General features: G+C 32.9%; 12 protein-coding genes, 2 long non-coding RNA genes and 1 other non-coding gene across 20 annotated transcripts; 8 read left to right on the top strand and 7 right to left on the bottom strand.

Moving 5' to 3' along the window:
- Nucleotides 1-4,499: 4,499 nt before the first annotated feature.
- On the bottom strand, nucleotides 4,500-9,389 carry LOC101245534 (uncharacterized). Its single transcript, XM_004235727.5, has 4 exons — nucleotides 8,970-9,389; nucleotides 7,687-8,883; nucleotides 5,067-5,144; nucleotides 4,500-4,984 (listed from the first exon to the last, which is right to left on the bottom strand). The coding sequence occupies exons 1-4, from the start codon at nucleotides 9,111-9,113 to the stop codon at nucleotides 4,847-4,849; spliced, it is 1,557 nt and encodes a 518-aa protein (XP_004235775.2). The 5' UTR covers nucleotides 9,114-9,389; the 3' UTR covers nucleotides 4,500-4,846.
- An 8,069-nt stretch (nucleotides 9,390-17,458) lies between these two features.
- On the bottom strand, nucleotides 17,459-21,324 carry LOC101267510 (pentatricopeptide repeat-containing protein At4g02750). The gene is made up of 3 exons (XM_019213158.3): nucleotides 19,712-21,324; nucleotides 17,946-19,467; nucleotides 17,459-17,785 (listed from the first exon to the last, which is right to left on the bottom strand). Exons 1-2 carry the CDS (start codon nucleotides 21,200-21,202, stop codon nucleotides 18,661-18,663), a joined length of 2,298 nt encoding a protein of 765 aa, XP_019068703.1. The 5' UTR covers nucleotides 21,203-21,324; the 3' UTR covers nucleotides 17,459-17,785; nucleotides 17,946-18,660.
- Nucleotides 21,325-27,544: 6,220 nt separating this feature from the next.
- LOC101256078 (uncharacterized GPI-anchored protein At4g28100) lies at nucleotides 27,545-30,327 on the top strand. The gene is made up of 2 exons (XM_010320330.4): nucleotides 27,545-28,449; nucleotides 29,812-30,327. Exons 1-2 carry the CDS (start codon nucleotides 27,799-27,801, stop codon nucleotides 30,151-30,153), a joined length of 993 nt encoding a protein of 330 aa, XP_010318632.1. The 5' UTR covers nucleotides 27,545-27,798; the 3' UTR covers nucleotides 30,154-30,327.
- Nucleotides 30,328-32,541: 2,214 nt separating this feature from the next.
- On the top strand, nucleotides 32,542-34,510 carry LOC101257645 (protein MOTHER of FT and TFL1). Its single transcript, XM_004235769.5, has 4 exons — nucleotides 32,542-32,758; nucleotides 32,862-32,923; nucleotides 33,084-33,124; nucleotides 33,974-34,510. Exons 1-4 carry the CDS (start codon nucleotides 32,564-32,566, stop codon nucleotides 34,195-34,197), a joined length of 522 nt encoding a protein of 173 aa, XP_004235817.1. The 5' UTR covers nucleotides 32,542-32,563; the 3' UTR covers nucleotides 34,198-34,510.
- Nucleotides 34,511-36,619: 2,109 nt separating this feature from the next.
- On the top strand, nucleotides 36,620-43,657 carry LOC101267214 (actin-interacting protein 1-2). The gene is made up of 6 exons (XM_004235714.5): nucleotides 36,620-37,175; nucleotides 39,837-39,998; nucleotides 40,704-40,890; nucleotides 41,234-41,656; nucleotides 42,293-42,700; nucleotides 42,787-43,657. Exons 1-6 carry the CDS (start codon nucleotides 36,784-36,786, stop codon nucleotides 43,042-43,044), a joined length of 1,830 nt encoding a protein of 609 aa, XP_004235762.1. The 5' UTR covers nucleotides 36,620-36,783; the 3' UTR covers nucleotides 43,045-43,657.
- Nucleotides 43,658-46,142: 2,485 nt separating this feature from the next.
- On the top strand, nucleotides 46,143-49,008 carry LOC543698 (beta-mannosidase). Its single transcript, NM_001247691.2, has 11 exons — nucleotides 46,143-46,432; nucleotides 46,518-46,576; nucleotides 46,684-46,759; nucleotides 46,843-46,914; nucleotides 47,122-47,209; nucleotides 47,298-47,550; nucleotides 47,638-47,753; nucleotides 47,868-48,085; nucleotides 48,178-48,209; nucleotides 48,306-48,408; nucleotides 48,489-49,008. Exons 1-11 carry the CDS (start codon nucleotides 46,183-46,185, stop codon nucleotides 48,764-48,766), a joined length of 1,545 nt encoding a protein of 514 aa, NP_001234620.2. The 5' UTR covers nucleotides 46,143-46,182; the 3' UTR covers nucleotides 48,767-49,008.
- A 260-nt stretch (nucleotides 49,009-49,268) lies between these two features.
- On the bottom strand, nucleotides 49,269-53,056 carry LOC101245831 (exonuclease 1). 2 transcript variants are annotated; one of them, XM_004235728.5, is made up of 12 exons: nucleotides 52,848-53,056; nucleotides 52,725-52,761; nucleotides 52,452-52,626; nucleotides 52,284-52,362; nucleotides 52,046-52,090; nucleotides 51,668-51,817; nucleotides 51,434-51,548; nucleotides 51,095-51,195; nucleotides 50,451-50,548; nucleotides 50,261-50,353; nucleotides 49,892-50,112; nucleotides 49,269-49,751 (listed from the first exon to the last, which is right to left on the bottom strand). In XM_004235728.5, exons 1-12 carry the CDS (start codon nucleotides 52,923-52,925, stop codon nucleotides 49,309-49,311), a joined length of 1,635 nt encoding a protein of 544 aa, XP_004235776.1. In that variant the 5' UTR covers nucleotides 52,926-53,056; the 3' UTR covers nucleotides 49,269-49,308. The 2 variants fall into 2 exon arrangements, with proteins under 2 accessions (XP_004235776.1, XP_019068702.1); XM_019213157.3 differs by having other exon boundaries at nucleotides 52,452-52,613; nucleotides 52,848-52,951.
- A 2,217-nt stretch (nucleotides 53,057-55,273) lies between these two features.
- On the bottom strand, nucleotides 55,274-60,936 carry ALPHA-DOX2 (alpha-dioxygenase 2). 4 transcript variants are annotated; one of them, XM_069294837.1, is made up of 11 exons: nucleotides 60,223-60,701; nucleotides 58,933-59,046; nucleotides 58,559-58,819; nucleotides 58,185-58,334; nucleotides 57,941-58,074; nucleotides 57,280-57,493; nucleotides 56,972-57,117; nucleotides 56,503-56,730; nucleotides 56,202-56,404; nucleotides 55,884-56,127; nucleotides 55,274-55,808 (listed from the first exon to the last, which is right to left on the bottom strand). In XM_069294837.1, exons 2-11 carry the CDS (start codon nucleotides 59,023-59,025, stop codon nucleotides 55,583-55,585), a joined length of 1,899 nt encoding a protein of 632 aa, XP_069150938.1. In that variant the 5' UTR covers nucleotides 59,026-59,046; nucleotides 60,223-60,701; the 3' UTR covers nucleotides 55,274-55,582. The 4 variants fall into 4 exon arrangements, with proteins under 4 accessions (XP_069150938.1, XP_069150937.1, XP_069150939.1 ...); XM_069294836.1 differs by having other exon boundaries at nucleotides 60,249-60,701; XM_069294838.1 differs by lacking the exon at nucleotides 60,223-60,701 and adding an exon at nucleotides 59,116-59,199.
- Nucleotides 60,937-63,991: 3,055 nt separating this feature from the next.
- Nucleotides 63,992-75,320, top strand: LOC101267796 (uncharacterized). Its single transcript, XM_010320332.4, has 9 exons — nucleotides 63,992-64,492; nucleotides 64,695-65,197; nucleotides 66,078-66,271; nucleotides 68,601-68,771; nucleotides 69,971-70,285; nucleotides 70,940-71,140; nucleotides 71,229-71,378; nucleotides 71,593-71,793; nucleotides 73,638-75,320. The coding sequence occupies exons 1-9, from the start codon at nucleotides 64,102-64,104 to the stop codon at nucleotides 74,830-74,832; spliced, it is 3,321 nt and encodes a 1,106-aa protein (XP_010318634.1). The 5' UTR covers nucleotides 63,992-64,101; the 3' UTR covers nucleotides 74,833-75,320.
- A 1,047-nt stretch (nucleotides 75,321-76,367) lies between these two features.
- ArcA2 (guanine nucleotide-binding protein subunit beta-like protein) lies at nucleotides 76,368-78,348 on the top strand. Its single transcript, NM_001246952.2, has 2 exons — nucleotides 76,368-77,324; nucleotides 78,000-78,348. Exons 1-2 carry the CDS (start codon nucleotides 76,446-76,448, stop codon nucleotides 78,099-78,101), a joined length of 981 nt encoding a protein of 326 aa, NP_001233881.2. The 5' UTR covers nucleotides 76,368-76,445; the 3' UTR covers nucleotides 78,102-78,348.
- Nucleotides 78,349-79,361: 1,013 nt separating this feature from the next.
- LOC101251367 (peroxisome biogenesis protein 3-2) lies at nucleotides 79,362-91,474 on the top strand. 2 transcript variants are annotated; one of them, XM_004235747.4, is made up of 8 exons: nucleotides 79,362-79,481; nucleotides 79,589-79,761; nucleotides 80,055-80,216; nucleotides 80,333-80,532; nucleotides 80,616-80,746; nucleotides 88,341-88,468; nucleotides 90,242-90,469; nucleotides 90,984-91,474. In XM_004235747.4, the coding sequence occupies exons 2-8, from the start codon at nucleotides 79,757-79,759 to the stop codon at nucleotides 91,237-91,239; spliced, it is 1,110 nt and encodes a 369-aa protein (XP_004235795.1). In that variant the 5' UTR covers nucleotides 79,362-79,481; nucleotides 79,589-79,756; the 3' UTR covers nucleotides 91,240-91,474. The 2 variants fall into 2 exon arrangements, with proteins under 2 accessions (XP_004235795.1, XP_069151483.1); XM_069295382.1 differs by lacking the exon at nucleotides 79,362-79,481 and having other exon boundaries at nucleotides 79,514-79,761.
- Nucleotides 90,588-92,392, bottom strand: LOC138347320 (uncharacterized). The gene is made up of 2 exons (XR_011220177.1): nucleotides 92,291-92,392; nucleotides 90,588-92,170 (listed from the first exon to the last, which is right to left on the bottom strand). It is a non-coding gene; the product is annotated as an uncharacterized lncRNA (long non-coding RNA).
- MIR319d (microRNA MIR319d) lies at nucleotides 91,616-91,803 on the bottom strand. The gene has a single exon (NR_161756.1). It is a non-coding gene; the product is annotated as a microRNA MIR319d (primary transcript).
- Nucleotides 92,393-93,515: 1,123 nt separating the features above from the next.
- On the top strand, nucleotides 93,516-96,782 carry LOC101253172 (pre-mRNA-splicing factor SPF27 homolog). Its single transcript, XM_004235753.5, has 7 exons — nucleotides 93,516-93,824; nucleotides 94,034-94,209; nucleotides 94,982-95,065; nucleotides 95,430-95,499; nucleotides 95,583-95,716; nucleotides 95,799-95,857; nucleotides 96,456-96,782. The coding sequence occupies exons 1-6, from the start codon at nucleotides 93,591-93,593 to the stop codon at nucleotides 95,854-95,856; spliced, it is 756 nt and encodes a 251-aa protein (XP_004235801.1). The 5' UTR covers nucleotides 93,516-93,590; the 3' UTR covers nucleotide 95,857; nucleotides 96,456-96,782.
- A 2,882-nt stretch (nucleotides 96,783-99,664) lies between these two features.
- On the bottom strand, nucleotides 99,665-100,527 carry LOC101264197 (uncharacterized). Its single transcript, XR_182589.5, has 2 exons — nucleotides 100,389-100,527; nucleotides 99,665-99,903 (listed from the first exon to the last, which is right to left on the bottom strand). It is a non-coding gene; the product is annotated as an uncharacterized lncRNA (long non-coding RNA).
- Between the last annotated feature and the right edge of the window lie 3,639 nt (nucleotides 100,528-104,166).

The following is a 104,166-nucleotide window of genomic DNA, read 5'->3' as shown; positions in this document are numbered from 1 at the left end:
CACATAGGGTGTTTGCCCCCTGCGCACGCACAACTGGAGTTGCAAATTCCAAGATGGAATATTATTATTAAAATAGTACTATAGCGATGTTACATTAATAATTTTTTTTGATAGATTATTCATCAGTATTTTTTTATACGATGACGATATAGACATATCAAACTTTAAAACTATTTATATGGAAGGTGATTAAATTTTTTTTCTTAATATTTATCGAGGTAAAAGTGTGAGGTGATTTTCCTATATTTATTCATATTTGAGTTCACTTAATACTTATAGATAAGAGTACTGTTAGCTTAGTTTTATTTTACTTAGACCAGGCGATTTGATACTTTCTTTTGAAAATCTAAATAGAATATTTAACTTTTCCAATTTTCAATTCTTGAATTTTGAATATGCTTCAATAAATCAAGATATACCTAGTCATCAAAAAGATTAAGGTTGGATATTTAAATGAACATTATTAGTACCATTTATGTCTAAATATAATAAATGATTGTATTCGAATAAAGTTTAAGAATAACAAAAGCAATACATTTAATTTTGGGAAAAATTCTAAATGGCTAGAAATTTAGTTAGAATTTAATCAGAAAATATTATTTATTTTTATTTTAAAATAAATTAATTTTTTTCTATTTTTAGTATTAAAAAATAAAAATATTTTAAATAATAAAATATTATTTTAAACAAATTGTGACCAAATTCCTATAGCTGAATGGAGGAATAGTCAGTAGCTCCACTACTTTTAGCATTAATTAAAAATTAGATATAAGATCAACCACTTTTCTCACCTATTGGTTCTTAATTGACTTTATTATCACTTAAAATTTCCTCAAAAATGATAAATAAATGTGTCTCCTCCTACTTTTCATAATATGATGAGAAAAGGATAAAAATAATGGAAGAAAGAGACAATGAAAATGGCTTTAATATAATAATATGAAAGAAAGATACTTTATTTTAATACTCCGTATATGTATTTTATATTAGAATTATAGAGATGACCTATTGTTGGGGTATAGTATTGTATGTGTATATTGTGTGGTTGTGAATATCCCAAAATAATATAAATTCACAATTGTTGATATCATATGTGGTGGCATGCACTTTTCAAAGGTGTGCTACCTCCCTCCTGTCTTACTTCTTTCTTTTTCCGCTTTCGTTCGATTAATTTAAATTTATATTGTGTAAAATTTTATTTTAAAATAAATTATTTCTTGCTAATCTTCATCCTTCTACTTCAATTAAATAATTTCTATTTTAATTAAAAAATATTTGGATTCATTTGATACTTTCTCTTTTTAGTATTTTTATTGAAATTTTTTATAATATAATCGATACATGATTAGATTATAAAAGATTCAGTTTCTTTTTCCCTAGTGTGGTGCAGTCCATAATCCACAACTCACAATTTGTATTATTGGATATACTTGACAAATTAGAAAAATTACGTAATTATTTTTTATAGCTTTCCATTATTGAATATTATAGTTCTTGATTATAATTTTTTAAAAAATAGAAGTTGAGTTCGAATTTTCAGTTTTAATATAATTATATAAAATAAATTAGGTCAACGCTAATGTACATTGATTATCCTTATCTCGTCAGCAACTACTCAACTATACTGTATGTATATCATTTCTTGGTGGGCCATGTTTTTGACCAACCACATCAACGCTTCTTTTTTTTTAATCATCTACACTTATTTATATTTTCAATAATATATACGTGATATATGATTAATTTAAATTTGTATTGTATATCACGTAATAAAGAGGAAATGTGATTTTGTAGTATTATAGGACTTAAATTTGGAATTCTTAATTAAGAATGAAAAAATTGCATATTGTTTGATGATGTTAAAATAGAACTATCTCGTATTCATATTATCGAACCATTAAATTTTATTTATTTTTATAGACTATATATGGTAAATAACTCATTTGATACTAAATTAATTGTAGTAATTATAGTAATGTGAAAGAAAAGAAACCTAATTGTAAATAATTTCTTAAATTTGTTAAACAACAAATATTTTAAAATGTTAAAATGACCAATATGTGGGACTGATAGTAATGTAAAAGAAAAGAAAACTAGTTGTAAATAATTTCTTAAATTTGTTAAACAACAAATATTTTAAAATGTTAAAATGACTAATATGTGGGACTGAAAATTGTATTTTTAGAAGTATGATAATGCATTATGCTTTTCGATTTGATTATATGAAATGTAAAAGTAATATAAAATGAGTGATCGTCTCTTTATCTATTGAGATAGAAATAAACTTTACGTATAATAAGTTAAAGGTAAGGGAAATTATTTATTTAAAATTTTAAATAGTAGGTGGAGTCTGACATGGTCATGGGCGGCCTCATTTGTCCAAACAATATATTCTTTTTTTTTCAAACATTATATTAATATTTATTAATTGCTCCATTTGTTTCACTTTTTTTATATAAAAATAAGGAAAAAGACTCAAATATGCCATTAAATTTTAAAAAAAAAATCAATTATGTTATCAGTTATGAGTTCACCTCATTTATATCATTATCATTAAAGAAAAAGGCTTATTCGTGTCATTATTTTTTAATAATTATTTTGCACAATCATTTTTGCCACGTGGCCAGTTATAATTCGTCCATATCATTTATTCTTTTAATTAAAAAAAGTTAATTTTTATTCAGAATTTTGATTTTTTAATTAAAAGAATTAATGATGTCGTCAATTATAATTCGGTCACGTCATCAATTTTTTTTTAAAAAAATAAAACTTCTTTTTTCAGAATTACGATTTGTTCATTAAGAAAATAATGAGGTTATTGAATTAAAATTGATCACGTGTCAAAAATGATTTTGCAAAACTATTATTAAAAAATAATGACATGAATGAGCCTTTTCCTTAACGATAATAACGTAAATGAGTTTTTTCTAAAAATGTGACGACATATACGAGTCTTTTTATCTAAAAAAAATAAAAACTATTTATTTTCTTTCTATTTTTGGTTTTCAAGTCAAATATATCCTCCGTCGAGAAAAGTAAGATTGATTGACAATTATTATAGGCTACAATTGGTAATTGTATTCCATTGGATCAGACTCTTATTTGGAAACTGAAAATATTTCATGATAAATTTTGTTATAATAATAATAATAAACAACTTGAGATTGTTATAGTCTGTATAAATTTATTAATTTTTGTGAAAGAATTTATGATGTTGAAATAGTTTTAATGTTTGAATTAAGATGAAACTATAATCATGCTTTAATTCAAAAACATTGTTATATAAATTTGAATTCGCTCATCATTAATCGATATCGTGTTCAAATTTCAAGATTAAAGTACATAAATTTAACTAACTAAAAAAGAAATTATATCTATAATTCACAAACTATATACTTAATTATAAGTTGCTCAAATGTGCTATTAAACAACTCTTTGAGAAAAGAGCTTTTAAAGATCTCCCCCATTAGACCTCAAAATTCTTGATACACTTCCAATGTTTTTAAAATTAAAAGAACCGCCAAAACGTTTCAAATTTAAACTTCACTGTTCTTTCTAAGTTTTCTTTTTGCATAGTTTTGGAAGAAATGTTGAATGGTATACACACTTTAATATGGTATCAGAGCATATACAGGTCTTACAGATTGAACTTACTGCTACCAAAAAAATTACGTGTTTGGCCCATGAAACAGAATTAGGCCCACACATGAGGGAGCGTGCGGAAATATAATCAAACAATAAAAGTGTGTTTTCTCTAACAAAGTCTAATTTTTTTTAGATGAGATGGTAATGATAAATCAAGTTCAAACAAACCTTATTTACGAGTTAATGAGATGGTGATGGCAAATCAAGTTTAAATAAACCTTAATCCAAGTTAATTTGATTTACCCTTCGCGTTGTTTTATTGTTATCTTTATAATTCGTGCTCAATATAAATATGATTTATATATATATATATATATATATATATATATATATATATATATATATATATATATTTGCATATTTGGAAGATTATATAATATTATACATCTTCAAATATCTTAAACTGATGTTCAACAAAATGAAATGTGTCATATAAATTAATATATAAAGTGATTGATTTTGTTTGATCAATTGAACCATCTTATGTTTTCAATAAGAAAAAAGAAAACTTAACACGTTAAAGTATTACTTGGCCAAACGATTATTGATGAACATAAGTAACAGTTCTTGCATATTATTATTAGCTTTGAAAAAATTAGTTAAATGTTGAAAATAATAAGTAGATAATTATAACATACATCTAATTTGTATTGGGACATTTGATATTTGATTGTTATATATATATTTTTTTTTAAAATCAAATTGACACGAGAAAGGATGTAACTTGTAGAGTAATGTTCATTTGATACTTGATTGTTGTATAATAATATACTTTGTTCATTTGATATGAACAAATAGCACCACCTGTTTTACTCCATTCAAGCTATTATAAAACAGGAGAGCAGTCATACAGATCCAAGAAGAGAGGTATTATAAAACTGGCAAAGGCATTTCCAACCATTCAACATACTCCCAAGAGCATGACATAGTCTCCCTTTAATGTCACTAACAAAATTAGCAGATAAGGTACTTATCAAACGACGAAATCAACTACAAATAGTTAGAACTACAACATAATGCATACTGTGCAACGAAATATCGAATCCTGATTAACCTAACAAATTGACAGTAACAAATACATCCCTTAGAAGTAACTACACTGTCTAAGCGCATCTTCATCCCGTCACCAACAACTAGCTCTGCCCTGGAACTGCCTTGATTTTCACAGTCTCCAGCCCTGAATAATGTTTGCACTCTCGAGTTAAACCACTGCCTCCATCTCTGCAACATCCGGTCCTGCTAACTCTTCTAACTCTTGAAATGCTGCCAGAGCAGTTGCTGGTGTTTCAGCATTTAAGCATGGCCTCAGAGCATTTGCTGCCTCCCTGATTCTTGATTGCTGTCGATGTTTTCAAATTCTTTATATCATCACAACCATATGCAGATAAAGCTAAAATTTTAGTTGTTTCACAATGACTTACCATATTATCAAGTTTGCCCTTTAGATCTTCATAAGCTACCACCAACTTGGGGTCCGAAACTGCAGGGGATGTCACATTCTAGAAACCAAAACAGTAGAAAGGATTAAAATAGGATAATTCAAATAAGAACAACTAGTTCTGCAAAATTTAAATACACCATCTGTCATTGCCATTATCCATTTAAAGCCAAAAGACGAGCGCAACAAAACCGGGAAAATAACATTCCAGAAAGAAAATTCCTATCTTCTAAGAACCACTTTCTCAAAAAGCAATATCTTATGAAGGTCAAATCAACCAATTTGTATTCTGCTTATTTTTGCTTGAAGTTAGAATAGGTCATGCATACTCCTATTCCGCCAACTAAAAACAAGTTTAAATAAAGAAACTCGCTTCATTCAACACAAAAGACATGATGACAGCAGTGGCTCAGCTAAAACAAGAAGACAAGCTACGAGGTCTGGTAATTTATTTATCAACTTTCTACTTCTAACATATTTCTTCAGATCAATTGGCATAATCTTTCTATTTATTGGCAAGTAAATTTGAAACTATCAAAAAGGTATACTATAAACTCAAGACACAATTTTAAAGCATTTAGGAATCTCAATGACCCCACCACCCCACCCCACCCCCACACTTTTCTCATATTGTCTGTCTTCATCATTCTCTTGCTATTTACTCAACAGTTATCCAATCAAATACTAAGCAAAAATGAAAATGGGCACAAACATCAAGGCAAATTCAAATTGTACATTTTACCCTTAAAATAGACAGATATAGAAGGAACCACCAAATAAGATGTTTGTGCTACATGATATGTGCATAAAAACTATTACTATATATAAACACAGAATATAACAGTGTACTTGGACCATTAAAATACCCAATATGTCCAGGAGAAAATAGTGTGATACTAAATATGAGATAATTATCGTTCTCATTTCTATAATAGATGATTTCTGTTGTTCTACTTATAATTATTAATATTCTCTTAACAGTAGAGGAAATATTTTAAAACTAATACTTCAGGTTTTTTATTATAACTAACTATCCATAAAGAAGTGGCACCTAGTCCAGAACTTGGTGGAAATGAGCCTGCACCTCCACCCTTCTCCATTAGATACCATGTTTTTGCATGTGTAAGAAAATGTATGTTCGCCTAACCCACACATCATTTGGTGTGCACTTACAACTGAACCAAAGCCTTGGACAACTATCAAAATAGTTAACAAGACTTTATCATGAAATATTTTCAGCAGTCATCATATACAAAATAATGGATTAAGAAAATAATAACCATACTTGGTCTGTGCATGTTAACTGTAACTACTTCCATTGATCTTTTACATGAAATGATTCAAAGTTACTAAGAAATCAAACACAGCACCAGCACAATACTTGGTCTGTGCAAGTTAACTGTAACTACTTCCATCCATCTTTATATAAAATGATTCAAAGTAACTTAGAAATCAAACACAGCACCAGCACAAGGTTCGTAACTCGGTGGATAATAAGTCCTCACATCTACCCTTCTCTATTTAAATACCTAGCTTTTAAAATAAAAGTAAGGCTATTTAAATACCAAGACTTTCCTGTAGCAAGGCTTGACCCATAATGTGCACATAACATCATACATCACATGCTGTGTTCTTACCACTAAGTCAACACATTGAGACCATAGAACATCCAACTAGTTCATATTGATATCTGTTTTAATCTAAAATTTAGGAGATTGTGCATATTAGTAATTGTTATATTCTCCCTCAGTTTCAAAAAGTGTGACTTGGTTTGCCTTGGCACGAAGTTGTAGAAAATAAAAAATATTTTTAAATCTTGTGGTCCTAAATTAAAGTTATGTCAAATGTTACCAAAAAAAAAGAGGTCATTTTTTTTAAACAGATTAAAACAAAAAGGTCATTCTTTTTGAAACAAAGGGAGTATAAAAAAAATATCATAAATGATGTGTGCATGTTAGTTGTTACTCCTTCTGACCCACTTTATTTAAGGTGATTCACAGTACCAGTTTCAAGATATTGAATATTAAGCTTGAATTCAGATATAAAATCTTCAATTTTTTAAGATTATTTTAACATACCTAGAAAATACTTGAGAGGTGTTATAATTCACAATTCAAATAGTAAGTGTATCATATAAAAAGATGCAAAAAGAGTACATGATATGGTCATGTTAATTGTTGTATAAGTTCAAAATGTTAATATATTGTGAAAAAATTTATATTACAAGTAAGAATTCCAATTCTATAAACTATACTAGACAATTTATATTAGACTAATACATCCACTTTTACCCATAAAGGAAAAGGAAAAATTATAAATAATACACCTACTTTTGAAAACCATCCAGTAATTTAATATTAACATATGATGCAACCGTTGAATAAACATTTTCCCTTAAAAGTTGGTTGATTGTAAGAAGGATGCAAAATGCATATTAATGATTGCACAAACTTATATTTTTTGTCTGACTCGTAACTATGCAGGTTCATGTGGAAATGTAAAGTCACTTGATTTTTGCTTAAAGTCTCTATATAAGGTTTTTTCTGTATATCTAAATGTTGACTTACTGAGATTAAAGAACACTAATTCAAGCAAATGGATACCTTTTTCGGTCGACCTAGAGGCTTCCCCGAAAGCTTCCTGGCTCTCTTAACAGTAGAAGTAACCGCTGGACTACTGTATGCTTTTGGAGGACGTCCGCGTCGCTTTCCAAGGGGCGTAGTAGCCCCATTTGTGACACCACTAACAGTGTTAGGGAAGCCCTCGGAATCAAAAGCAGCAGCAATAGGCACATCAGTGACACCGACAGATGCAGCAGCGGGTCCACCTTGATTGTTAGATTTTGCTGGCCTTCCCCGTCGTTTAGGGGTTGGTGTTTGAGCAGTAAGGTCACCACCACCAACAGGAATATTGGGATTACCAGAAGGAATGCTGGCTGCATCGGCATTAACACTAACAGACACGTTCTTCCTAGGTCGGCCTCTTCGTCCAGGAGTAGAACCTTTCTTTGGCCGCCCTCTGGGTTTGGAGGAAGCCGCAGCAGATGCAGGAGAAGAAGCATTTACTGTGCCAGTCTTAGCAGAACGACCAGGTCGCCTCTTCGTACCACTCTGTTCAGGTGATTTTGTTTCCAACGACCTTACTACAGTGGAACCATCCTTCCGAGGACGGCCAGAGCGTCTCTTGTTGTTACTTGCCGGTACCGGAGTTCCAGCAGGAGAAGGAACAGAACCACCTGGATTCTGAACCCCAACAGGCCCATCAGCTAACCCAAGAGAAACAAACACAGACTGAGCCCCAAGATTCGTATAATTCTCAGCTTCATGAGGAGCAGCAAATCCCTGTGGCTGTTGCTGAGACTGAAAAAGGATCTGATTTTGGAGTAACGGATCAGGCTGAAACTGCTGGAATTGCGGTTGAGGAACGAACTGAGGCTGGAACTCTGCTTGTTGCTGCTGTTGGGCCTGAATCTGAGCCCCTTGAAATGGGTCTTGATACTGGGCATCAGGCTTCGACTTCGGAGGACGACCAGGTTTCCGCTTAGAAGGAGTAGCATCACCCCCATTTGAATCAACGGCCGCCGCCTCCGGCGGAGGCGGAGCAGATCCAGGTGTCGCAAGCAGGTAGGAATGTTTCACCATAGCAAGATATCCAGAATTCTTCAAGCGCTTGAGATGATGAGTCAACAAAGCGGAGTGATTGGGTGGTAGATTTGGGTGGACTCTGTCTATATACTTGGCTATCGCTACCCTGCTTGACCCTTCTTTCTCCTTTAACGCCGTTATAGCCGCCGTTATCAACTGTCACACACCACAATAACAAAAAAATCAACCATTAGTCAAAAAAGAAAGAACCCCACAAAATTCTCAGAGAAGATAAGCCATACCTCAGCATAATCAGGTTCGGGAAAGGAGAAATCAGGGGCTAGGGTAGGGTCTTGGGGAGGGGGGTTAAGGTCATGGTTAACGAGCTGTGGAGGGTTATACGTCGGTTGTTCTATATCCATCGGTAGATCCATGGATGGGTCCATAAGGGCATGTATATAAATTTAATTAAAAAAAGCTTAAAATACAGAAATGGTGAAATTCAGAGAAGAAATCAAGAAGTGAGAGATAGAGAGAGAGTGTATGTATAGAGAGAGAAAAAAAAATTAGAAAATGTAAGGGTTAGATGGGTATTTTTAGGGAAGAAATGGATTTGGATTGGACCGTTGTAGTAGCGGGTCGAGTGGGGGTGGGGTGGCGTACAATCACAGCCAAAAAAATATAGAGCTAAGGGTAAGATCGGATTTAAAAATGAAACGTTTATTGAATTTAAGTTTTTATGATGAAGTATGTCCTTATCTGGCCCATTTTTATTTTTTTTAAATTATGTTTTAGATCTGATTTTTCTGTATTTTCGTTTTCACCCCTGACTGACTTTTTTATTTTTTTTAATTGCTTTCTCGTGTATTCCTTACTTTATTTGGCGGACTTTCAAAAATTTCGTCAAAATTTTGAAATGTGTATGAATTTCGTAAAAAATTCAATTTCGAAAATTTCGTAAAAATTTCAAATGTCTAGGAATTTCCTCAAAATTTCGTGAAAATTTTGAAACCCCTAAAATTTTAAAAAAGAAAAAATTACATGCTTTTCATTATATGTTTTGGCTCCAATTTTTAAAAAAAATTATTTGATGGTTTCAAAAATATTATTTTAAAAATATATTAAAATACTCATGAATTTATGTTATCATTTTATAATGAATATGTTCAATTAAAAAATAATTTTATAACATAATTAGAAACAATAAAATAACAATATGAGCAAGATAATAGATTAATCGTATAATCAACTTGTTACTGATTCAATTATAATTATAATTTATTAAACAAAATTAGTCCTTTTTTCTCAATTTTATCACTCAAATTATAAATCAAACTTTTGCGGAAGAGGTGATAACAATTTTTAATTGAAATTAATAAATAATTGATGAAAATAATACTCGGGTAATAACACCACTTTAAATTTTTTTTATTTTTTGGATGGGCAAAACGAATCTTCAATGACCTTGTTATTTCGTAGTATTTGACACAAGTTGATTCGATACATTTCTTTAAGAAAAATTAATTAGATGCATGTTTTATAATTTAATTTTTATTATTAAATATTTTACAATCAATAATTGTTTTTTCATATTAATACACAAAATTAAATAGTAGATTGAAAATTATATTAGCTGACTTATTTTAGCTTAATTATTCAATATTTAATATACTCTATTTAGTATTATTCTTATGTTATCAAACAAGGTGTGAAATTACCGCACAATAAACTAATGGAACTCTGCTAATATTTTAAAATGAAAGAGAATACTTTGCAATGTGGTTAAGTCAAGCAGTAAACTAGTGAAAAGCCACTGGCAATTTTAGGAAAAAGTTAATAAATATTTTTAAAAAAATTATAAAGTAATTGAATCAAAAAATACATTAAGCTTTTGAAATGATTTTTTAAGAGTAATTTTCGCCTATAAAAATTATATTTGTATGTTATAGTTATAGTTTGTATAATTACGATCTATAGTAAACATAAATATGTATATTTGACTATACATAAACAAAAAGAACATATGCATAACTCACTATATATATATAATAACAAGATAATTATATAATTCGCTATAGATATACAAAAAAAACAGTTATATATAAAAGATCAATTGTATAATATGTGTATGTATAAAACGAGAAAGAGAAAAAGATAAAAAAAAACTATTAGGGAAATGTTTTTTTTATAATTGTAAGTGTATAGAATGATATATGATTTGCATTTGTATATACAATTTTCTTTATACATTTCATTTTTGTTCGTATAAGATAGAGATGCAAGGGTGGTGAACGAGATCTCGTAGAGGGGAAAGATGAGAATAATATATATATATATATATACACACACACACACACACATACAATTTCATCTCCCTTTATATAAATATAAACACGTTTTATATATTTGTATTTGTATAAAAAGCGAAAGAGACGAGTGAGACTGCCAGCAAACAAGAGTGGCGAGCGAGATTCCACCACAAAGAAACGAAAATAACAACAGATTGTTATAAATTACAATTAGATTAAAGTATATTTATAACATTTAATATGAATTATCAGTTAGCTATTATATATATAATTTTTTATTTTTTAACAATCCTTAAAATAGAAACTCAAATACAAATACAACTCTAAATCAATTTTTATTATTCCAATTTTTGCTGTTGAGATGTTATAAAATATATTTATATATGATTTAACATGTTTAGAAGATTAAAATATAATTATAATAATATTAATAATAAATAGTGGGGCAACTTTCACATATAGCAAACAAAAATCATATTTGTATAATATAGCAAACTTTGCATAATTGCGCTCCATAGCAAACATAAAAACTGTATAATTCGCTATACATATAAAAGTGTATAATTCGCTGGCCTAAATTGTATAATTCGCTGCCCTAAATTGTATAATTCGCTGGCCTATTTCGCTGCAATTGTATAATTAGCTTTGCATACAGTTGAATCGAATTAAAATGTATGTATATTGCATAATTATAAGTGTATAGAAATAAAATATATGTTTTTCTCGCTTTATACAAAAACAGAAACACAATATATATACACTTTTGTTGTATAAAACTAGAAAAAATTGTATTTCACTGCAATTGTATAATTCACAATTGTATAATTTTTTGGCCTTTTTCTCTGCAATATTTGAAGTAAAATGTTTGTAAATTATATAATTAAGTGTATAACACGAAGATATACATTTTTGCATGTGCATATACAATTTTCTCTCGCTTTATACACAGAAGGAGAATGGGAGAGTGGCGAGCGAGACTTGTGGGAGAGAGACGCCTGGCAATTTTTTGCCAATGTTTGCTATGGAGCATAATTAAATCAAATCCTAGCTATTCAATTTAATTTAGGTTATTAGTTTGCTATTTTATACAATTTTCCCTAAATTGTACTGTAGTAGCAGCCGTAATAGGAATAGTGGTAATAATGATTTAAAAAAACGACTTCACAATTTTAGATTTTTAGAAAAAAAATAATTAGAAATAGATTAATTTAAAAGTATTTTCATGACCGGATAGCTCTGAATGAACTTATCCTTTCCGATATTATAAAATATATTGAACTTTATTTAATTTAAAAATTAAATAACACAGAAAACATGACATAATAATAACAATAATAATAAAAGATGAGTATCAAAAAACACACATAAAATACCTTTTTAAATTTTTTTTACCTAAATTAAAAATATATATATTTTTAATACTTTTTTCTAATATTAATAAAATGCAACAATAAAAATAGTTCTATATGTTGTATTTTTTAAAAAAGCAAATAACAATAACAAACATGGTAATAATAGTTACAACAATAACTTATCATGCATATTATTTTCTTTTTTTAAAAAAAAATACTATTATTTCTAGATAGCGCTTCAACCTTATTGTTGATGAATGACAAAAGTCCACATCGGTGGTAATGAGATTGGTGGACTCCTTATAAGGTTTGGACAATCCTCCTTCCTTTGAGTCAACTTTTGGGATGTGAGTTAGGCTTAAGACCTAATTTCACATGGTATCAGAGCAGGGTCCGTCTCAATCGATGTTGGAGTCCCCAAAATCAAAATTATCCACGCACTAGATGCTAAACACTGGGCGTGAAGTTTAGCAATCCTCCTCCCGTTAAGCTAACTTTTGGGGCGTAAGTTAGGTCTAAGACCTAATTTTACATTTATTAGCAATTTGTTTAAATTGTATGCATTGATATAATTTTAAATTTTTTAAAAACACGTTTGAAGACTCTTTTTAGTATAGTTGTTAGATTTTTTATATTGGATATTTACATTTTAAAATAAAAGTTTAATCAAATCAACATAAGGAAAAATAATAATTTTGTTTGATAATCCAAAAAGAAAAAAAGAACTGAAAACCTTCCATAATGAATAGGAATCTGATAGAAAAGCATATAAATAAGCTCTACTATTTTCGTAAATTTATCATTTCAAGTACAGTAAAATAAATCTAAAAATATTTAATTTACATATTACATTAAAATATAAAAGATATAAAATATTAATAATAATGATAATAACAACAACAACAACAACAACAATAATAATAATAGAAATTGTAGTAATAAAAATAACATTAAAAAGTATAATAAAAAACAAATAAAAGAAAGAAAAAAAAAAGATAAATGAAAAGAAAGTAGGTAAAAAATTAGTGAATTTTATTTACTTCATTTATCATATTGTTTCATTTTCTATAAGACAAAAACAATTTGATATTTTCATTATTTTAGTATGTTAATAAGTGATGGTAGCATTATATGCTAGTATTATTTATTCTTTTGCTACTAATTACTAGGTACATGCATCAATTAGAGTAAGAATTACTACACTTACTGATCATTAATTAGTTTTATTGTTGAATTATATTATATTTTTTACGTACTTCATTTTTTAGAGACTTTTTTTATTCAATTTTAATTATATAGATGCGTGATGGTTACACTTGTCAATTTTTTTTCACATCATTAACTAGTTTTATTGGTGAATTATACTATATTTTTATATACTTCATTTTATAGAGATTTTTTTATTTAATTTTAGAATTTTAGTTTATATAGATGCGTGATGGTTACACTTGTCAGATTTTTTTCACTACTATATGCATGCCTTAGTTAAGTAATTATTACTATTTTTATTGATCATTAGTTTTATTGGTGAAATTTTATTTACTATATTCTTCATATTTTTTTATTTTCTATGAAGAAAAAATTGATTCAATATTTTCATGTTTTTACAAGTGGCGGTCACAACACAAATTAATTTTTCTTCAACATTGTATTCATGCATTCTAATTTTATTAATTTTTTTTTGATAAAAAGTAAATATAGTCTAGAGTAGATATATGAATGTACTTATAAATGTGTATATAGTGAATATATTATTATATCACTTTTTTCATAATGTATGTATTTATCTTAAAGAAGAAAATGGGCTAGACATAATCTATTCTCTTTTAGAAGGACTATAAAGTATATTTTCAGGTATTTAGATATTTTAATAGATAAATGTATAAGATGACAAATTAATAATATAAAATAAAGGCATAATACATATATTGAACCATAATCTTGACTTCAGATTTTAACTTTGACTTTCAACTTTCATAGTGCACAAAACAGACACTTTAACAATCATACTTTTCAATAAATAAACATGTGATTTACTGTCAAAGAGCGTGAAAGGAAATCGCTTCAACTTGTATCAGTGAGTCACTCAATGACTGCCGACTAGCTAACTATTTTACACGTCAATTTTAGAACTAAAAAAATCAAAATGAATTTTAATTTATATAGAAGAATCAAAATTAATTTTAATTAATTTATATACAAGAGTAACAAATAATTCATCCTAGTGGTTTTTAGAGCTTGGAGCTTCTTGCTTGACGGAGTTTAGAGGTTTGTTGATGATCGGCTTCTTGATTTAGTTTTTTCGTGGTTGTTGGGTCTGTTTTCGTGGGGTTTTGGTTGATGTTTTTGTATCTGTTTGAGCTGCTGGTTGCAGCACGGAGACAACGGAACTGATGGATTTGGGGTCGGGTATTTGGTGGGTTTAGCTCGTTCACTTCATCGGTTGTGCTCCGGTGTGGAGGAAAAAGGAGAACGATTGGGTAAAATGATTAGGGGTTTTGGGTTGCCATTGATGGCCGAAATTGAAGGAAGGGGGTAGAATAGTAATTTAAGCATTTTTTACCGTTTTGCCATGTTGGACTTGCGTGTTCATTTATTGAAAGATATGATAGTTAAAGTGACTATTTGTGCACTATGAAAGTTGGAGGTCAAAGTTAAAATTTGAAGTCAAGTTTAAGGTCCAATATATGTATTATGTCTAAAATAAATATAGTAACTACCATTTGATTTATTTGTGTTCCATAACAAACTTTTTGTTAGTCCCTCTCTCCCTCATATTCTCGCTCGCCACTCTTCCTCTCTCACTCGCTTCCTGTCGCTCGCCTCTCTCGCTTTAAACAATAGAGTTGTATAAATTGTATTTTTAATTGTATAAAGCAAGAGAAAATTGTATAAATGCATGCAAATACATATATCTTCGTCCTATACACATATCATTATAAAATACTAATATTTCCCTGCTCAAATCTCATTTTGCCTTTATCGTTTTATACAGATTCAAATTGTATATAATTTTTCTCTTTCTCGTTTTATACAATTCGATTCAATTGTATATTCCCTGCACCAGTCTCTTTTTGTCTTTCTATCATTCTTGTTTTATACAAATTCAAATTGTATATAATTTTTCTATTTCTCGTTTTATACAATTCAATTTTGCATATATCTCGCTTTCTCATTTTATACAATTCAAATTGTATATAATTTCTTTCCTTCTTGTTTTATACATTTCGCTTCAAACAATTGTATATGTATGTCGAATTATAATATAAATTTGCTATGAAACGCAATTATACAAAATTTGTTAAATCCTACAAATATAAAATTTATGTTTGTTATATGTTAAAATTGCCCTATTTTAATTATTATTTTTTATTTCACTTACAAATTTATATTTATATGTAATATTTTTATTGACTACAAGTGTTCTCTGTCTTATATCAACAAGCCATATTTTTCCAAATTCTTCAGTATAAATATTTTTTAAAAGAACTATGCCAAATAGCTTTTAGAGTCCAATTACAAAATTACCTTTAAATAAGTAATTGTCCTTCACGAGATTTGAATGATAAATATGTGAAGTTAATTAGAGCAAGGTAAAGTAATTTAAATATTTTAATCTGAATCTTTATACATTATTATAGAAATAGATAATTATATTTCACCAAATTCAAATGGAAATGAAAAGTATACGAAGAAAATTACAAAATAAGTGTAATGTGTAAGTTGGAAAGTCGTGGAGACTTTTCAATTTTAGGGTACGGTTCGTAATTTAAATGGAAATGATGACTTTTTTTTTTGGAGCTAATAATGAGGTCTAAATAACTGAGTATAGAGGACAACCACTTTAAACAACCAAATCTTGCAACAACGTGTCAACGATTATGATATCCTCAAAATTGTTATCAATGACTAAAAACTAACATGTTGAAACTTTCCTTTCTAATATATAGAAAAATGGCAGCGTTTTGTGAATTTTTTTTTCTTCGGAAAATCGCTGATTTTTTTTTATTTTACAAAAATATCGCTGCCAAGTAGTTATGTTGGTGATTTTTTTTTTTTAAAAAAATATTTCACTGCCAATTATTTTTTAAGAAAAAATAGAATTTGCCAACATTTAATACGATTTTAAGAAGAAAAAATGGTAGCGATATTTAAAAAAATAATTAGATTACTAAAATAGCTGCTTGACTGCCAAGGCACCGATTTTTACGAAAAGAAAAAAAAAAGTTTCACAAAAATTGATGTTTAGGCAGCTATTTTTTTCTTAAAAAAATTATATTTCAAAATAAAAAATTTGTAGTCATAGCGATTTTAATTTTTTTAAAAAAAGAAATGGCCAAAAACGTTGCATGGGCAGCGATTTTCTTTTAAAAATTGAAAAAAATTCGGACAAAATCGCTGGTAGGTTAGTGATTTTGAGCTTTAAATTTAACGGCGTAAAAACAAAATCGCTACGTACCCTTGTGGTTAAAAAAATTAAATTAATGACAATTATGTTTGCCCCTTATGCTTCGAACTCTAATTTTAGAATATAATGAAATAGTTAGATAATATAAATAAATATTATTGTCCATACATTTTGAATGGAAGAGATATAAAAGGTAACTAAAAAATCTAAAAGCAAAAATTCACAATTAAACCAAACGAATTTATCTATCTAATATTAATAAGAAGAGAATTTGAGAATTATATTAAGCAAGTGATAAGTCAGTAAAAATCAATATTAACACTATAATAATTTATAATTATAAATATTGAGGAATATAAAGAAAAATATGAAATAATAAAATTAGTTGATAACCACATGATTTATTGTCTCTATTAAATAGAAATGGTTGGAGAATGGAGTATATTTTATTGAGGAACAGTACGATAATTGTATTATATAATATGAAAAATCATACATATATTTACAATACTTCTACTTATCTATCTTAGTTAGATTCGAAGTACATTTATCCTTAACAAAAGTAAGTAACTTTAACATCTGACAACAATGTCAAATAGTTTTTTTTTTTTTTATATTTGTCTAATCTTTACTTTCTAATTCTGACTTGAATTATTTATAATATGTGCATGGGTTGGAAAAGTGGAATAAAACTATAAAATTAGGTGTAATGCCAAAAAAAATAGTTTGAATGGGATGTTACAGTATTTTGATATAATGCCAAAAAAGTTTCTATATTGTTCTCTTCTCTGTATTAGATTTGCTACACTGGAGCCAAGTGTTTTCATAAACAACCTCTCTACCTTTACGAAATAATGATAAGGTTTATTTACACTCTACTCATCCCAAAACCCCATTTTGATGGGTTATTACTAGGTATTGTTGTTGACTTTGTTATTGTTGTTGTCATCGTCTTTGCATTTTAAACCCTCTCAACCAAGAGAGTTATTGTACAAAAATGATTCTCTCCTTCGCAGTTCTCATGCACTCTCAACCAAGAGGCTTTCTTCCTGAAACGGAACGTAACTAGTTTAGCAACACAGAAACTACAAATTACAGGGACTGTGCTATCACTGCTAACAACAGATTAACAATAAATATCGTAAGTGAACTTGACACAAACTGTTGATCATAGGAAGATGAATCAAGGACGACATAAAATTTTCTTACCTTTAGCTCTCAAAACTCAGAAGGATACCAGTACCAACTACAAGTGAGTTTGGTGATTGTCTAGCCATCCAATACATGTAATCTTCACCATATCAAGAGAAGGATGATTTTTCTCGTGGCTGCAGATAGATAGCAGATTTTGAGGAGAGTTCAACTATGTGTAAATGCTGAGGGCCACAATAGTATCACTACCGCTTAGCTACTGGGACTCAAAGAAGCAGGAAATCAGTCAGTGAGCTTAGGGTAGAGCAGATTTATGATACCCAACAAACAGTCACTGTCATGCGTTTAGGCCAGACAGGTTGAAGGAGCCAATCAAGAATCTCTCGCCAGATAACAGAGGACCAAAGTACTCCTGAAGTGATAATTTTATTTATTTTAAGAGGCACAACTGCTAAACCCCACCTACAAATTCACGGCACTCTATTCTGATTATCAGATCTCTGAGAAACTTGAGGAAACTATTTCTCTTCCTTTTGTTATAGGGTGGGTGCGTAAGTGCAACAATTATGGATGATACATCTCAGCATATATCCTTTTTACCAATATTAATGAGGAGATCACAGATTATACGCGCCAAATTCACCAAACAACAAGAAAGGGATTATCCACTTATCCCTCTTCTGTGCTTTGCTTCCATGTGTGCAAATCCTCAACACTTATGGAGATGACCAGCACAATAGCTAAGTATACTTTCACACTCTACTCTCTAGCGTTACCAATAGTCTCCACAAGTACAAACACCTTCACTGAAGTGATGAAAACGGTTACTATCCCGAACAATAATTAATCTACCCACAATCTTCGATATGAGTTTGATTGCTGTATGACAATCTCCACAAACCCTTAAATTTTTCATCACACGAATTGGTCTCCCAGATGGTACATTTAGAATTGCAAAGGCAACCGCTAATTTTTCGCTGTGATACTTGAGCATGTGTGCCTTCTCCTCCTCATCCACATCATGCAGGACCAATTTCGTGGCAGAGACATAACCTTCCTGCTTCATTAATAATTCTAACTCTTCCAAGAAAGCATATATTCTCGTGCTGTCTGGATGCATGGTATCCCCAACTGAAAAAAGATGTATCTGATTTTGCACCTCAACCCAGCTGTAACCAGGCATTTTCCTTACTCCTGTGTCCCTCATTTTTAATCTCATCTTGCTAACGTCACGCCATCTGCCAGAGGCTGCATATAAATTTGAGAGAAGGACATACATCCCGGCATTCCAAGGCTCTAATCTGAAAATCATTTCAGCAGCCTTTTCTCCTAATTCAGTGTTTCCGTGAATCCTACTTGCCCCCAGGAGAGCACCCCAGGTTGCAGCATCTGGTTCACTAGGCATGTCCTTCATTAGATTTTGAGCATCATCCAGTCGCCCAGCTCGACCCAGAAGGTCAATCATGCAAGTATAATGCCTGGGATTTGTAACTATTCCATAATCTCGAGCCATCGAGTAAAAGTGTTCCATGCCTTTGTCAATCAAGCCGGTATGGCCACAAGCAGATAATACACCAACCTGTAAGAAAAGCACAAAAAACTGAAACCTTAACAACTGTACAAAGATTAAGAAAAAACCCTATCTCAGATGATGTGTATAACTGAGTGTCTGAGGCAACCCACAACACATGGGAGCAATCTTTACATGCTATTGCATTAAGCAATTCGGGATGAAGTAGTTTTAAACAGATTCAATAATGTAAAAACAGTTTTACAGTACCCTCGAAATAATACTTTAGAATAGAAAATGTTTCAACAATTACCATGGTGACATCATCAGGTCTGATACCCGCTTCTTTCATTAATTCGAATTGTCTAAGAGCTTGTTTGCCAAATCCATGCCTTGCATAACCGATGATCATTGTGTTCCAAGAGACAGCATCCTTCTCCGCTATCTCCTCGAACACATCATATGCCTCGTCAATACTTCCACACTTACAGTACATTGATAGGAGTGCATTTCCGACATAGCACCCACTGTGATATCCAGCCTTGACAAGTCGACCATGTATTTGCTTTCCAAACTCAAATGCAGCAATGTCAGCAGATGTACTCAAAACACAAGTAAACGCCGACCTATTTATCCTCCCACCATCTCTCTTCATTTGAACAAACATGCGTAATGCCTCCTCACTGTTGCCACTTTGAGCATACCCAGCAATAATTGCTGCCCAAGAGATGCAATCACGGTTAGGCATACAATCGAACAAACTTCTGGCATGAGTTATATCCCCAATTTGAGCATAACCTGTTATCATTGTATTCCAAGAGCCGATGTTTTTACAAGGCATTGCCTCAAAGAATTCCCTCGCCAAGTCCATCCTTTTAGACTGCACATATCCTGCAATCATTGCATTCCATGAAACCTCATTCTGCTCTGGCATCTCATCGAAGATCCTCCTAGCCTCATCTACCATCCTATTCTGTACATAACCAGAAAGCAATGATGTCCAGGTAAAAACATCCTTAATAGGGGACTCATCGAATAACCTCCTGGCTTCCTCCAAATCATCATTCTGGGCATAACAAGAAATTATCGTGTTCCATGACACTTGATCCTTGACAGGCATTTTATCGAAAAGCACCTTTGCCTCAGCCAGCATTTTCTTTCTCAAATACCCACCCAACAAGCAATTCCAAGAAACCAACGGCCAATTATCCTTTGACTCAAACAACTTCCTTGCCTCCTCAATCCTTCCATTCTGAACATACGTAGCGAGAAGTCCATTCCAAGAGATCTCATTCTTCACAGGCATCATGATAAAGATCCTTCTAGCATCATCAACGTACCCATTCTGCGCATACCCGGAAAGCAATGCATTCCACGACACTACATCTTTAACAGGCATTTGATCAAACAAAATCCTAGCTGCACCAAAATTCTTATTCTTGATATACCCACTAAGCATGATGTTCCAGGATACTAAATCTCTTTGAGGCATTTCGTCGAACAGCTTCTGAGCAAGGTCCAATTTGCCATTCAACAAATACCCAGAAAGCATTGCGTTCCAGGATACACAGGACTTTGCAGGCATAGAGTTGAATAAGGTCAATGCGGAATCGCATTCTCCTTGTCGCATGTATTGGGTGATAGACCTGTTCCATTGCACTATATCTGAGCTACTGGCTTTTGCTGACTTCACCGGTGGTTTACCGCCGGTTAATTTTGCGCGTGGTAATTCTGCTTTGGGATGGCTCGCCGGTTCATTCAGTAGTAAACGCGAACAGGTGCTGTGTAATCTTCTCAAGCGCATTGCTAGTTTTCAAACTCTCAAAACACCAATTTGATTTCGCCGGAGATAGTCGTACATCCACTAATCAGCTCATGGCCCCCGAGACAAAAATGGGCTGACAAGTAACAACTTCTGACATCGGCCCAGCCATCCCAGCCCACGAATCCTATTATTTGGGAAACTTTCACATACAACCACTTAAAAATAATTAATTACTCTCCATATACCTATAGTTTGATAATTACAATTTTTGTAATTACATGTTATACGGAGGAAAGAGGCGAGTGACACTGGGAGAGAGAGGAGAGAGGAGAGAGAGTGAGAGAAAGGTGAATTGTATATGTATATTGGTTAGATAATTGTATATTATACATACGTATTTGTATATATGGCATGAGAGAATGGTAGAGGGAGGAGAGAGGCGAGCGAGAGAGGGCATAGAGTGGGAGAAAGGTGGATTTTATATGTATATAATTGTATATTATACATATACATTTGTATATAGGACAAGCGAGATTGAGAGAGAGAGGAGAGATGAGAGAGAGATTGGGAGAGGGAAGAGAGAGGCGATCGAGAGAGGGCAGAGAGTGGGAGAGAGGTGAGTTGTATATGTATATAGGTTAAATAATTATATATTATACATGTTTATTTGTATATTCTGACGAATTATACATATACAAACATGACTAATTATATAAATTCGAAGTCAGCCCACGTAATTAATGTATAATGTTAGTTACGAATGATAATGGTAGCAAACTATAGATGTGATGAGTAATTAAGTAGTATAAATTTACTTAATTGCATAATTTTCCCTTTATTTTTGAATTAAACTGACAAGAAAATAGTTTCAGTTTTTTTTTTCTCCAAAAAATATGATTAGAAAAACTCAAATACTTTAGTAGAGTTGCCTTAGAATTAAATGAAATAATAGGGTCTGTAGAAAAAAGAAACGGAAAAAGCTTTTAGTCATGAATCAATGAGCATATATATATATTGGCTTTAAACATTGATCGATTCTTTGAGTTTTGTCTGGTCGATCGGACTCTCATAAACTGAAAATCCAACCAAGTAAAACAATAAGGTGGATATAGCCCTCTTACCACCAAAGGGAGTAATGCAGCTTTATAATTATTTGTCTCAGATTTGATATATGGGTATGAGGTTTTTTACGGAGTAAATTTAAATTAGTCAAACTTTAATATAGATATCAGATAATAAAAAAAAGACATATCCTCTTTTTAAGTGAGAAATTTGACTTTGTTCTCTAGTTTTTGTTTTATTATTTTATTTTATATTTGGGTAGATTGTTGTTGGACTTGGTCTATTATGCAAGTAAAAATATTAAGCCATCTTCATCCTCCTAAATTATTAGGCGTTTTTCATACAACTTAAGTTTACTTGAAACTCATTAGCTAATTTAAGTGTAATTAGCTAACTGATTTGTGTTTGTTTAATTATTTTCAGACAGAAAGAAAAAACGTAAGACGTTTATTTCATACGAAAAGATAGGCTAACAGTGAATGGCAAGTATCTAGGACCAGGCGATAATGTGGAGGTTAAAGTCATTAACCAGAGTCCATGGAACACAACTATCCACTGGTAATTCTTAACAATTTTAATGAATTATTCAGTTACTTATAAGACATGTCATACAAATTGAAACAGAGGAAAACAACGAGTAACTTATTTGTTACATTATGATGATTTATCAATGTGGTGCCTTAAACTAATTTGTCTCATTTTACCTGATTTAATTATAGACCATTAAGAGTTTTGTTGGAGTAATAAGTATGCTACGAATAAAAACATGTTGGTACTTTCTTGAATTTGAATCCTACGAATACGGAGACGTTTTTATTAGGGAACAAACTCAGGTCCCATGTGATAGGCCACTTGAAGGAATTAAGTGGTAAGGCCCTTCCCTTTCCTGTGACTATATATGTAGCCCAACTATGTCACTATTTTGAAAACAGCCCATGTAGTTGATACTTGGGCTAGCTCCTATTTAAAGGGCACATCAAACATCTCTAACATGGGGTCCTATTGGAGTTTAGAACCTTCAAATTTTATGTCAACTTCCCATCAACACAAATTTTTAGTTGAAACTTGCTTCTCCAGAATAACTCTTGAAAACTACATTAATTTTCAAAAACAAGATAATTAATAAAAGAATTTATAACAACATGCTTGGGAGCATGATTTCTGACTTAACAACAGTAGATTTCAAAGTACAATACTAGCTTATATTTAGAGTTGACATACAAATTTTCGTGATAACATTTAATTGTGTGCACCAACCACATTATGGCCCATGAAACTTTTAACTATTCTGTGGAGACTACTTTGCAGAAAAGCTCTGACATTTATCTTTTTTGTTTTTTAGCAGCTTTGTACACCACAACCAAAGACACCTCCATGCGCACTATATTTCAACTACGATAACAATGTACTTACAAATTACTTAAACAATATCAATTCTCTCTAGTATCATCGTAGTAAAGTGATAAATATTTTTTTTTTATTCAAAATTTCAGATTCAATTTATTATTGTTAAGGAGCATTTTATTTCAAATTTGAGATTCTTTAGCGTGTATTTAAATTTAACTGAATTTTAATATAGACATCCAACATCGAGTAATCATTTTTAATTTGGATATCTCATGTTTAATATTTAAAGCTTTAATATTAAATTATTACTTTTTACTTTTATATAATTTGTGTTAGATTAAAATCAGATAAATAAATTAAAATTGAAAACGTACGAAATGTGGGTGTATATATATATGGGCTAAACCTCTACTTGTGTGCCATGGTTTTACTATGATTTTTTATTTGATGGGTGTGGGGAGAAGGAGTGGAGTTTCTTATTGACAATTAAATACTTTTTTTTTGATTTATTTTTATTTATTATGTTATGTTTTTATAAGTTAATTTGATGAATTTTTAAGTTAAATTAAATTATATTAATTTAATATTTTAAATAAAAAATTTAGATATTCAAGTATTATATGAAAAGTACTATAAATTGTAATTTTCTTACATATTAATATGATGAAAAAACATATTTTAATATGTTACTCAAAATTCTTATAATTTGATTCTAAAAATAAAAATTACAACAAATAATAGTGGACGAAGGGGTATTTTTTTAAATTTATTTCCATTTAAAATAAGGATGGTCATAAGCAATGATTTGAGTGTGTTTTGAGCCTTGACTACAGTATTAAGTTGGTATTCGTGCTAATAAATATTGTACAATGTACAAATATACTAATTCTGAATGGTGACCTGATGACAAAGAATATAATACTAAAATATTTGTCGGTACAATAATATTAGAATAAAACATATTATTATTTTATGTTATATTTAATTGAAATTATTAGATAATTATTAAATTATTTATTCTATTATTTATATCATACGATTCATTTATTGTTCCACATATGCATACATACTAAGATAATTTATAGCGAAATAACTTACATAAAATAATTAATTAGAATAAAGGTGAAAGACAATACGAGAAACAAATAATATTTGGTTAATTATCAAACGAATCTAGTTCCTTTATAAAATATTATAAAGTCCAGACAGCTTTTGAATACACTGCCCAATTTATACCTTTTGACTCTTTTTACATTAATCACAGTTTCCATTATTTGATTAGTTTGTTAATTAGACTTCTTCCATATTATTAAGTTTTCCTATCGATTGGTCACTCGAAAAACAAATAAAAATAATAAAATATACATTATAAGTATTTTTTATTTTATTTATATCGTATAGTTGTACGATAAATATAATAGAGATCCCGTGACCAACCAAACATGATTAATTCATTTAATTCTTTATCTTGTATTACAACTTTGTCCCATTGATTGCTTCTCTTGTTTCCACAACAATTTGCATACATACAATTTATGGGACCCTATTTATATAAGCTTTGACTTTTCTTTGTTACCTTTTTAATTTAATTAGTACTTTACCACCTTATTTGTTGTTGTTATTAAAAATATATTCGTTTAACATAATTGACATTATTGACATCGAGAGATAACTGTGTCCAATTTTTTGTGATTACCAAGATTATTTTTTTATTTAATTAATGAAATAATATCTTAAATGATTTAAATAATAAACAAAAAATATACTAATGAAAAAAACACATATTTCTTATATGGCATTTTAAAACTTAAGATAAGTTGGGGCATTGACAGCTCATATATTTCTAAAAAATGAATGCCGTCGAACTCACTGTTATTTTCATGAAAAAACTTTAATTCACTATATATGCGATATAGCTAGCAATTTCCCTTTTTTTCCTTTTAAAAGGTTGATGGAACCCTTTCGAAGTGGGGCTAATTCATGGGCATATTTTAAATTTTTTTTTAAAAAAAGGTGAAATATATGTATATACTATAATTAACCAGTCATGAGTGTAGAGATAAATTCAAAATTGACATTTTATAAGTTTAGAAATATCAAATTCAGATGATTTCGACTAATCAACCCACCGTCCACACTTTAATATATTGATTTAATAGAAATATTACGCAGGAGTAAATTTTTACCGGCCTAATTTAATGAAAAAGTAACAAAAGAATAATAGTGGTATTGTTGAAAAAGACAAGTAATTAAAGTTATAGAATTAAGGAATGTGGAGTTGCAGATGAAGTGGACAAAAGAGCTGCATGCCTCACAAGAAACTCCAATCGTTCGACTTCACAACGACCATGTGATCTGTTTCCTTCAATCTCATGTCATATTCTCTAGTTTAAATATGAAATTGATAAAATATGAAAATTTGATTTTTATCTACTAGAAACGTATATACATCTATATTTTTTTTATTGTATGATATTTTATCGTTATAAAAGAAGTCCATTCATCTCCGTAATATAGGGGATATTAATAGGGGTTCCTCAAGAGCGGCTCAAACTACTAGTGGTCTAAAGCAAAAATTAAAAGGGGTCTTAAATTTAATTGTTAATTTTTTTATATAAATTATTTCTTTTAGTTTCATCTGATATATAAATATTCTTATTTAAAATTATTTTTCACTAGATATAATATTCAAAATATATCAAATTTCTTCTAATAATTCCTTCATTTTTCATGAAAATTTTATTTTTTCTACAAATAGTATTTAATATTTGTTAAAAAATAATAACTTATAACCTAATTTTGTATAAAATAAAGTCTCTTAAAATTGAAGACTTAAAACACATATCTTTTTCTTAACACTAACGAGCCACCCCGAAATTCCTTCGATTGAAACATTGAGTCCAAAAATTGACATAACAAATCAATGTTTGATTAATAACATGATTAGATATTTCATTATACAGAGCAGTTAAGACCACAAGAAAGGTAAACCATTTAACACATCTCTCCAAAATAGAATGATGATGAATTGATTTTTAAGGGGAGTATATGTAATTACTATCAAACAAATCTTAATAAAATATTCAGATATTTATTTGTTTCTTTTAATATATGAAAGAATAAGATATGACATAACTTTTTTTTTCTTCAAAGTTTTATATATTGTTTGTCTAAATTGTTTTACCAAAAAAATAATTATTTGAACAAATTATTTTTAATAAGCACGATAGGGATAACAGAAAATACTTGCATAAGAATTTGACACTAGTACTCCTTGTAATCATGATTACCTTGGGTTAAAATCCAATAATTAATTATAAGATCAACCCACCACTACTAATGCTTTTTGAGTAAATAATAAATAGTATTATCTTCCGACATAAAACAAAAAGCCCTAATTAATTATAATTAACATGTGTTGTACTATGGATGTACTTAAAGAGACGAAATTCATTATAATCACTTTATACATTAAACGTTACATATACGTCCTTGAATAAATGCCAACGAAAATTAAAAAATGCAATCAACTTGACTGTTACTATACATATACCGATATGTAGATTAAATATTCATAATTATTTGAGCGTAGCTTAATTGAAGATATTATAAAAGCTTATAAACTTTTAATTAATTCGTATCTTAGATTAAATTTATATTTATTCCTCGTTATCATTGAACTAGAGATATTATATATAATGTAATGTTGTTATTATGCAACTAAGCAACTGTATTTGCATTATATTCACGAGACAGGCAACATGCTATGATTCTTGGCATGTCCAGGAATTATTTGTAAATCATAACAAAACTAGAAATAATTAATATATACTATATTAGATATTATATATAACTGTATCACTGTACATTTTTTCTTATAAGTCACTATCATCATTTTTCTAGAGATTTAGGCCTCAAGAGAATGTACCCTACACCGTTGCCTCATTAGTCCAAAACCTCATCCTTATTCTTCTTCTAACTCAATCTTTATTAAAAAAATTAATCGCTTAAATTTTAATAAAATCAAATGAACTATAAATTTAAATATATGACATACATGAATTGACTTGATATAAACGTTGGAATAAATTTTATCCCTACGTAATCAATGGCCTATCTATAAAGCCACCAAACTTCCATTTTTCTCTTCCCTCTCATCCACTTATTTTTTTTTTTTTGGCTATACCAAAAGCACTGAACTTCACATTTCCCTCATTCTCAAAGCAATGTCCCTCTACGTTTGCTTCTTCTTCACTCTACTTTTCTTGGGTTGTCCACCCGAATTACTCTCCATGCCGGTTTTACCCGAACCTGACCCAGTTGAGGTCCGTTCTCAAACATTCTTACCTTCCTCTGCACCGCCGGCCACAATTCCTGCTTTTCCGGAGCAGTCGAACGTCGCCGGTTGCCCACTGGATCTGCCGGAAGACCTCTACCATAGCGTTAAATCAGCTTGTGGGTCCCATGGTTATTCGGGTCAAGTACACCAGACCCGCTGTTGCCCTGTTCTAGCTGCCTGGCTCTACTCCGCTTACTCTAGAACGGCACTACACAGAGCTGTTACGAAACTACCACAATCGACTTCGATTGATATGCCGGTGCTCCCTGATGATTCGGAGACGTGTGTGGACTCTATTGAAAAGGCCTTGGCGAACAGAGGGATTGAATTAGTGAAGCCAAACAAGACTTGTGATGTATTTTATTGTTATTGTGGAATTAGGCTTCATCCACTCAGTTGCCCAGAAGCATTCTCTGTGGATTCAAAAGGGAAATTGGTAGGTGATAAAAGCGTGAAGAGATTGGAAAGAGATTGTTTGAGCAATAATGGGTATACTGGTCTGGCTGGTTGCTCCAAGTGCTTGAACAGTCTTTATCAAGTAAGTTAACAGTCTTAATGTGATTATTCATATAAGTTAATATGCATAATGTGGGTCTCAATTCTGAAATATAGAGAAATTGGGAAAGTTATCTGCTTTTGCTATTATAAATTTAAGTTTACATTAGGGGAAATAGTGGTATGGATAGATAAAGAAGAGAAGAGAAAATTCGATTACAAGATGGGAATCAAACTCCAACTGAGCTACTAAGATTCTTCAAAAGTTTGATCAAATAACATCTCTGTTTTGTTCAAATAACCTCTGTTCTCTATATGGTCGTCTCTGTAATTTTGGAGTAATGTTTGGCAGTTGCAAAGGCTTAATGCTGTGTAGGCCGTAGCAGATTTGGCGCCTAAGTTTTCAGAGTTTGGTGAACATTTTACTGTAATTAATGGGGTACAGAAGAAGTCAAATACTTTAGCTTATGTCTATATGGTGTGATCTTCTTCATATAGTTGATAAATTTGTCTGTATATAGATAGTAGACCCTCGTTTCAAGAAGAAAAGCTATCAGAGATTATGTTTAATTCAGCACTGATACAATTGAAGTATCTACACGAGGCTTGAGCATTTGAGGGCTTGCGATTTGTAGCATACATATCAGTAGGTAAATTATCCACCAGTTTGTCTAGGGTAATATATACTAATCAACTAGAGTGAAATAAGGTATTGATCTCATATAGCAGGAAAACTAAACGAGACTATAAGCGTACGCGTTAATGGAAACTCCTCCTTATTGGTTGTTTTATTATGGTCTACTTGTGTGGTATTCTTCTTTAAATTGATTTCTTAGTTCTTTTTCGAAAAGAGGAGTCAATCACAATTCTCATTGGAACTCTTGGACCTGTTGGGTTGCATCTACTGAAAAAAAAAACATTTAGATAGTGTGTAAGGACCTTTGCTTGATCCTTTATTGTAGTGCAGCCTCCGCCCTCCGGCTTATGGGGTGGGGGGACACCGCTTTACGCACTCTATATTCTATTCGAGGGTGTAATTCAAATCTCATGACACCACCTCTCGTAAGGGTCTCCGTGGTCAGCTATATTTCCTGTATTTTGAGCTGTTTTATCTCTAGTTACTTTTATCACTGGTTCTAATTGTAGATTTTTTTAGTCTTGGATGATGATCATTTATATTTTGGTGCACTGGAGCAAGCTCATAACGATATAACGTTGTGTTTGCATTTTACATGCAAGAATTGATCTGTTTATTAGTTATATGTATTTTGTACTTGGGAATCAATGTAAAAGTAAGAAATTTTGTCAATGACTAAAAGCATATGTTGTATAAGGTACTAGTTTCAGATTTATCAGCGAAAAATTACCTTTTTATTTTTCTCTAATGCATCGTGACACATTGCAGCTTAGTGAGGCCAGAGTTGGAAACAAGAGCAGGTTAGAGGATAGGACTAGGAAAATGCGAAGCAGGGATTGCCAATTGATGGGTCTAACATGGCTTCTCAACAAAAATCGATCCAGTTACATTCACACGGTTTCTTCTGTTTTAAGGGCTCTAATGTTGACGGAAGGCAGTTCAGATCCTCAGTCGTGCACACTCAACAGTGATGGTATGCCTCTTGCAGTAGACTCCACGGAGATCAACGATGAATCTGCTGCAGTTTCTATTCAAGCATCATTTAATCCATATATCCTAACTCTAGTTTTAGTGTACATAAACTGTGTGTCATTGCTCTTCAAATATTAGTTAATCTCCAGCAGTTGAACATTGTACTAAAAAAAATGTAGCTGTTGTTCAAATGCCACGTAGGGCAAATTCAGTCCTCTGTATTCGTTCATTCAGGTTAGTGATATTGTAATTTTTGTGGTTGTCTAACGACTGTTCATCAAATGAATGAAGCTATGGATGTTCATGCATCAATTTTAGTACTGAAAATTTAGGTTATGTATAAAAATAGTAGTTTTAGAACTCAATAATTCAAATAGATTGATATCGAATTTCAAATTTTAATACATAAAGTTTAAATCTCGAGTTCGCTAGCGTCTATTCCATATATAGGGTGTCGAGTTGCCTCATATCCCGTTGTGAAACAACAACAACCCGACCTTTTCAGTCTGCATAAAATTGCTGAGACTTTTTCTTTTCTTCAAGAAAAATTAGACGAGTAATAGTGGAAAGTAGCCTTCAAATTAAGTTCATAAATATTTCTTTTATGGAGTGTGTTATACGTCAGCAATTCACTTCAATATGGATTAGAGGGAGAATAGCTAAGACCTTACTTCATAAATACGCTAATATATATATATATATATATATATATATATATATATATATATATATATATTATTTTTTTTTTATAATTTTTTTTATGAGCTCTGTCTATTCGTGAATTTATTATTACTGTTCATCTCTTTCTCTTAGCCTTTGTTCTTAAGAGTAATCTTCTTTAACCACACCCCGGATTTGGTTATTCGTAGTTCTTTTCTTAGAACATTTAACCTGACAATGTCCTAGGAATTTATAGGTTAATCCATCGATACTTTTAAGAAGCTAAGAGACTAACCATATACTAAGTAATATAGATTCATAATGATATTCATAAATTCATAAATTTACATGAGTTTTATCAAATAATTAACATTTTATAAACACACATATATATATATAAAGAAGGATTGTAAACTTGTAGTATTTTTTGGGATAATTGTACATAATAACTAATTAATAATCTAAAATAAATGGAGTAACTACTGTTTGATTTAATTGTGCCCCATAACAAACGTTTGTCAGTCGTCTCTCTCCCTAAACTCTCGCTCCCACTCCTCCTCTGCTCGCCTCTCTCGCTTTATAGAGCAGAAGTGTATAAATTGTATTTCTTTTTTTATTAAGCGAGAGAAAATTGTATATACACATGCAAAAACATATATCTTCGTGCTATACATTTAATTATACAATATACAAACATTTTACTTTGATTCAATTGTATACAAATGCAAATTTCATACCGATATTGCAGCGAAATAGACCATCGAATTATACAATTGCTGCAAAATATAATTTTCTCTCGCTTTATACAACAAACTTGTATAAATTGTGTTTTTTTTGTATAAAGCGAGAGAAAATTATATATACACATGAAAAACATATATTTTCTTCCTATACACTTATAATAATACAATATACAAACATTTTACTTTAATTCAATTGTATACAAATGCAAATTTTATACAAATATTGCAGCGAAATAGGCCAGCGAATTATACAATTGCAGCGAAATAGATCAGTGAATCATACAATTATATATGTATAGCGAATTATATATTTATATGTTTGCTATAGAGCGCAATTATGTAAACATACAAATATATATATTTTTTGTTTGCTGTACGTGGAAGTTACCTTTTTTTTTATTATTATTGTATAGTTTTCAAAAACGTACTACGTTAAATGAACGGTTATGATTACCTCGTATGGGTTTAAGTTATACGAATGAACTAGGCCACTCGAATTGTAATCTCCCCGTTAAAATCAAACTATATACTTATTATATTCATACATTGAATACACTGAAAAAGAGAATTAATCAGAGGTCTCAAATTTCTAAATATAAAAATCTTGTTAAAAACGTCACGTAAAAAATTTTTACAATACACTGTCGAAAGAAACAAAAAAGAGAACTAAAATAGTGGTGATCTTTTTAGTGAAAGGAGTTAAATGGGGATGTTAACGTTCACTTTAATGAGGGAATCCTTGCATAGTTTAGGTATAACATTATTATTAGTAACAAGTATGGCGATTCTAGGGAAACAACAAAACTAAAAAAAGAAGAAAGTAAGCCTATATGCATGTAAAACATGGAGGCAACTCCATTAAATATGGCCTTTCAATTCTTTGTATTACTCACTTTTTAGCTGTTGCTTCCATTTCCATGGTCTTTCAATATGTAACTGATGACAGATTTTTCCTCTTACTAACCACGTGTCTACATTTTACAAGAAATTATAATTGAATTTTAGTTTAATATCTTGACACGTGTTGCCTTGTCTTTCTATTAACCTATGCATGTTCAAAACGTACGTAGGTTACCATATTTTTTTGTCTATATAAATAAAACCCCAATGCATTTAATTTGAAACAAAAAAAAAACAACATAATAATGGGTGGAAAAGTTGATCCTCTTGTGGTTGGAAGAGTGATTGGTGATGTAGTTGACATGTTTGTGCCTAGTGTAACTATGTCTGTCCATTATGCTAACAAACATGTCAATAATGGTTGTGATATCAAACCATCTATTGCTACTGAACCTCCTAAAATCGCCATTGGTGGACAACCTGATGAATTTTACACTCTGGTAATTAATCGTTACATAATTTGTAACTATAACTGTCAGTGTATACAAGTTAAATTCTAATACGTTCATTTGCATGGATTGTTCTGTATTTTCTTATGTATAGGTTATGACGGACCCTGATGCTCCAAGTCCAAGTGAACCAACAATGAGAGAGTGGGTGCATTGGTGTGTATTTATTCGTCATTCCCAGCAAATAAACTTAAAACATACTATCGTGTTTTTATTAATAAATAAAAATTACTTTGTTGATTATTTATTTTTCTTTGTTTACATGTTTAATTACATCTATTATAATATATAAATACGTTTGTTGGCTTTGTTTCAGGATTGTGACAGACATACCTGGGTGCAGCAACGTTGGTCGAGGTATATCTCTTTAAATATTATAGATTAATTTTCATAGCTACATTGAAATGTCTATGATGTTTCACACTACTATAATGAAACATGAAATTAGTCATAAAATTTGTCGGTAATTTCAGTTAATTCGTTACTAAACATTAGTTAATCCGTCACTAAATAGCTCCTAACTAGTCCATGTCATCAAATGAGATTAACATGAGATTTTAATTATTTTATTTCGTCTGTCACCAATTCTTTATTTTAGTTGCAAAAATTTGTCGGTAATTTCAGTTAATTCGTTGCTAAATAGCTCTTAATTAGTTCATCTCGTTAAATGAGATTAACAAGAGATATTAATTATTTAGCAATAAAATTTCGACTGTCATTTAAATCTTGCAAACATAAATGATTCAGAGTAAGCATAATTTCACCCATTAATGATCATCACTTCTTTACACAAAAAATCGATCGAGAAGAAGAGAACTTTTGACGAAGAGATGAAAATAACAAAAATTATCTAAAGAATATATTTCGTTTTTTTTTCTAAATTGTCATACAAGTACCTTCTAGAGCAAGAAGTACAGCTGGAGTTAGCCTAGTAAGCATTTTTCATGCCACTTGTCATCTCTATGTCCTTTTGATAAATAACTGAGTCAATCCTTCAATGTCAGATAAGATAATATTAGATCAATTCTAAAAAATAAATAAAATATTTTTCTGTGTTTCAATTTATTTGATATCATTCAAAATTTAAGTGTACTATAATTTAACGAATAATATAAATCACCCCTTTTCTTTTTTACCGCGAACAACTAAATCGAAATTTAGATAAATTTGATCTTGACTCCAAGTAGTACCATCGTAAAATTGCAGGTAAGGAGGTATTGGGATATGTTGGGCCACGTCCACCAGTTGGGATACACAGGTACATACTGGTGTTGTTCCGACAAAACGCGCCGATGCAGGAAATTTTTCAGGCACCAGTAGCAAGAGCTCATTTCCGTACTAGGATGTTTGCACACCAACTTGATCTTGGCGTTCCAGTTGCAACGGTTTATTTCAATGCTCACAAGGAACCAGCAAATCGTAAGCGTTAAGTGAGCGACGATACACTATATATATATATATATATATTATGTGTGAATATCGTTCATTAATAATATTACTGTCGGTGAATTTTAATTTGTGTGTTTTGAGTGTGGCACTTATTATTTAGCCAATCACTCTTAAGTTTAAAATGTTAAAGAAATGTTAAATGTATGATCTTTTGTACCGTAGAATACTAGAATTTATGTTTGCTAGCTGTTTGGTCGATGTATTATTATGACTAAACTATATATATATATATATATATTGATGTGTTTAAGTGCGTTTGTTTTATTATATATTTTTTTATGAGGTCATTTATTAGCTTGGTTGTTATTTTACGAGTTTAATTCATATAGTTTTTTACACTATTATTTACTTAGTATCATATCGCTTCGGCCGTTTTATACGAGTTGATCTGATATAGCTTTTACACTATCATTTCTTAATATCATATCACTTTAAAATGATACTAACTAACGCAACAGTTAAAATATATCGACTAATTAAGATATATTAAATCTTTTCCTTTTTAGTGTAAAAATTACCATACTAGCTCAAAATTCATCGGCTCAACTTCATGCATTTGATTAATAATACTATCAATTTTAAGAGAGGAAACGGGTATATACAAGTATTCCTACATCAAATATATAAGATCAATCCACATATCTTTGATGATTACAAATAGAAAATGGTTAAAATTTAATATGATAAATAAGGATTGTACCTTGTATTTCACTTTATTAAAATTCTCTATGGTAGTTTATATTGCCAATTCCTAATTATACATTTTGAATTGCATACAAATGAGCCCATGCATTATATGGGCCGGGTTACTTCTATTTGATCCTTCGATACTAATCTTCATAATACTTCAATAAATGGGCTTTTAGCCTAAGAGGTTCCATATCTGTTTGGAAAAATCAATCCATCTTCAGCCCTGATTAGGTTACACGTTTGGAATGTATAAGAAAGATAATCAATTTATGTATATTTTTATTTAATTCTAATAGGAATAGAATTAGGATTTCTTCTACGGTAATCTATATATGTTACGCATTAGACAATTAAGAGCGATATATTCGAGAAAGAGATTTTTAAAGTTTTATGGCATATGTGGAAGTGAAAAATTCAAGATATTGTCAAATTCTAAACAATGACGAGAATGGAATATATTTATATGATTGTTTCATGTTTCTTTTTGGTATGCTAGGACTTTATTCATTGTTAGCGTGGATAGGAGTTTTCGGTCAATCAAATAATGTAATTTATTGGGTTGGCATCGTTCATGCTTTATGTATATTTTTAGTTTTAATATTTTTTTTCATAGCATATATAAGTTCATGTTTTTTTCACGAATCAAAACTCATTGGAGAAGAACTGGTTTAGAAGCTTAATTTGTAATGTTTTTCTTTTTTATTATTTGATTATTATGATTATATTAATAACTATATATATATTGACGTGTTTAAGTACGTTTGTTCAATTATATTTTTCGATGGGTTTGACTATTTCTTTTACGAGTTTAACTCATATAGCTTTTTACACTATCACTTGCTTGATATCAGATCACTAATATGACACTAAGTAATAATGCATAAAAAGAAAATAGTATATTTTACAATGCGACATGTACCTAATACACGTTGAAATATACCGACTATTTAGACATATATTACTTTTATTTTTAGTGTAAAATTACCAAACTAGCTCCACGAAAAACCCATCGACTCGACTTCATCCGTTTTTTTCCTCTTCTAAAATGAAGAACATAATCAATACTGGATCAATAGTGCGCTGCAAGATGATGCAGTCCAACTGACATCAGTACATTGAATATACGAGTATGCGAGTTGAAATGTTAAATACAACATAGGCTCTAAAAGATTCTGAAAGAAACTCTTACCTTGACTCTTTTCAACTCATGAATACTTAACTGAACACATTTCATTATAAAACAGTTTTAAATAAGTGTAATATAAAGAAAAAGGAAAACTGTTTAAAACATGATGTCAACTCCTTCTCAAAGTCTACCTGTACAAGACATGAATGAAGTCTCGTATCCCATTCACACTAAGCAGAACCCCTTGATGAACAATGCAATTACTTCTGTAGAGTTTCTCTTACCGATAAATATCACTTAACAGCTATAATGATTATACATCGATTTATCTTACGCTATCAAAGTATCCTATACCCGATAAAATAACCTAAACTACTAAGTGAATCCACTAATCTAAAGAAAAGAATTCATTTAAAAAATATGACATCTTTTCTACCCGCGATAACTACATAGAAATTTTGTATATTAGGTGTACTTTCTTTTTTTCTTCTTAAATTCACTTATTCTACAATTTCTCTTTCATTATTTACAATTTCAAAAGAAGAAAAAAGTATATAACAATAATTATGTCCCCAAAAAAAAAGAACATACCCAATAATAAGAGAGCACGTGTCATTCAAGAAGAACGTGCTGGCACGGTCAGGTAATCGAAAAAAGTGGAGAGCTAAAAGCAGTTGTACAGTTCACAAAATTAGTTTTCCCCTAATTTTCATCATTTCTCACTTTTTCTCCATAAACACAACAAATCTCCATGGCTGACCTCAAAGAAACTTACGCTTGTATACCTTCTACCGAACGAGGTCGCGGTATTCTCATTTCGGGTGACACCAAATCCAACTCTATCCTTTATTGTAACGGCCGATCCGTTATTATCCGGTATCTCGATCGCCCCCTCCAAGTTGCAGTTTACGGGGAGCATGCTTATCAGGCTACAGTCGCTCGTTATTCTCCTAATGGTGAATGGATCGCTTCTGCTGATGTTTCAGGTACTGTTCGGATCTGGGGGACCCATAATGACTTCGTTCTTAAGAAAGAGTTTCGGGTACTATCGGGTCGGATCGATGACCTTCAATGGTCTCCTGATGGAATGCGCATTGTTGCTTGTGGTGATGGCAAGGGAAAATCACTTGTTCGTGCCTTCATGTTAGTTTCCCCTTTTCCTTCTTCTTACTTTCTGTTAGTATTTCTTTTGTGTTTGCTATTTTCTGTTGGTGGTGCAAAATGATGATCGTGTTTATTGATTTCGGTAAATACAGGCGTACGGTAAGTCCTAATGAATGTATTTATAGTTGATTATTTTTTTTTGCTGTCACTATACTGCAATTTTGCTGGTGTATTTGGCGTGTGATATGCTTTGCGAAGCTCACTCCAGATCCTCTAAGATTGAGCTAATTTGTTTCATTTCCTTTCAAACTATAATACTACTTCTTAGTGATTAGGCTGGAATTTCTACTTCCAATTGACTTTTACTTTTATTTTAAACAAGCAAAAGGTAAATGCCCGGGATTGTTTTGATGCTGATTGGTATATATTCCAGGTGGATTTGGATCAGAAATTTGATCTCTGCCAACACATTTTACGTATATGCAGCATGTTATATGTCTAAACATTGTGCTTTGCGAGAACTAGAACGAAACACATTCTTACCACTAGCTTTTAATGATATGGTTGTCATTACATGCAACTATCTCCATTATAGAAAAGGAAAAAGAAGAAAAATCTAGTAAAGTAACTACTGGAACCAAATAGGCTTTCTACATATGTATTGTCTATAACAATTTTTATCAGCTGAATGGAAGGTAGTAAAAGACTTAGAGTGTGTTTGGTATGAAGGAAAATGTTTTCCAATTTTCTCATGTTTGGTTGGGGTAAAAGTTTTGGAAAATGTTTTCCAAATCAACTCATTTTCCTCAAAATTAAGGAAAATAACTTCCCTTCAAAAATTAAGGAAAACATTTTCCAAAGCTCTCCTCCAATTTTAAATTACATTTCTTTTTGGAAAAACATAAATTTTTTAAAAAATATTTTCAATTTCAAAATTTTATTCTTTCATCGATCTCTGACCACCCTCCCCCGGCCAGCCCCTACCAACCCCAAAAAATTATTTTTATTTTTTAAAAATACTATCAACTTCAAATTTTTATTTTTTCATTCCTACATTCTCCCTCTGCGGCCCCCACCACTACCTCCCCACCCCTTATCACCACCACCCAAAAAAAAAATTATTTTTAAAAAATATTTTCAATTTCATAAATTATTTTGTATTCTAGTAAAAATAAAAAATATTCCTCAAAAATATTTTTCATTCATAAATCAAACACTAAAAATCATTTCCGAAAAATATTTTCTACTCACCAACCAAACATGAGAAAATAAGTCCAAAATATACTTGTTTTCCAGGAAAACATTTTCTAGGAAAACATTTTCCATGGAAAACATTTTCCTTCATACCAAACACACCCTTAAATACTCCATTTTTTCCAATTGCTCCCGTGAAGGTAGACGCTTGGAAATGTTCTTGAGATTCTTTATTGTTCCTTTTAATGGGGAGGACTAGTGCGAGAAGGGAGCGAGACCAAGCCAAGCCATTTGTAGAGTAAGCCCTTCCCACATATCAAGTTGAATATAAATAAATGAATGCAGTCTCAACCACGTGCTTGAAAATTCTGATCAGTAATGTCATCATGAAGGGGTGCCTTTGGACAAGGTTAAAGTTGTCTCCAACCTATAGGTCACGCATATCATCTACGGTACAATCATTGATGCTTGTGGATTGGCTGCCTACATTACATCCCTTGGGGTGCCTCCTGCCCTAAACCCTGTGAGAACACAACATTCTTCGTGCACCGGGATGCCTTTTTAATATCATCAAAGATAAATATGTGATTCGAAGAAATCACCTTCTTCCGAATTGATGAAATTTGTTACCATTTTTTTGATGGACAGAAATTTCTATCAATTTGACTTTAGATCCCTTAGAGGACAGTTGGCACACTTCCAGATTCTCTTCTTTATTTTGGTAAGTCAGTTCAATACCATTCTTATCCAGATGCTTTCTCAAAACGTGTTAAATTTCACCATGGACGCTTAAGTAGAAACAATTAAAAACAGAAGCCTTACCTTTCAAAGCAGTGTAATATTAAAAAGTTAGAACACAGTTATTCAATCTGGGTAATAAATTTAGCTGAAGGAACTGCTCCCGAAGAAAATCACTTTACTGATGCTGTATATGATATTACTGTACTTTTGATCCTATAGCTCTGATAGTTAATTTTACTAAAGCAACCTTAAATTTTTAAAGCTGTCACCTTACCGTAGCATCAGATGTTGTAGACTAGCATGGAGAACTAAGAGAAGAAATTGGAAGGGCTATTATATTGAGCATCCAAAAGAGGGCTTCTATATTGTGGTTATCGGAGATACTTGAAGACAATAGCTGGAAGATGTGAACAATCTTAGAGATTTCACACCAAGCTCGTATATTGTTGAGGCAGGTTGCTTGGGCATAATATAAAGTTGAATGAAGAAAGAACCATGTGTGAAACTAATAATGTTGTATATTGTTGAGGGAGGTTGCTAGGGCATAATGTAAAGTTGAATGAAGAAAGAACCATGTGTGAAACTAATAATGTTGTATCTAACATCACGGAGAAGGAATTTGTACATGTGCTTCTTCTTTTCTTTCTGATCTAGAACACATTTGAGCTCATTTTAAATGCCCCTATTTGTATTTCATGTCCTAAGATTGCTATCTGTGCATACTTGCATATCTATTATCCTTGTTTGATGAACTGTCTTGGGCAGGTGGGACTCAGGAACAAATGTGGGTGAATTTGATGGCCATTCAAGGAGAGTTTTGAGTTGCGCTTTTAAACCCACAAGACCATTCCGCATAGCCACTTGCGGCGAAGACTTCTTGATGAACTTTTATGAAGGACCACCATTTAAATTCAAGCTGTCTCACAGGTTCCTTATCCTTTCTGCTATGCTGAATTAGAACAAGTGTCTCCCATTCTCTTTTTTGTATCAATATCAATATATGGTTATTGTTTTCTCCAAAATGTTTGTCCAACGCGAGCAGAGAGAAACAATCTGTTCATAAACGAATAGTAATCAGTAAAACAGTAAACTTGAGAGAGAAGATTGACAATTTAAAAGAACATTAGGACCTGTCTTTCTCTAAAAATAATGCACTTCTCAACTATGTCGCCACGACTCTTCAAAAATATTGACGTTTGCGTGTTGTATACTCCAAAAATAGTGTATTATTGGAGAATCCGACACGGATGCGGCAACATTTATGGAGAGTACAAGTGACACAGCTTTTCAAGGCCAGGCGGAAGACCTTTGAGAAAGTTCATTTTGGTGTACATGATAAATCCATTCTTGCAGTTGAGATTTTTAGAGCTTGCATCATGCATGGTACATATACACCCATATATTTACCTTTTACCGTTCCTGTTGCAATGTGGTTTTCACCTCTTGTAAACTGCTTGCTAGAAATAAGGAAATAAAAAACCAGTAGTTATAGTTCTAGTCGAGTTCAGAGACTTTCGATATGTTCTTTTAACAATCCATCTGGCCATCTAATGTAACATGAGTATGGTGGCATCATAAATAACACGTTCGGAATGGTTGTAATTTAAGTGTCCTTTTGCCTTGGACCTACAGGGAGCATTCAAATTTTGTCAATTGTTTGAGGTTCTCTCCAGACGGAAGCAAACTTATCAGTGTAAGTTCGGACAAGAAGGGCATTATTTATGATGCCAAAACAGGAGATATAATTGGAGAGCTATCATCTGAGGGTGGTCATCAAGGAAGTATATATGCTGTTAGTTGGAGTCCCGATAGTAAACAGGTGATTGTTGGATCTCCATGCTAGTTCATTTCCATTTATTTCCCTGTTGTGCTGGATTGTAATTTATTTCTTGTGAGTGCTACACGAATTGAATATGCCAAGAACACTGAAGTTATTTGTTAGGAGTATGCCATACTACACTATTTTTCTGGCTGACTTTCTCAGGTTGAAAATACATTATACTTTCTCCTAATGCACAGAATCTTTTTCATCAAAATTGCTTAAAGGAACCAGCTTGGATGGAAATTTAAAATTGCAGCTTCATAGTCTACTACCATTATGCACTGTCAATCTTTCCTCTTCTGGGTATACCTACAATGTCTGACATTTTTGTTAATTTCAGGTGCTCACAGTCTCTGCTGATAAGTCAGCAAAAGTATGGGATATATCTGATGATGGAAAAGGGAAAGTGAAGAAAACACTGGCTTCTCCTGGTTCTGGTGGAGTTGAGGACATGCTAGTTGGCTGTCTCTGGCAAAATGACCATCTTGTTACTGTTTCTCTTGGTGGAACTATTTCCATATTCTCAGCAAGTGATCTGGAAAAACCTCCCGTGTCATTTTCTGGGCACATGAAAAATGTTAATTCCTTAGCTGTCCTCAGAAGTGACCCGAAAATCATATTGTCCACCAGTTATGATGGTTTGATTGTTAAATGGATTCAAGGCATTGGATATAGCGGGAAATTAGACCGAAAGGTGACTTCTCAAATCAAATGCTTTGCAGTTGTGGAAGGAGAACTTGTGTCATGTGCGTTCGACAACAAGGTGAGTTTATAACAACTCCTTTTTCATTTCTTATATGATATATTAGGAGGTGAGTTGTGATATTTACTTTCCTGTGAATAGAAAAAGGTCTCTTAGAGATCTAGCAAGTGCTCTATGGTTACGTTTCATTCTGTTTGAATTTGTTTTTTAAGAAAGTACTTGCTGAAGGCTCTATTATTTTAAAGCCAGCTTTAGAATTTAAACCGAGGGTGTCCCCTTAATATTTCTGGGAAGAAAGAAAGTATAGGGATTACAATCACTCTTCTAAGGTCAGCTATTTATCCGTTTACTAGCATGGGAGTTATTTAACCTTAATGTTTGAAGAATCTTATAGAAGAACTATTTGACAATTTACATAAGTTGCATCAATTTTATGAGTAATATGATTAGATGATATCTCATGAATCATTGTCATTTTTATTCAGTAGATACCAATAATGTGGCATTTATAAGAACGTTACCTGTTTTATGTGTGATGTGAGTGATACTTTAGGTTTCTAAGTCTTCCTGCTTTTCCTTATTTCTTTGGGCTAAAAAGATGATGCTCAAAGACAATTTTGTCAAATCAAACAAAAGTATAGTTCCTTATAACTATTGGCCATAATGCAATTTCTTTTTCTTCTTGATTGGACTTAGATCTGGAGAGTATCTCTGCTTGGAGATCAATGTGGAGATGCAAATTCTATAGATGTTGGCACCCAACCTAAGGACTTAAGCCTTGCCCTTAATTCTCCTGAAGTGACTTTAGTTTCGTTTGAAACTGGAGTCATTCTTCTCCGTGGTACAAAAGTGCTGTCAACCATAAACCTTGGATTTACGGTGACGGCATCTGTTATTTCACCTGATGGAACTGAAGCAATAGTGGGTGGTCAGGATGGTAAACTTCATTTGTATTCCATCGCGGGTGATAGTCTCAATGAAGAGGTTGTCCTTGAAAAACACAGGGGAGCTATTACCATTATTCGGTACTCTCCAGATGTTTCCATGTTTGCATCAGCAGATGTGAACCGAGAAGCTGTTGTCTGGGATCGTGCATCTCGTGAGGTAATAATCATCACTTTTACTTGTGTAGTCTACTTATTTGATATATTTTACATTTTATAACTAATAAAAACTTTTGTGTTTTAAAGGTTAAACTTAATAATATGTTATACCATACTGCCCGAATAAATTGCCTGGATTGGTCACCTGATAACACAATGGTAGCTACTGGATCCCTAGACACATGTGTTATAATATATGACGTCAGCAAGCCAGCATCGCATAGAATCACTATTAAAGGAGCTCATTTGGGTGGAGTATATGGACTAGCTTTTACTGATGAACGCAGTATAGTGAGTTCTGGCGAGGATGCTTGTGTTCGTGTATGGGGAATCACTCCACAGTAACTGAGAGGTTTTAAATTGACAAGTATCAATGATAAGCAATTCGGTTGTTCATATTTGCACATTAGGTTATCAACTGGAACACAGTTCAAATATTGAAATGTTCGTTTGGCCTCAATTGCGGACAGCTCATGAATGGTGCCAATAGTTGTAACCATGGTAATAAGAAACCACCAAGTTAAAGAGTTCTTCCGAAGGGATCATAACTTCCTGTATCCAAAAGAGGTACTCTTATTTTCTCATAGATTAAAAAAAATAAATCAAAAAGTTATAGTTGGATTGTTTTCGACCATGGAAAGCATCAACATGCTGTGGAGTTGGTGTTTTGAGTCTTTTGTCCTGGTGCATCACAAAACCCTTAGCAGCCATTATGGTTTTGCTTCTTACATTTGTACGTATGCGTTGATTTTATATAATTTGTCATTCCAATTATAGGTTTTTGGTTAGAGTTCCATGTTTTAGTGCTTACGATGATGCAAGTGTGATCTTATTGCTCAGGCTTTATTTATAGGGATTTGCAGTTTTTTGGTCCTATTTGTAAGTTGTGACGTCTTTTCAGTTATGTTGCCCTTTGATTGTGCTACTTTTTTCACGGGAAATGGTCATCTTTCTGCTATATTTGCCGTTATTATTGATATCTCAAGAAGTTGCATCTTGAATCATGATTTGAAATTACATTAGAATTGAAATTTTGTTTAAACATACATTTTTTTGGATTTCTAAGATGGTAGTATGTTTTCGTAAAAAACACACTGTTTCAAATATTGGTTTATCTTAGAGATTGGTTTGAACCCATTCATTCTGAAGATGTCAGAAATGAAATTTAGTAGCCCAAGATGAGTGTGGTTTTGACGATATTAGGCGAAAAATATAGTTGTACTTCACGTGCCTTCATCACAAAAAGAAGGATATGGGGTTGTCAAGTATCGAAAGGCCAGGCGGCGTGCGTAGTAATGGCCCCAGCAAGAGTCTTTTCTGTTATAATTTTAGGACCATCTCAATTGCCTTCTGTTTTTTTCTTACTACTAATAATAGAATGACTATTAATACATAAATTTTGTAATTGGCTCTTTTAGTTTGCACAAAAGTGAGGATTATGCCTCATTTCATTTGTAAATACTGCATCAGCTGCTTGTTCGAATGTCCCGCAGCCACAGTTTACAACTTTGTAAGATTTGTCTTGCTATAAATAAATAAAATAGTTAAAATTAGACCACTAATCAACAAATTCCAGTAGAAAATATCTGAATGGGTCCAAGGTGAAAGATAATTATACGTACAGGACCATCAATAATGCTCTTTTTTTTTTTTTTATCCCTACTTATCAACACAAGTTTCTCTAACTTGTTTGTTACCAATCATTTAAGCAATTTGTTTCTTTTTTGGTCAACAAAGGAGTCCTTGTTATTTATCACCTTGTTTTTTAGTTCTCAACTTGATACGTTCGTACGATGAGCTTAAAAAGTAACCGACAAGGCGTAAGTTTATGATTTTTATGATAATTTTAGGTAAATATCGTAATTGAAATTAAATAATTTTAGGTAAATATGATAAAATTGTTTGTTTTACTTTACTTTTTAATATGTTTAAAAATATTGTTTATTTTCCTTATTTAACACAATTCTTGAGTGCTTGTTTTTCATATAACATGATTAAGACTACAAGATTTAAATCTCTTTTATTTTTTAAAATTGTGGATCAAATTATAATTACACAGTCAAAATTGAGATAGAGGAAGTACTAGATTTATGTGAACCATAATTGATCCTCTGTTTACACTAATAATATGTACATATTCATTATTTAGTGAAAAAAACTATTTAATCCTGGAACATATTGAACATAGTTAGTCTTACAAATTAAAGAAATGAAAAGAGTAAGAATTCATACACCGTTTAAATTTGGTAAAACTTCTCAAGTAATAATTTGTGAACCACAAATGCAATGTTTGTTATACTATTTTTTCCAATTGCAAGTAGTTTTTATTGAAGAAAGTAAAAATTCTACTTTCAACAATGTGATAAGATTAATAATCTGAAATCTAAAGGGTAACTTTCGAAATCAAAAGATCAAAAAAGGCCAACAAAAATTAGAAACATTGTAACCAAAGAGGGTAAATTGTTTACCCCTCTACGTGGCCTCCAAATAAAATAGTAAAAAGTAGAAGTATCGTTGATTCTATTGTTCACAATTTCTATTTTGGGGATTATCACTTTTTGTGAGAGAATTGGGAAGAGCATTTTCCATTGATTAATTATTTCTTTATATTATTGTTGTCTTATGTGCCTATGGCCATTTTTTTTAATACCACCATTTATCGTGTTCTCGAGTTACACTGAACCTTCTTTCTTGTGATTGTCGTATGGTGGATCGTTAAGCTTGTATCAACAATAGAAAGTATTGATTCATGTATGATTTTTTAAAAAAATTAATAGTGTAACTATACACTATATAAATATGTCGATATGTCTTTGTGTGTATATTTGATTAATCAAAACTTTTATCTCATTGGAGAAGATTTTATGTATTATTTTATAATTTAATTTCGGTTAGTCTCTATGTGCATATATATATAGAGAGAGAGTAATACTCCTTCTAGCTCACAATAATTATCATGTTTTGTATTTTGAGAGTCAATTTTACCAATTTTTAAAATTAAATTGTATTAATTCAATATTTTAAAGTTGCAATTGGGATATTTTGTAAATATATAAAAAGTATTACAAGTTATAACTTTACTCATATTAATATAATTAAAAAAATTAACTATAAATTACCAATCAAAATTCATTTCATTTATGTTTTTGCAAAAGTTAAACATAACATATTTCAGGACGATAATTTTTTTTTAAGAGGACAAAAATTTAAAAAATAGGCATGGAACCCAACGTTATACTATTCTCTTGCATGTGTTAATTCATATTTATCAGTCATACTTTAAAAATTAAAATAGATATGCCATATTTACTTAACTTATTCAGTTTAAAAATATTTAAGAGTTAGTAATTTATTTATTTTATTGTTGCTCGTGACAAGTCAGGACAAATAATGCATTATTATATTTTTCTACTATAAATAAATTAGCATTTGCCACCATATTCCTTCACATTCCACTCAATTCATTAACTAAAATTAGTAATAATGAAAGCAAATCCTCCATGTCTAATTTTGCTTCTGCTAATTTCAGCTACTGTACTTACCGTACATTCTGACGATGATGATGATGACGTGTCGCCGGAAAATACCATATTAGACACCGGAGGTTTGAGTAGAGAAAGTTTTCCGAAGGGATTTATATTCGGAACAGCAACTTCAGCCTACCAAGTTGAAGGTTCTGCCAGTACTGAAGGCCGTGGACCTAGTATTTGGGACACTTTCCTTAAAATACCTGGTACCATTAATTTATTAATCTTAAATTATAGTATTACAAATTTTATAATCATTTCGATTTTGTTCTGATTATTGAATGAAAACAGGGCTTGAACCAAACAATGCCAATGGAGAAATTGCTGTCGATCAATATCATCGATACAAGGTTATTTTCATTTTCTATGTTCACAAATCCAATTTGATAGTGTAAAATTTTTATTTATATATATAAGTTAAAACTATGTAGAATTGATATTATTGTAATGGGTACAGGAAGATATTGATCTGATGGCGAAGCTGAACTTTGAAGCTTATCGCTTTTCAATTTCGTGGTCACGGATCTTCCCAAGTAATTTTACTATTTTATTGTCTATAAAGTTTAGATATTTGTCAAATGAATGATAGTAATATTTAATTTGTGTCTTAATGTAGATGGAACTGGTAAAGTGAACTGGAAGGGAGTTGCTTATTATAATAGATTGATCGATTATATGCTCAAAAGAGGTAACGTTTCATTTTTTTAGTGCATGGCCTTAATGATTGTTGTTGTGGAAATGTATAGTTAAGCTACGTTGCTTGGATTCCCTAAAATTGTTGTTGCACACGTGTTAGATCCTCCAAAAATGCATAATTTTGGATAGATCAACACGTATTACCCGATCAACATAGTAGTTAAGTACTGTACTGAGCTTTAAACGAACTTTTTTACAGGTATTACCCCATATGCTAATCTGAATCACTATGATTTACCGCAAGCACTTCAAGATAGGTACAACGGATGGTTGGGCCGTGAAGTCGTGTAAGCACATCACTTCTTGACATTTGCTATTAAGAAGAATGTTTATGCTATTTGCTTCTTCATTTTGATGATGGTTCAAAATTTGCAGGAAGGATTTTGCTGATTATGCAGAGTTTTGTTTTAAGACATTTGGAGACAGAGTGAAGAATTGGTTCTCGTTTAATGAGCCAAGAGTGGTTGCTGCCTTGGGGTACGATAACGGATTCTTTGCACCTGGAAGATGTTCAAAGCCTTTTGGAAACTGCACAGAAGGGGATTCCGCTACTGAGCCTTATATTGTTGCACACAATCTCATCTTATGTCATGCTTCTGCAGCACAGAGATACCGTGAAAAGTATCAAGTAATATATTCTCTCTTTTTTTCCGTATTTCCTTGCTTTGGGGATCTGAGATCCGTCTTTGACTTCATGTTGTATATGTAATGGCAGGAGAAACAGAAAGGGAAGTTTGGCATTCTATTGGATTTTGTGTGGTACGAACCTCTAACAAAAGGAAAAGCCGACAACTATGCTGCCCAAAGAGCTAGAGACTTTCATTTGGGATGGTAAGAGCTTGCTCAAAAAGCCGACAATATGATGTCAAATTTGGGGTTTACGAAAGCCTTCTCTTTTGAGCTGCACAACCTGAAACACTAATCTACTTTGGACTTGTTTTACAGGTTCTTGCATCCTCTTGTATATGGTGAGTACCCAAAAACCATGCAAAATATTGTGGGAACGCGATTACCCAAGTTCTCGAAAGAAGAAGTTAAGATGGTGAAGGGATCATTTGATTATGTGGGCATAAACCAGTACACTTCCTACTACATGTATGACCCTCATTATACCACACCGCAACCCTTGGGCTACCAACAGGACTGGAATGTTGGATTTGCTTGTAAGATACTTCCACCTTTTTCACTTCTTTAAGTTAGGCCTAGTAAAATGGAATTACAACTGATTCAAATTCTTTTCGTTGTCCTGATGTAGATGACCGCAAGGGAGTACCAATTGGTCCTAGGGTGAGTATATGATGAAGTTAACATTGTTTCTAACCGAAATACATACTTACATCTTAATTGTTAGCTAACACTATCTCTGCTGAAAATTTTCTGTAGGCACACTCATATTGGCTCTACATTGTGCCATGGGGTCTATATAAAGCTATCAACTATGTTAAAGAACACTACGGAAATCCTACCATTATTCTAGCAGAAAATGGTATGGTTTGCTTAACTAGTGAAACGTTTATTGTTCAGCGTCTTACAGACCAACTTACAAAAAAATCTCATGATTTTCAGGTATGGATTATGCGGGCAACATTACACTTCCAAAAGCTTTACATGACACCAAAAGGATCAACTACTATAAGAGCTATTTGCAACAACTGAAGAAGACAGTGGATGATGGAGCTAATGTCATAGGCTACTTCGCGTGGTCATTGCTTGACAACTTCGAATGGAGATTGGGTTATACTTCCAGATTTGGCATTGTCTATGTTGATTTCAATACCCTCAAACGATACCCGAAGATGTCAGCATATTGGTTCAAGAAATTGCTTAAGCGCCAGAAGCATTAAGGCTGCTCTTGCCCTTGTCTGTAGTTCCATGTTTATTTTGATTTTAGAGAACTTGATACTCATACCTTGAGTGACTTTAATGTTCGAAAAACACAATAAGTTAAGTTCCTTAGGCTCTAGGATTTCCACTTATAATAGTTTGATATAAAATTGTTCTTTCTGTAATTTAGCACATCTCTGTCTCTGATGTTGCAGTTTCCTGTACTATTAAGGAATGAATAACAGAGTTTTAGCATTGCATCATCCTAAGTCTTGAATTCTACTAATGTAATATAGAAAAATTGACTTAAACAGTTGTTCATCAAATTGTTTAAATAAAACAAACAAGAAGGTGTGTAACATAAGTTTATTATATAAGTAATGGTAATTAGAAGTCCAAACGACTGAAGGTTAACTTAGTCTAGACATTAAGTTGTACCACAGATTGCCTATCACTAGCGTAATGACAGTGGAACTGTTGTGTATAATTGAAAAAAAAAATTAACTGCAAAAAGAAAAGTGATTGACACAAGAAATAATTATGTTGAGCCAAATTTTATAAATTACACTCGAGAAAAGAAATTTAGTATAGTGTTTTTCTTGTTTTCTGAACTTTGGCTATTACTCCTCTTAACCTTCTTTTCTTTGGTAACTCTTTTTAACTCAATCCTTTTAACTGGCTTAGATTCCACACTCTGTTGTGATTCTGGAATTGTGCATATAACTTCCAGGCTTTCAACATCAGTAAGTTCTGAGACTAGTTCAGTAACACTATCCATCTCATCTGGCTCAAATTCCTCCACTTTTCTTTTCCTAAAAGGATTATTATCTGGAACTTTCAGCACTTCTTTTCGATGACTCTTTTTCTCTTCTGCCACCATCTTCCGAGTTGATATTGAAGGGCATATTATGTTTTGAAGAGCTACTGCTTCCTCTAAGCATTCACTTTCATCCATAAACGGACTCTGCGTCTGTTCAGCACCAGAGGCTTGTGTGGTCTCCACCACTGAAAATGACAACAAAAAATGTGTTAAATAAATATTGGAGAATCATCATCTCTTTCTCGCACAAGTTCTACTCTTAGTGACATTAGCATGCACAAGAAAAAAGATGTGGCATTAATGGTTATCTGAATATCATGCTTGCCTGCTGTTTCTTTTCTGGATTTACTTGAAGAAATAGCAAAAACGCTGCTGTCTTTTGAAGCTTGAGTAAATGCCTCTTGTCGAGAGAAGGGACCAGAAATTTTCTTGATGTTTGCAGTAGACACATGATTTACTTTACTGGAGAAGACATCGAAGGCCTCCATTGTACAAGGATCTATGTTACCTTGAGCAATTGACATTGCCAATGACGGAAGAATTTCTCTTATAACTGTCAAGGAGAAGTTCTTTTACCATACCTTTCATTGCAGAAACATCAGATAAAGCAATTAAAAGCACTATTTTGCAAAAGGTTATAGAATGCTGAAGCTTTGGCATAAGAGAAGGCAAGGTCCAAGTAACTAAAGGATACGGTCCTAAGAAGTCAAGTTCTTCGTCCAAAAACTGCAACAGCTCTTCTGGGATGGGTTTCAAGTGCTTGATCCGCTTCAAACTAACATCATATCTTATCAAACATAGACGAAAAAGTTGATTATTTGTGTCAGCTGACAAACAAAGGCAGAACTACATCAAAAAGATGTCATGTCAATTATTAGACTCACATTCTAGCATGATAGAAAACTGCAACTGCTTCTCTAAATGATTTTGTGTAATCTTCGGGCATTTGATCTCCTTTCTCGAACTTTAACATGGAAAGAACCTGTTAAACATTGGAAAATGACTTTTAATTGCGAGGCTCAAAGATTATAAATCTTTTTAGGCAATCTTAAGCAAAGAACAATATGGAACAATGCAAATGTAACATTTTTCCACTAAACATCCAAACCATATAATAGACACAATTTGCTGGGCATGAAGCATCCATTCATAATGAAAAAATTGTTTAACAAGATCTAGTAAAATCAATTATGTTGTTCCTCGATATCTTCTCTAGAAGGATCTTATGATTTCACCTCTTAATTAGAAAGTAATTTACATCTTCAATTGGTATCCATGTATCTATTAGGTAAAAGATCAGGTATCAGACAGGTTCAAAGCTATGTAAGCAATGCCAAATAAACCAAGTCAATTCTTATGGCATTTTAGTCTTTCATGTTTCGTATTAATAGTAAAATCCAGGAGTAGAGAATTTTTTCAGATTAGAAATTAATCGTCAGGCAAAAGAAATTTTTTGTTCATAGCAATTCATCACCAATTACAGATGCAAGAAACTTCTCTGTTTTGAACAAATGGAGAATATGCTTACTCGATCTAAGTTGCGATATTTGGAGACCAGATTATAAGCTCTAGTAATTCCTATACCAGGGACAGAAGGAAGAAAATCACAGCCAGCTAATACACACATGCCTGCAAATGGTGAATAACGTAAAGATCGTAAAAGGTTACAAAGGAAAAAAGACAGTCAAAAGTTTTTAAAAAGCATTTCACTTTCAGCAGCTAGTTTGCTTCCATTGACTACAAGATCATCATCATTATCAGTCGCAAGAGTACCTTGGAGTGATAGCTGATAGTAGGGTATAGCATTTTAAATGCTCTAATTTTGTTTTTCAACGTAAATGAGTTAAAGTTAGAAATTGAGAATAACCTGTAAATAAATCTTTGTTGAAATGTCTGAAGGAAGGAACACGAGTATCACAACTGAAAACATGGTCTAGTACCACTTCTTGACCATTTCCATTGGCATCCATCTTAAAGAAAACCTGTTGACAAACACATAAAATGAACATGGGTCGACTAGATTCTAAAATAAAGCGAATTAAGCTGTTAGGAGAGCAGTAACCTCCATCATGCCATATCAAAGTATTTGAGATTTTCTTACAGCGGGACAGCCATATGCTAGTAAGTCACTATCTTCAGAAATCACTGCCACAATTCCATTCTTTTCTTCTTTGAGGTTAGACAAGTAGGCTAATTGTGCATCCGCTTCATATGGTGCAACAACGAATTCTATATTCTCTGACTTCAGAATCTGCACGAGTAGAACATCTTTGTAACAGCTGGATTACTTGAAATCTAGAATTAGCAGATATAGATAATTGAAATCATGCCAAATTACTGAGAAAAAATCCAGGAAAGTGTCTGAATGTCTTCCACAAACAAAGAAGAAGAATAAACGTCTTGTATGACTGAAAGTAGACAAGTTAGTCTACTGTTTAAAACTCTAACTGGCTGAACTCAATAGATGATTTTCAAGTACCTGAATGAGATGATGCGCCATTGAAGGAGTGACACTCACAGCCCTCTGCATAAGCATTAGAATGGATGGAACATTAGTTTGCGTAAAAGTACCTGTCGTGCATTAAACATCTAAAGGTAAACCATTATAGCATAGTTAACTATTCTCAAATGCCACAACCCTTAAGGTATTTTCAATAAATTATCAAATTACGGCAACTAATTAACCATGGATTGATAAAGAAACTGCATAAAAGTACCTGGAAGAGCTCAACAGCGCCAGCAACATTGCCTTCCTTTAGCTTCAACATTGCCTGATCTCTATTTGTTTTCCTTCTCCTGTTGAAATAAAAGATTCACCATCCAGAAGGCTAGTAACGAAGTAAAATCAGGTATAATTAACAAGAATTAAGTTTTAGACTACACACTTGTGTCTCTCGTCTTCAGTAGCACTCTTGCAGGGTAAGTTGCCACCATCAAAAACAACTACAGGAGTGATCTTATAATGTCGAAGCATATTGATTCGATGCATGAAGTAATTCAAGTACTGCAATTTCTTATCACCCTCCGAATTAAGGCAAAGCTCCATACTACATGAATATGCTGAAAATTACAGCTTTTATTGATTCTATCCATTTAAAATTAATTACAAAATTTGAATCTTGATTGATAAATATCAAACAAATTTTTTAAAAAAATACCTCCTTTGTGAAGCCAAGAATAAGCATCGATTCCCACCTATACCCAACAAAATTGAATTTTTATCAAAACCCAGAATGTGATAAATGCGATTGAATTGAAAGTCAATGAATTAAGTTTTTTACCCTTTTGCCTGCGTATTTTTTTATGTGGGCAGTTTCAACATAGGGCTTCATGAACCGGAGGAGATCTTTGATACCCATTTTTTTTCCTCTTTAATTCTTCTAGAAGGTTCTGGGTATTTTCTCCTACCTTTCTTCCTTTGAGCTTTCTGGGTTTTGGATCTGTAGATGGAAAAATGGCGATTGGAGGAAGTGAGAGAAAATGGCGGGAAGAAGAGCATGTGTTGAAAATGAGATGCAATATACCTAGCTCCCAATGCGTCAAGTTAACGGTACTGTCACGGAAAGAACGTAACCATCCAATGGAAAAGAGCCACGTACATAAAATCTCTAAGTCAATGCACCACGTGGCAAATCGTTATTCGTTTGTTCTCTTACTTTCACTGGGCTTTGATGTTTTAACATTTTTACCGCGAAGATAAATTTGAAATTTTGGAGTCCCGGGAAATTTAATCTACCACGCTCCTTGTTGGCGCGTGCATAAATTTTAATTTTGCCTTTTAAAAAAATCTACCTACTTCTTTTCTTTAAAGGAAAAAGGTCTGATATACCCTCAATTTTGTCAATTGGAGCTAATATATACTCCGTTATAAAAGTGGCTCATATATGTCCTTACCGTTATACAAACGGCTCACATATACCCCTCCCGTTACAAAATGGATCATATATACCCTTCATTTCACGGGAGTTAAAAAATTAGTTTTAAATTTATATTTATTACTTGTAATTTTTTAAAAAAAATATTTAGGGGTATATATGATTCTAAAATCAAAGTTCAAGGTATATTTTTTTTTTTTATATATAAATTATTTTTTGACTTTTTTTTATAATTATTTGAGTTTCTTATTCTTATGTTTTTTCTTTCATTCCTTAGTTTAAAGAAAACAAACTTCAACTTTTTTTTGTGTGTGTATTATAATTTAATTTCGTATTTGAAGAAAAAATTTGGTCATCTACAATAAGTTTTACAAGAATATTAGTGAAACATAAATAAATATGATTATCAAAATAATAATTATAAATTAGTCATTGAAACAAAAAAAAGGTCAAAAAAAATATATTTGACGAGGATTAAATTTACTCATATGGGATTATATTTTTTAGAAAAAAATAATAAAAATTTAGATGAAAATTATTATTTTTTCCATTTCTGTTAGAGGAAAAGGCTATATGTGAGTCATTTGTTTACAAGTAAGGGTATATATGAGTCACTTTCATAACAAGTGGTATATTAGCTCTAAATGACAAAGTTGAGGGGTATATTAGACCCTTTTCCCTTTCTTTAATACTCCCTTCGTCCCATTTTACATGGCAAAATTTAATCCGACACGGAGTTTTAAGAAATAATTAAAACTTTGAAATGTTTATCAAATCGTCTTTCAAAAAAGTAAACTCACATTTCTCTCTCCTCATTAATGTATTGGAGTACTTAAATGGGACCAACAAATGTAAAAGAAGAATTGTACCTTTAAATATTTACCATATAAGGAAATGTGACATTCTTTTTTGGACTGACCAAAAAAGAAATTGTACCACAAAAAATGGGACGGAGGAAGTAACTTTTCATCTGTTTCTTATTTTTTCCAAGCTTTTCTGACGGTGGAAAAAATTAAGAAAATTGTCACATATAGTAAAAAAAATTACTTAATTATTCTTTATAGCTATAGTTTCACAATTACAATTCTCTATAGCTATAATTTGATAATTGTAATATGTAGCTATATGTTATAGGGTGGAAAGAGGCGAACGAGATTGGGATAGAGAGGTGAATTGTATATGTATTTGGTTAGATAATTGTATATTATACATATGTATTTGTATACATGACAGGGGAGATTAGGAGAGAGGGCAGAGAGTGGAGGAGAGGTGAATTCTGAATCTATATTGGCTAGATAATTGTATATTATACATATGCATTGTATAAAAAGTAGGTGAGATTGGGAGAGAGAGGAGAGAGGCGAGCGAGATTAGGAAAGGGAATAGAGATGGGGGCGAGAGGGCACATAGTGGGAGAGAGGTGAATTGTATATGTATATTGATTAGATAATTGTATATTATACATATATATTTATATATTCTGATGAATTATACATATATAAATGTGACTAATTATACAAACTTGAAGTCAGCCCGCATAATTAATGTATAATGTTAGCCGTGAGTGATAATTATAGCAAAATATAACTATGATGAGTAACTAAGTAGCATAACTTTACTTAACCGCATAATTTTCTTGAATATTATGATAAAAAGTACTTGCACTTTGATGTTTACATTAATCCATTTACATCACATATGTCTTCGCATAATTTTTATCACTAAACAATATGTTAGTATGTACTCATTCGCACTATCATTTATAACTCATAACTAAATCATGATAAATTAGTATGACTTGCTTGACATATAAATATTGGGTGCAAATAAAATTTAACACAAGTTAAGCTTCCTTAAACAAACTAATCTTAGAGTTTAACATAACATAATGAGGAAACAAATAGTCTTAAAAAACACTTGCATATTATATCTATAATTGACATCACATACTCTAATACAACAGTCACGCTACAAAACTACATATCATAAACTCCACCATAGTTAACGCATTCAAGCCACCTCTCATACAAGGTTTATTCATCTGACCGTAAACTAGGGTTGTTTGTATTTTCCTTGCAAACTTACCATTGTTTTAACATAATCACCCCATACAAAGTTGATCACCAAATATAGTACTACCATTAGGTTGCTGGTCTCAGATAAAGAGGTAAGTAGTGTTTAGGATCTGGATCTGAACTCCACACTGAGAATGCACTTGTGCATCTCATGTATTTCTCTGTCATTTCAGGGAAGTATCGATCGATGACATCTTTCAATGTCTCTGTCTTGTTTACCCATTCAAAGCCTTTCTCTGTGTAGGTTCGCGAATTGAAATCAGTTGTGAAGAATCGATCAGCCTCTAACCTCCTGGGAAAAAAATAAATGTAGTCAAACGTTTTGCATAGAGTTTAAGTTCTGTACAACGTTATTATATTGACATACCTTGAAGCAATGAGCAGAAATATAAAAAAGGCAGTCTCACTAATGGCAAAGCCTTTAATTTTCTTCTCCGCGTGCAAACCAATTTGGAGATCTAGCTTCTCAATATCATCGCCATATACTTCTTGTAAAGCCTCAATTACTTCTTCGTCGTTAGTTAAATCCTCCCACTTGCTAATTGGTACCATCAGCAAATTCCTTCTGAACTCATTGTACCGCGGAACTCCCCTCTCTCTGTCTCTATAAACTGTTCATTTAGAAAGTTAGCATGTGTATAAGATGAAAACAATATACAAAAGAAGTCCACTGGGATAAACATACTGTCCAAGGCGGCCATGTCAATTGAATCAGGTCTATCATCTCCATCGATATCATGAGGAACAAGGTTCCTCATCCATGATGGAAAATTCCACAATGTACCAGCTCCAGATGACTGGTGACCCATCGATACTAGCATCTGCTCCATACCGATTTTCGACAAGTTCTTTTCTCCTTCTTTCCCTATCATTTCCCTCATAGGAATCCTGATTATCAAACTAAACAGTTAGAAATACATATATCCTACAAGTTATGACATATAAGGAGGCATAATTTGCTTATAATGTGTAATTGGATAACGTACTCATCTTGAATAGGCAAGGATTTGTCTTCTGATGTAGTCGACTTCAGGTCCCTCAGAACAATCGTGTCAGGTAAAAGTGAGTGCATTCTGTAGACGCTAACGAACTCTTCAGTCAATGAGTAGGGAGTTCCGTGATCTCTAGGCTTTTTAAGACCAACTAAGCCACTCAATACTGGTCCAAATTTGGGTCCTAACAAATCCTTGACTCTCTTCCCCAACAAGCCATACCTGAATAGCACTAGACTCTTTTAGTTAACATTATTAGTTAAACTCGTAATGCAAAAGCATCATGCATGACGACTAACTGAAAATTGGGAGCTACCGTTAATTCAATCACAGTTCTAGTTTATATCTGCTCAACACCCGTGTCAAATCATCCATAAATGCATCACTTTTAGGTGATTCGGCACAGGTGCAATGACATTTTTGAAGGATCTGGCAACATAGATTTTTTATCAAGTACTCTTACCAGTTGATTCTCATTCCTGCCATAAGAGTATCAGTCTTAACAATTTCAAGCGTCCAATCAATAGTATGGATTTTTGCAATGACCGCTGAAGTTATCAGTCTTGCATGTCGGTAAACCTTTTCATCATCAAATTCAGGGTAATGTTCCTGAGAGGTACAAAACAGGATTTTAAGCAAAGTCAGTTTGAGGTGTAAAATAATCAAATGTCATAATACATGCTCATTTGCTTCTTTCACGATGTCCTAACTATACTACGTAAACTTCATATGACCATAGAAAAGAGAAACCTGGGTACTTCATTAACCTACTTTAAGCATATCACATATGGCATTATGTTCCTTCACAAACAAGGCCTGCAAGAGAGAGTAGCCTGCCCAATAGTTTCGGACATCTCCAGATATTGGAATGCCTTTATCATCATGTTCCAGAAGTCCATCACCTGAGAGCCTGAGCTTTCCATCTTTAAATCTTCTCACCCTTATCATTCCCTCTTCGTTGTTTCCATATATTACACTCCCATCCCTAACAAAATAGCAAGAGCATATATTAATTCATAAGATGAAATAAATCTTCACCATTCAAATAACTTTCAGTCTGCATTGAAATGAAGGATCGAATTGAGTTCCAACTGGATAGTGTGGACAGGAGTTGACGTGTGTATACATCAACTAGGAATAATATTTCCGCCTCCCCTTCTGCCCTCCAGGTCTGTCGCGTGGTTATTACCTTGACTCTTTTAGCATGCTACAAAGCAGTAGTTTGGTAGAGTGAAAAGAGTCGAGGTAAACCAAATACTCTCTCTTTACCTAATAAATATTTCAGTTAAACAGTTAAGTATTTTCAACTATCGTCCTATACTATTAGCTCTCCCCATGACCATAAAGATATTTAGTTTTATTGCTGGCTTTGGAGTAAATAGAAGTACAAACAAAATCACAATTGTTTAGAGTTTTTGAGTCCACTACTTACCACCATGGGGTCCTTGAATTCAAATGCCCAAACTTCAGATCAGGTGAACCTGTGGGAAGTTTTTTGGTTTTAAGGAACTTAAATGACTTCAACGGACACCCTGCTGCAACGTCTTGAGGAGCTCTAAGCTCCACCTGTTGAAAAATTTGTGTTAGTGAAACATAAAACACACCTTTAAGTGCATATGGGCCACTTTTGACCTTTCAATCCCCTCCAGTTTTTAAAACACATATTTACTAGGTACCTGTTCAGTGTCCTCCATATGGTCATTCCAATCATGGATCATAAATTGTAACCACGCGCACGCTATCATGTTGAATTGGCCCCCACAATCTGTGTATTTTCTTCTTTCCAAGAGCTTGGAGGCCACTGTTACAGGGTGAGGTTCCAGCAGCTGCATAATCAAATGATATTGTCACAAGTGATCATTGAGAGGTCTCAAGATACATATTTCAAACAGCTATATGATTAAGACACATTTATTGGACCATGAAAGTTAGCTATCTAAAAAGATCAGCATCACACGTTCAACAGAAAACTGAAATGTCTTGTAAAATTGAAACTATCAAATTTATATGATTTAATTAGTGTAGCATAATTGATTGCATTTTGGCTTACCGCATAACTTGAAGTGGATGGTAGCATGTTGCGGCCAAAGAAGGTTCCTTGACTGCCCACTAAATGATCCACAGGATGATTGCATGAACCATCAGCAGTCCGATAGGTAAACTCTTCTGTGTCATATTTCTTGCCATTAACTTTCCCTACATGTAAAAGATTGTATCGCTGGTGCAAGTGTCTTCTTATTCCTAGGTAAGCTGCCCCCAGTAACACCGGCAATCTATGCCATAAGTCAAACTTGTCCACAAGATGTACAACCTGATACATAAAAAACAGTAGCATTAGAAAGAAAAAAAAAAACATTCTAGTGTGTACTAAAGCATACTATCACACAGGTGAACGGTTAAAAGAAGGGAACGGAGGACACTAACATAGAACAAAATTGTGTCAAAGAAAGACATCTTTGCAACAACATGCCGGAGTTGAGGATGAACAAAGTCTGGAAGAGAAATTGAGAATGCCATGAGAGTTTCTCAACAGTTGACCTGTCAAATAAAGTCAAAAGGATTCAAGAGATGTGTTATCAGTTATGAAGATTGAAAAGGAAGATATACAGCATTTTATAAGCGTTGAATCTGTGCAAATTTGTCCTGTTTCATGACATTCAATTGCTCTTATCAGTTGGCCCAATCAAGATTGAAGCATTCAACTGTCTCCCATTTATCATTATTTTATGAGTTAACGGTCAAAAAGACATCTAAAATGTCCAAATTATTTGAGTTTCATACCTGAACTATTGAGTGAAACTCACACTCCGAATAGTTCAGATGTGAAACTCAATAAAGTCGAATAGTTTAGATGTGTTTTTTACCGTTTTAACTCATTTTATATTATATATGACAGGAATTAAGGAGAAGTGTCCAGTAGCTTGTGTATAGTGGATCTTTTAATGAGCTTGACAACTACTACTCCAGTTAGGTTTCATTTCAACAGAACATGTTTAGTTCATTAATTGATGAGGATTAGCAGTAAACATCCAACGGTAGCTTTCGTTTGAATAATAGTCATAGACTAATCCAGAACATTAACATCTGTAACGTTTCATATTCAGAGTAGTTGAGTATCCATAAAAGAATGATCTTAAAGAAAAATACCAACATCTAGTCAAACCATCACACTCATATATATTTATGTCCTTCCATTTTCGGAAAGCCCTCCAATGTGGACCTCGTATACAATTTATGGGATCATCCGAACTAACTTTGACTCACACTCTACCTAAAGTTCAAATTTTGAATTCGCATATCGCCTCCCCCACTCCCCTTCCTAAACAAAACAGTAACAAAATTTCTCCAACAAATCAAACTCCTTTCGAGTTAAAGAAAGAAAATACTATAAGTGATGGAACCAAAACAATAACATACCACCGAAATCCCACAATGAGGTCCATGGTGGGTAGAATACACATAAACCTTAGAACTACCTCATGGAAGGTAGAAAGGTACCCTCGACTCAAGTGAAAAAGAGACACTAAAGAGAATATAGCAAGTAACAACGTAATACATCACAAAGTCTACCCAAAAAAGCCAAGAACAACAATAAAATAGTGTGATAATTGAAACACAGTAAACAATATACAAGAATTAGATTATTGAAAACATAATAAATAATGAATTATTTTTTAAAAAAATAAGAAATATAATAAAACAATTAGTACATACCACCTAAGCAAAACAACATTACAAACCTATTAACCTTTTTTCCCTATATCATGTCCTCCATAACCTGAAGTTACATCATATTTTGTCCTTATCACCTCTTCTCAATACTTATTCCACCTACCTATGCATCTCCCCATACCCCTATACCCAACTTCTCACACATCGTCACTGACGCGTCAACGCATCTCCTTTTCACATTTCTAAACCATCTTCAATCTCGCTTCCCTCGTTTTGTCCACCAGAGAAACAACCTCGTGGTCAGCAATAAATGCACTCAACCAAATAGGATGAACTATGAGGTTACCCGTTGACAAAACGCTACGAATTTCATCGTATACGTCCAAACTTTGGTGGTCTGAATTAAGTTTGTACATGTGCTAGTGGAAATTAAATAGCAAGTATTTGTACGGCTAAATTAAGTTGACCCGAACACTGCAATTTTGTTAAAAAAAGTAGTCGTTAGTAATAAATTGCATAACAAATTACCTCCACAAGAAGTAGTTGAAAAATAAGCTAAGGCAGCATCAGCTTTTGTGCGTCCGCCCACATGCCAATAAGCAAAGCCTGCATCAGCTTCCTACGTACGCCCACAAGCCAACAAATTATCAAAATCAATGATACATCAAGCTACAAAATTCAAGTAACACACAGTAATTTCTACAACAGGGCAAGGTTTTTTTTTCTCGTTCTAGCTAGCAAATGTGACGGAAGAAAGTTGTAAGGTTAGTTAATTAGCAGTACTGATTTAGTGGGAAGCTACGTCCATCTACTTTATTTTCCGCCATAAATTTATCATAAATTATTAGTTTTTTATTTTGTATAAAAATTTTAAAAACACGCTTATATTTGACTAATTAAACTTAAACATGCATTTCATCTGTTGCATGACATAATAAGTGATTTTAACTCGTATAGGAGCATGGATATGTTAATAATAAGTTGAGAAAAGTACTGAAAATACTCAAAACTTGACGAGAATTTAGAAATATGTTTGACACTTGTAGTAAGATAGAGATATATAATTAAAGTAAAAGGATATTTTTAAGGCTATCAAAAATTTAAAATAATTCACAAGTGATGCGATCACAACGAGTTCACATTCTACAATTATATGCGGTCACAACGAGTTCACATTAATGATTTGGATGTTAGTAGTTGGAACGATCTAGATAGAGTGTTGACAATGAAAAATGAGTACATCATTCTTTACCAAAGGATAATATATATATATGTTCGTAAAATTAATGTCGAACGATTAATAAACAAGTAACTATGGCTGCCTAATAACGGCCTTTTTATTCACTCTTACATTATTTATCGGTTATATCAAAAATAAAATTTTAATTTTATAAATTATTTTTCAACACATAATATTAAGCATTATTAATATAAATTATAATGTGATAAGATAGTTAGATGAATCATTACATATCAAATCTAAATAAACAAATAAATGTGAACAAAGGAGAGTATTATTTTGTTTTTTTACCATCAATTATTGGAAAATAATTTTATTCTTATTTGTCATTTTTATTTCTATCAAAAGAAAGAAATTTGATTTTTCATAATTTATCCTTAATATTAACTATTTATACTCTAAATTTTTCAATACAATCCAAAATTAAACATCAATTAATATAAATATTGTCATAAAATACTCGCACCAAATACCAATCACTGTTTCATACTAACTAACGTGCTTCTTTTAGCCAAGTTCCTTTTAATAAATATATTCCAGAAATTTATTATTGCATATTAATACTGTAAGATGCAATGCAATTTATTTTTTTTAAAAAAAAATACAAATTATGTAATAAAGAAACAATAATATTCATCACATATATTTCGTTTTGCAGTTCCCACAACTTTGTCCAGAAATGGTTCTATGAAAAGACCAAAACCAAACTTTGTTAGCTTTGTTTTAAATTTTGGTATGTGTTGCACAAATTAAGCTTGATAGGACTATGCTCTGACCGATTAAATTATAATTATTTTTGACATATGTGTTGTCTATAAAAGATGTATACATATATCGCCAAAGACAAAGAGAAGATATTTGCAAATCCAGCATGAATACCCCACCATTATATACACACCACAAACTGGCAGCAATCAATTAGTAGTACAAGACAGGGAGTGATATTATTATTATTATTATTATTAAATAATAATAATATATTAAATATAATCTCATTATAGATTTTCGATTCATAAGAGTGTAATTTAACACCAAAATTATTATAAGTAAAAATATAAATTATTGTAAAGTTTGCATAAAAAACGAAAAAATCACACAATTTTTTAGAATTTAAATAAACATATTAGTTTCACCTGGCTTTTTTTATAACAGCAATTGTTTGTGAATTGTGAACGCAGAGGACCATATCGTTGTCATGGTGACTCATTAGCATATAATAAAGATAAAAATTAATCAAAGCTACTTTTGGTGCCTTATCGTTTGGTAAAGTTATTTAGATGAAGATGTGTTTGGTCCACAATGCTATCGAAAATTGATTTTGTTGTATTACTTTTTCACCATGTATAAGACAGGATAAGGAAGATATATTAGTGCGCCTTCCCTTTTTACTTTTTTTTTTCTTAAGATTTATTTTGATATACGATACAAAATAATTTTGATAAAAATTTAAATTTTATGATTTAAATTTCTTAAGTAGAACCTTTTTGTTCTTTATAAACATGAAATTCACGAGTTGTGATCATTGATAAAAAGGTTTCAATTTTTATATCATTTTTTTGAATGAGCATATTATAGTTCGTTAATATGACATGAAAATATTCCAAGGAACCAAAGTCTCCGTGTGCCCTTTAAAAAAGATATTTTGTGGTTGCAAACTTTCAAATACACATAGTCAATAATAATAATAATTAATTATTCTTTAATATAATCATTTCACATTGTAATAATTTCTGTAGTCAAATATAATTTTTTTTTTTTTGCAAAATTTAACATGATGAATCTCTTTCATCTTGATTGACCTCTTTTATTTTTCTTCTTATTCCGATGAATCTCCTACTTCTTGATTAATTTTTTTAAAAGATTTATGTATAAAATATAAACTAATGAGTAAAAAAAATTTGAATTGGATTATTTTAAATCTCATGTCAAAATGCAAATTTACTTTTCTTTTCAATCTATTTCAAAAAGAGTATTTTTCCTCTTTTAAAAAATTCTCTCAGCTTTAACTTTCCACGATATATATTTAAAATGATATTGATTAAACGGTATATTAATATATTATAGTTCGCATAATTGTATTCTATAGCAAACATAAATATGTATATTTCGCTATACATATACGAAATAAAATAGTTGTGTAGTTTCTCTACACATATACAAAAGAAAGCTGTTATATAATCTGTTTTGGTATACATACACAAAAGATCAATTGTATAATATGTGTTTGTATAAAGCGAGAAAGAGAAAAAGACAAAAGAAAACAAGGCAGGGAAAGATTGTATTTGTATAATCATATATAAAATTAAATCAAACTATATGGTTATATAATTTAATTTGAATTAATAGTTTGCTATTATATACAATTTTTTCTTTTTTTGATTTGTATCGACTTTTTTTACTCTCATGGGCCATGAGTCTACGACCCAATTAACAGAGAAAGCTGAAGTTTCTCTTAGCCCACTTATATTAGCTTAATGGGCCGTGGTTTCAAGATTGTAGGCCCACTGTTAAAGCGCGTTCATTGGATTAGCTCCTATTTAATGCTTATTTATGGGCTCTCTCTGTTGTTGAGCCCAAACTTTGACTCTTCAGCTTTCTAAACACTAGCTGTTACCGCCTTCACCATTCATTCAACTGAAAAATTTCTTAAAACCTTGGATCACCCGAATCCCTAATTCCCAATGGCCTTCGATTCCGATGATGATTTCTCCGACAACGATTACGATGACGGCTTTCAACAAGACATGGAAGCCCTCAAGAAAGCTTGTCTTTTCGCCGGCAAGGACGCCGACGACCTCCAACCTTCATCCTCCACCGGCGATGTTGCAGCTGGCGATGACGATGATGATGATGATGATGTAACGCCCTCTGTTTCAGACGCCAATGAATATGACGATGACATTGCGTGCTTACGTAATTTACAAGAGCGATTTTCCCTATCAACGGAGCTTTGCGAGCCTATAAATCTGAAACCACTGTGCTCTATCTTTCCACCTGGCTCAGAGGGTGATGAAGAGAATGATTTAGAGACCTTACGTGCTATTGAGCGCCGTTTTGCGGCCTACGATGATGGTAGACTATTTCCGTTGTTGATTTAGATTTTTAATTTTAACTATACTCATTGCTAGTCTTTAATTTGAATCGTAAATAGGGATAAATTGTTCATTCTATCTAACATTACAGGAGATAAATGCTTGTTTGTTTGTTGGCGATCAAGAATGTTTTACCATGCATATCTTATTTGTGACTAAATTTTATATTATAATTTGCACAGATTCTGGGACTAGGAGAAAGGAGAGTCCTTTAGATAAATTTGAGCAGGTTGGTCTCACTAACATATCCTCGGAAAAGGAAACTTCCAATAATTTGTTTGTAGAGAGAACTAATGCTGAGGAAGGGTTTCCCGCTTGTGTAGATAGAACCATACAGATCTCTGAAGGATGCAGTAATGACGTTGCTAGTTCTCAGAATCTCATTGAGGGGCATAATTTTGATGCTGAAACCACAGAAGCGTCACTTAATTCTTTCTGCTTACCAAAATCAGCACATGCATTCCTTGATGCCATAAGGAAGAATAGGTCTTGTCAGAAAGTTATGCGGGATAAGATGATGCAAACTGAAGCAAGATTGGAAGAGTTGAAAAAATTAACCGAGCGGGTTAAGATCCTTAAGAGCTTTCAGCTCACATGCAAAAAGAGAATGGGGCGGGCCTTGTCACAAAAAAGAGATGCTCGTGTCCAGTTAATTTCTTTGCCAAAGCAAAGGTTCAGTTCAAAGGTCAGCAGTGCTAACTGCCAATTACTGCAAGCTTTATTATATATTACTTTGTCGAATTGCATCTTATATTGCTGCATGCATGAAATAATTTTGGATAAGAACACACGACCACTTTTAAGATTTAGGGTTCATTTAGCTGTCTTTGTCTCATTCATTTTTTCCTAACCTTGCTCATTCTTTAGGCCAGACCCCAGATAATAAAAACAAAACCATATGCGGTTCTGAGTTTGTTGTCGAAAGATTACTTTTGCGTGGGACAACTTGAATATACAAGAACATAAGTATTAGTATTTTGTTTTCTCGAAACATCTAAGTTTTTGTGTAGTGTACAACTATCTGAATTTTCTTTTCAAAAATATTTTTTTTTTGAGGTGTGCCAAATATGTCATCAATGGACATGTGTGGCTTTCCTGTTTCTTGCATTCATCTATGCCAATAAATTGCTTGGTGAACACTGATAGCCTTGCCTTCCATTGTTTTCTCATTCTAGTTGATTGATCATATACTGTGGAACCTTTTCTTTTATATCTGTATGATATACATTTTTTAAACAAGAACTTGGTATATCTGTATCGTATCATGTGTAACTGGTTGAGAAGGTTTATATGTGCAAATTTATGGGTTGCATCTTCTGAAAGCTTGAATTATTCTGTTAAGAAAGTACTACAACACCTCAATCCCAAATGAGCTTGGTAATAGATTCTTCTCTTGTGAGACTGGTTAAAATAACTGCTTTCCTGGGGATGCTCTTATTATATGAGAAGCAAGTTGTACTTATCATGAAAAAAGGCGTACATTTGTTGATGCAAACTGTACTAATGGAAAAAAAGGTTACTGTTGTATATAACCTTCTGATCCTAAATTGTTTTTACTACTCCAGGGAAAGAAGTTATCTGCAACACATTGTGGACCGCCTGAGAATTCTCATGTTGCTAGCTATAGGGAGGCATTGACACATTTTGCTGTCTCATTGAGTCGCAAGGAGTGGTCCAAGGAAGAGAGTGAAAATCTTGTGAAAGGACTGAAACAACAATTTCAAGAGATGTTACTTCAACGCTCGGTCAATCTTCTAAGGTACATTTCTCCCTGCAGTTGCTATGTTAGTGAGGCAACTCTTCTCTCCGATTAGATTCCTTCTCATACTGCACTTGTATGCACACATACATGTTTTCTCACAATAATGAAATGAGCAACAACACTAGCGTTCTGATACTGGTCAACTTTCATATAAACCTTGTGCCTCTCAATATTTCCTGTATACTCCTCTATGTTCTTTGATGACGCTAATATGTATCAGCAAAAATATCTTATCCATCAAACTGATAAGATTAAGGTTTATTGACTTATCATCGTATTCAAAATAGACGATTTCCCCTTTTTTGCCTGGATTAGAATCTGTAGTTCAACCCATTCATGATTATTTTTTAATATTTATACAAGTATTATATTATTGCTGTTAATATCAATAAAATACTCCCCTATCAGTTCTTTTCTCAAAAATACTTATTTACCAGTTTAAAAAGGAACATTTATAAGGATTGTTTGTGTAATTGTAATCCATTCTTTCACCTAAGAGTTCCAATTTCAACTTCCTTTTTTACTTATGATTTTGTGATGATAAAATAGAAGAGACCACACTTGATGAATTAGATTGTTAAAATGATATATCAGAGAATCCTTATATAGGATTTTGATTTTCATGAACTTTCTAAGTTTCTTGGTTCTCGTGTTTTCTGATTTTGCTGACATAATAATAGAAATATTTTACAACTTTTTTATATGATTTCTCTGGACATTTATATGTATAAGAAAGAAAAAGTCATCTCGATAGTGAATTGCCTGAGTAGTTCGCTTTAATAGTGAATAATCAGCGGAAAGAAATACGGCTATGGAGCTCTCTTTCTACAAAGCTGTTAATAACATAATTGAGATATATAACCTGATTTTATATAAACTCTCCAACATGGGGATTTTCCCAATTTAGTAGACCTATTTATCTCATAGAAAATAATAAGAACGGTGGAAAAATCTTGTTGCAGCAGACAATGAATGGATTCTATTCACGGCCATTAGAAAAAGGTACAGTGATGCAAATCTTTATAAATATGAGTACTGCTTTTATTTGAATTTCTGGTTGAAGAGTAACCAGGAAAGTTGGCAGATCGGTGATGGGAAAAGTATAATTGTTGGTCACTTGATTTTATTTAATAGCAATAGAGTTAAATTATACTGTTCACTTTCAGCAACTTTGGATGAGTGTGGGCCTGTGGGGGTGATAGGACTTGAAATAAAGTTGATCCCATGCTATTATTGTTGAAAATCAAGTGATCTTTATCTTGACCTTCCTTTTTGGAGGTAATCATAAAGAGACAGGATGCCCTGCTTATATGACTTCTAAGTTTGAAGTGGATACCTTATTGTTAGTGCACCAATTCAATCATATGTGGTTCTTTTCTAGCTATAGATATACTATTTGATTTATGCGCAAGAACAAACAATGTCGGTTTTAATTTTACACTTTTAGGTCAAAATATTTGGGAATCAACTGTTTGGCCACATGACATTCATAATCTTTATATTATTAAATTTACAGGTGCAATTTAAAAATAAAAGTTACATGTGCAAATGATGTTCTAATATAGTAGTGTATTGATGGTGTAAGGGAAGTCTCTATGTTGCTGGATTAGAGATTGTGTCAAAAAACTGAAGCTAATATTACCTAAATGTGTTTTTCTTTTGTACTATTCTGGAGAATTGTCTGAGGTTTTCTTCAATGCCGCCATTATAGCTTAATGTTGTCAAGTGTTTGACTTCCACTCCCTTCTCCCCAGCCTGTAAAGTATTTTTCTGCAACTTTAAGTCCTCATTTCTATCTCTCTCTGCGTTTGTGTGCGTTCTCTTATTGTGATACCAGCTGAGGATTAAAACTGGTATGCAGTTTGGTTTGAAGAATATTCATTGACGGAGGCCCTAATTTCTTCTCAGTTATCTCTTCCACTTTCTCCCCACCCTTTTATTCCATGTCTTTTTATGTGTTTCTCTCAGCTGGCATCAGTTTTATTTTCTTGGTTTTGTTTATTTGGATATGAAGTTGAAGTCTGGATGTTGGAACATGAAGGCAAATTGTTTGACTGGTTTTATCAACTTGTCCCGTGTAAAAATATTGAAGTACTATTATCAATACACTTGTAAGTAGAAGTCTCGGGAGAAATGACCACTACTTTAACAAGTGGAAATTTTTTAAAAGAACATGAGATCATGATGGTCAAATGGTTTCTGCGATGACACAAAACATGATAAGCTTAACTGAGTGATTTGATTTAACTTGTGTGTGGAAAATACTCCATGTTGCCACCACATTAGCTCTTTTGGGATGATTTGGTCGTATCAAACTCTTTTGCAGTGATGAGGATGGATGTTCTAGAGAATCTGGTGATCTTGATGATGTCATTGCCTCAATCAGAGACCTCGCAATTACCCCCGAGACCATGAGGTTATTTCTACCCAAGGTCAATTGGGATCAAGTAGCTTCCATGTATCTTCCTGGTCGTTCGGGTGCTGAATGTCAATCAAGGTAGAATTAAAATGCCTTTGTACGGAATAATGACATTACATTCTATAGTATAAATGACGTTTAATACTTGAATTAGGTAATTTTTGTTGGGTATTTATCCGTTTGTATGCATGCATGTATATGAAAAGTTATATTGAAATTTTGATTTTTTCCTGTGTCTTATAATATGAATACCGGGGATTATGTCCTTTTGAGCCATAATAAGTTATGGAGAACATTTGCTGAATGCATGAATCATGACTCCAAATTGTCAGAATTGCATGCTTAATGGCTTATCATCCAAGTTAAGGATTAGAAGAGCTTAAAAAGTGATAGGATCAATGCTTGTATTGGATTCCAAGTAAAGATAATGCCTGGTTTGCTAATTTATGAGAATATAAACTTTTTGTGGATATGCCCCAAGTTTGTTTTTTTCCAAGTAGAAGTATTTTCGTTAATAACATGACCAAAAACATGATTATATTACAAGTGGTATACCAAAAAGAAATACAAAAAAATGCGATTATCCACAAATGCCACCCAATCTTCTATACAACGAGGGACTACATGGGTGCACCGAAAGAAAGTAAAGGGATGGGAGGGGTACTCAACTGTGTAAAACTCATATCTACCCCTTCAAAATCTCTCCTATTTCCCTCTTCAAGCATTGCAAGTGGAGCGACATTTCACGCCCCACGTTTTCTCCTTTCTCTCCCGCTCTTCTAGGAAGACATAAAATCTTTTACGATTCATCACATATCCACGGCAAGCTGAACCACCTAAGAAAATCCCACCATAGCCTCATTGCTAAACCACTGGATATAGTCTATGGCTTAGCAGCCTAGTAGTAACAAGAACTGGTGAAGCCGCTCTCTTCTTGAACTTCCCCACCAAGCATGTTGCGGAGAACTCAATTCTTTCCAAGATATGCCCTGGTGAAAATCTAAACTTCGGTTCCTTCTCTTCGTTCAGTCTTCTGCCTCCTCCGTCCAACGTCAGTGCTGTAGAGGGAATTATTTCCTTTGAGTCCCTCTGTCCCTAAAAGCCATCTTATTATTAAACTACCACAAGTTTTATGAAGATATACGTTAACATGAATGGACATATACTGTTTTATTTAACATTATTATTGCACTACTGATGATCTTGAGAGATATGGGTTTTTTTTTTTGTTAAGGTAATTGAGAGTAATGGTCTTGTTCTCTCCTAAATCCCTTCAGGTGGTTGAACTGGGAAGACCCCTTAATTAAACATGAAGGATGGGATTTATTAGAAGAAAAGAACCTATTGCAAGTTGTCCAGCAGAAAAAAATGAGTGACTGGGTTGATATTTCTACATCGTTAGGAGTATGTAGGACTCCGTTTCAGTGCTTATCACATTATCAGAGGAGTTTGAATGCTTCAATCATTAGGCGGGAATGGACAGATGAGGAGGATATTAAACTCTCTGCTGCTGTGGAGACTTTTGGTGAGAGCAATTGGCAGTTTGTTGCTTCTGTCATTGAAGGTCGGACAGGTACTCAGTGCTCCAATAGGTCAGTCATCTCCTCATTGTGATTTAATATTTTTTTTACGGTAGTATAATGCTACTCAGTTCTCATAATGATTAAAAGATCACGTATATTACTTTTGTTGTCGAAGTGGTAATTTTTCATAACACTGTATTCAGTACTACTTTTGTTAAAACTTCAAAGTTGATGTTTGTGATTGGCCGTCTTTTATGTAGCTCCAGTATCTAGATTCTAGAGTAGGATCTATAGATCTATTGCTTCTCTTTGGCCTTCTAAAATGAGCCTTGGCAAATTAAATGTTGCCTTCTTGCTATTTCATCAATTACCGAGAACAATTCCTTCTGAGACTATGTAACTAAAGTTGCCTTCTGCTGTTTCATAAATGATTTTCAACAATTTCTTTGGAGATAATGTAGCTACTTTTGTAAGGTTTTGTTGGATGGTCTAAAGTTTGGTATATTTGTACTGATGTTGTACTTTATCTCATCCAAAGGATTGGGGAGGAGGAGAATTAGGAGGAAGTATATGGTTAAATTTGAGGCTTCACAAATGTTATTCGTGTTTGGGTTTGCTTTTCACATGTTTTTCTACTCAGTGCTTTTCTAAGCAATTTGCTGTTTGGTGTTCTCCATGATGTTATTCTCAATTAAGCTAGTGACTTCTTTTTGAAACCCCCAGGTGGATTAAATCTATTCATCCAGCAATGAAAAGGTGCGGAAAATGGAGTGCTGATGAAGATAAGCGATTGAAAGTTGCTGTGATGCTTTTTTATCCTAAAACTTGGAGGAATGTAGTTCAATCTGTGCCTTGGCGGACTCCAATTTGGAAGAAGGTTGCTCAATATGTACCTGGGCGGACTCATGTACAATGTAGAGAAAGGTATTTATTATCTTTCAGGCTTTGATGAGTAAGGTGGAAATAGCTGTTATCATTCTTATTGGGTTTTTTTTTGTTGCTGTTGATTCAGATGGGTCAATAGCTTAGATCCTTCTTTGAAGTTGGATGAGTGGACAGAAGAGGAGGATTTGAAGTTAAAATCAGCCATTGATGAACATGGATATTCCTGGTCCAAAGTTGCTGCATGCATTCCTCCACGGACTGACAATCAATGTCGCAGGTATGAATGTTTTGTTATTATGGTCTAACCTGGGTGGGTGAGGGTGGGGTGGGTTCCTTGTAGCATTTTTATTTGGGCGATCCAGCTCCTGTCTTATATGTGTATTTTCCCTGTACGGTGGGAGGTCAATATTATCTCTCGTTAATTGTGCATATTAGAATATATGCTAGGTGTTATCCAGATTTGTTTCTTATTCATTTCTTCTGAAGTACAGGAGATGGATTGTGCTATTTCCAGATGAAGTTTCTATGCTGAAAGAAGCTAAAAAGATACGACGAGAAGCTTTTATTTCCAACTTCGTTGACAGGGAGGATGAAAGACCTGCCCTTAGACCCAATGACATAGTTCCGACACAGAAACTTAGTTCTAGAGCTGGACGTGAAACTACTTCTGTGAATAAAAAGAGGAAACTACGGTATGCATTCAATAACTGTGCTCCAGATATTTTTCCTACATGTGTTGTGCTTATTTAATTCACTGTTACTCCCTATTCAAAGAGGAGAAATTTGAAACTATCTTCCCTTTGGATGAATTCCTTCTAGTTGTGGCAGGCTGATGCTGTATTGTCATTTACGTTGTATAGCTCCCTACTCTTGCTTCAATCAATGAAGCAACTGTATCTCAATCTCAAATTAGTTTGTGCATGCTATAGTTTATTTCTCCCCCGCTGCCCAAAAGAAATATTCTTTTTTTCTTGGGGCTGGTAGCAGCGGAGGGAGATGATAGGTAATGATTCTTTAAAATTTTAAATGGCCACTTGGGACGGATTATCCCATCTGATTATAGATGTTATTGCAACTTATTTGGTCTACCATTTGACCTGGGATCTGCTAAAATGCTGCTTAGAGCAATCTTTGTGAATTGTGATCACTGATCAAATTATATATTACTCCCTCTGTTCCACAATAAATATTTTTTTTGGGATTTTGGCACATCTATTAAGTACCACCTAATAAATATTAATAATGAGGTTATTTGACTAAATTACCCTAATCAATTCACGGAGAAGTATAAAGAAGTATTGAGAGACCTTTTAGAAATTTGATCATATAATTTATCAGTTAACCAATTTGGAAGGAAAATAATTATACATCTTTTTTTTTTAAATTTTAAAAAATCATTTATTGTGGAGCGCTGGAGTAATTGTTAAATGAAGTGTAAGAGAATAAACTTGTAACAAGGAGAGGGTCCTACTTAAAAGTAAAAGAAGGGAAGTTTCCCATCCTTGAACTGGCTGCTACTGCGTAATCTGTCCTTGTTTGGTGGGCCATTTGTTTATCAATGTAAAAAAGAGGGATGGGTGTCTACCTTGCTTTGAGTTGTCAAGCTAGTATTGGTGTAAAACATACTCTTCTGAAACAATCATTAAGGTCATTGACACTCGATTTTTCATTAGGGCATCCATAGGAGTATATAAAGTCCTACCCCGCTCCATCTTGTAGAAACTTGGGTTGGACATTTAGATTCTTTCACATGGTATCAAAGCCAAACTTTGATGTATCCATTTGCACAATAACATTCATCATATTTTATTGCTCTGGGCTTCTTTCGCCCAGCTTAGTCCTTTAAAATGCTCTGAACTTTAAACCCACTCCTTCGCATGTTGAGCCTACTCTCCTCTCAGATCAAGGCCCAATTTTCAGCCTCTTGAGCCTGCTCTCCTCTCAGCCCCAGGCCCACTTTCCAGCATCTTGTAGAGACTTGGGTTGGACATTTAGATTCTTTCACATGGTATCAAAGCCAAACTTTGATGTACCCATTTGCACAATAACATTCATCATGTTTTATTGCTCTGGGCTTCTTTCGCCCAGCTTAGTCCTTTAAAATGCTCTGAACTTTAAACCCACTCCTTCGCATGTTGAGCCTACTCTCCTCTCAGATCAAGGCCCAATTTTCAGCCTCTTGAGCTTGCTCTCCTCTCAGCCCCAGGCCCACTTTCCAGCATGTTGAGCCTAATGTCTCTCCCGACATTAAGTTCACACTTCCAATCTTCTCAAACTCAAGATGCAAGTTATGTATGCTGGAGGGTTAGAGAATAAACTTGTTCCTCATCATTTATGTAAGGGTTTCATGGGGGCCAATATAGTCCTGGGCAGCTCCACTCATAGTCTTAAGGTCTTAGGTGGATGCTAAGATTCTTTCACGAACTGCTATTTGTGTAGGAAATAGTTGTCTGGTCATGACTACACAAGTTTTTGTGGAAGGGGTGCGTTTTTAGCTGCTAGGTTGCTTTCTGATTGTTTAAGTTTTTGTTTGTAGGCCCAGAGCAACAAAGGATGATATGGCTCCTAGGTGTGATACAATGTCTGAAATGGAGAAGCCACATGCTGAGGGGAGTGAAGGTCCAGAGTCTTCTCATCTTTTAAAAAGCAGTTTGTTACCTTCTAGAGACCAGGGTTGTAATGATGCAATGAAGAATAAAAGACCGTCTAAACTGCGTCGTAGAAAGACAAAAAAATCTACACCAAATGATAAGGTTCCAGAGGCTTCTGCTTCCACTGATTCTACTATTGCAGATGGCAATATCTGCAAAAGGAGGAGGAGGAGTACCAGTTCACTGGTGAAGAAAAAGAGTAGAACTGTCCCCTCTGCTTCCAGTATGGTTGAATCTACTACTGCAGATGGCAATATCTGCAAGAGGAGGAGGAGAGCCAGTTCGTTAGTGAAGCCAAAGAGTAGAGAGAGTTCATCATCTTTGCCAAATCTGTCTTCGTCAATGGCAGTTGTTGAAGAGGCTGAGTCACTTGTTCAAGACAGCAGGAAGGCCAAGAATGTTATGGATAAATGCAATTCCGCAAGTGAATATGATGATCCCTGTATTAGCCCTCAAGGTCATCCATTGGCACATCCACACTTGGATGAAGGGACAGCTGATCTTAATGTTGGTGAGAATGAAAATGCCTCTGCAACAGGGTTCCAGGATTACTCTTTACTTCTTCAAAGAAATGCTGTTGTGTGCACTGATGAAAATGCTAGTCAGTTCGAAGCTTCTGCGACACCTGGCACTCGGGAAGGTGAGGATTGTGGAGCTTCTGTTTGTCACAAGCTTAATAAATGCAATCAATTGGAGAATAATGTCAAGTCTTCCTTAGATTATCTGCCGCAAACAGCAGATGACGGCATGACCCTTGCTTCTTTTGTCTGTAAATTGCGAGCAAAGGTAAGTTCATCGTCTTCTACTAAGGTTGCCAGGTTGCATTCGGGCAAAGCTCCAAGTAAAGCTATGTCTGGAGATCACTGTAGCAGATCTTGTATATCTGGTGGTCATGATGGGATGGAGAAGAGAAGTAAACAAGAATGCACCAGTTCCAATCAGACATCAGGGACTAAAGTAGAGGATGACATGCCCCTCTCTTCTTTCATTGGCAGAGTGAAGAAAAGGGAGTGTACTGAAGTAGGGGATGACATGCTTCTCTCTCTCTTTGTGGGCAGATTGAAAAGGGAGCGACACTAATTTCTTTTTATAGATTTCCAAGGCTGCATATTATTCTCTGAAGCTATGGTATGGGCCAAAACTGATTCATCCTATCTTCATCTTGGATGCATACATCTACATTGCACAAAAAATTTCAGGTTGCTGGGGGAAACCTAATGAGGTTCACTTGTATAGGCGATCACGATTGGGAAAGTTTTCTCTATTTCCCGCTGGATGCATGAGTTATAAATTGCTCTAATGTATTTTTGTTCTTCAAATTCAGAAGCCATTCTTTCTAATACTATTGGGAGAGCTCTGAAGACGTGGTTCGGGCCTTGGGGGTACTGCATCAGCACTTTTGTCCCTTGTCAATATTACTGTAGAATTTTGTTACCTCTTCGCACTGCGATGAATGTTTTTGTAATCTATAGCATACTATTACCATATAGTTACAATTTTGGTTTGACATACATGCGTATTTTGTTATGATCTTAATGCGTAATCCTTTGGTTGGTTTCATTTTTTAAGTACTAGTTTTAATGGATAATTATAGTTCTATAACTTTTGGTGATAAGTTTAGAAAAATAGCAAGTGTAGGGATTTTTGTGTGTATATTAAGTATAAATATACACATACAAAGAATATAATTGCATACTACTAAAACTATGCCATTAACGTATTGTCTTTCTTTCCCCAGTCAGCGTTAGCTGGTTCTTACTTACATACTTACTTAAACTAGTTGAGGCCGCTTGTGTGGGTCTTGCCTTGCATGGCTGTAATTCAAATAATTTGAGGCTGGTTAGGTTGGTTATTCGGTTGAAATGCAAATGCCGTGTGAGTAGGTGTGAGAAGTTAGATATACTGGGTACGAGGAGAGACTGTAAACTTATGATAGGCCGAATAAGCATTGGAGAGAGATTGTTAGTCATGATATGATACACTTTCATTTTTATTGACAATTAGCCCTGTTGCCTGTCGTGGTATTAGCCCTATTCTTGGAACAACAGATATCTATCATATTGTTTGTTGTATCTTGCTTATCACACTATCAGTGATGTTACCTTTTTCACTAATTACTTGTTAGTTTTCTGCTGCCATTTTTCCATCTCATACTTAAATTTACACTTGTTTCGAAAAATTATTTTGGTAACAACCTCTTCACATTCATTAGGTAGAAGTATATCTTAACCTTCTCAATTCCACTTGTAAAAATTTACTAGATATATTATTATTGTTGTGGTATACTTATTCTGGTCCTATTATTTCAATTTTTATTAAAAATAACTAATCCTATGATAATTACTAACTCCGACATAATTTATGTTGAAATTATTAATTAACAATGAAATAATATTACGCAAACTATTTATGCTTGTCCCATCTACCAAACTCGGCTCGATAAAGTGGTGAAGCTAATTACCCCTCACCCTTGAAATGGATATATCCCATGCAGGCCCAGTAACATGACCCAATTTGCCTAATGGACCTGTAACCCTCAACATTTCTCGCAAAAACCCTAAAATTGAGACATACTATAAAGACATACTATAAATTCTCACCTGTGAAAGGTTAGGGTTTCTCTTCACTGCTGTATCGTCGTCTCACTTGCCTTTCAGAGGATAACCGGAGCGGCGACCACCTTGCTTGACAAAATGGCGCAAGAATCACTTGTCCTTCGCGGCACCATGAAAGCCCACACCGATTGGGTCACTGCCATCGCCACCCCAATTGATAACTCTGACATGATTGTTACTTCCTCCAGGGACAAGTCCATCATTGTCTGGTCTCTCACCAAGGATGGCGCACAGTACGGTGTCCCCCGCCGCCGTCTCACAGGCCACGGCCACTTTGTTCAGGATGTTGTTCTCTCCTCCGACGGTATGTTTGCTCTCTCTGGTTCTTGGGATGGAGAGCTTCGCCTTTGGGATCTTCAAGCCGGCACTACTGCTCGCCGTTTTGTTGGTCACACTAAGGATGTTCTCTCCGTTGCTTTTTCCGTTGATAACCGTCAGATTGTGTCCGCTTCACGGGACAAGTCTATCAAGTTGTGGAACACTCTCGGTGAGTGTAAATACACCATTCAGGACGGAGACTCACACTCCGATTGGGTTTCGTGTGTGCGTTTCAGCCCAAACACTCTCCAGCCAACTATTGTTTCTGGTTCCTGGGATCGTACTGTGAAAATCTGGAACCTCACCAACTGTAAGCTGCGTTCGACTCTTGCTGGACACTCTGGCTATGTGAACACTGTGGCAGTGTCACCTGATGGTTCCTTGTGCGCTAGTGGTGGCAAGGATGGAGTTATTTTGCTCTGGGATTTGGCTGAGGGGAAGAAGCTCTACTCCCTTGACGCTGGCTCCATCATTCATACTCTCTGCTTTAGTCCTAACAGGTACTGGCTCTGCGCAGCCACCGAGTCTAGCATTAAGATTTGGGACTTGGAGAGCAAGAGCATCGTGGTTGACCTTAAAGTTGATCTCAAGCATGAGAGTGAGATGGCTAACGAGAGTGGAACTGCACCAAAAACCAAGGTATTTTTATTATGCATTTACTTGTTCATGGTTGCATAATATTCTTCTGTTGTGTGAACATAATTCTATTATGAATGCTTGGAAATTTATTATTGTATGTAGGGTAAGATGATTAACATATTCAATAAATTCACATTTGCCTCCAATTAGCGTAGGTGTGTAGATTAACAGCTACAATTTTATAATTGCATAGCATTAGGATGATAAATTTGGTTTTGGGTCAATGCTTCAAATACGAAATTCATCAGCAGCTTATTGTTGATTGACTCTTAAGGCTTCTCTTAGATTATTCCAGTTTTCTTGTTGCCATGTTGCTTTACTTGAATAGGAAATGAGCAACCTTGGACCATTCCCCGAGACTACGTCCTTGATGCTTTTAATGATTTTGGATAGCTCTTTATGATATGAACTATTGATCGCCCCGTCAATTTTTCATTTTGCGGGATAATATGAATGTAAATTTGGGTTCTTTTGTGTTTTGTACAGCTTCTTACTCCAATGCTTATTTAGGTTGCTTTAGTATATTTAGAGGTTACATGTTCAGCAATTCAGTATATCACAAACAATGTAGAAGTGTAGTTATGTTACTTTTGTATTGATTTCTTGATATATCCACGGTTGTAACGTCTTGTTACCAATTAACATTTTGCTAATATTGCTGAATCCTTTTGGCAGGTCATTTACTGTACCAGTTTGAGTTGGAGTGCTGATGGAAGCACACTTTTCAGCGGATATACAGATGGTTTGATTAGGGTTTGGGGTATTGGGCGTTACTAGGAATTGCATCTAGGCAAGCTTTTTGGCTATAGTCTCCATTAAAGACGTTTAGATTGTCCTTGAAAATGTATCTGGATTCTCTTTGTTTCTCATGAGTTTGAGAGTTTTGATGTTCCATTTTTGGAATTCTGTTTAGAATTTCGTTACAAGCTTGTGTTGCTGTTATTCCTCCCGGGCTGGTTATGTTTTCAATGCTTTGACCTAATACATGGTTGGATAAGAACCTGCAAGTCACCTTTTTGAATTCATATTCATTGTCCTACTAGTGAAGTTATTGTTACCCTCTCTTTTCCTAGGTTTTACAAGTTTTTCAGTTAAGCAGCATAGAATGTGAAGTTGTGAAAACTTCAAGTTATCGTGAAGGGGAACCTAAATTGGTTTTGTCATTGGTATTATTTTCGAGACCATTTGAGCACGAAAGTATTGATGGATATGCTTTGTCCATTATTTTTTCATGCATTATTGTGTGTTGTTTGGTTTGTTCATACACAATTGACTGGTGCTCATGGTTTGATAGAAAAATTGATTCAAACTGTAATAATGTCATATGCAAGGGTTAGATTAGGTTACAGAAATCATATATATCGACAAAAATGAGATGTTTCTCATCTGCTATATGATTTTCGTATTTGTTTGTCTCTTCTTGAAACAAGGAACATTTTCTTCATCTAATTATTTTTTTAACCAAAAGAATAATGGGAAATGATTTTTAAAACCACTACGAAGATTAGCTTAGCTAGGATGAGATAACAAAAGTAGGGGTTAGACCTTGTTTTTTGGATCTCTATATTTGGTGACTTTCTTGTAGAAGTATCCAATGTGTTGTTTTTTCGACTTAAACATCAATTTTAGGGTTCTGAGAGTGTGTCCATCGTGATCTTAATTTTTGAATTGTGATACGTGTTACGTATGCATCAGGACATATGAAAATTAAGGTAACTAGTCTTAACAATTCCAAATAGAAATGATTCCAATTAAGAATGAATAATGGAAGAACTTGACTTTAATTATAAATTCATGGGAATACTTGAGTTTTTAGTGAGAAACTAAAAAACAATTGGTAGGTATATAAATGTGACTTCTTTCTGTTTTAATTGGTTCGAGGTTTAAAAATTAAAATTATACTTTTTTATATTATTATTTTGAACATGATATATTTAAAAAAATCTAATGTACACGAATCTAATTGATAAAGGAAATTGACTTTAAAAATACAAATCTAACAATAACAAATTATAAGAGAAACTAAGGTTTATTATACGTCTTTTTATCTTTAACTAAAGATTTCGTGATTAAAAAAGACGGAAGTTTATTCATGGTTTTAGGGCTGCAAACGTGACCCTGGGGATAAGCGGAATCTAGAGAAACTTGAGGGACAGTGTATGTAATTATTGCAATTCCTTGTATAGAATAATATAATATTAATGTCAATCATATTATATAATTTTTATTGAATGTCTAAAATAAACCAGCACATCTACTTTTAGTAATTGCAAGGTTCAAAGTCGGAAGTGGCCATCACTACCTAAAGCAATTCTTCCACGGTAGCCTCCGACGATATTGCCGGGAAAGTAAATTAAAATTCCGGCCAAAATCCAGGCCGGCGTCCGGCGACATAAACACACAATAACCTGAGCAACTTGTATTTGGATTGGATGTGGTTTGTAAATTCTATCCCTCACTTTTTACAAGTAAAATATCAATTTGGGTATGAAATTGTACGTGCAGTGAAGCTTTTGTTCTATACCTTTTGCTTTGTCGCAGTTCAAGATTCCTTTTTTTTTTGTGCTGTTTTTTGAGAAGTATTTTGTAATTGCAAATTGGTTGTTCATGTGAGATGTATGATTTGAGAGTGTGTAGTGGTAGGTAATTTGATTGATTAGAAGAGGCAACTGTTGTGGTATTGTTGTTTCAGGGTTTTGTCCTTTTCTGACGCTGGTTTTATTGGGTCAGGGAATTTTGGAGAAGGCATAAGAGGAAGGTATATGTTACATTTGGAGTTCTTGGAAGTGGCTACCTTTTGTATAAGCTGTATGAAGGACACAAGCGGCGACTCTCTGATCTTGAGAGGGAACTTGCAGATGAGAAGAGAAATGATGAACTCATTAGATCCCAGTAAAGATTTTCTCTTTTTAATGTTTATTTTCCTGTAAAGGTGTACTCTTTCCTTTTCATCATGTTTGGTGGATGATATGATATTATGCTCAGAGTTATTTGTCTCTCATCTGTAGGATCAAGGAACACTTCGGGAAAATTCAGACAATCGCCGATTCAACGACATTGCCCCATGTAATGCGACATTTAAGTAGTCGAATAGAAGAAGACTTGGACCTCACACACTTGATGGAGAGGCTGATGAAAGGGAAAGACGAACCAAATTCTCTAACTGCTGCGGAGAAGCTGGAGCTGTGGGACAGACTTAAAATTTCAAGTATGGACTTATGCACCCATATAGTTTGCTTTAGTATTCTGTAGTGGTGTTAGCTTATGATGTTGTATCTCGTGCCTATCCAGATTTTACCAGAATTGTGTTGTCTCTTTGGGCGACCACAATGCTAAGCTTATACATTAGAGTTCAAGTCAATATATTAGGGAGACATCTTTATATTGATACTGCGCGTGGCCTTGGAAGCTCTATTCAACTTGTAAGAACTGCCTCTTTTTACTTGACATGAGTATGATTATATCTTGCATTTGTATTGATTGTTCTATCTAGAATCTGTTGAAGTTATAAGTATTGCCTCTAGATGATTTGATTCCCCACATCTATGTGGTTGTATATTGGATATTCTGTGTGAAAATGAATTAGTCAGACGGTTAATGAATCTCTTTGCTATGTATTGATAATGTATCTTGCAGAGCTTTAATTAATCTGCGGCATATTGTTGACAACAATTCTCAACTCTTTTAGTAATTCCTTTATTTTTTTAAAATCAAGAATATTCTTAGAGTTCTATGTGATGAGAAGATACCTACTAAGTTAAAAATATATTCTACAATATGGTCCTTATAAAAGATCTCTTCAAAATGGTTTTGAGACCAACAATATTGCATGAGAGTGAATGTAAGGCGCATCATACCCTTGATAAATGTTGTACAAATACAATTGAATATAAGGTCATACATGTAGACAAAATTAGAAAAATTATAGCTTATAGAGAGTTGAATGAGAGGGATAGAAGATGAGTTGAAGATCCTTCAACTTTTAAGATGGATTTTTTCTCATGATGCTTGGACTTGTATTGTTTGCTTATGCACGTTGTGTATATAATTGTTTGTTTTGTATAAAGTAACAAATTTATTACCCCCACCCCCATTTGACTTGACACAAATTTTAAGTAAAGATGAAGACGTTTGGAACTTGTAGTCTAAAATAAATCTTAGATATTTGTGTGACTTATAAGTTATTTAATTAAGGAAGAGTTTCTGTTCGTTTTTCCTTGAGAAGGTAAGTAGATCATGAAAATGTGTCATTCTTTTTGGAATAAACTAGAAAGGAAAAGATGCCATATTAATTGGGACCTAGGAAGTATTATGCTGTGGTGCACCCATGGTCTTAAATTCCTGGATCCGCCTTTGGCCCGGAAGTCTAAAGCCCCTTATAATGTTAACTGTTTCATGTAATTTGTGGTTCATGATGCATCCCTTCAACATCCTACATAAAGAGTGTGTTTTTGTGCAGTAGATATTTCATGAGTAACAAAAAAATGGAAAGTTGCAGCCACCTATTTCTTGCATTGCTCGTTAGCTAGAAAGATTTAGACATTGTTCTTTCGGGTTTTCAAGATGACCACTGTTTTTCCATAAACAGTCAAAAACTGAGTTGTTGGAAGTGCAGGGGGTTAGTAAACCATTAAAGAAGATTTGTTGTACCATCCCTGCATGTATATGCTGGAATATATGGAAGGAATGAAATGTGGGATGTTTTGAAGGGAAGAAAGTGGACAACAACTTAACTACAATGTTTATGGATTTTGATGAAAACTACAGAATGTGAAGGATGAAAATAGAATGTTAGATTTCATAGATCTTTACGGGAATAGGACCTTTATTGAAGATATCCTCATCTTCTTTTTTCGTACAATAGGATTACCGACTCTTGTATGTCTTAACACCAATTTGGTGCCAAGTGACTTGCCTTTTTTATCCAAGAAGAATAGAAGAGTAGGGCAGTAAGAGAGGAAACTCGACCTTGGGCAATCATGTGGGCATGATAAAGGAATTTCAATATTATTGTCTTAGAAGTTTAACAAATAAAGTATTTAGTCAATAATGAAAGAAGACATAATACCCCCTTATTCACTTACCTCTCTGTATCTTTATTGTTTTTCATTAGGAAGACAGAATAGGATTCTTCTTCTTTTGAGTAGACGACATTGGTATTCTCTGGCACTTCTTTGCATTCGAAATAATCTTGTCCCATAAAGGGGAAGACTTGTGATGACTATCTGGATGTGTTGTACCAAGGATACCAAAAGAAATTCAAGAAGTGTCCAGGGAAAGGGATGAGGACGACAGAGGTACAAGAACAGAAACTACATGACATACGTACATTAAATGGGAGCCTAATTATGATAAATTATTAAGGTGGTCTCCAATATTGCTCGGTTCAGGGCGATCTGCTAGCTTTGATGAAGCTGGAGATCAGCTTTATATACAACGAAATGCCAAGCCTAGAAAGCTGGATGGCACCAGTGATACCATATTTTTCCATGCTTTGCCGTACTTTTCTCAATCTGAACAAGAAAGCAAATGTAGTTCTCAATCTTTCCTAGCCTGGAGTGAGTATCCTTTGAGAACCAACCAGAGAAGATAGGAAAAACCTTGGCAGCTGAGTTGTTTCCAGTGCTTGAAGGTTCTACAACAATTGTTTTTTTGAAATGGTAACTTTGTCTATTCCTCAAAAGTCAGTACTAGTACTGATTTGTATTTACAACATGTACTTCAAATCCTACTATCTTTTACTAAATTGAGTCTAGTTCATCAATTATGGAGATTGTATCATTTGAGTATAATTGATTACACCAAAAACATAGTAGCATAAGACAATTTAGTTTGAATTTTTGCATACTGTTCTCAACACTATCAAAAGCTCTAGAGTTCCTTCCCTTCCATATTGCCCACCATATACTAGCTGGGACAATTATCCATCTGTCTTTATTCTTGGATTGCTTTCCTGCTTCCTCCCAACTCTGGATTGCTTCTGTGATCTTGGCAGGTGCCCTTAAGACTCGGGAATAACATCCATAGTTGGCTTGTGATCTTCCAATGTAGAAAGAGATGGTTAAGTAGCTTCTCCACAAAAGAAACATCTAAAACATAATGGGTATCCCCTTTTCTTTAAGTTGTCTTGAGTCAGTACAACCTCCTGGGCTAACAACCAGACAAAACATGCTACTTTGAGTGGAATTTTTGACTTCCGGATTCCTCTCCATGGCCAGTGACTTTGAGGTTGATTGGTGTGGTTCAACCTATTGTATGCTCAACCCACCTCAAAGCTGCCCTTTCGATTTCCTTTCCACCAAAATGTCTTGACCTCCTTCCAGTCCATTAAATTGCTGAATGGTGTTGAAAAAATCTGCTACCCTTTGAATCTCCCAATCATTTAATTGTCTTCTAAAGATGAAGTTCCACCCTTGAGGAGTTTAGTGATCTACTATGGTCTAGTCTTCTGTTGGTGAGATACTAGAGAATATATATCAGGATACAAGACCTCTAGCCTACCTGCCTCATGACAAGCATCTTTCCAAAATTTTGTTTCTCTTCATTCCTCACTTTGATCTTTTTGTTAGCCTTAAACTCAGACCACATAGATTTAATGGATCTCAATACACTAACCATATGGTGTAGTCACTTCTTTGCTCATCCAATTATCTACCTCTTCATATTTTGCTTTAATGACTTCCTTCCAGTAGGACTGCTCTTCATTATTGAACTTCCACAACCATTTTATCATAAGGGCTTTGCTTTGATTCATCAAATTCCTTATTTCGAGGCCTCCATGCTTCTTTCCCACTATCACATCAATCCCATCTAACCAAGTTGTAGCCTTCCTCTCACTGTTTCCTTGACAAAAAATTTCCTTCTGTCTTTATCCAACCTAGTGACTACACTTTTAGGAATTGGGAATTCTGGCATCATATAGGTCGGTAGTGAATCAAGAATAGAATTAATCAAGGTCAACCTGCAACCCCTGGAGAGATATTGTAATTTCCATCTTGCTAACTTCATTTCACCTTTTTCAATCACATTGTTCCAGATTTCATGACTGAGATTTGGCCCCCAAAGGCATCCCAAGATATGATGTAGGTAGTGCTCCAACTTCCCCTCCCAGAACACAACATTTTAAGCTTCCATGTTCTGTACTTCATTAATTGGATACCAGAGTTCATGGAAAAATATCTGGAGGGATGCAGCACCACCAAAAGTTAAATGCTTTACTAGGCTGGTCATTAGAAAGGCATGCTTAACACATGAAGTCTTGAGGAAGAAAAAAAGATCATAATTCTGTGGTGCTCTTTATGTGGGAAGACAGAAGAAATTAACAGTCACCTATGGTCCGTGTTTCTCAACTATTTAGAAGTGAAATGGACTATGGCCAAACATGCAGTTGATTTACTTAGTTGTTGGATCAGGAGAGGAGATAGCAAGAGACAAAAAAACTGGTGGAATTTGATTCCACATTGTATTTGGTGGACAGTGTGGAAGGAGAGGAATAGTAGGAATTTTTTGAAGATATATCCAATTCCATTCATAAGGTTAAGTGGAATTGCATTGTATCTCTATATTTTTGGTGTAAAGAGATAGGATTAGAGGATTTAGATCAACTTTTTGATCAACTCTTAGAATTCTTAGGTTCCTTGAAGGTATTATGCTTTTTGTTTTTTTTTTCCTGATTTATTAAAGGCCCCCCAGCATATCCTTAATGCTGAAGAATACAATGTTTACTAATTCTCAAAAAAAAAAATTGGATAGAGGTGGCTTTTCCTCCAGTTAATGTGTAGACCAGAGAACCCTTTAAACAACACTAGGATCACCTCAAGGCCTCGGCCTCAACATCTTTAGTTGGCCTTCATTAGCATCACATAATATCAATGTGTTATATGCAATTGTAGATGGGTAATTTCCACATTATCAACTTCAGGTCTGCCGACTCAAAACCTCTTGAGACATCCCCTCACTTTAGCTGATTTGATCATACTGTTTAGCCCTTCCATAGCAAGTACGAAAAGGAAAGGAGACAAAGGGTCTCGCTGCCTAAGTCCCCTCTCTGCACTAAAGAAACCAACAGGGGATCCATTCATAAGTACTGAGAATCTCACAGTGGTGATGTCTCATACATTGGATCCAGTTCCTCCCAAATCCCAATCTCCCCATTGTGTTTAAAAGATATTCCCAATTAACATGGTCATAGGCTTTCTCCAGGTCTATCTTACAAAGTATTTCTGGTTTCTTTTGCTTTTGTCTGGGATCCACTGCCTCATTAGCTATCCACAAAATTAGCCATTACTCCTTTCATTCTCTCTGTCAGAACTTTAGCAAAAAGCTTGTAAATGCTGCCTATTAAGCTGATGGGTCTGAAATCTCTCAATTCCTTAGCACCCTTTTTCTTTGGGATGAGAGTAATAAATGTTGCATTCAAACTTCTTTCAAATATTTTTTGCTCATAGAAGTTCTGGAAAGCTTTCATGATGTCCTCCTTTACCGCCTCCCAACATTGTAAGAAAAAACCCATGGTGAATCCATCAAGCCCAGGTGATTTATCAATTGCACACATTTGCAGACATTTTAGGATTTCACTCTCCTCAAAGTTCCTCTGCACATTCTCCTTTTCCTTCTCTGTTAACCCCGGGCAATTAGCATCAGTATAGGCTGGTCTCTAGTTAGTAGTTAGTAGTCTCAGTATATAGCTTCTTGTAGAAGTCTACTATCTCTCCTTCGATTCTTGCAGAATCTTGGTTTAGTTCTCCTTGGATTACTAGTTCATCAATGTTGTTGTACCTCTTGTGTGCATTGGCATTTTGTGGAAGAACTTAGTGTTCTTGTCCCCTCTTTTAACCATAATGATCTTGATTTTTGTCTCCGTGAAATTCCTTCATATTTGAGCAATTCCTCGAACTCTAGTAATCTAGAATTCTTCCTTGTTACCTCATCGGCTCATCCTCTGTTAGTGCTCTACCGTTTATAACTTCGTCAAAAACAGCCAGCTCTTTGAGTAAGTTCATCCTTTTAGCTCCCAGGTTCGCTTGATCACTCCTAAAGCTTTTCTTTTAATGCCTTAAGTTTTGAAGCAAGTATGAAATTCGGTCTCCTAGAGAAGCTGAAAGTGTCCCGCCATTCTGTGATTCTGTTTGTGAACCCTTATAATTTTTGTTTTGGTTCCACACTCCCCCAGCAATGCAATAGGAGTGTGGTCTGATCCGAGCCTTTGTAAAGCTATCTGTTTGATGTTGTTGAAGCTTTCATCCCATTCTTTTGATATCAAAATCCTATCAATTCTGGAGGCAATGTCTGGATTGTCTCCTTTGAACAAGTATACTGGACATCCTCTTGTTGAATGTCAAGCAACTTCAAATCTTCTATGAAATCTGAAAATTCTATCATGTCTTTTGTTCTTCTCAAACAGTTTCTCTTCTCAGATGAACCTCACCATATTGAAATCTCCACACACAGCCCAGGGCCCTTCTATTAAACCCCTTATCGCCCCTTTTTCCTCCCAAACAAGCCTTCTTTCTACATAACAGTTGACAACTGAAGTTTTGAAGTTGAGCTTCAAATTTGCAAGTTATAATGTAGATGCCAGTCTCAAAATATTTCCCTTCCACACTCTACTGTCCCACAACATTAAAATTCCCCCCTCTAATGCCACTAGCTTCCAAACATGCATATTTAACCCATCTTCCTCCCCAAATTTACCCTAACCTCCTCCATCACATCCCCCTCTAACTTAGTTTCTTGCAAACAAATGATGTCTGCATTCCATCCCCATAACACTTTTACTAATCTTCTCTTATCCTTATTATTCAGTCCCCTTACATTCCATGAAACCAATTTAAACTTCATCTATCACTAATGAGCAAGTTTCTCCCCATACCCCTGTTTCCACTATTTTTAAATTTCACATCAAAGCTTACTAATCTTTTTAACTCTTGAGAACCTCTGCATCTTTTTTTCTTGCATACAACCTCTACTTCCATTCTTCTGGCTTGTCTTGAAATGTCTACTTGAAGTAGTAACTCCAAGACCTCCTCTTCATGGCCCTGGAAATCAACTCCCAAAACTTTACCCAGCTTGATCAAGTTTTGTTGCACCCAGTTTGAAGTCTCCCTCTCCTTATTCCTTTTTTCTTCTTGCTGTTGAATTTGCAGCGGTTCTGGTTCCTCAATCTCCCAGTCCTTCATGAGAGTGATCGAACCATTAGCCTCCTTTTATGAAATCTCCCCCCTTAGTTCATTATCATCTATCTCTATTAGTTGGCGTTGAGATTCGATAATTGATTCCCCGGCCATGTTTACCATCTCCTCCTCTGCATGGGCAATTTGATTCAAGTTCTGCGCGGCTGTTCTTTCTGTTTCTTGATTGTATTGCAGCTCTGGGAGTTCTGGAAAATTACCGCTGTTATGTGGTATTGGGCTTTTACAAGTTATGTCATTAAAAATGACTTGACTTGAAAAGTTAGGCAACAATTAGGTCTAGTATGAAGCTCCATCGTTCTGTGAATAGAGAATAGTATCTTACTTATAGTCACAAGGCTAGATATTCCTCTTAGTTAGAAGTGAGATATAAGATGGAGAAGCCAATAGTGAAGTTGGTTTCCAGATCTTTCTAAGAAAACCAAAGAAGAATGAATGAGTGAATTGCCATGACAAGGATTTGCTGATTGTGGGAGGAAAGCACGAAAGGTGAAAGATAGGAGAAGTAATATGAAGAGACAATCTTATAAACCCTGGAAGTCACCTAAAGGAATGGAAGTGACACAATAAAAAGATAAGAAGAAGTGGGTTCTGTAACAAGGAAAAAGAAACAAAATGGAAGTTGAATCCTTTATCGAATGTAAATGGGAGTGTATGAGTGGAATTTTCATCTGAACCTATTTCTTAGGTGATTATGCAATTTTTTGCTTACTCTATGTTAATGCTGATCCAACTGGTGGTAGTTAGCCTCAGTTTTTGTTGCTTATTGGAAGTGCAATTGATACTAGTCTTTTGGCCAAAACATCTTGAATTTTTTTAATTCCAGGATGAAGCTGATCTAATTGACAGGGATGACGAGCAGCAGTTTCTAGCCAGTGCAGACTATCTTACCAATGTTGGCCTGCCTGCCTTGACTTCATGTTTTGAAACTGCAACATCTGAAGTTCTTAAAGGGTAGGCTCTTACTTTTTTCTTTTCCTCTCGGAAGTTGAAATGTGCATCTAGAGTTTAGTGGGTCGCTTGGTTCGTTTCCATTTTAATGACCCCCCCCCCCCGCGCGCTTTTCCATTTGTTTCAATATTCAGTTGCAGTGAAACTTATCAGGGCCAAACCTATATAATGAAAACTTACGCATTAAAGAGTCAAATGATTAAAGCCATAGGCCCTTTTTTTGTAAATTTCAATCGCAATGTTTTTCTTTTGCTGTCCTTGTAAAAGAGAAAACCTTTTTCTTTTGCCATCATTGTGTAGCCATACTTTAAAGTTTGATATTACTTATGATAATTGATTTCTAATGAGGATAAAATCAAGATGGGCATGATACAAGAGGTTGGAAAAAATTAATGCTCAACATATTGCGGTGATGATTTGTGAATATCTGCTGGAGTGCAACAAGGTGGAGATTGAAATTCTGTCATTGATGTGTAACTATTGTAGGCTGGAAATGATGATAAGATGAGGGAGAAAATAAAGGCATAATACATAAACAATTGCTCAAACTTGGTCTCAACTGGCAAGTGAACACTCCCAACTTTAAGTATGCACATCTAGACACTTCAACTCGTCTCCAATGTGTCATTGTCTGCTTTGTGTCAGACTGTCAGTCGTATGCTCCAACTTACAAATTATAATCTAGACACCCCCAATTAATCACAGCGTTGAGTGTTCACAAGACATAATGAGGACGAGTTGGATTGTTTAGTTGCCAGTTTAGACCGAGTTTTGGTGTCTAGATGTTCAGGCTCAAAGTTAGTGTTTACTTACCAGCTGAGGCCAAGTTTGAGCGTTTGTTATGCATTAACAAAAAGGTCATGGGAGAGAGGGATAATACACATTGGGTTTGTGAAAAAAAAGTAAACGAAAGAGAGTCAAAAGGTAAAAAATTTCGGAACAAAACTGCTCAATTCCAGAACAATTGCCTGCGAAAGTTTGAAGAATCAAACTTATGTATGTTTAAAAAGCATGGAATTTCCATCAGACAGCAATGAAGTTCTTATAAAATTTTAGATTAATATGTACACACGCACACCTAGATAGAGAGAAACGAGAGATTGACAACAGATTCAAAATACCTAAATTTTACGATCTGGGAACCACATCCTGAATCATTGGTGCAAACAGTAGATCACATAGCTTGTGTGTTAATTCTTCTACATTATATTTCTTTTGTAGTTTTACCATGTAAGAGGGTAGAAGTTAGATGCACCACCCTCTTTTTTTCTTTTATAGCTGCCTATAAATGGATGACTAGTTGGAAGCCAATCGACATAAAAACACTAACTATTGAGCAAGGAGTCTTTTGAGCTATCAAAATGTGATTATTTATAACCAACCTTCTAATCCAATGGACAATGAAAAGGGTCAAATAATCCCCCCTCAGTATACAGGGTAATCAAACCTTTAACCTGCATATGAAGCCCCAAGCAAAGAAACCATGCACGTGCATTCCTAGGTCATATAACCATGCATAGGACCATGCAGGGTCTGTGGGTGTTCACTAAGAAAATGTCTCTAAATCGATGTATGGTACAAAACCACATGCTATTTGGAAGGCGCAATGTGTTGGAACATTTTCCTCTTGGAATTGAACATATTTAGTGGATGGATGGCAGTTGATTGACCTTCTTAAACCATAGCATTGCATATGTCATATAATTTTTTTATTTGAAATTATCTATATCTTGCCAAAATGTGTCTTACAAAAATTACTGATCTTTTGGTTTGCAGAAAACAGTTGAAGGATTTCTTCAACACAACTGTACTTCATGATACCATTCTGCAGATATTGGCCGCCTTTCTGAGCATGGGAAGCCCTCATCACTGGATGGGCTTTTTAATGCCAGAGCACTCTAAACTATATAACTCTGCTGCTACCTCTAGCAGTGATAGAACAGAACCTTCACCTGCATCCAAATTTGAACAACTTATGCTGGAGGCACAGGCCGTTTTGTCAAGGTACTTTTGTTTGCTTTTCCCATCGTGTTGCTAATAAAGATTCAGCTTGGTACTAGTTCTTCAGTATATTGAGATACAAATTTTATAAAGCTTGAGGTACTAGGGGAATATTAATCTGGAATGTGAAACAACTATGTGCACATTGAGACTTTATCGATATCACGCTGAAAACCCAAACTTTGACATCTTTTGTTGCTTTGTAGCACATAATGGAACTATTTTCACCTTTTCATGCTGCTTTGAGCACAAGTGACTGAACTTCCTACTCCCACCAAAAAATAAAAGAGGGAATATAGTTTTAAAATGCAAATAAAAAAATTAAAGGGACTGAGTGCTGTGTTCGTTGTAAAGATAAGTTTAGAACTGAACGCAGCAGATAAAGCATGTCTTCATTCTTTACCTCTAAATTGATGCCTGACAGTATTCAATATTGACAAACTTTTTAAGTATTTGTTTCTAATATTTATTCCTTTGGCAATTCTGTTGGTTGATTACTTATCCTTTTGTTGTGCAGCTCTGAATTTGAGAATATTCTGGATATGTCACTCAAAACAGTGGTGGATGTGATGATGGAAGACATAAAGGTCCTGTGTGGAGAAACCAATTTAAAATTGGGTATTCCATTAGCTAAACTTATACCACGACTTGCTCATATGAGTCGCATCCTGCTTGAAGAATCCAATAGGGACAGATACATCCAAATTGTCCAAAACATGCCAGAAGTTGAAATGTTCTTCACCTTGTTATATGCAAGCACACCAGCTTCATAGTGTAGGACATGTTGTATTCTTGTGTAGCTTCAGCGGTCGGTGTGGATGTAAAAGATTACATGTAGCATTTTGTTAGCTCCTTCAAGGGTTAAAATATGGACAAAAATAAGAAAACTGAAGATTTTCTGGTGAAGTTTCATTCTACCTGTTACCACAGTATTGCTTATGAGTATTAAAATTTGTCACACAGTGATTATTTCATCTGCTGAATTTAATAGCTTAAAGCTTTGTTGAATTCTCTTGCTTGCTTGATTGTACTTGTGTATTAAGTGTACCTTCATTTTGAGTATACTGGAACTTGACTGTGTAAATACCTCCTCCTGATGAGTTGATCAGCCATTCATGATCAGTTGGTTATTTTTACAGTGCTTAAAGAGAAGGGAAGGAAACCCTTCAGTCCAAGAAAAGGCGGTGAAAAACCGAGCTCAGCTCCTGCATCATTGGAGCAAGAACATGTCCAGAATGTTCAATCATCTTCTTTGACATGCTCATGAGCCAATGATTCAGCAGCAAAGATCAGTTCCAATACCCCACCTTGGGTTGGACTAAACAGTTTCCTTCTCTCCTCTGCTTTCTCAAGTAGCTATACTCAGTCATAGGAGGAGCCTTTTTATATATAATAACAATAGTCTCCTCCCGTACTGTTTGACTGAACACGAAATTTAAAGAAATAAAAAATACTACTAAGAAGCAGTGTTATCACATGTTGTTACATGAATTTGAGGAATACTTTCCGTGTCTCACTTTAATATTATAAAGTGAATCTGCCTAATATCTTTGTTTAATCGTTATTATTGTCATCAAGAACAGTACTGACGGCGAAATTAATGATAGTTGAATTTTTATGCTTTGTGACAAGGTATTAGGCACCTAGCAGCTTGCTTTAAGATTAATGATGAATGTTTCCCAGTATCTTCATGGTCCTCACCTACTAAAAAAATTAAAATTACAAGATAAACGTAGTAGTTTAGTTTAGTTTTATTATTCAAAAATCCTAAACTATCAAGATAATCAAAATATATAATCAATTAAGAAAGTAACATATACTTACTTTTAAATCGTAGGAACTGAAGAGTGATCTCATAATGTAATTGAAATGATAAAGAGTGTAATTACAGTGTTTTTTTTTTTTAGAGTTATAAGGATATTTAGCTAATCTATACTTTCATTTGGAAGTGACTTATATGTCAATACTATTCTTTTATAGCCTGACTTTTCCTATTTTTTTAAATACCGTAATATAAGAATGATAAAAGTTACTTTCTCTTTTTATTTCTACTTATCATTTTTGAATTTAACATGCTCATTCAGAAAATATCAGATCATTCTATTCATATTAACTGATATTTAATAGAGCAATTTTCATATATAGCAAACATAAAAATTATATTTGTATGTTATAACTATAGTTTGCATAATTGCGCTTCATAACAAATTTTATGTTTGATATAAAGCTTTTGATTTGTATGACATCCAATTTTATAAAAATTGTTCAGTTTTGTATTAATTCATTTATATATTATAATTTGTATAATAACATCTGTATTTTTATAATTATAAGTTTATAGCAAAAATATTTGCATTTGTATTTGTATATATATTTTTCTCTCATTTTATACAAATAAAAACACATTTTATACATTTTATGTCGAAATGTATAAAATGATTAATTGTATACCGAAAATGGCTAGCTATATATCAAATTATATGGCAAAAAAGGAAAAGTTCGGTGCAAATTACAATTAAAATAAACTATGACTATAACATTTAACTTAGATTAACAGTTTGTTATTTTATATAATTATTTCTATTTAATATTTCTTCTGTTTCTTTTAGTTGTTAGGTATACTATAAACACTTGTAACAAAATAGTTGTGTTACACAATTAAAAGAGAATTAATTATAATTTTTCAACTTTACCATTGAAATTAATTATTCTAGAATTAAAAGACATATATATAAATAAAGATTAAAGAAGTATTAAGGGATATATTGGTCAAACAACATTCCTTAATATTTTTTTTATTAACGGTTATATTAAATTATATTATGACAACTAAAATAAAGTGCTAGATATTTTTAATAATTAGGAAAATAAATAACTTAACATTAAAAATAAAAATAAAGATCTATTTATCGAGAAGCAAAAATAAACGAAACTAAAAAAAAAAAGATAAAAGAAAAAATATGCTCTATTTCCTATTGGGGACTTTGGGATATTTACAAGGGTAAAATGGGAAGAAAAAGAATAACCTATAAAATGAAAAAGAATAAACATTGCTCCCTCCTCAGTCAGGGCTATTATACTCGCTGCTGGCTTATTACACATCGGTAAGAAGGTCCGAGCAATAATGGCGACAAAAGACGGCGACATTTTGATGCTAGAGGCCCCGCCGGAGTATCGTCCGGCGGTGTCTAGTAGTGCGGAAGTGATAGATGCGTTGCCGTACATTGATGACGACTACGGTGATCCCAATGTGAAAGAAGAGGTGGACCGTTTGGTCGAAGAGGAGATGCGCCGCAGCTCCAAAAAACCTTCCGATTTCCTCAAAAACCTCCCTCCTCTTCGTAAATTCAACTTCGAGGTTTCAATCTATACTTGCCTATACTTCTTCTCTTCAACTTTTTTCAATGTGAATTCTAGGGTTCCATTTTTTTTGAAGTACTCATGTTTTCCATAAGAATTAGCTTTATTGAAGGATTACAATTGCTACTTTGTCTTGAATTGTGTTGATTTGGTAACTGCTTGATGTGGCCATGGTTTTTGCTCATCTAATGAATGAATTTGTTTTAGAATCATCCTATGCTTGCGAGGGAATATGAGCGGGTGAGAGCTGGAAAACCTCCAGTACAAATAGATACTTCACGATATGGACTTGAGGTGCCGCCTGTGAACAAACGCAATGATGAAACTGCATGGAAACAATCTCTTCAAAAAGCTCAGCGATTACTGCAGCATCAAGTAATCAGGTAGGCTACCTGTATCCAGAGGTGAAAATAGAGGTGGTATTTGTGAGAGTTCCCTTTGCTAATTATATACTCATGGTTCTCAGTTTAAGCTCTCTTTTTCTATGATCAAAGCATTTGTCCAACAATTAGTATATATATGTCTGTAATCTAGATATAGCACATGATAGTTGATAACCTTTATTGGTAGGAAGAAACTTTTTGTATCAGTTTCTCAATTATCTTTAAATGCAAAAGAAATGGAGTCTGTAAGGCTACAAGGTTTAATAAAATAGATGTTGCAGTGAAGCATGATAAAGAGTACTTTTTTCAAAGGAATAGCTAATATATGGTGATTCCATAATGCATTTTTCAAGTAACTTCTTATTAAGAAGCATTATGTTTGTTTTGGCTTCTATGCCGAATCCAAAAGCCTGCAAGACGAGTGGCGAAACATAGTACTATTTGTCACGTGTTGGGGAGTGTGTTTGTATATATTTCAATGAAATAGGATTCTGGAGAACTTTATATACTATCAGCTTCAGCAGGTCATATCCTAACAGAAGACATGTGAATTTTGTCACTTTGTTACCAAAGCTTTTTACTTAGCTTTTGTTAATCAGGAAAAGTGTTTTTTACATCACTATGTCCTACCTGTATATGGAGGCATCTAGTACTTTGCTACTGAAACATTCATGCCTTCGATATATTTTGGTTAAAAAATTTCCCCTTTTTTTGTTTTGCGCAACTGTGCTAATTGCTTCTGTAACCAAAAGTTAACCTTGATATTTTATAGGCTAGAAAATCTGGATCTAATGTCAAAGCATGGTCCTGATGTGTGGAAGCTGTACAATCAACAACTGGAGGCATTTCTAGCCAGGTTCTTTTTCTAATTTTATATTTTTCATGGTGCTCTAATATGGCATATTTTGGCATCCTTATTTAACAATTTACTGATGCTGAGCCCAACTTGTTTGGGACAAAGGGGTAGTTGTTATTGTTCAGCTATCTCATCCTTAACAATGTACTGCTACTTAAGGAAAGAATATGATATGATCAAACAATTTCCCCTCTTCACTGCTGGTGCAATGTTGATTCAAAAGGGAGAAGTATTTATCACTGTATTTACACAACTGGAACCAGTTCTGCACAGTATTATTATGCCTCTTACAAAAAGAGCATGATTGCTCAACCTTTCTCCTCTGCATCCCTTCCATGGCTGATATCAAACTAATTTTCTGCAGAATGCAATCACAAGCTGCTGAACTGAATGAAATGATAGAAACAGCAAACAGGGAAAGGAAATATCATCAGGTATAAGTATCTTGTATCACTACTGATCTGTTTCTGTAGTGTTTTGCATTGTTCTTATTGATCTGTTCGCCATTGCATAACAGCAAACTACTGCATATGAGCTCAATGCGTTGTCCATGCAATGGAAAGAGCTCTGTCTGAAAAATATAGAAATCCAATCTGCATGTGGGGAACTACAAGACCACAGAGAACAACTGAAGAAGGAGGCTGAAGAGAGGTCGGTTTTTTATTGCATATCATTGATGCCTTTTATGGTTTTAATAGGCTAGCTTTTAAGATATTAACCTCTTTTACGGCAGGGGCTGGAATTTGGAGGCTAATGTTGAGAATGGCAAAATGCCATATGCAGAATTATGAGGTATTGATTTCGCTATTATTATGTTATGCTTAGTTTCTATCTCTGGATTAGTTATCAATGATATAAACATGTAGGGGGCAATCAGATAAAAAAGTGGGGGAGGTACAAGGGTGATTTAGGTTGAAGGAAATGGAGAATGAATTAGATGGTTGAGATGAATGTAAAGTATGACACGGGGAGTGCAGAATAGAAATAAAAAATTACAATTCTATAAGTTAAAGAGCCAATTGTGTGAGATGAGAAAGAAGATAAGAAAAAGAGAACAAAAAAAACTATGATCTGCAATGTTCTGATCTTTTCAATTTCCTATAAAATAATGTAACAAATTTTTAAAAAGAAAAATTCCATCATTTTTTTTCCATTTCCAGACATGAAAAAACCAATTCCTGGAATCATATTTCCTTAGCAAAATTCAGGTTGCATAGACAAGGTTTTATAAAACCCCGTGGAGGAAGATGATGATACTACAAAAATTGGGTTTGGCTGGGGGTTTATGTTTAATCACAGAGGCTGTAGGCCATGCTTCCTTCTTTCTCTTGTCAATTTCTAAGATGTGTGTGAGAATTGTCGGAACTAATATTGTGAAGGGAATATGTAGGTGTAGGTCCATTAATCATGAAGATTTGCTGCTGCTGGACTAAGCTGGAGAAGTTGCTCTAAGGTTTGAAGTCCTCGCTTTAGGTCAGTGTGATGAGGTTTGACCATGTCTTTTGTTGGCAATATTCTGTTAGGCATTGCTTTACAAACCTGGTGAGGAATGTGTCCAGTGTGGAAAAACGCATTGCCTTGCCCCTCTGTATGGACCATTTCTTTGTGCACATGTTCATTTCCTTATCTTGGTAACAGCTCTATTTATGAACATGTAATTGGTGAATGATCCGACTTGGAAGCAGACCCAATTTAGTTCAAAGACGACTTTTTTCAACTCAGCGGAAGAACCAATATCACCATTAGATGACTCGCTTTTGTTTCTTTCTTTTTATTGCTCAAGATTCCATCTTCATTAATATTAAGAATTTCATAAACAAGTTCTCCATTTAGCAGCTGTAACTGTAGCGGTTAAGATAATTTAAATGGTCAGCAAGCGGCGGCGATACCTATTTCGAATGTATAAAAGATTCCAATCACTCATTAAACTATAGACTCACCAACTTAATTTCGTATGTATAAAGGGATTTACTTGATAAATTTATCTTCAAATCACAACAGGAACAACAATATTCAATTTATTATCTCTTTTATACAGGTAAACATATTTTGATATTAAATTTATTCATTTCGTATGTTCATTTATTTTATTTTTTTTGTTTAACATCCGGTATTGAGTACTAGCAAAGAATCCAATTAAGGAGGTTCGAACCTTATACCTCTGATTAAGGGGGTTCGTAATATAATGTAAATCACGTTATTACAAGTGGTGAAGCACCTGAGGGACTCCTAATTACAACTGTTAGGCAGAATCAAAAGATGCCCAAATATGAATAATTTTAAAAAGAAGTTAGAGGATCCACTTTTAACTCTTTTATTTTTAGAAAGAAAAATAGTTGGAACGTATCAAGCAAAAGGGACAAAAAAGTGGTCTTATTCAAGTAGGATTTGTGACCTTTAGATTGAGAATATATATGGTTCCAATGCTCATAGGACTGGTTAGACTTGGAGCCCGTTTGCCTTTAATTTAAAAGATGTAGCTTTTCTAAAATAGTTTTTTTAAAATGGGTAATGCTACGTGGTAAGAAAATTCAATTAAAATTTAGCCAGAAAGTTAAAAAGTATATAATATCCTCTTTATTTTAAATTGAACTGATCTTTTTTTATTTTTTAATTAAAAGGGTAAAAATGTTCAAGGTAAAATGACAGTGTGAAATATGTTATTTTACCATTCTGGTGCCAAAAAGAATTTTTATTTGTCATGGTTTACCTCCTCCGTCCACTTATTTTCTTATGGTTTACTACGTCCATCTACTTTTAGTTGTCATTGGTTTCGTTTTTAGAGTCAAATTATAAGAACTTTGACCTACATTTTAAGACATATTTTTATCATATTAATAGACAAAAAATTATAATTTATAATATTTCATATAGTTTTTGAATATCGAATTTTTTTCTTTTAAAATATCAAATTAATGTAATCTAATTTAATATTAAATATTAGTAAAATTGACTTTTGAAAAGCACAACATGACAATTAAAAGTGGACAGAGATAACAGTAACTTTCAAGTTGAAAGACGAAAAGTATCTAATTTTAACTATTAACTTTTAAAAAATCATTTTAAGCTTAATTCAAGTTATTCTTAACTTTGTCAATTACTATTAAAAACTAACCGTTACTTAAAATAGATTTAATCGACTTTTAAATAAATTCAAATAGGCTCTTAGACAGGTACTCTACCACTAAAAAGAAGTAATTTGTATTTGCTCCTAATTAAATTATATTATTTGTCCCTTTTTTTATACGCTACATAATCAAACATTAATTAAGAAGTCTGGAAGATTATGTAATCTTGTTAAATACCCTCGTTCATTTATTAAAAAATATACTAACATCACTTAATTAAATTTCTACTTTATTTATGCGTCGTTAGTTTTCTATAATTTAAGTGTGTGTAATCTTCAAAACAATTATTGTACTTCACTAAAGAGTAATATGGTAAAATAATAATTAAATTTTAAAATGATAAATAATTTAGATAATCGTTTTAAAAAATTACTACATACAAGACAAAAGATCATGATTAATATTTTGGTAGTATAGTTTCAAATTTAACCAATGATTTGGGAAAAATATATATTATTAATGTTACTGGTTAAAAACAAAAAAAATTAGTTGATTTACTTAATATGTTGAAAGTGAAAATAGTAGGGCATTCTATTTTCAAATTATCAAATTATGAAACGGGGAAAGCAATTATTAATAGTATTTAATGTTTGATAGATAAGTAATTGATATTAGATTTGTCTTTTAGTTAAAAAATATTTGGTGCAAATTTTTGTAAAAGAAGTCAAGATTAGTTAATAATGATATAAAATCAAAAGGAATGTTAAAACAACATTTGTTTCTTCGTAATAAAACAAGTTTTTATGATCTAATTAATCTTATTTTGCTTATTATCGGCGTTCATTATTTCATAAAACTAGGTATTTGCATAAATATTAGCTCCTGCAGTAGTTAAAAAAAAATGTACATATTACTACTAATTTTCAGTCGTATTATTATAATGAATTAACTATAAAATTATTGCAAATTAATTATTTTTTTATAAAGAGCCCATGATTTTAACAAATAATTGTTTTTTAACATCTAAAATATTTAACAAATCTCGCCACATTGCGACATAACATTTTTACTGCAATGTGAATATTTATTTCATTTCTAATCATTCTAAATAGAAATTGAAACGATTTTTTATAGTAAAAAATGATTAGTTTAAGTCGAAATATATAAAAATGAACATTTACAACAGATACTGAATTTATTAAAAACTGTTGGCGGTCAAATAATTTAAACATAATTGATATATATTCATATAAAATTCTCAAGTTTAATCTTATATTCATCCTAAAAACTATTTTAATCTTTTAAGTTAAATGTAGGAGCAATGATAGATTTAAGTCAAATTTCAAAATAAAAAATATCTTCCCAGAGATAAGATTCAAAATAAAGAACGTACGCTACATTTTTTCCACACACCTGTCACAATATTAATTAATGCAACGTAGCTTTTAATTTGCACAAAGATCAAGAATCAAGAAAGTAGCTATCAATAACCTAGACTCTTAAACCTAATGAAAAAAAGATTAAAATAAAATTAATGAATTTCACTTTATTTTATTTAACAAAACTAATATGTACACACTTGAATAAATACGTAAATGTAACTGTAAATGTAGTCAAAAAGTAAAAAACAAACAAGTATTTCCCAATTTACACAACTGTAAAAATTCAGTTTCTAAAATATTATCTTCCACAACTCAAATCTAGACAAACGATAAAAGCTGCGCTGAAACACTTCAAACCCAAATCTAAATCCAACATTTCTTCAGAAGCCTGAAATAGGAAAATCAGATCTATTAAAACAGACCATCAAAAATTTTAAAAATTTATCCAAAATCATATATATATGTATATTTGAACAGTAGCTAGAAATAGAAAATAAGATCTACATACTAGATTATAAAATCTAAGAAACTAGATCTAAAGTATAATATGAGTAGATTAATTTACCAACATAGATTAAACTAGTAAGAAGAAATGAATGTAGAGCTCCCTTCAATCCAAAAAATGATCAAACAAAGGGTAAAATAAAGCTCCTGACATATGCAAACCCACAAACCTATCTATATGTTTGAAATCATAAATAGATAGGGCTGAGGAATCCATAGGTCAGCAGCTCAATCTAACCTGTTAGATCTTCTGTTGGACTTCAAGGAGCTCCACTCCCATAACACATAAAATAATATCAAGTCAACATATGTACAAAAACCCTAATCTTATACTAATACTTCCCAAAAATGAAGATAACAAAAACTCACATGAGTTTTGGATCTATCTATATATTTCAAAAGAGAAAAAAAAATTTAGGACCTATTTTGTTGAAAATAGAAACCAAATAACTTTTGGTAGATGAGCTAAGGAATGAGAGAAGTGAGAAATGATGGAGGAGAGGGGTTGTATATATAGTGGTATAGGAGATGGAGTAACATTGGGGATTGGGGCTAATTTTTATTTTTATTTTCTTTGCTCTATAATCTATTAGGATATATTTTTAATCACATTCACACACAAGAATTGACCATGGTATTTTATGGAAAAATCATTTTGACTTGAAAATTTAGTTAGAATTTGTTTAGAATGGTATTTTATTTATGTTATTTTATATTTTTAAATATTTTTAATTAAAAATAAAAAAATTAGTTTATTTTATAATGAAAAAAATATTATAGATATTTGTATTTATGATCATATTCCAATTAATTTTTCTGGTCATTTAGCATTGTTTTTATCTTATTTTTTATTTTTAAAGATGAATTCAAAATTTATTAATTTTAGAAGCTTTTGATTTCAAGTATTAATAATTAATGTTGAGTTTTTACAAGAATACATAGAGTAGGTAAGGAATGATTTCAAGTGATAATAATTAATCTTGAATTTTTACAAAAATACATAGAGTATGTAAGGAACATGAGTTAAATTTATTAAATTGGATTGAACTCTTATTTTATGGCTATATTTCATCTTATTTGTATTAATTTTGATATTTTCATTTTATGTGAAGGTGTTACGATTTTTAGGATTAATTATTTTTCTTTTTAAATAATTTTCACATTTTTAAAATAATATTTTAAATTATTATTTACGTTAAGTTACACTATTTTTTTATATTTTTAAATATATAAATTTTATTTTAGAAATAACAACGTATATATGTAATTTTACTAAAGAATTTTAAGAAGTGAAAATAAACAAATTGTTTTCAAAAAGATTTTAGATCAAGTAAAACAATATAAAACGAATTTAAAAAGACAATACAAATAATAAAAAAATCGTATTACAAATAATAAATAAAAAGTATAATGACTATGCAGAACGGACGGAACGAGAAGAAATCTCCAGGATGGAAAGAAGCTTGAAAGAGAGAATCAGGAATGAAATAGCGAGACCGCCTACTTGCTGAAAGCAAAAATGAAATAGCCGATCATGAATTCTATGACGTTTTTAAGACCTCACTAATCAGCCAACCACTTTTTAGTTCATAATAAATGACAAAAAAATATATTAGCTCAATCGGAAGAATCCGACAAGTGATAGTGGTAATAGAAGAAAGGTAACACTACCATCATATTGACAAGGAAAATTAGCCAACAATCGAATATCTACTAATCTTCTATTTTAATTTTGATTTCTACATTATTATATTTGTGTCACGTCCTCGTTAAGTTACAAAAATATTATGTTCTTTTTCAATTTATTTCTACCTTTTTGAATACTTTTTAACCAAATGCTCACATCTCATGACAAAGGCATCAAAACATAATCTCTTCGAATATGCAAAACATCTTAGTCTTCCTTCTCTCTCTCGTCTTGTTTATATTGGAGGTCACTCCTATATCATTTTTAAATATTTTCGTTTCTTAATCATATCACTTTTAATATATAACATATATCCACTTAAAATATTCTCATTTACACTAGGTTCTCATCCTTAGAGATGTGTGAAATGTGTAATTTGCTTTTGACGGCCAATACTATGACATACAATATAGCTAGTAATTAGATATCATCCGTAAAACTTATTTTTAAGTCTTGGCGATATTTTCTTCATATGGATACTTGATGTGAGCTTTTATTACTATTATTTTACCATATTTTATTTTGATATGTAACGTTATCATCAATCACTTTGTTTCCATAAACTATTGATTCATTAAGATAGTTAAATTTTTCTCTCTTGAAGGTCACTTGTGTATCAGTATTCTACATTAATCTCTCATGTTATGTCACTAAACTTTCACTTCAACTTCAAGTACTCTCAGTCTTGCTCAACTTGAATCAATATTAAGAGTCTGTTTTAATTGACGTTTGGCTTATAACTTAAAAATCAAAAGTAAGTTAAAATTTCTAACTTATGACTTTTTGCTTATTTTTGTTATTTCCATTTTAAAATAAGTATTTATAAATATTTTTTGACTTTACCAAAACACTTTAAAATTTGTTTAAAAAATTATTTTGATATAAAAGCACCTAAAATAAGTCAATCCAAACGGAAACTAAAACTTGAAAGTTTATTTCCAAACCACCAACATATTTCTTCATTTGATACTATATCATCACAAATAATATACACAATAAACACCTTCTCTTGATTTTATACTATTAAAGTTTTTATTTTGGAAAAGTTAAACCTAGATTTATTGTTTCAATGTATTTTTAATACCTCCACATAAATTGAACCTTAAAATTTATGTGTCCTTGCTATAGCATCCCATAAATTGAAAAAGAAAAAATTGAAGGTCATTCACTTTTATAACCCTCATTAAAGGTCATTCACCCATAACTATATTATGAGTCTCGGGAACCAATGTGTATATAGTCCTTTGGATTTTATAAATTGATTAGATTCTCTTACACATATTTGAATGCATATCACATGCTCTTGTCACCCAAAGTTACCTACAAATTTACACCTCCCTTCTTGTCTTTGTTAAAACAAAACCCTATAGCATGTACTTTTTTTTTACAATATTTGACTATCTATGTGGTACTCTTCAAAAATATTATAATACTATACACTATAGTATTAAAAAAATCTGTCCACCATTATGGAATGACAAAAGTAAATTTGGTGTCATTGCCTTTCCAACTGTATTTCTTTTGTCCTCTCCTCACCCATTAAAGTTGGTTTTAGGGTTTTGTGAAGAATAAATATCATCATCTCTCTCATTGTATATATATATATGTATGGTAACCACAAATTTTGAATTTACCATATTAATGTGGACATGTTTTGCGTGGACCTAGATATTAGATCGATTAATAGATTTGAAAAATTTAAAAGAAAACAGAATACACATAAAATTACATGGAAAGATAGCAAGGTCTCGAGAGATCTTTTGATGCTTGGTGATATTCATAGGATATATATTAGCTAATTCATGTGGAACTTTTATTATTTTTAAATAACTTTTTTTACTTATTAGGTTGAAATGATATAATTAATATGAGATTAATGAAAGAAATAAGAATTTACATTTCGAACTTACTTAAATTAAGACATAATAATTATTAGTAGTAAAATTACTATCAAATAGTTAGTATCAATGACTATCCCAAACATTTCTTATTTGGACATAGATTATGCACTAAAATGTCATTTGACTTGCAAAAATAAGAAGAAATATCATGGTCACCCTTCTTGTTTTTTTTTTCCTTTCTAGAAGTAGACTTTGGTTAATTATTGAGAATATAATTAAGTGAATAAAATATATTTTTTTATTAATTTTAATTTTTTGATGAATTGATATATTCACATGGAAAGAAACTTACAAAACTTCTACTATTTCTCTCAACATAGTAAAATGCATATTTAAAGATAAACCAACTTTCAAATAGTATTTTCAAACTTCAAAAACTTTTTTTTTATTTAAAAAAAAGAAAAACAAATCAACTAAATCTATATATCCTAAAGCACACTCAGTATTTAAAAAAGAAAAAGAAAAAAAAAATACTATTTATCTTTTCTATTTACCTCCAACACCAAACCATAATTAAAGCCATCCCTTTCCTCTCATTATTTTTCTGTACGTGCTTCCC

Source organism: Solanum lycopersicum, chromosome 3 (assembly GCF_036512215.1).
Source record: "Solanum lycopersicum chromosome 3, SLM_r2.1".
Lineage (NCBI taxonomy): Eukaryota > Viridiplantae > Streptophyta > Magnoliopsida > Solanales > Solanaceae > Solanum > Solanum lycopersicum.
Note: the sequence above shows the minus strand (reverse complement) of the source record. Positions and strands in the feature narration are given on the sequence as shown.

Bases quoted from the DNA above. Each gene is read 5' to 3' on its own strand.
- LOC101245831 (XM_004235728.5), bottom strand. From the start codon at position 52,925: ATGGGTATCAAAGATCTCCTCCGGTTCATGAAGCCCTATGTTGAAACT. The intron at 52,627-52,724 runs GTATTTTTTTAA...TGTAATTTTCAG, and splicing joins TTCTTGGCTTCACAAAGGAG to CATATTCATGTAGTATGGAG. The intron at 49,752-49,891 runs GCAAGCATGATA...TGTCATTTTCAG, and splicing joins ATCCAGAAAAGAAACAGCAG to TGGTGGAGACCACACAAGCC.
- LOC101251367 (XM_004235747.4), top strand. The intron at 80,217-80,332 runs GTAAAGATTTTC...TCTCATCTGTAG, and splicing joins GATGAACTCATTAGATCCCA to GATCAAGGAACACTTCGGGA. The intron at 88,469-90,241 runs GTAGGCTCTTAC...TTTGGTTTGCAG, and splicing joins ACATCTGAAGTTCTTAAAGG to AAAACAGTTGAAGGATTTCT.
- LOC101267796 (XM_010320332.4), top strand. From the start codon at position 64,102: ATGGCCTTCGATTCCGATGATGATTTCTCCGACAACGATTACGATGAC. The intron at 71,141-71,228 runs GTATTTATTATC...CTGTTGATTCAG, and splicing joins CATGTACAATGTAGAGAAAG to ATGGGTCAATAGCTTAGATC. The intron at 71,794-73,637 runs GTATGCATTCAA...TTTTGTTTGTAG, and splicing joins AATAAAAAGAGGAAACTACG to GCCCAGAGCAACAAAGGATG.
- LOC101267214 (XM_004235714.5), top strand. From the start codon at position 36,784: ATGGCTGACCTCAAAGAAACTTACGCTTGTATACCTTCTACCGAACGA. The intron at 39,999-40,703 runs GTTCCTTATCCT...TTGGACCTACAG, and splicing joins AAATTCAAGCTGTCTCACAG to GGAGCATTCAAATTTTGTCA. The intron at 41,657-42,292 runs GTGAGTTTATAA...GATTGGACTTAG, and splicing joins CATGTGCGTTCGACAACAAG to ATCTGGAGAGTATCTCTGCT.
- ArcA2 (NM_001246952.2), top strand. From the start codon at position 76,446: ATGGCGCAAGAATCACTTGTCCTTCGCGGCACCATGAAAGCCCACACC. The intron at 77,325-77,999 runs GTATTTTTATTA...TCCTTTTGGCAG, and splicing joins GAACTGCACCAAAAACCAAG to GTCATTTACTGTACCAGTTT.
- LOC101256078 (XM_010320330.4), top strand. From the start codon at position 27,799: ATGTCCCTCTACGTTTGCTTCTTCTTCACTCTACTTTTCTTGGGTTGT. The intron at 28,450-29,811 runs GTAAGTTAACAG...GACACATTGCAG, and splicing joins GCTTGAACAGTCTTTATCAA to CTTAGTGAGGCCAGAGTTGG.
- LOC101257645 (XM_004235769.5), top strand. From the start codon at position 32,564: ATGGGTGGAAAAGTTGATCCTCTTGTGGTTGGAAGAGTGATTGGTGAT. The intron at 32,759-32,861 runs GTAATTAATCGT...TCTTATGTATAG, and splicing joins CTGATGAATTTTACACTCTG to GTTATGACGGACCCTGATGC. The intron at 33,125-33,973 runs GTATATCTCTTT...GTAAAATTGCAG, and splicing joins GTGCAGCAACGTTGGTCGAG to GTAAGGAGGTATTGGGATAT.
- LOC101245534 (XM_004235727.5), bottom strand. From the start codon at position 9,113: ATGGACCCATCCATGGATCTACCGATGGATATAGAACAACCGACGTAT. The intron at 8,884-8,969 runs GTATGGCTTATC...GGTGTGTGACAG, and splicing joins CCGAACCTGATTATGCTGAG to TTGATAACGGCGGCTATAAC. The intron at 5,145-7,686 runs GTATCCATTTGC...TTTGGTTTCTAG, and splicing joins CTCTAGGTCGACCGAAAAAG to AATGTGACATCCCCTGCAGT.
- LOC543698 (NM_001247691.2), top strand. From the start codon at position 46,183: ATGAAAGCAAATCCTCCATGTCTAATTTTGCTTCTGCTAATTTCAGCT. The intron at 46,760-46,842 runs GTAATTTTACTA...GTCTTAATGTAG, and splicing joins GTGGTCACGGATCTTCCCAA to ATGGAACTGGTAAAGTGAAC. The intron at 48,086-48,177 runs GTAAGATACTTC...GTCCTGATGTAG, and splicing joins CTGGAATGTTGGATTTGCTT to ATGACCGCAAGGGAGTACCA.
- LOC101253172 (XM_004235753.5), top strand. From the start codon at position 93,591: ATGGCGACAAAAGACGGCGACATTTTGATGCTAGAGGCCCCGCCGGAG. The intron at 93,825-94,033 runs GTTTCAATCTAT...AATTTGTTTTAG, and splicing joins TTCGTAAATTCAACTTCGAG to AATCATCCTATGCTTGCGAG. The intron at 95,717-95,798 runs GTCGGTTTTTTA...CTTTTACGGCAG, and splicing joins AAGAAGGAGGCTGAAGAGAG to GGGCTGGAATTTGGAGGCTA.
- LOC101267510 (XM_019213158.3), bottom strand. From the start codon at position 21,202: ATGCGCTTGAGAAGATTACACAGCACCTGTTCGCGTTTACTACTGAAT. The intron at 19,468-19,711 runs GTAATTGTTGAA...CTTTTCTTACAG, and splicing joins GACCTGATGATGTCACCATG to GTTGGTGTATTATCTGCTTG.
- ALPHA-DOX2 (NM_001247132.2), bottom strand. From the start codon at position 59,025: ATGGCATTCTCAATTTCTCTTCCAGACTTTGTTCATCCTCAACTCCGG. The intron at 56,128-56,201 runs GTATGTTTATCC...CTAAATGAACAG, and splicing joins TGACATGGCCGCCTTGGACA to TTTATAGAGACAGAGAGAGG. The intron at 55,809-55,883 runs GTATGTCAATAT...TTTTTTTCCCAG, and splicing joins TTTCTGCTCATTGCTTCAAG to GAGGTTAGAGGCTGATCGAT.